Genomic DNA, 141,642 nt, shown 5'->3' with positions numbered 1-141,642 from the left:
TATTCACAGGATATCAAAGGGCACTGTTATTCTAAAGAAACTGAAAATATTTCCTTTTCAAAACAGCACAATTTTAACCTTAAGCGACAGTTGGTATCTCAAATGGCTGGTTTGCATATACTGTAGATGAACTGTTGTACCAGATTAATATCACAATGGTAACCTTGACAATATTTGAAAATGGGTCAACCGTCTCTGTTACTGTTTATAAAAGGCTGTCTTATATTCCTGTGAATATCAGTCACACATAAATTCATTATTTTTCTTTAAAACATTTATTGTTTGGGTATTATTTTTAAATGATTGTAAGAAATTACAAAGTTGGAAAGCCTGTAAGGACCATATTTCTTCAGGAAACAAAACATTACAGTATTTCTATCCTTAAATCTCAATGAATCAAAGCAGGTGTTCTAATGGAAAAAAAGAATTGTGGGAAAAACATTACAAAATGTGCTTCAATATCTATTGAAATTAAATCAATTTCCAACTGAAAATTAAAAAGGTCCAAAATTACAGATGGATGTTCTTACGTGAAAAATGTCTACATCAAACACAAAATGACTACAAGTTCTCAACTATGTGATATCTAGCTAATGGATGCTCCACACTCAAGGAAAACCGGTATTCTGTATTAGTTAAGATTATCCTGTATTAGTTTAGAGGTACATAAGACTGAACATCAACACTCAGGGCACAGACTATGTCCATTTGGTCTTTGTCTAGTTGATTTTGATAGGTGGTTGTTGGCTGTCCATAGTTGTCCACAGCCAGTAGCTAGCAGTTCACATCAACTGTTTATCTATTCTTCATGGCCCTCATGATGACTGTTCAAAAGGATCATTGCCCTGAAATACAACCAATTATTTGTAATTTAAATTAAATTTGTTTTTGTCTACAGTTTATAGAATTAACACACTTTAAAAAGTAATACAAAACTTTGGTATTCTATAGATAAATAGCATTAGTGTAATGTATAGCAAATGCCTGTTCAGATTATTTACCTCACAGAAGCTTGCATACTCAGTATTCATTTGTTTCATGGTCGCCTTCGCAAAGTTCACACTTTCCCGCAACTGTTTCGTTCTAAATTCCTTCAGTGGTAAACACAGTAAAGTCATAAACATGAAATAGTAAGTACACCCACTTGTATGTTGCAGTGAAAGAACAGATTTCAAGAAAATAATGTAGCATCTATCGCTTTGATGTTTGTTTCTTTAAAGAATTGACAGACAAAATTCTAAATCAAACACAAATCGGCCAATTTGTCCAACTTCATGTTGCATCTCAGCTAACACTACAATGACTTTCAAAACAATATCAGTGAGTGACCATTGCTTTTTAAAGATATATCATGTGTTCCATTATTCACTGATGATATGAGGTGTGAGATCTGCTGTAGCAGCACAACGACTGCCTTACCATTTTGTTCCTCAGGTGGTCTTTGGAGCTCAGGTGATCCTGCAGTGATGATGGATGTACGGAGACGTAGACTTGGCAAGGAGCACAGTGGAAAATATCTAACTTTGTCATGTAATCCTTGTCCTGCAATGCTGAAAATGATAGGGGTGAGATACAGAGGTCAAATCACAAGTGTAGGCTTAATGACACCAGGTAGTAATACGTTGTCCAAAGCATACAAGTACATTTAGAATCAATAAGTTCCGTTTCTATTGAGGAAAGAAACAATACCTCAACATTGGTGAGTTTACATTTAGCCACCTTTATAGTTGGACACAGAGGGGGAGTCAGGCAAGTGGGAGAATAGTAGGAGGGATAGACGCGGGAATGAATCTGGTCGGGAACAGTATGTGTGACTAGCCAGGAGCATTAGCGATAGACCCCAGGCTTTGCACGTTAAGCTACCTCTAAGGCTATGTCTGTTCATCTGCAGTCTATCACCTTGCCGGACTTTGGTTAACACGGCCTCCTGAAACGTAAAGAGAAATACATTTCCCTTAATCGTCATACAGATTGATAATCCCACATTTAATTCCATCTGAGAGAGAATGTATTTGCTTGACGTACATGCAAAAAGGCGATTGCCGTGTCGTCGTAGTTGTTTTGATTTTGGATGTGCTCCAGGGTCTCCCAGTGACTATTGCACTTCAGATGCACCTCAAGGGTGCTCGCTTTATGGAAATCCAAGTTACACATGTCACAGGTGAAAAAATCACTGAAAAGACAATAGAAGGGGATTTGTGTCAACTCAAATCAAAGTTTATTGGTCGCGTACATGGTTTTGCAGATGTTATCGCAAGTGCAGCGAAATGCTTGTGTTTCTAGCTCCAGCAGTGCAGTAATACCTAGCAATAAAAATTGTATTAAAACATTATACACATAATCCAGAAAAATGTTAAATATCAGAAAAGGCAGTCAGAGACCAGAATATAAATATATATACACATATAATGGTGTGTCAATATTATTATGCATTTTAGTAAGGTCTTTCCAAAAAAACATGATAAGTTAGATGATGGCTCCTCCAATCATTTCTTTACCTCGGTATGTCCTCATTTGGGCTTCTGCTTCTCTTCTTTGTGACCTCTGAGGGTGACTTGGTTTGGTCCCCTCCTAAAAATTGACATTTAAAGACATACTACGGTGATTTGAGGATAAAAAAACAAAAATTTGACACACTGAAAACTTCAAGGAGTAGGACATTCAATAAGTTGGTCTGATGGTGACTTCATGATGTCATTGGCCTCCCCCTTGCTTGAGGAACAATAGAGAACCCGCACCCCCAGGAGACTGGAACAGGACTTAACAAATCACACACTTTCTCTATCCCTTCACAACTCTGCCAGACCATTAGCAAAACAACACAGTTACAATCCTACCTCTTCCACTAGATTCTGATTGGCCATGAATGGGGTTGGTATCCCAGTGGGACCAGGTAAACCCTGGTGGATTTCTTGTCTGCAGACAACAGAGAAACATCACCATTACAACACTGCACCAGTGCAAGCCTCAGCAACATCTTTCTACCTTTTCCCACCAAAATAATAACTGCAGTGAATTTCTTACCTCTTTGCCAGGTACTGTGGTTGTGGACATTTCTCTCCCATTTTCCCCCTGCCCCCAATATGCATTGAGGGGTAATAGTGGGGTTTCTGTCGTGGGCAACGGCCGTTCTGAGTGGTCATGGCTAGACCGGTCAGGTATGGAGCCATGGCTGGACTGCTCATGTTTGATGCCATGGCTGGACTGCTCATGTCTGGTACCGGGCCGAGAGGATAACAAATCCCAGTTGAAGCCATCATGATGTCCAGCTACTGAAGCAGAGCCTTGATATCCACTACTCAGGCGGCTGCTCCCTCCACTAACTCTGTGCCTGTGATGGTCTTCCCTGCCTTTGGAAGGCTCCAATTCAGAGTCTGATGATGAGCCAGGATCAGGATCATACGGGTCGTAGAGCTCGGCTCTGGAGAAAAAAACAAGAGCATTTCAGCCATTTCTATGGTATAATTTTTAAGCAGGCCTTACACTTGGGTCATCACTAGCTTCTATAGCCACAAATTCATAAACCCTGCCCAGTTCTACAATTTATCTTGTTAAAATGTGATTTTAAACCTAAGCCTAACCCAACCACACTGCTAAACTTATGCCTAACTCTAACCTTAAATTTAGACAAAAAAGCTCATTTTGACTTTTTGGCTGTGGAATCTGACTTTGTGGCTATATAAACTTGGGGAAACCTTTACACTAGGACTAGGCCATGTCTTAAATAACCACAACGTGCTAAGCGATGTTCCAAACAAGTCTAAATCACATTTTGCGGGAAATCCTCTGCTTGATACATTTAGAATGGATAAATCAAAAGCAAAACTGCATATCTTACTTTTCTGAGTTGCTTGTTCGCTGAGAGTTGTAGGATGCTGGATTTACGGTCGAGTGTCTTGTGTGGTGGGTATAACCATGGGTTGTTTCTGTGTGGAATAAAATAAGCTTTGTTAATTGAAATGAAAAACAAAAACAGAATGTAAGAAATGGGTTTCCTATCCCTATTAGACAGGTATTGCAAATATTGGGCCAAAGGTAAGCAGAACTACCTGCACTTCGCTGGGTTGGTGTGATGCTGTACTCGAATAAAGAAAAGAGATTAAGACTGATCCACTCAACACAACACATAATAGCTAACTGAGCAGCTAACGATAATTTATCGCATGAATTATTTTTCTGGCATGTTTTCTCTTTTCAACAAAAAAACAGCAAACAATTTGTATGTTTATAATCAACTACATTACATTATTTGATTAGCTAACTAACAACGAAACAACTACTAGCTAGTAAACAGTTAACTAAATCATGTAACTTAGCTACTAGCTAGCTTGATGGCTACAGTGGCTATTAAGTTAGTGGCTAGCCTACCTTCCATGAGCAGTGTATGTATTCGGCGGTCCATAATCAGAAAAAGAGTGATCATTTCGTCGACTCATTCTCGTCCTCTTGTAATTCACTATTAATGCCTAACGAACGTTCATATTTGTGTTAGATTACTGTCTCGTTTACGTGACTGCTGCTACCTATAAGTCTAGCAAGCGGTTATCATACTACAAATAAGCTACAGAACACAATTTTCTATTCTTACCTGCAGGGGGCCGCATTTTCCTACTGTGACAGTAGTCAACGAAGAAGCTGCTTCTAGGGTCTAAAATGTATGATAACTGCCACCTATCGTGCTGGAGTATGAAGACTAATCTGTAATGAATTTCTAAACAACAGCTTTTTATTGATGATTCAACTTGCAAATTGCAATGTTGAATAAAAGGTATGTACATTATGACTTATAGCTATAGGGTTTAAAATGACAGAGATCTCCACATGCAAAGCAGATATTTGTGGCTTTCCTGGCTTTCTTGTAATGTGTAACTAGGAGCAAAAAGCAAGTGCCAACATGCCCCAAGTGCTGGAATTTATTTATGCCATCATCATTGAAGAGAAATACAGAAAGTCACACACATAACTCAACTTGACTATATGTTATAGAATTACTAAAGTACTTGCAAGATAATGTTCGCTGCAAAGCCTGAAATGTCTGTGACAAATGTATCTCATCTGTCTGGATGTCAGTTACAGGCATTGACCTCCAGATTGTATTTCAAAAGTTGTCTTCAATTGCCCTATTGTTTTGGCATGACATCCTCCCTAAAGATGTAGCGTAAGTTGTACCTTGCGTGATCATTCCCCTCAGTTAATGTAATGCACAGGTTATAACAATATAATATAGGTCGCAGTTGTAAATGAGAACTTGTTCTCAACTGGCCTACCTGGTTAAATAAAGGTTAAATAAAAAATATCTATATGCCATTTAGCAGACGCTTTTATCCAAAGCAACTTAATCATGCTAGCATACATTTTACATATAACAAACCCTCAACAAATAAATAATTTTGTACAGCAGCTTACCAATTATGTTATTCTTTATACAGATATAAATGCAGCAATGTACGGTAATGACCAATTACCATTGAGAAAGGCATTGAAACAGAGAGAATAAAAACAATAAGAAAAGTGTATCTAAGATCTAGTTTTATTGTGCCAGAAATGGTATGCTTGCAAATGTGAACCGTTTATGTACAGTACAGAAATACATTGGAAAAAGGCAATATAACAATCTTGTCCCATGTGTACACTTAATTGATGCTATTGTTGCCTAATTTAAAAACTTGTTTTGGTGTAAAACATCGCCTCCCTTTTGTCAACCCTCCTTTACTTTCAATCACACACAAATGCTTATCATGGTCTGTGATAGGGGAGTGTAATCCATAGTAGACATTCAACAATATAACAAAAAACAAAGCAAATATTGGTTGTGCAAAGTACTTCCCATTTCAAGCGTAATCCCCAAAAGATAATTACTACTGAAAATAGCATTTGTTATTTTACTGAATGGTGTTGTGAATAATGACAGGTAGTGTATCGACAAACTTGAGAGCTGTTTAGTCTTTTCTTATGAACGCCCTCACTGAGAAATAGCAGCAGTTAAGGCAAAATTATGGTTCCCAGGGTTAACATTATACCTGAGTAGCTAATACAATATTTGTTATTAAGTCTAAAAATCTATTACTGCTAACAATATTATGTCATAATACCCTATGAAGCAACTAAAAGCTTTTTTTATCTTGAACATTCTTAAATACTTGATGAAATTATACTTTGAAATGATATTACATTATTTATAGAGCTATACAGTCTTTGTTGAGGAGAAGCATTCTCTCTTACTTTATTAAGCAAAAAATGTATAGGAACTACCCATATAGGGCATTGATAATCAATAAAACGTGGTTCAATATCCTGTGAAAGCAACCGCCCCGTCTGCTTTACTTCCGGGTCATTTCCCCTAATCTTTTGAATGTGCTTGAAATTACATCATCAAATTCGTGAAAATGTGATCGTTTAAGATATACCTGTATATAAAATTATATTTGTGTTTGTGGATGAATTTACTTCTGCCATGTGCCTTTACGAAGTATTTGGCTTCAAGACCATTGCGCTACGTTTTTGCCGATTAAAGAGGATTCAAAAAGCCTACAAAAGTTATAAAAAACTACAAGAATAGTTCCTGGTAAATAACGTGTTACTTTCATAGCGTATTGCTTCAGTGAGTAAGTAATATACATTTCAGTTAATCACTGTACCATAAGGGTTTAAGATATCAGAAATTATAAACTATAAGCCACTTGCAAAGGACACATTGGTCTCCCGACTAATGCTCTCCTTTACCTCTACAGGCAAAGTGTCAAAAAGGTGGTCCTCAACAATGAGGCTGTTTTTACGTAGAAGGCGACAGTTCCCCAGCAGTGAGGGAAGGCGGTCCAGACAGTTACCCTTCAGCTCCAGCTGAGCAAGATGCACCAACTGACCCACTGTCTCAGGCAGGTTGGTGAGGCCATTATTGCTCAGACACAGGACCTTCAGCTTGGTGCACCTGAACAGCTGCTTGGGCAGCACCTCCACCTTGTTTGCATTGATGGCGAAGTGCTGGAGGTTCTGCAGGAGACCCAAGTCCGGCGGGATCACTGTGATGGAGTTGTGACTGACATCCAAGTGCCTCAGCTTGGGGAGGTGGAACAGCGCCGGCGGGAGCGTCTCCAGTTTGTTGTGCGAAAGGTGAAGTGACTCCAAACACTTGACCTGGCCTATGGAGGCTGGAATGGTGATGATTTTGTTGTGCCACAGTTTGAGGCAGGTCAACCTTTTGAGGTGCTGAAAGCTGATGACCTCCTCGATGGTGCGAATGTTGTTGGATTTGAGGTCCAGCTCTTGAAGGTTGGTTAAGCTGAAAATAGCATGGGGGATCCTCTCCAGCTCACAGTTGTGCAGCTCCAGATCGGCGAGGTTTGTCATCTTCTTGAGGCTGTTCAGTACAAGTAGTTTAGTACCATCGTTATGCACCACCAGTTTGATCAGGTGTGGGGACAGCTCAGTGAGGTTTGAGGGGATCTTGGTGAGGTTGCTCTTCAGATATAATGTCTTAAGATGTTTCAAATCACGCATGCACTCTAGTCCAATCATTTTGTTGTTTTCTGAGCTTAAATTCCCTATTAAGTTTAGCTCCCTCAAACTCCTCAACAAATAAACCCACGCTGGGATCTCAGCGACGTCTGTGAACTTGACATGAAGGCAGCGGAGGTGGTCACGGAGAAAGACAAAGGCAGTCTGCTCAACTTTGGCAGGGCAGTGGCAGAGGTGCAGCTCCTGCAGACTGGTCATTTGGGAAACCTTTGCCGAAAACCTGACCTCAGGAATTAGCTCTAGTTTAAGTATTTCCAGGTCGGTGAGGTCAAACACTGCATTGGGGAGACCAGAAAGCATGAAGAGGTGGAGCTCCTGCTGGTCTTGGGGATTTCGGGTCACAAGCTGTCTGAGCTTCTCGAATGTCCACTCGTGGTTCAGACTGATCTCCCTCAGCTTGTTCTCGCTGACCTCCGAGAGGAAGACACCAAACCGCTTGGAATACAGCTGGTCGTACTGATCGACCATGTGCAGAAGGAACGCAAAGTCGTTCTTCACATCAGGAATGTCACTGAAGCTACTCTCCTCTCTGACTTTCTCAAATGAGTACTCTTTAAGGGGGCGCCTGAACAGCCAGTGGAGGGAATACAAGCAGACCATCCCATAGATCAATATGAGGGCCATGTAGCTGAGGAGGAGCTTTTTCAACATGAAAGCCATGTTGTGGGTACAAAAGAACTGCTCATATCCGGTTAAGTGTTTGATTTTGGGTTCACATGTGTGGTGAAAGTCGATGGCAGCAATAAATGTTGACGTATAGGACAGAATCAAAATAAACTTGACAGTTTTGACCACAGTCTGAGCTACATAGAGCTTGTAGATGAAATCGCTGTCCTCCACATGGGCGCGGAATTTCCGCACCTTCTCAAATAGAGCCTTGGCCTGCTCTCCATCTTTCTTGTCCAGGATAGTCATACTTGGGGCTTCAGCAACAGGCTTATCTGCTGAGAACTTGACTCCTGTATTCCCAAGCATAGGGGTAGATGAGTTTGCAGCATTTTCATCTTTAGTTTCCTGTGATATCGCTCTCGGTGCTGAAGTGGTGCCAGTCAGTCTCTGTTTGTTCTCCTCAGAATCCTCACAGGCTGTCTCGGACAAAGCCTTTGTAGTCCACGGAGACTCAAAGCACCGTCCGAGAATGGACACAAAGTGTTCAATCTTTGAGCTTGTCTTGGGGTATTTGAACCAGAAGTTACTACTGACCATAAGCACAAGGGTGTGGATGAGGGAGAGGTATGGGAAGTACTTTGAGTACCAGGGCAAGGCAATATGGTAACACATTTGGTTGACAAAGACATACTGCTGATAATCTAAGTTGGTTTGGATCCCTGTGGGCTTGGGTTGCTGCATTTTGCTCTCTCGCTTCACAACGATGGGCTGGGTGTTGTGAACCTCGTGTACTGCACTGTCTGGTAGATCTTTAGTGGCCATTGGTGTAGCAAGCACTGTCGTTATGCTAACTGCTGATGAGGCGGTTTCTGGTGGACTTTGGGATGTCCAAGAGTTTGGCCCTGCCGCCGCTTCCTCCAGGCATGGAAGGCACGCCACCTGGTCCTTTGTGATCTGCATCGTCATGGCGAAGATGGACAACATGAGCATGACCACCCCCAGGTAGTCCATGAAGACGTCCCACCATGGTTTTAGGATGCGGTAGGTCGGCTGGATGTCATTCAGCGACGCTAACTCTGTGATGGTAAACATTCCTGCAATGGAAGGAGACAGGGAATTTAGCTAATAATGAGAGTACTTGTTTGATTTTGATGATTTTAAAAAGGAACTTTTTAAATGGGTTTTTGTTCAGTAACAAATATATTTTTGTTGGTAAATGTTTGTACTTGGGTATGGTTAAAAAGGTAATAAAGATTGATCCATTTATTTTGATAACTAATTTGAATGGCTCTCCATGTCAAAGTGTCTCATGAAAGACAAAGCAGCATTAGTAATGACATAGGCTTATTATATTTGTTTCATATTGCATCACTCTTTAGATTTTGAAAACATCTGATGACAAAGCCAAAAGTCTATGTCTGACCTAGTGCAAAGAATTTCCCCTCCTGGGCGTTAATTGGTTTCCCCTCACATCAAGACTAGTTAAGACATGTGGATACTGGAATGGCAAAGGTTCCTTTGATGTTAGTCTCTACCTATTGTGAGTCATTGAGGCACAATATTGTCCATCTTCAGGCTTGTTATTTTTTACTCGTTATTGTTAATTATTCAATGTGTATTTATTCTTCGTGTCACTATATATATACAGTGCCTTCAGAAAGTATTCAGACCCCTTGACTTTTTCCACATTTTGTTACGTTACAGCCTTATTCTAAAATGGATTAAAAAAATGATCCACAGCAATCCACACACAACCCCATTATGACTAAGCAAAAACAGGTTTTTAGACATTTTTGCAAATGTATAAAAAAATATATAAACAGAAATACCTTATTTTCATAACTATTCAGACCCTTTGCTATGAGACTCATTATAAACAGAAATACCTTATTTTCATAACTATTCAGACCCTTTGCTATGAGACTCGAAATTGAGCACAGGTGCATCCTGTTTCCATTGATCATCCTTGAGATGTTTCTACAACATGATTGGAGTCCACCTGTGGTAAATTAAATTGATTGGACATGCTTTGGAAAGGCCCACCTCTGTCTATATAAGGTCCCACAGTTGACAGAGCATTTCAGAGCAAACACCAAGCCATGAGGTTGAAGGAATTGTCCGTAGAGCACCAAGACAGGATTGTGTCAAGGCACAGATCTGGGGAAGGGTACCAAAACATTTCTGCAGCATTGAAGGTCCCCAAGAGCACAGTAGCCTCCAGCATTCTTAAATGGAAGAAGTTTGGGAACCACCAAGACTCTTCCTAGAGCTGGCCGCCTGGCCAAACGGAGCAATCGGGGGAGAAGGGTCTTGGTCAAGGAGGTGACCAAGAACCTGATGGTCACTCGGACAGAGCTCGAGAGTTCCTCTGTGGAGATGGGAGAACCTACCAGAAGGACAACCATCTCTGCAGCACTCCACCAATCAGGCCTTTATGGTAGTGTGGTCAGACGGAAGCCACTTCTCAGTAAAAGGCACATGATGGCCGCTTGGAGTTTGCCAAAAGGCACCTAAAGACTCTCAGACCATGAGAAACAAGATTCTCTGGTCTGATAAAACCAACATTAAACTCTTTGGCCTGAATCCCAAGTGTCACATCTGGAGGAAACCTGGCACCATCCCTACGGTGAAGCATGGTGGTGGAAACATCATGCTGTGGGGATGTTTTTCAGCTGCAGGGACTGGGAGACTAGTCAGGATCGAGGCAAAGATGAACGGAGCAAAGTACAGAGAGATCCTTGATGAAAACCTGCTCCAGAGCTCTCAGGACCTCTGGGGTGAAGGTTCACCTTCCAACAGGACAGCGACCCTAAGCACACAGCCAAGACAACGCAGGAGTGGCTTCGGGACAAGTCTCTGAATGTCCTTGTGTGGCCAAGCCAGAGCCCGGACTTAAACCCGATCTAACATCTCTGGAGAGACCTAAAATTAGCTGTGCAGCAACACTCCCCATCCAACCTGACAAAGCTTGAGAGGATCTGCAGAGAAGAATGGGAGAAACTCCCCAAATACAGGTGTGCCAAGCTTGTAGCATCATACCCAAGAAGACTCAAGGCTGTAATCGCTGCCAAAGGTGCTTCAACAAAGTACTGAGTAAAGGGTTTGAATACTTTTGTAAATGTAATATTTCAGTTTTATTTTATACATTTGCAAACGTTTCTCAAAACATGTTTTTGCTTTGTCATTATGGGGTATTATGTGTAGATTGATGAGGGAAAAAAACAATTTAATACATTTTAGAATAAGGCTGTAACCTAACAAAATGTGGGAAAAGTAAAGGGGTCTGAATACTTTCCGAAGGCACTGTGTGTGTGTGTGTATATATATATATATATATATATATATATATATATATATATATATAAAATAATGTTTTATCTTTAATTGCCTTGTTGAAAAAGGACCCATAAGTAAGCATCTTACTGTTAGTCTATACCTGTTGTTTAAGAAGCATGTGACAACTAAAATTTGATTTGAGGAGTTTAGCATGTTGGTGTGCCATTTTGTGAAGCAATGAATGGTTAGTATGCCCAGTTTCAACATGTGGGCTCACTTCCTCTATTTGCCGGTGTTGTAACTAACTAACTCTGTTCCCCTCTCTGATCCTTTTCCTCCAGGGTAATAAAACTTTTAAAGTTTTAAATGTTTTTATGAGAGTTATTTAAAACAACAATGAAAATACACTTGTGTCACATTGCCCAAACTAGGTACATAATGATCACTACTGTTAATAATATGATTATTACTGTTACTACACTATTAAGGCCAGGCCCCACAGGCTGAAATGTAAAGAAACGTGATGTAAATGTATATTTTCTTTGCTTTATCATACTACCATCATCAACATTTTATGAATTTTTAACCACTTTTAAATGGACATCCATAATTTCAAAGCTCACTACATTGAATCACACATAATTGTAAAGCCCATTTCATAGTGAATGTTACAAACTGGACTGTATGTAGTAACTTACTTTGAAGAGATGGTGATTGGGTCAATATAGGCGTTTCCCGAAAGTAAGACTCTTCCCACAAGCCAACTAATTTTTCTCAGCTTCAGAAGAATCTACATTCCCCAAAGTGTGTGTAGTTATCCTTAGATATATTCTCCAGACTTACTCAGAGGGAATTGTTGATATGTTGTCAAAATTGTATTCTATACTGAAATAAAATATAAATTCAACATGTAAAGTCTTGGTCCCATGTTTCATGAGCTGAAATAAAAGATCCCAGAAATGTTCCATACACACAAAAGGCTTATTTCTCTCCAATTTTGTGCAGAAATTTGTTTACATCCCAGTTTGTGAGAATTTTTCGTTTGCCAAGATAATCCATCCACCTGACAGGTGTGGCGTATCAAGAATCTGATTAAACAGCATGATCATTGTGCTGGGGACAATAAAAGGCCACTCTAAAATGTGCAGTTTTGTCACACAACACAATGCCAAAGATGTCTCAAGTATGCCCTTCCAGTCATGTGAAATCCATCAATTAGGGCTGAATTTATTTATTTCAATTGACTGATTTCCTTCTATAAACTGTAATTCAGTAAAATCTTTTAAATTGTTGCATGTTGTGTTTATATTTTTGTTCAGTATTGATAACATTTTCTTGGAAAAATTTGCTAAAAATAATTTTTATGTACATGTCTTTATTTTACTGATAAAGATTTTTTTTAAAGTATTTATTCATAATATGGTCAAAGAAAGTTCGGTCCTGGAGTATCTTAAAAAAATGAACCAAAAATATTTAGGCTGACTTCATCCAGTGTCCAGAAAAATGGATGTGCGTTCAAAGAAAATATGCAAATGAGATCGCCTCATTAGCATAACGTCTCATTTGCATAACGTATACAATATTTCAGATTTTTTTTTATATAAAAAGGCATTATATTTAAAAGTTGATTGTGATATGATTAAGAATTTTTTTAAATACCTATTAGGGTGTGGTGCCTGGCCATAAGAGTGATTTTATTCCATACACTTTTTCCTTGCCACAAATATGGACACTTGATTTATCACCAATAAAACTTAAGATGATATTTGCTTTCATCAATAATTTCCGTTCATAGCTGAACTAAATAATTACAGTAATATATTTTTGATATTATAGGCTATAGCCTATTGGCTATATTTATAGGTATGATATTATTAAAACATGCTTTATGATAACATCCCAACAAGCCATCATCAATGACGTTTTGCATATAGGCCAAATCGAAGTGGGACGAGAATCGGCAGAGACAACTTGTAGACAACACTGGTTCTAAGAAAGAGACGGGGAGCAGAGAGACCAGTTGTGGAATAAACCTAGGCTACTGATTAAACACATTTACAGTAATTTAACTTATAGGAAATATTAGATAAATGTTAAACCCTTCAGATGTTTTTCTTGCGTATTACTCTTCTGTTGTTGTCTGACTCTGAGGTCAGGTGACTTGCTGTAACTGTAACTTTTTTTTTTATTGTCTGTAACTCAACTACAACATGTGCCCGGAGTTAAACATTTACAGTGCAGTAACAATGTATTATCTGGCTACTTGCGTTAAATAAACTGCCCTGGGATAACCGCACATTATGAAAATCAACATCAAATAAATGTAAATTATGACTTTACAGTTTTTACAGCGTGGTAAATCCGAGGAAAACGAGCACACTTACTATCTTGGTGACCTTATCTATTTAGATGTTCTGTACTCCATTTCCACTTTTGCGCTCCAGACAATTCCTTCTGACGATTCAGCTCAATCCATTAAACTATGGAACAAAGCTTGTGACCAAGAACATTTGTTCGTGACAATGCGAATGTCGGCACCATCCTCAATACCAGCGGTTCTGCATACCTGAGCGTCGTGGAGAATATGCGCATAACGTCGACCACTGTACGCATGTAATTTGAAGAAAAGGGTGGTCCAATTTGAACATGACACCGCTATTACCGGAGTTTCTTATTGGTGGACGCCACAGATCAACGTTCTAAAGACACAACATTCTTATCTATCTCAAACAGCTTCACAGTTCTTTCCAGCTAGGTCTCACTCAAATGCCACCAAATTGGAAATAATGATGAAAACTGGGGCACCACCGACCGCATACTGTACTACGACTTGATCGAATGTGTCTTCCGCATACCGTACTACGACTTGATCGAATGTGCACATTCTGTTACATATTAATATAACTCACTCGGAAGCTTTGAACTGTAACCATCTATTCAGTAACTATGTAGTAAGTAACTCCTAATATTAAGGCTATAAATTAATACATTGTATCTGGCACATCATATCTGCTGCACCTGTAGATTGTTAGCTACACAATGTAATGTAAATTCTCGCCATCTCTCTTCCTGTTTGTCTGTAGCTACGCTATATAGCCTAATTGTGAAAATGAAGACAGGAATATATGTAGAGCACTTGGTGAAAGTCGCTACCTCAGATGTCTGGATTTGGTTGCACACAGCACACTCTTGAGGAAGTGTCTCTTGAGTTTGGTACAGGTTCCAACTGGTCCAGGCTAGATAATATAAAAATAGTTGGCCACACTCTGCTCAATGTAACCAGAGAACTGAATAAATAACAGCCAGGCCAGGTTCATGAGGCCAAACAACTTTAGTCAGTGATTATTTAAAAAGGTATTCATTATAATCAATGACATTTTCTTTATTACACAGTTGAAAGACTGTTATAACATATAAATATTATACACTTCATAAAGGGAGAATATGGTGACCTGATACGGATTGTGATTGTGTAACAGCAGAGATCTGATTACAGACCTGTAGATGGCGGCAGACACACAGAAGAGAAATCTGACAGTGGGTCATATAGTTGGGTGTGAGGGCAAGAGCGGTGTACAGGGTTGTGGTCGTGGTCACAGCAATGGGGAATAGGTGGATCTGTCGTGTAATTTGGGCCTGTCTACGGGGCGGAAGCAGACATACAGAGGTAACCCCCACATGTACTTAGCAACCAGGTCATTGTATTGAAAAGGTCTGAACACAGTAAATGCAAACCCAATCCCAGACAGACACACCTGTTTCCATGACAATTAATGACTAGTAAGCATCACGTGTCCCCAATCCCAGTATACCAGATTGTAATATGATTAATAATAACACCAACTGACTACAGCTACAGCCTTATATTCACAGTCACTGATACTGTATGTCTATGCATGTTCATGTTTTTTGAATGAGGCTGCCTGAGACGGTCTGAATCAGTAATCTTGTCTAGCGCCTTAGGGGGCTCAGGTGAGGAACAGACAGGTGATATATAGGCTAATGTAGGAAGACATACTGCCTACCTGTAGGCTACACATTGTGTTTATGGTGTTCTGTGTGACTCATTGAGAGTGTTGTTTGTGTTTATCAGTGCAGATGCGGTAATAACCCCTGTGGTGCTGCTACTATATGCAGTGGATCAAATACAGGTCCCTCAGCTGGGACTCAGAGACTCACACCACACAGTGCTGGCAGAATATGGTGCTTTCAAGACAACTGGGAACTCAGGGGAAAAAACAAGGTCAAATCATGACATTGTCATTAGTGTGTGACTAGCTATGCCCAGCAGAAGATTTTGTTGAAACTGATTAGTTTGATTAAAATTCCTTTGAGAATCTCAAGCATTCAGAGGAATTAATATTTACATTATTGATATAAATAAATGATGTATGTTAATTTATCATGACTTTATTACAATCATAATATGAATTATTATTTAGCATTTGAAAGCTTGATAGATGATGGCCTTATCTGACATATTGGGATTTAGCTCCACCTGCTGTTGTACATGGACATGCATTCTATTCACCTAGTGTTCAATGTCATTGTGCAATTTAATAAAATATGTGCTGCTGACAAGGCTTGTTTATTAATTGTAATCAGTGAAATCCAAACAGCTCAAGGTGCTTGCCACAGTCGATGTAATTCAGTCATAAATGATTTGTTAAATATTGGATTTCTCTTGAAATTCTCTATCAAAGGATGTCTGGCCAAGTGAAATGACTCATTGTTTGGTGGTTGTCGAACCAGAGCTGTTGAGGTCAGTGGTACAGTGGGTGTGTGGGCGAGGCGCAATCAAGGCAATACAGTCCGAGATTGGCACAAGGATAGGGCACAGACTGGCACACAGAGACAATGCCATCCCTGACAGTTTCATAAACAGGCCTGTCTGCTATGGCTCTTACAGTGAGACTGCTATATTGGCTACTCAGAGTTGAGTCAGTTTGTTGAATGGGGTTAAGTAGGGTTATGCTTCCACTTGCCACTGCCATTTCTGATTAAACATGTTTTCTTATGTAGGCTACACATAACCAACCATTTAAGTGCTATTTTTCTTTAGTGGCTGGCAGGTGGAAATATTACCAACCATGTTATGTTCCAGCTGCTCTGCTTGCAGGGGTGTTGGCTAGGATCCATTGCAGCAATAAGCATGTAAAAAAAGTTTGAGTGACACAAATAAAACAAAAATCCACACATTTGTTTTTCCTTTTCACTCGTTTTGGTTTAACACTTGATAATTTGCATAATTGTATTCACTTAAATGTAATTCTGTGACTAAAGGTGACACGGTCAGGAAGTCATATGATTTAATTAGATAAGTATAATAATATAATATATAATAAATAATATATGTCAAAAGCATTGTTCTGTGACTTGGGAGTACATTACTCTTTTATAAGTAGCCTACGTCCTCTGTCCTCATATGTCAATCGCTTTTTGAAGATCTAGTTTGAGCCTTTTGCCGTTCCGTCGTCATGTAAACACGTGGGCCGAAAAAGCCATATATAGAGGTAGAAGACGCCATTGTTCGAAACTGTTCACCACTGGCAGAAGTATAAAGAAGCAACTAACATGGCGTCGACGAGCCGGTGTGTAAAACCATCTATTCTAAGCTGTGTTTTGGAATATTATGTTTTCATGTGGGGTACGGTTATTGATCAAAGGGTGGGGGGTGGCCATCAACACATAGATGTTTGTTTCTAACGCGACTCACCGTGTTTTTCATTATAGCCGCCGGAATGTCCGTACTACTTAACCTTAACTAACGTTAGCCTACCAGAAAACACTCAAATCAGTTTGACACATTGTATCGATCGTATATCATGTTAACTTGATCATGTTGCTCATGTAGAACGTCGTCCTCGCACATGCGATTGTCAATGAGCGATGTAATGTTTTTAAAGGGATGGGTGATGTCGGGCCATCACAGCTGGCTAACTCCAATTACTCTAGCTAACGTTATCTAATATATTTTTACAGTAACAGTGTCAACGCATGACACCTTGACAGTGATCTAATCATTACAAGTTAAGCCATTGATAAGTTATAAGGACACTGCAAGTTTATTTGGTGGTTTTAACATCTGACAGTAGAATAAATCGCTGGTAACTAACTAGCTCAAAAATAAATAGCTTGTTTTCGCTTGCCTGAACGAAGAGAAACCGAATGTTGACGTACCAGTAGGCATAAAGCCTTTGTCAAAGAACAGAAACCCAGGGGATTGGAAGAACAGTTTGTGCCAGAATTTCGGATAGATAGCTATATGGGGTATGTATCGGTTTTGGTATTAACGTTATAGAATCGAATTGGTGTCGAGGATAATTTCCAAACCGCTGGATGCCCATTTAATGGGTTCGGTGGTCCCACGTAGGACAGTTTCGAAGCGCTTTTGGCCACATCAGCATAATTTCGGTTGGAAATTCGTCTGGGTACAACAACACAATCTCGGGTGGCTTCTGCACTAGCTAGGTTTGCAGTGCTTCCCAGTCCAGTTCTTGTAGATAGATATATATATATATCTATATCTATCATGTGAATGTGTATGTATTTGCTTGTGAAAAGTTAAAACATTGTAACTTGTAATTTTCTTAAGTGCCTTTTGTTTTAAAGATCTTAAAGGTAGCTAGCTATTTTCCTATTATTTCCCTGATCAAGGGGAAAACTGACATGTTAAACAATTTGAGCAGAATTTGAACAAAGGCCTGTAAGATTTGTCATCATAATTTGCCAATTCAAATGTCACAGTAAACAATCGGCTTTAACTGAAGTGTATAGAGTAGGTGAACTAATAACACAAACTTGACAGTAAACCAGCTTTATGGTTATAACTACAGTCACATCCAATTCTGGGGTAACTCTCACTAGGCAGGGTCAGAGCTTTGAGGTCATTGTCGGCTGACCTCTGGGATTTCTTCTTTCCTTGCAGCGGAGATGTCCTGGCCCTTCCCAAGGTGCAGTGCCCCAACCACCCAGATGCCATGCTGGTGGAAGACTACAGAGCAGGGGACATGATCTGCCCCGAGTGTGGCCTTGTAGTGGGTGAGGACAGGCCACACGCATGCACAGCTTTGTATTACTCTTTATTACTATACTTGAGGACTTTTTTACCCTAACCCTAATTCTAACTCAACCTAACCCCTAAGCCTAAAATAGCCTTTTTAGAAGTTAGGACCGGCCAAATGTCCTCACTTCTCTGAATTGGCCTTGGTTTACCATAGTTGTGAGGACTTCTGGTTCAGTATAGTAAAACAAGCGCACAGACACACATTACCTGTCAACAGACTGACATAAAGTCTTATGTGTAGGGATGAGAAGTATTTCCATTAGGTAAATAGCATAACTTAACATAAACCAACACTTCTATAGACACTTACTGAAAATACTAACCTCTAGTTCGGAGGGAGGCAGTGCTGTGACAGTGTTTGTGCTGGTATTATGGGACTCGAGCAGCGAGATGTCATGTCTGACCTGCCACATGGCTGGAGTACATAATAATATGTAACATGATACCATGAAATTCTAGAAATGACAACATCCTCGCAAAGATGCAATAGAATCAAATCTGTCCACACCTTCCTTAGACAGCCTTGGAAAGCCACCCTAGTTACAGCAACAGATTAAATTACAGGGCTCTATCTGAACGTAACATAGCAGGTCTCCCATAATGAGTCCCATAGGAAACACTTAGCTAATCATATGGGGGTATAGTGGGTAAGTGGGTGGATTCAGTGATGTGAAGCTAGATTGTATCCCATAGCTTTGCCATAAGCAGATGAACGTCATATTAGTACTCGATATTAGTGTGATTTATCTATGGGAGGGTTTATGGGATTAAGGTGAAAAATCTAATCCCCGACCCTGCTAGTTTCCAGGAAGAGGCAATAAACGAGAGAAAATATTGGACAAAGGAAAGTGTCTAGTTCCCGAGTGAGAATGCCATCTTGTGGCATGGTCTGGGAAGTGCAGGGTGTAATCAAATCTGTGACCGGAACAATGGAGATGAGACACATTTGGTTGATTGTGTCCTGGTTGTATCATTAGACCTCGTTACTATTCTCATTTACATAAACATGTTCAAAGTGGTGGCCTGGGTCTCACTGACCCTCAATACTGATTACTTTCTTAATAACGATTTCCTTCGTCTCCTTTTATCACAAAAGGAAGGACTCACTTGGTGAAAGCATTATACTATGATGGTAAAATCAATACAGTGGGTGCTTGATGTTCATCACTTTTACCTCCTTTATCCATAAATGTCACTGTCAGTGCTCAAGGAGACAAAATAGAGTAAAAAGGAAGAGATTTTAACATATTGGAACGTGGCCCTATGCGGTAATGTCTGGTTCCTCAGGTTGAACATATTGGAACGTGGCCCCATGCGGTAATGTATCTGGTTCCTCCTCAGGTGACAGGGTGATTGATGTGGGTTCAGAGTGGAGGACCTTCACCAATGAGAAAGCCACCCAAGACCCGTCCAGAGTGGGCGACGCCCAGAATCCACTCCTCAACGGGGGAGACTTGAGCACCATGATCAGCAAGGTAAGTACACACAAAGTTAACACTTACAGGGAAAGATGCTCTAAAACTATTTTTTTGTTTGTGGTCAGTGGCTAGATGTTGATGCCTGACAAGAGAAGGACCACATCTAAATATGGCCCGGGGAGCCAGACAAAGAAATGCAATGACAAGAAAATCTCTGCACCCCTTTTTGTGTGACATGGTCGTTATCAGGTTCCTCTGTTCTCCATAAAATAGACTTCATTGTTATAAGATTTACTGGTAGTAAATGGATTATGCTAATAAAGGGATCAGACATCGCAAATGTGTTTAATTTTAATTATAATAGCTTTTTTGTATAGTTTTATTTCTCATGATACCGTCTTGTTGTATTTGTATAATTAATTCCTTGTTATGTAGCTTGTATTTTCTGCTGCAGGGTTCCCTGTGAAAAACAAAGGTTAAATAAAGTCTTCATCGCCTCAATTGGTTCCAACCATTCTGTTGTCACCATAGGGAACAGGCGCGGCAAGTTTTGATGAGTTCGGCAACTCCAAGTACCAGAACCGGCGGACCATGAGCAGTTCAGACCGCGCCATGCTAAACGCCTTCAAAGAGATTACCACCATGGCTGACCGGATCAACCTACCAAGGAACATCATAGTGAGTCCTGTTCTCTCTTCCAATTGTTTAGCTTTGTGGAACCTAGTAGCTAGCTAACTTCTCATTTCTAACTACATAGGATTAATATATTTCCAAAACTCAAGTTATTTAGCAGGTTACTCTAAATATGGGGTTTTCTCTTAAAGGTGCACTATGCATAAAAAGCTCTGCCATTTCCTGGTTGCTAAAATTCTAACAGGTCGCCTAATTTCAGTTTGTGACAAAACAAGCAATGCATAGTGTAGAGAACAAACCCGAAAGTAAAAGACACAAAAACAAAACTTGAGAACAGGAAGCATAGACATAGCGCACATAGAACAGATCTACTACTGCTTCTGATACTTGCTTTCAATGAGAATTAGATCTATAACTCCCATTTCTATGTGAATTTGCCCAAAAAGGTACAAATTGCAGCTTTAACCAAAGTATGATAATGTCTGCAGCATTTTAAGAGATTTTGCACTGACCTAAATGTTGTATTTGACCTGCAGGACCGAACAAATAACTTATTTAAGCAAGTGTACGAACAGAAGAGCCTGAAGGGGCGGGCCAACGACGCCATCGCATCAGCCTGCCTCTATATCGCCTGCAGACAAGAGGGTGTGCCTCGGACATTTAAAGGTGAGTTCTTATAAAGAGGATGTTTAGGGCCTCCCGAGTTGCGCAGCGGTACAAGGCAGCGCTGGAGGCGTCACTACAGATCCGGGTTCGATCCCGGGCTGTGTTGCAGCCGGCCGTGACCAGGAGACTCATGAGGCGGCGCACAATTGGCCCATTGTCGTCCGGATTAGGGGAGGGTTTATCCTCATGGGATGTCCTTGTCCCATCGCGCTCTAGCGTGACAACTTGTGACGGCCAGGCACATGCACACTGACTTCGGTCGCCAGCTGTACAGTGTTTCCTCCAACACATTGTTCCGGCTGGCTTCCGGGTTAAGCAGGCAGTGTGTCAAGAAGCAGTGCGGCTTGGCAGGGTCGTGTTTCGGAGGACGCATGGCTCTCGACTTTTGCCTCTTCCGAGTCCGTATGGGAGTTGCAGCGATGGGACAAGACTAGCTAGCAATTTGGGGAGAAAAAGGAGTAAAAAGTACAAAACAGACAAAAGAAACCTGAAAAGGATGTTTAGAGTTCATATTAGGATGAAAAAATATTTCATGCAACACCTTGGAATGAGTGTCTGTTGCTGGTTGCTACAAATTAAAACCAAGACTACATGGTTATAATAAACTCAGCAAAAAAAGAAACGGCCCTTTTTCAGAACCCTGTCTTTCAAAGATAATTCGAAACAATAAACATTGTTTCCCATGCTTGTTCAATGAACCATAAACAATTAATGAACATGCACCTGTGGAAAGGTCGTTAAGACACTAACAGTAGGCAATTAAGGTCACAGTTATGAAAACTTAGGACACTAAAGAGGCCTTTCTACTGACTGAAAAACACCAAAAGAAAGATAACCAGGGTCCCTGCTCATCTGCGTGAACGTGCCTTAGGCATGCTGCAAGGAGGCATGAGGACTGCAGATGTGGCCAGGGAATTAAATTGCAATGTCCGTACTGTGAGACGCCAAAGACGGTGCTACAGGGAGACAGGACGGACAGCTGATCGTCCTCGCAGTGGCAGACCACGTGTAACAACACTTGCACAGGATCGGTACATCCGAACATCACACCTGCGGGACAGGTACAGGATGGCAACAACAACTGCCCGAGTTACACCAGGAACGCACAATCCGTCCATCAGTGCTCAGACTGTCCGCAATAGGCTGAGAGAGGCTGGACTGAGGGCTTGTACCTGTTGTAAGGCAGGTCCTCACCAGACATCACCGGCAACAACGTCGCCTATGGGCATAAACCCACCGTCGCTGGACCAGACAGGACTGACAAAAAGTGCTCTTCGCTGACGAGTCGCGGTTTTGTCTCACCAGGGGTGATGGTCGGATTCACGTTTATCATCGAAGGAATGAGCGTTACACTGAGGCCTGTACTCTGGAGCGTGGTCGATTTGGAGGTGGAGGGTCCGTCATGGTCTGGGGCGGTGTCACAGCATCATCGGACTGAGCTTGTCATTGCAGTCAATCTCAACGCTGTGCGTTACAGGGAAGACATCCTCCTCCCTCATGTGGTACCCTTCCTGCAGGCTCACCCTGACATGACCCTCCAGCATGACAAGAATGTCAGTGTTCTGCCATGGCCAGCGAAGAGCCTGGATCTCAATCCCATTGAGCACGTCTGAGCACGAATGGGTTAGGGCCATTCCCCCACAAAATGTCCGGGAACTTGCAGGTGCCTTGGTGGGAGAGTGGGGTAACATCTCACAGCAATAACTGGCAAATCTGGTTCAGTCCATGAGGAGGAGATGCACTGCAGTACCTAATGCAGCTGGTGGCCACACCAGATACTTACTTTTGATTTTGACCCCCCCTTTGTTCAGGGACACATTATTCCATTTCTGTTAGTCATGGCTGTGGAACTTGTTCAGTTGGTCTCAGTTGTTGAATCTTGTTATGTTGATACAAGTATTTACACATGTTAGGTTTGCTGAAAATAAATGCAGTTGACGGTGTGAGGACATTTCTTTTTTTTGCTGAGTTTATATTCCTGGGTTGTTCGTTAGGCACCAAAGGGAAGAAAATGGACAAACAGGGAGGTAGCTACCACCTGGAATGGTCCAAAAAGAAAAGCTTATTTTCTTGCATTTTAAAATGTTCTCTGTTGCATGACTTATTAGAACGATCCTGATGGTGTATCACTAATGACTCCCTTGTCACCCATCCCTCGCAGAGATCTGTGCCGTGTCCCGTATCTCCAAGAAGGAGATTGGCCGCTGCTTCAAGCTGATCCTCAAGGCCCTGGAGACCAGCGTGGACCTCATCACCACCGGAGACTTCATGTCCCGCTTCTGCTCCAACCTGGGCCTGCCTAAGCAGGTGCAGATGGCGGCCACCTACATCGCCCGGAAGGCCGTGGAGCTGGACCTGGTGCCCGGCAGGAGCCCCATCTCTGTGGCTGCCGCCGCCATCTACATGGCCTCTCAGGCCTCTGCCGAGAAGAAGACCCAGAAAGGTGAGGTGGGGGATAGGCTTTTTCAGGTGGTCATCACTTAAAGTTCTTTATTGGCTGAATCTGAACTACACTACACAACCAGAGGTATGTGGAGACCTGCTTGTCATGGGCATTAATATACAGTTGGTCCCCTATTTGCTGTTATAACAGCCAATCTTCTGGGAAGGCTTTCCACTAGATGTCGAGACATTGCTGCGGGTAGTGGCTTACATTCAGCCACAAGTACATTTGTGAGGTTGGTCACTGATGTTGGGCGATTAGGCCTGGCTCGAAGTCAGTTCCAATTCATCCCCAAGGTGTTTGTTGGGGTTGAGGTCAGGGCTCTGCAGGCCAGTCAAGTTCTTTCACACCGATCTCGACAAATTATTTCTGTATGGACCTCGCTTTGTGCATGGGGGCGTTGTCATGCTGCAACCGGAAAGGGCCTTCCCCAAACTGTTGCCACAAGGTTAGAAGCACAGAATCATCCAGAATGTCATTGTATGCTGTAGTGTTAAGATTTCCCTTCACTGGAACTAAGGGGCCTAGCCCGAACCATGAAACACAGCCCCAGACCATTATTTCTCCACCAAACTTTATAGTTGGTACTATGCATTTGGGTAGGTAGTGTTTTCATGGCAACCACCAAATCCAGATTTGTCCCTCGGACTGCCAGATGGTGATACATGATTCATCAATCCAGGGAAGACGTTTCCACTGCTCCAATGGCGGCGAGCTTTACACCACTCCAGCCGACGCTTGGCAGTGCACATGGTGATCTTAGGCTTGTGTGTGGCTGCTCGGCCATGGAAACCCATTTCATGAAGCTCTCGAAGGAACAGTTATTGTGCTGATGTTGCTGCCAGAGGCAGTTTGGAATTCAGTAGTGAGTGTTGCAACCGAGAAGAGATGATTTTTACACGCTTCAGCACTCAGTAGTCCAGTTCTGTGAGCTTGTGTGACCTACCACTTTGTGGCTGAGCCATTGTTGCGCCTAGACTTTTCCACTTCACAATAACAGCAATTATACTTGACCGGGGCAGATCTAGCAGGGCAGAAATTTGACAAACTGACTTGTTGGAAAGGTGGCATCCTATGACGGTGCCACGTTGAAAGTCACTGAGCTCTTCAGTAAGGCCATTCTACTGCCCATGTTTGTCTATGGCGATTGCATGGCGGTGTGCTTGATTTTATACACCAGTCAGCAACAGGTGTGGCTGAAATAGCCAAATCCACTAGTTTGAAGGGGTGTCCACATACTTTTTCACAGCACTTTATACACAAGCATTTGCCCCCTTTCAAATTGTATCTACTTATGCATATTTTTGATACGTAATTATCAGATTTTCAAACAAAACTTAATATTAGATAAAGGGAACCTGAGTGAACAAATAGCACTTATATATTTCATTTTTCATAAACAAGATCAGTCTCATCGCTGTGGAGGAATGTTGGCCCACTCTTCCATGCAGAGTTAAAGCAGTTCTGCGACATTTGTGGGTTTCAAGTCCTACCACAACTCAATTGGAATTAGGACTTTGGCTAGGCCATTCTAAAACTAAAAATGTGTTGCTTTTTAGCCATTTTCATGTAGACATTATTGTGTGTTCTGGATCATTGTCTTGTTGCATGACCCAGCAGCGTTTCAGCTTCAGCTCACAGACGGATGGCCTGACTTTCTCCTGTAGAATTCTGATACAGAGCAGTATACATGGTTCCTTCTATTAAGGCAAGTTGTCCAGGTCCTGAGGCAGCAAAGCATCCCCAAACCATCACACACTACCACCACCCTGCTGACCGTTGGTATGAGGTTCTTACTGTGGAATGCAGTGGGACCCATGTTATACCTTTGAATCATCTGTCCATAGAACATTCTTCTAAGTCTGGATTATCATCCAGGTGCTTTTTGGCGAACTTGAGTCCACTTTGGATGAGATGGGTCCCATTATGTCTGGCAAAAACCAAATACTACATTAAGAACCGCAGACCGATGGTCAAAGATGGTGGTACTGTGATGGTTTGGGGATGCTTTGCTGCCTCAGGACCTGGACGACTTGCCTTAATAGAAGGAACCATGAATTCTGCATCAGAGAATTCTACAGGAGAATGTCAGGCCATCCGTCTGTGAGCTGAAGCACAGCTGGGTCATGCAGTGAGTTAAAGCCGTTATGCATGGAAGAGTGAGCCAAAATTCCTCCACAGTGACGTGAGAGAATGATCAACAACTACAGGAAGTGTTTGGTTGGAGTCATTCCAGCTAAAGGTGGCACAACCAGGTAGTGTAAGGGGCCAAATACTTTTTCACACAAGGGTGTTGGTTGGCTTTGTTAAAGAAATAAAAATATCTAAAACTCAGGCTCCCTTTTTATAATAGGTTTTGGTTGAAGATCTGGTAACAATCAGTATCAAAAATATAGAATCATTAAGGGGGCAAATACTTTTTCACGGCACTGTATAGTGTATATTTGTGTTTGTAAGCTTTACAATCTGCTTCAGTACATTTCAGGCATGAATAACAGTGTGACAATCATAAAGGTTCAGGAACTCGTATTTCTGATAGTTCTGAGAACAAGTGCAGCACCAATGTTCTGAAGACTCTTAAAGCAGCAGTAGTCATTTCTTCAAATCCTTCCACAGAGATTGGAGACATCGCCGGTGTGGCGGATGTCACAATCAGACAGTCGTACAGACTCATCTACCCCCGCGCTGCCGACCTCTTTCCCCCGGACTTCAAATTCGACACCCCCGTGGACAAACTGCCCCAGCTGTGATGGCCTGCTCGTCCCAACAACACATTCTTCTCTACTGGGTTCTTTTTGTATTGAATTTCTATGATTTTTTTTCTCTCCTCTGTTCCCTTGTTAATTAAGCCTTTGAGCCTTTGTCAAGGCACTTTTTTTGCAGGAATACAGACAAGTACAGGACACACATTCCATTGCTATAAGAATTAGATTGCAAACTGTACAGTATTTCATTTGAGTGTGTATATATACTGTATATATGTCCAAGTGAGAATGTAATTGGTGCTTGCAATATTAGGCTGGTTTTATACTGTATACACCTACTTTTGTAGGAAATTAGCAGGTTACATTTTGTTAGCTTATTGGCAATATATTAAAGTAAATTTAAATGCTTTTCTGAAAAGCATATTGTACACCTCATGCATTGAATAACATTAAACTTTGTATGGAATGTGTTTGCTGAGTGACTAATACTGCTTTTTATTTTATCCTTTGAAGTGTTCATTTTTCTGTATTAATACACTTGAGTTCCACTTGGGAGTACATTGATCAGTAAGTCTTTGCCCTTTACGGACAGCCACACAAGTTATAGCTAGTCTCATCCCTCCCGCTGGGTGTACAGTTGTGGGCCTGGTATAGCAATAGAAGCATGAATTCAACACCATTGCTTTTGTTTTGAAAATCTGCTATTTCTAATGGTCAAGTCATTACATGAAGTAAACTCAGCAAAAAAGAAACGTCTTTTGACTGTCAACTGTGTTTATTTTCAGCAAACTTAACACATGTGAACATAAGATTCAACAACAGACAAACTGAACAAGTTCCACAGACATGTGACTAACATAAATGGAATGTGTCCCTGAACAAAAGGGGGGGGGGGGGTCAAAAGTAACAGTATCTGGTGTGGCCACCAGCTGCATTAAGTACTGCAGTGCATTTCCTCCTCGGGAACTGCACCAGATTTGACAGTTCTTGCTGTGAGATGTTATTCCACCAAGGCACCTGCATTTCCCGGACATTTCTGGGGGGAATGGCCCAAGCCCTCACCCAACAGGTCCCAGACGTGTTCAGTGGGATTGAAATCCGGGCTCTTCGCTGGCCATGGCAAAACACTGACATTCCTGTCTTGCAGGAAATCACTCACAGAACGAGCAGTATGGCTGGTGGCATTGTCATGCTGGAGGGTCATTTCAGGATGAGCCTGCAGGAAGGGTACCACATGAGGAAGGAGGATGTCTTCCCTGTAACGCACAGCGTTGAGATTGCCTGCAATGACAAGCTCAGTCCGATGATGCTGTGACAGACCATGACGGACCCTCCACCTCCAAATTGATCCCGCTCCAGAGTACAGGCCTCGGTGTAACGCTTATTCCTTCGACGATAAAGGCGAATACGACCATCACCCCTGGTGAGACAAAACCGCGACTCGACAGTGAAGAACACTTTTTGCCAGTCCTGTCTGGTCCAGCGACGGTGGGTTTGTGCCCATAAGCGACGTTGTTGCCGGTGAGAACAGGCCTACAAGCCCTCAGTCCAGCCTCTCTCAGCCTATTGCAGACAGTCTGAGCACTGATGGAGGGATTGTGCATTCCTGGTGTAACTCGGGCAGTTGTTGCCATTCTGTAACTGTCCCGCAGGTGTGATGTTCAGATGTACCAATCCTGTGCAGGTGTTACACGTGGTCTGCCACTGCGAGGATGAGCACTGTTTTAGGCGTCCCACAGTACAGACATTGCCATTTATTGCCCTGGCCTCATCTGCAGTCATGACCCTGGGCATCGTTCTTCTGGTGTTTTTCAGAGTCAGTAGAAAGGCCTCTTTAGTGTTCTAAGTTTTCATAACTGTGACCTTAACTGTCTACCGTCTGCACGACCATTCCACAGGTGCATGTTCATTGAGCAAGCATGGGAAACCGTGTTTAAGCCCTTTACAATGAAGATCTGTGAAGTAATTTGGATTTTTACAAATTATCTTTGAAAGACAGGGTTCTGAAAAAGGGACGTTTATTTTTTTGCTGAGTTTATTTGCAAAGTTGAACATGACAAAGTTATACTGTAGCTTAACAAGGGGAACTTGTGCTCAATGCTTCACCTGGATTAAAGGTAAATTAGTGTCTTTACTATTCTTCCAGAGGTTTTGATCCTTCTACGCGAGATCATGTTTTAGTTATCCACTTACCTCAAAGCCGGGTCACTCCTTGTTATTTCTTCAAAGTGCTCCAGCTTGGTCTGACTTCAATAAGATGCACCCATGGGTCATGGATGAACAGTGGACTGCTGTAGTATGTTCATGGACAGTTCTATAGGGCGTGTTGCTCTTCACACCATGGAAGAGATTCTCAGATCAAAGAGACCAAGACATAGCATGGGCTTGAAAGTGATGTGCTCATGCCAATAGAATACAATATGCAAAGGTAGCACAACTATTAAAAACATTTAATTTGTGCATTCATGATAGGCGACAAACCCCAACAGCAAAATGCTTCTTTACACCAGGGCCAACAGGGTCTTGTAACTTCAATGTGGTGTACCATTCAAAAAAGCTTGTCTGTTTTCGCAACACGCTCAAGCGGCCATTTAAGCACTGGGAGAAATAACTTTGTACAATCTATTTTCATAATTACACTAAACATAGATCATAAAAAAATATCTATTGATAGTGCTATAAACTTAATTGTGTGTACATACATATATGCCCTCCCTGTAGTGATTCATTTACATAGTCTGCACAAACTGGCACTAAGTTTAAGCTCCAGAGTTTAGTTTCCCCTGGGTAAAGATCTAGGGCCAGCTTCCCCAATCCTCCTAACCTGGAGGCAACTTCACCCTACACATAGGTTGATGTCAGTTTGATCATACATCCATTACTGTTTCCATAGTCCCACTGTCAGGACTGAATGAATGAGTTTTGGTAATAAGCTGTATCAGTCACTTCAGATCCATCATTTGACCAACTCCAATCATTGCAGGCTGTGACGTCTTCTGGTATCTTCAGTTAAAAGAATTGAGGTATCGAGGTTGGAATCAATTCTATTTCAAATCAGTTAATTCAGGTAGCGAATGCAAATCAGTTAATTCAGGTAGCGAATGGAAGTTCAACAGAATTCATACATTTTCTGCATCGAATTGAATTATAATGGAACTGACCCACTGTTAGAAATGCTAGAGTAATCGATTCTATCCACAAGAGCACAACATTGCTAGCTGAATGCATTGTTATCACCCAATAACTAAATCTGGGGCTGTATAGCTCAGAGTACGAGTGCTGATCTAGGATCAGGTTCCCCTGTTCATGTAATCCTTTTCATTGTGATCTAAAAGGCATAACTGATCCTAAATCAGCACTTCTACTCTGAGACACTTGCTTAATGGTGCTAGGAACCCACCAGAGGGAGCCATGTCGGATAAGTGTCCATATTGTGTGCACCTTACAAATGATGACTTTTAAAGTGGCAGTCGCCTTTGATGTCTCTAGAACTCTGTTGTACTGCTTAATTATTTTCCCTCCAACATCCTTATAGCATTACATAGTGAAACACATCCCTGTATGCTAGTAAATGAGGGATAGTTGCAGTACCATGAGGGCTAACACTGGATGCACTGCTTTGTCTAATGATCATCTGTTTAAAAATAAAAAAATTCTGCACTATTTTTTGAGAGTGAGCCAGCTCTTAGCTTTGCTAGCAGAAACAGGAAGGCATTCTTTAAAAACGGTGGGAGGGTTCTCCCTGCATTGTTGCGAAGGGCCCGTAACTAGGCCCGTAACTAAGCATTTCACTGTTAGTCCACACTGGTTGTTTACAAAGCATGTGACAAATAAGTGTGTGGGTGGGGGAGATGACAAGGATCAGCTAAAAGGGAGCCCTTACTTTGGCTTTCAAGTCAAAAGGCAGTAGTAGTCAAGATGTGTTGTTTTTAACCTCACGTGACAGTTCAGTGATTATTGCTTAAAACACTCATAATACAATATGGCAGACCTTAGAGAAAAGTCATTTAGTTATGGCTTGAGAAATGACTCGTTAATACGGATGAATAATATTCTGTACATGATAAAAAATAAAAGACTGACTATGAATAACATGATGTTGCCGGCGTTTCCTTTGACATAGTTCATATGAAAACCTTCTCAGTGGTCAGACAATAGACAACATGCGCTGGAGGCCTCCTTCTCCGTCTTCTCTCAAAATTCTCAGAAGAAAAGCAAAATGTAATCTCTCTCTCTGTTAAAGAAAGTTCTTCATTTTGTTAAAAAATAAACAAGGGTGTTCAGTTGTGGAGTCGGGGGGGGGGGGTCTTTCAATGGCACAGAGTGCGCCCGAAGGATGGAAGAGCGATGTTTTCCCTTCCCTCAACGTTTGTTTGGGAAAAAGGCTTTTTTCCAAATGTGAGCTACAGTCAGTCAGCGCTGTGTTGTTTGGTTCACAGTGTGTGTTTGTTCAACGTGTTAGGAGGAGGGAGAAGGGGGGGCTAACACCAGTCTGCGATGTAGTCAAAGTCTGAGAACATGTCCTGCTCATTCTTGCTGAGCGCCCTGGGTTCTCTGGGCGGGGTTAGGATGGGCGCTTCTGAGGTAAATTCGTTGTCGAAGTTGCTGACGTCGTTGGAGTCCTGGATGGTCGGCACAAACGGAGGCTTCACCTTCTTGGACAGTAGTCCGTTCCAATCCATATTCTGGGGGGTGAAAGGAAGGAGAAAATTGATGAAAGAGTGAACTTATGTCAACTATCAGGACAGACATGTATTGAATCGTCTACCTTTGAGAAAAAAAGCTAATGACAACCAAGATAAGTAGACAAGTCTAATGAACATTATAAACTGGGTGGTTTGAGCCTTGAATGCTGATTGGCTGACAGCTTAGGTATATCTGACCGTATACCATGGTTATGCACAAAACACATTTTATATTGGCCATTAACCACACCATCTCAGGCCTTATTGCTTAAGTACCCTACATATGTAATGATAAGGTGTCCACATTACCTGTAATCAAGGCTGTTTTGGTTTACAATATCAAAACAGATCAAATATATACACAATTTAAAGAAAACCACTTTCAACTTACTCTGAAGAACAGATGTTTCTTTACTTCTTCTGCGTCTCGTTCTCCTGCCCCAAGACGTCTTTCTGGACTCCTCCTCAAAAGCTACAAACAAAAAGAGCAAAACAAAGCAGAGTAAACATTAAAGCTGTGTTTCAATAACGCCATCGTCTTTGGTTTCTTCTCAGTTCACACTTTCTGACAGCTGATAGCAGTCACTTGAGGTGTTGTGTTTCAGTAAAGGAAGTGACTGCACCATTTGAAGTGACTGCACCATTTGAAGTTAGTAGTAGAACTTCACCAGAACCCACCCTTCTCATGATGGAGATGGCCTCTGTTGAGAGGAACCTTGGGTAGCGGACTTCATCGTTGACAATGCTGTCAAACACCTCCTCCTCATCGTCCCCAGGGAATGGAGACTGGGACAGGAAAAAAAACACAGATTTTTGCACATACAGTCAATGATTGAGAATGCCATTTTTTTCTTTTATATGGACAAGTACTGACCAGGTCAGCTATGTACAGTTGAAGTCGGAAGTTTACATACACTTAGGTTGGAGTCATTAAAACTCGTTTTTCCACTCCAACCACTCCACAAATGTCTTGTTAACAAACTATAGTTTTGGCAAGTCGGTTAGGACATTACTTTATGCATGACACAAGTAATCTTTCCAACAATTGTTTACAGACGGATTTCACTGTATCACAATTCCAGTGGGTCAGAGGTTTACACACACTAAGTTTACTGTAGCTTTAAACAACTTGGAATATTCCAGAAAATTAATGTCATGGCTTTAGAAGCTTCTGATAGGCTAATTGACATCATTTGAGTCCATGTATTTCAAGGCCTACCTTCAAACTCAGTGCCTCTTTGCTTGACATCATGGGAAAATCAAAAGAAATCAGCCAAGACCCCAGAAAAAAAATTGTAGACCTCCGCAAGTCTGGTTCATCCTTGGGAGCAATTTCCAAATGCCTGAAGGTACCACGTTCATCTGTACAAACAATAGTATGCAAGTATAAACACCATGGGACCATGCAACCGTCATACCGTTCAGGAAGGAGACGCGTTCTGTCTCCTAGAAATGAACGTACTTTGGTGCGAAAAGTGCAAATCTATCCCAGAACAGCAGCAAAGAACCTTGTGAAGATGCTGGAGGAAACAGGTACAAAAGTATCTATATCCACAGTAAAATGAGTCCTATATCAACTAAAACTGAAAGGCCACTCAGAAAGGAAGAAGCCACTGCTCCAAAACCACCATAAAAAAGCCAGACTACGGTTTGCAACTGCACATGGGAACAAAGATCATACTTTTTGGAGAAATGTCCTCTGGTCTGATGAAACAAAAATAGAACTGTTTGGCCATAATGACCATCATTATGTTTGGAGGAAAAAGGGGAAGGCTTGTAAGCCGAAGAACACAATCCCAACCGTGAAGCACGGGGGTGGCAGCATCATATTGTGGGCGTGCTTTGCTGCAGGAGGGACTGGTGCACTTCACAAAATAGATGGCTTCATGAGGAGGGAAAGGATGTGGATATATTGAAGCAACATCTCAAGACATCAGTCAGGAAGTTAAAGCTTGGTCGCAAATGGATCTTCCAAATGGACAATGACCCCAAGCATACTTCCAAAGTTGTGGCAAAATGGCAACAAAGTCAAGGTATAAAGTGGCAATCCTAACTGACCTAAGACAGGGAATTTCTACTTGGTTTAAATGTCAGGAATTGTGAAAAAGTGAGTTTAAATGTATTTGGCTAAGGTGTATGTAAACTTCCAACTTCAACTGTATATAATGTTAGAATGGTCATGACAATTGTGGTTTTGTGATAATGTTTTTTTTTGCCATTATCATCTTGTCAATTCAATTCTAAAAATGTAATAACAATATATATACATTACCAGTCAAAAGTTTGGACACCTACTTTTTTCAAGGGCTTCTTCATTTTATACATTGTGGAATAAGTGGAGACATCAAACTATGAAATAACACATATGGAAACATGTAGTAACCAAAAAAAAACTATTTTAGATTCTTCAAAGTAGCCACCCTTTGCCTTGATGACAGCTTTGCACGCTCTTGACATTCTCTCAACCAGCTTCATGAGGAACGCTTTTCCAACAGTCTTGTAGGAGTTCCCACATATGCTGAGCACTTGTTGGCTACTTTTCCTACACTCTGCGGTCCAACTCATCCCAAACATCTCAATTGGGTTGAGGTCAGGTGATTGTGGAGGCCAGGTCATCTGATGTAGCACTCTATTACTCTCCTTCTTGGTCAAATAGCCCTTACACAACCTGGAGGTGTGTTGGATCATTGTTCTGTTGAAAAACAAATGATAGTCCCACTAAGCACAAACCAGATGGGATGGCGTATCGCTGCAGAATGCTGTGGTAGCCATGCTGGTTAAGAGTGACTTGAATTCTAAATAAATCACTGACAGTGTCACCAGCAAAGCACCATCACACCTCCTCCTCCATGCTTCATGGTGGGAACCACACATGGAGAGATCATCCGTTCACCTACTCTGGGTCTCACAAAGACACGACAGTCGGAACCAAAAATCTAACATTTGGACTCATCAGACCAAAGGACAGATTTCCACCAGTCTAATGTCCATTGCTCATCATTCTTGGCCCAAGCAAGTCTCTTCTTCTTATTAGTGTCCTTTAATAGTGATTTCTTTGCAGCAATTCAACCATGAAGGCCTGATGGGGCTCCCGATTGGTGCAGCGGTCTAAGGCACTGCATCTCAGTGCTAGAGGCATCACCACAGACCATGGTTCGATCCAGGGCTGTATCACAACCGGCCGTGATCAAGAATCCCATAGGGCGGCGCACAATTGGCCCTGCGTCCGGGTTAGGCAGTCATTGTAAATAACAATTTGTTCTTAACTGACTTGCCTAGTTAAATATAGGTTAAATAAAAAATAAAATAAACAGAATTCACACAGTCACCTCTGAACATTTGATGTTGAGATGTATCTGTTCCTTGAACTCTGTGAAGCATTTATTTGGGCTGCAATCTGATGTGCAGTTAACTCTAATGAACTTATCCTCTGCAGCAGAGGTAACTGAGTCTTCCTTTCCTGTGGCAGTCCTCCTGAGAGCCAGTTTCATCATAGCGCCTGATGGTTTTTGCGATTGACTGACCTTCATGTCTTAAAGTAATGATGGACTGACTATCTTTTCTCTTTGTTTATTTGAGCTGTTCTTGCCATAGCATGGACTTGGTATTTTACTAAATAGGGCTATCATCTGTATACCACTCCTACCTTGTCACAACACAACTGACTGGCTCAAACGCATTAAGGAAAGAAATTCCACAAATGAACTTTAACAAGGCACACATGTTAATTGAAATGCATTCCAGGTGACTACCTCATGATGTTGGTTGAGAGAACGTCAAGAGTGTGCAAAGCTGTCATCAAGGCAAAGGGTGGCTACTTTGAAGAATCTAAAATATTCCATGTGTTATTTCATAGTTTTGATGTCTTCACTATTATTCTACAATGTAGAAAATAGTAAAAATAAAAGAAAAACCCAGGATTGAGTAGGTGTTCTAAAACTTTTGACTGGTACTGTATATATATATATTTTAGAGTTGATCAAATATTGGCCAGCTTTAAGAGCCATAGTATTGAGTAGGTATGCATCCATATGACAGGTGAGAACCACTAACCTCTCCAACCAGCATCTCAAAGACGAGGACCCCCAGACCCCACCAGTCCACAGCACGCGTGTACGACGTCTCCGTCAGAACCTCTGGGGCCAGGAACTCAGGAGTACCACAAAACGTGCTGGTGCGGTCCCTGAACCCCATTCCTGCCAGAATACACAGAACCATGATACATGTATGGAGACTTTACGGTCCACCCAGACATGGAAATCTGACACCCATATAAGTTTCAGATCAGCATACATACAGTGCATTCAGAAAGTATTCAGACCCCTTGACTTTTTCCACATTTTGTTACGTTACAGCCTTTTTCTGAAATGGATTAAATAGTTTCCTACCCTCAATCTACACATAATACCCCATAATGGCAAAGCAACAAAGTAAAAAAAAATTGTAACATAAAAAACTGAAATATCACATTTCTATAAGTATTCAGACCCTTCAAATCAGTACTTTGTTGAAGCACCTTTGGCAGCGATTACAACCTCGAGTCTTCTTGGGTATGATGCTTCATGTTGGCACACCTGTATTTGGGGAGTTTCTCCCTTTCTTCTCTGCAGATCCTCTCAAGCTCTGTCAGGTTGGATGGGGAGCATCGCTGCACAGCTATTTTCAGGTCTCTCCAGAGATGTTAGATCGGGTGTAAGTCCTTGCTCTGGCTGGGCCACTCAAGGACATTCAAAAACATGTCAAAAAAGCCACAACTGCGTTGTCTTGGCTGTGTGCTAAGGATCATTGTCCTGTTGGAAGGTGAGCCTTAGTCAGAGATCCTGAGTGCTCTGGAGCAGGTTTTCATCAAGGATCTCTCTGTACTTTGCTCCGATCATCTTTCCTGACTAGTCTCCCTGCCGCTTTAAAACATACCCACAGCATGATGCTGCCACCACCATGATTCACCGTAGGGATGGCGCCAGGTTTCCTCCAGATGTGACACTTGGCATTCAGGCCAAAGAGTTTAATCTTGGTTTTATCAGACCAGAGAATCTTGTTTGTCATGGTCTGAGAGTCCTTTAGGTGCCTTTTGGCAAATTCCAAGCGGGCTGTCATGTGCCGTTTACTGAGGAGTGGCTTCCATCTGGCCACTCTACCATAAAGGCCTGATTGGTGGAGTGCTGCAGAGATAGTTGTCCTTCTGGAAGGTTCTCCCATCTCCACAGAGGAACTCTGGAGCTCTGTGAGATGAACATCGGGTTCTTGGTCACTTTCTTGACCAAGGCCCTTCTCCCCCGATTACTCAGTTTGGCCAGGCGCTCATCTCTAGGAAGTGGTGGTTGGTGGTTCCAAACTTCTTCGATTTAAGAATGATGGAGGCCACTGTGTTCTTGCTGCAGAAATGTTTTGGTACCCTTCCCCAGATCGGTGCGACACAATTCTGTCTCGGAGCTCTGCGGACAATTCCTTTGACCTAATTGCTTGGTTTATGCTCTGACATGCACTGTCAACTGTGGGACCTTATCTAGACAGGTGTGTGCATTTCCAAATCATGTCCAATCAATTGAATTTACCTCAGGTAGACTCCAAATCAAATTGTAGAAAGAGCTCGAGGATGACCAATGGAAACAGAATGCACCGGAGCTCAATTTCGAGTCTCATAGCAAAGGGTCCGTTTACATATGTAAATAAAATATCTTGTTAATTTTTAAATAAATTTGTTACATTTTATAAAAACCTGTTTTTGCTTTGTCATTATGACGGTATTGTGCTTAGATTGATGAGGACATTTGTTTATTTAATCCATTTAAAAATAAGGCTGTAACGTAACAAAATGTGGATAAAGTCAAGGGGTCTGAATACTTTCCGAATGCACTGTAGACCTTATATAGAGTTATTATACATTTATTTTACATTCAATGGTGTTGGAACAGTGAGAGATGGCATTAAGTTGAGGTTGTGTGGTTTTTGTCCTATTTACCCTCTTTGCAAAGGCCAAAGTCAGCTATTTTTACATAGCCCTCAGTGTCCAAGAGCAGATTGTCAAGCTTCAGATCTCTGAAAGTAAAACAAAAATAAATAAATCATGAGAATCAGTATCAATATACTACAAGAGTATAATTTCACCTAGTGAATGGAATTATTCCTACCTGTACACAATCTTATGTTCGTGTAAAAACTGTAATCCCAATACGACACAAGCTGCATAAAATCTACAAGAGAAAAAAAAAGTGGATTTCAGCAAGAAATCAGAGAAAATTTGAAGAGAATCCACTTTATGATTTAGCGTACCACTGAAAACAAGACAGTGGATATAGAGGTGAGCACTTAAGATACTATTTCAAAGCAAATTGCACCAGAAAATAATCTTGGCACAGAAACAAAAGCTTTGGTGCTCACAAAGGACGTGAACCTTCATATTACTACTAGACAAAAATACCATAAAGATGAAATTCACAGTAGGGGAAACCGCCCCACTATCTGCCCCATGGCCATTAGGGTGTTTGTTTTGTTGACAAAGCAGAGCTGGGGAGCGTCGCAGTAAAAGAAAAATGGCAGTACATATGCTGCTGTTCTATCACATGTGCAATGATGTCAGAGGGGGGAAAAACAACTGTGGTTTGCAGTAACTTCTGTTGTTGTAATATCACAAACAGACGTGGCAGTTTCATTATTAAGGATTTTAGCTTTTACAAAAAGGGGAAATCTGCAGTTGCTACATCCATTTTTGGACTTATAATTTAATGATATGTACTGATTGATTCTGGAAGAATATAACATATAAATGCCTCGAACTTAGTTAAACTGTAATACCCCATCAGAACCCAAAATATAAGACTGTTTTACTCCAAAGTTTGTAAAGAAAGTAAATGTAAAACAAACATTATAAAACCTCAACATGGTTAAAACTATAATTTTTATATAATGGATGGTCAGTCCTTGCATAGGTCTATGAATTTGAGAGTGATTACATTTCACATTTCCCATAGCTTTTTTAGCAAAACAGGGGCGGGAGAGGCTTTGTTATTGATTTCAGCTTTAAAGCATGTAAAAATAAAAAATAAATGGTGTCACTCACATGGCCCTGGGCTCGGAGAAGACGTCAGAGTGGATGTGCATCATCAGGTCTCCTCCGGCAGCGTACTCCATGACGAAGCACACGTGCTCCTGCGTTTGGAAGCAGGCAAAGAGGTTGACCAGGAACGGGTGGCGCACGCTGTTCACCGTCTCAAAAATACGCTTCTCACACATCAGACTGGGGGGGGAGACCGAGAGACAAAGATGTAAGCCACTGATGCCTGGGCAAGAAAATCTATTTAATGCTACTTAAAATCCATGTGTAAATCAATTCCTGAAATGAAAGGAAATCAGACCAAACTTGTCTGAGCTGAGCTAATATCTTTTCCAGCATCAGCTGTTAAAGGATTAATATGTAGAAATCGCTCTGCCAGTGTCTGGTTGCAAAAAAACGAACATATTCACCTAATTTCAGTTTATTTGACAAAACAACCAATGTATAGTGTAGAGCAGGGCTCTAAAACCCTGTTGCTGGAGAGCTACCATCCTGTAGGTTCAATCCAACCCTGTTCCTGGAGAACTACCGTCCTGTAGGTTTTCAATCCAAACCTGTTCCTGGAGAGCTACCGTCCTGTAGGTTTTCAATCAATGGATTGAAAAACTACAGGAGGGTAGCTCTCTGGGTACAGGGCTGGATTGAATAACTACAGGAGGGTAGCTCTCTGGGTACAGGGCTGGATTGAAAACCTACAGGGGGGTAGCTCTCTGGGTACAGGGCTGGATTGAAAACCTACAGGAGGGTAGCTCTCTGGGTACAGGGCTGGATTGAAAACCTACAGGATGGTAGCACCCTGGGTACAGGGCTGGAGAGACCTGTTTTAGAGAATCATTGTACCACCTAAACCCCTGTGAAATGTCTTCAATAACCAAAAATATCTGGTGTACAAAACCGAAAGTAAAAAGACGCAAAAAATATGAAACTAAAAGGACAGAAAACGGACCTACCGCTTACCAGGCTTGCTTTCCATGAGAATGAAAAGTCTATAGCTCACCTTTCTTTGTGAATTTGGTCAGTTTGCGTACAAAGCTACATATTGCGCCCATATCAATGTACTTTCTTTTTGCTCGTAGTCAACTCTGAACTGAATTACACGGCTAAACAAAGGTATACTGTTCAGCTCATCAAACAAACAATTCAAAAGACATCAGTATCTGGCCTACTTGGTTGAAGTGCACAGGTTGAGCCCCTTGGTTGAGCCCCTTACCTGTCCACCTCGTCACGAGCCACAATGTCTCCTTTCTTCAGGGCTTTGATGGCAAACATCTCTCCTGTGCTTTTATACTCGGCCAACAATACCTGTGTGGAATGAGGGAAGAGAGAAGGCATTTTAGGAAGGCTGGGTTGAGATTTTCAGTAAGAGCACATTTCTCTTGAGCAAGGTTTCCCAAACTCAGTCCTGGGCGTGTGCACATGCCACCGCACCCCCCCGAGTGCACGTTTTTGTTTTTGCACTACACAGCTGATTAAACTAATCAAAGATTGATGATGAGTTGGTTATTTTAAATCAGCTGTGTAGTGCTAAGGGAAAACAAAACATGCACCTAGGGAGGGTCCTGACCTCTAGAACAGGGACGGGTAACTCCAGTCCTCCAGGTTTTGAATGACTCCAATAATCAACTAATCATGATCTTCAGTTTAGAACGCAATTAGTTTAAAATCAGCTGTGTTTGCTAGGGATGGGGAAAAAAGTGAGACTACTCTAGAAGGGCTGAGAAAGAGAGAAGAGCAGGGCTCTCCAACCCTGTGCCTGGAGAGCTACCCTCCTGTAGGTTCACTCCAACCCTGTTCCAGGAGCGCTACCCTCCTGTAGGTTTTCACTCCAACCCTAATCTTACACACCTGATTCTAATAATAAGCTGGTTGATAAGATGAATCAGAAGTTACAACGGGGGTTGGAGTGAAAACCTACAGAAGGGTAGATCTCCTGGAACAGGGTTGGAGCGAAAACCTACAGAAGGGTAACTTGCCAGGAACAGGGTTGGAGAGCCCTGGGATCGAGAAATGGGTTGGGTGTGTGCCACGTACCTTTCCGAAATGACCACGACCAAGGACTGCAACACATTTAAAGTCTCTGAGACTAAACTGAAATTGTTCTTCTTCCCTGGAAATGGAGGTAGATATCATATATTCAATAGAAAAATACAGACAAACTAATGGTGTCCTGTGTGGCTCAGTTGGTAGAGCAAGGTGCTTGCAACACCAGGGTTGTGGGTTTGATTCCCACAGAGGACCACTACTGTAAGTCGCTCTGGATAAGAGCATCTGCTAAATGACTAAAATGTAACACATTTTATTGCTTTCAATAAGAAAATAAAACCAATCAATTAAGAGGTAAAAACATGCACTTCCTTATGGAAGTTGGGAACAATACACTGCCCCCAATAAATTATAACCAATCAAACAAAAACAAACACCTATTAAAAGTACATCATGAATGCATCAGTTTCTTCCAAAAATGTCCTCAAACAGTTAAAACAATATTTGAGTGACAGATATTCACCCTATTTGAGAGTCAAAGAATCGCTGCTCTTGATTACATAATGAGTAATTATTTAGGATCTGTAAATCAGTGATTCTGCGCAGTTCAACTGCAATGTAGTCGCCAGTGAGCTCTACCTTATCTCCTTCTGTATGGCTGTGAGCTCCAGGCCTGGAGGCTGGATCTCCTGCTCTGCAACCTTGTCTAGTCTGTCTAGGTCTGACGACTTCACAGCTATGCTGTTCCTCTTGTTCAGGAAATCAAACGATGCCAGGGCGTCCTGCAACAGCATAACACACTTTTTAGGAGGATGGGGCAGCGTGGTTATGTTCAGTGTGGCACACTGTAACAAAATGTTTTGCAACGGAAAAAGTGAATGTTCGGATTCAGGCAGTACAGCCCAGCTTCAAAACGTTTTCATTGAGCAAGACCCAGGTTTCCGTTGTTTAATGTTTTTGAACTGGGATGACCATTCCCACTATCATAACCATTATCATATATGACCACATGTGCACTACTTCCTCTATCAGGCATCTCAATGGTAACCCCATATCCGTACCTGTACTTCCTCCTTGTCGGGCAGTTTGTTGTCCTGTGCCAGTGGTTCTCTGATTCCAGCGGGTACAGGGTAGTGCTTGGGTCCCAGGGTGGGCTCTTTGTCAAAGTCCAGCTTGGTCACCAACGGTTCACTGATGGGACTGGAAGGAAAGGTGCCACATCTTAATGAGAGAGTCTACAGACTGTGTGAAGATGTTACGAAAGTCTCTGGCATTTGTGACAGTGTGCGTGTGCATACAAACACCAGTGTGAATTTATGCCTGTTATATATATATATATATATACACACACACACCTGGTGGGTGTTGGAGATCCTGGCAGACTGCTGGTCCCGGTCTCAGCCACCTGTGGGCTGACTGTGGGTAAGGCCCTTCTGACCAGGCGGCCCCAGGTGGCAATGTTGATGTTCATCTGAGGAGCACGCAGGAACGTCTTCCCTGAGGAGGGACACAGGATAGGTCAGTGACACCACTAACCTCCTTAACAGCGGTCACAAAGCCAGACGGGGAACACTAGTCCTCACAACACCCCTACAGACCCTATGACCGGGGGTGACCGTGGAAATCATCACCTCACCATTATTTGACTACCGATATTTAGTGTAAGAGACTGAATTAAGCCATCCAAAGAGGACAAATAGTGTCCTGAAAACCAAAGCAACTATGTGATTTCTCAGACAAATTTAGATGTAATTAATATTTTCCATTAAAACCAGTTTTTTTCTGTGGACCTCCTGTTGAGTATGAAGTCAATTTTATTCTGCTTTGGGCCCTATTTTTGTGTTCTCAGAAAATGACGAGTTACCTTGCTGCTTTGAGAAGATCTTTTTTTGTCTCTGCAGTTTGGGTCGCCGCTCAATGACAGGGGTGAAAAATGTGACCTGAACAAAAATCCATAGTTTGGAGGAGACATACAGGACACCAAGCAAACAGGCTTCATCATAGGAAGGTATTGATAACTGGGTGGTGTTCATTAGGGCAAACACGGAAAACATTTAAAACCGCTAGCACCAAAAACTAAAATGAGCGTTTCTTATTGGACAGGTCCAGGTTAATGAACACAACCCTGGTGTAGTGTCAATGTGGGATACCTCTGCAAACAGGGTTCCCTGAGGTTCCAGGTAGAGACACATGCCGTGACGCTGGTTGTCCAGGAAGTCCTCCAGTCGCAGGAACTTGACAGCACACAGCGAGCGCCAGTCTCTCCAGTACACCGAGATCTCCAGCTCACGAGACTGCAGGTAAAACAATGCACACAAGGTCAAGCGCACAAACACACAAGCAAAGTCAACATTTTCGTGGTGCATTGTGATTTCATTTGAAACGATGTGAATTACTAGGAGGAGATTATTTAACTAGCGTCTAGTGAACTGAGGAATCCACTAGTCTTCTCCTCATAACAAATACTGTTGTAGAAAATACCAAAATTAAACTGGCTGCCAGATAATGAGGTTTGCAATATGCTTATAAGTTAACTGTGTGTGTGTGTGTGTGTGTGTGTGTGTGTGTGTGTGTGTGTGTGTGTGTGTGTGTGGTACCCTGTCCAGCTCCAGTGTAAACTTCTGATCCCAGGACTGGTTACTGACAGGTCTCCAGTTGGTCTGTCCCACCACTGTATTGTCCAGCTTCAGCACAGCACTGATTTCATCTGGAGAGTAACAAAGATTTAATACCATTTCCTGCCAAAAATGTACATATTATAGTTCATACATGTATTGTTCAAATGACATTACATTTAAATGAACACGGTGATCTTCCTTTAGGATACATTACATATAGAGTGCTGTGGTTTCTGTATATTTATAGTTCTGCTACAACTCATGCTCTCAAGCGGAGGGGATGATGGCAGCGGTAATGTCACTTGACAGGTTTCAGGTTTCTCCAATGTGCTTTTGTAAAGTGTGTATATGGTGGTGTCTGAAATGGGCTCTATATAGGGAATAGGGTGCTATTTCAGACAACTATGTATAAATATTGTACATCGTAAATTCCTGGTTTTCTGACGGTGACAAAAAAGCTATCAATGGATTAAGTTTGATTAAGTTTGATGGAGGGCAAGTAGGAGAGACTGTTGGTGTTAGGAGACTCACTGGAGAGGTCTTCACTCTTGGAGAGGTTCCGTGCGCTGGCGCCTCGGTTGCGATTCCCCCGGCTCATGAAGGAGGAGCGCGTCTCGCTGGGGCTCCAGCCAGGCAGCAGCACGGAACCGACTTTGGAACGACCCGGAACGTTCTCCAGCAGGTCCTGGCAGCCCATCAGCCTGACATCTAACGTGCCTGTGGGAGACGAGAGATTTTTATCATAAAGTGATAGATTTTATGAGCCCTGGCTAAGCACAGTACTACAGCACTACTGTCATGATATATTGGTAACTGCATACTTTAAAGACTGAAATCCCAAAATGCCAGTACATAAAAGGCTAGAACTTGAGATCTTTGTAAGTCAAGTTTTCGCACAAATCTTCCATTGACAAGATTAACAGGCGCATATCTCAAGTTAAGATTCAGCTCTACATTGAGGTTAACCGCATGCAACTGATGACCACTGCTGTGGGATATAAGGCCTTTTACCTGTGAGTGCGGCGGGCTTGGCCACGGTGCTGTATTGGTTCTGGTTAGAGATGATGCTGGACCGCGGGCTGAGGGCGGGCGAGGACATGAGGGACAGCTCCTCCACGATGTTGCTGCTGCGAGGGTGGTTCTTGGGCAGCTCACTCAGCCTCTGCTCCAGGGAATACTTGAGCAGGTCCAGCTTTTGACTGGACTCGTTGAAGCGGGCCTGGGCCTGGGGAGAACAGCAAGGTCAAGGGTCAAAACAGGGGCATCTTCAGTTGGCAATAAATGGGTGAAAACTCAATGTACAATTTTGTTTGTTTTTAATTTCAAAATGTGTTTGCTCTCATACTGGTTTCTACAGAATGTGGTCCAGGAAAAACAAGTTCATAAACAGAAAGGGTATTTTGTATAGTTTGTCCAACAGGCACGCCCAGACATTTTGAAAGCGTTTGCTCCCATTTTGGGCATACATTTGTTGAGCAGTGACTTGGACTAAGGGTTTAGGAATAGCTTTCGAAAACATACAACATTTTGGGGCCAGGGTAGGAGTGCTGACCTAGGATCAGTTTAGCCTTTTAGATCATAATTATATAGACTAAGGGACCTGATCCTAAATCAGCACTCCTACTCAACTATGGCTGTGGTCTGTACCTCTGAGTGTGCCCTCTTCTCCGTGACTTTGCCAGAGCCCAGGAGCTTCATTACGTTCTTGGCGCCCTCGGCCACAGCTGACTCTATCCTGGCGTGGTGACACAGCTCCTCTACCCGCAGGTCCAGCGGGCTGATGATGGGCTTGGCTGGAGGAAGAGGAGCTTGTTAGAGAGACTATCAGGGGATTTCAGGGGATCAGTTTGAGCAAGAGGTGCAGAATCACTCATCTGGATCACACAGTGAATAAATATTTAGGATTGAAGGTAATCTTTAGATCAGTGATTCCATGTAGTGAATCCACTGTGTGTGTGTGTGTGCGCGCGCTTGTGTATCCGCGCTTGTGTATCCATGTGTCAAAGGGGATAACACAGGACAGGAAGCCACGGCCAGAATGAGTCACAGGCAGGTGTGTTCGTCTCACCCATGACGTCGTTGTTATCGAAGCTCAACTCGCTGGCCTGGCTGCCCTTGAGGATCTGCATCCTGATGAACTCAATCTTTGTCTTGCTGTCCTGGAGCATCTGTTGAGCAGTCGCTAGCAATTTCCGGTCCTGGGCAGAAAATAAAGACACTCACACCATCACCAACAGGTACACAGAGACGTCTATAACAGAAAGTAACTCACTGGACTGTGTGATATTGATCAACATAATTTCTTCATGAGTAAAATAACCCAAAACAACTGACCCAAATTCCACATCATACTTCAGACAGAATGTGTGTGTGCGTGGGTTACCCAATCGGAACACGGTCTCGTCAAATCATGACCTTAAGTGGAGCAAAAGTTTTCAATGAACGCATGGAAAAAGTTATTCACCGCAGGCGAAAGTAGAATGTCATTGTGTTGTTGTGTTATCGGTGACCCTCGAGTTGACGCACACACTGGCCCGTGGAGTAAACTAGTCGACTCCACCCAGAATTCCTTTGGTGGAGGAGCGCGCTATGCTATTCCGTGCCGGCGTAGAGGGCAGGAAAGGCTTCCAGTCTGACAGGCATTTCCTGGCTGACATCATCAGACCATGCCATTTCCCACAGGATGGTGCCACTTTCTCCAGGCACTCCAGCAGGGGAGCACTGACCAGGGGTTGCCAACATTCCACACCTTGATATTATACAGTGCTCAGAGTCAGCTATGGCTGATTTTAGCAAAGGGCACCTTCGCAAATAGAACGAAGCTAATACGCCACATCTTGCATAAAATGCTGTGGTTAGTAGTTAGCACTGAGGTTGCTAACATTCCACACTTTAGCGTTAATATCCCTACTGTATTAGTGCTGTATGATTTTAGCTGAATTCATCAGCATTCTACACCTTAGCAACCAGTGCAGAGCTAAATACGGCCTGATAATGCTCTGTTAATACGGCTGGGATTACTTAACATGATTCTGCACAGGGAGTACTAGCTAGTTCTGTTAATACCATGTCTGGTGTCACTGCCAGGGACACTATCTTGTAGGTTAGTCCTACCATACACCATATTTATAATGGTGCTAACCGAGCTCAACATTTTGAATAATGGATTTTGTGGTCTCTTAAAAAGAAAATACCACTTAAACTATAATTTGGTATTTGCTCCATTAGTCCACTGTTGATACAGTCCAAAAATGTTTTGCATGTCAGCAATCAAGTTTTCAAAATATAGAACTTTCAAAATACAGATATGTGTTGCATCATACTGTGGCACTGGAAAAACCCTACCTGCTCATTTCCAAGAAGGATCAAGTGGACAAGAGACTGCAAGGAGGGACTACCTGGAATTAACCAATAGGACACGCTCATTTTCGTTTTCTGTAGAGTTAAGTGCCCTAATGAACATGACCCAGAGGTCACAAACTGAAAATAACTGTTTGTGAAGGGCAAGAGGTCAGAGGTCAGTGGGCATACCTTGGAAGAGCCGTTTGAGTACATCTGGATCATGTTCTCTGCCCCCTGTTTGACCTTCAGCTCAATGTCGTTCTGCTTCTTCAGGGCGGCCAAGCGGCTGTTGCTGGTGCACATCCTTGCCTCGCTAGCTGGGGTGTCCGGGGTCAAAGGGCACTCTAGAAACAAAGGTAGAAGATCAGAAGGGAAGATATGAAGCTTGGATATTAAAACCCATTAAAGCGTTTACAAAACAATAAAGTTTGCATGTTCATTAAATCAAATCAAAATCAAATCAAATTTTATTTGTCACATACACATGGTTAGCAGATGTTAATGCGAGTGTAGCGAAATGCTTAGCTACAACATTCAAAGGCTTGTATGGAAGGTCTTAGAGTTGGCAATAATGCATTTCTTATCTTGTTCAATGCAGCCATATTCACCAGGTTGTTGTTTACCATCTACAACAAAGCAATTTGTGTAAAAACAGAAAGCCTGTTGGCAGGGATGGAATTGAAGGATTTTGGACACTGGCCAGCCGGGTAATCAGACTGAAATCTTTACTAGCCCAGGTCGAATATCTGTTCCATGCAATATTTCAAAATACTAAATGTCACTATCCCGCAGGCTAGTTGGGCACATTTTCTACCAGCCCGGTCTGAAAAGTAATTTCCATCCCTGTCTGCTGGTATGAAAACTACTGATGACGGGGAATTATTGTATGTACACTTAGATTCTTTACTAAAATTCCCTGAAGAGTTGGGATTTCTGTTCCAAACAGCAGAGAAGTTAGGGGAACCCTGTAGCGGTCTCTGGAGAAAAACAAGCACAAACTTGCTCAAGACAAGATGTGAAGTTACTGTACATGCAAATATATGGTATGACTGACAGGCCCTTGTTGCTAAAAGCCGGGGTTGTGTTCATTAGGAACAAAACATTAGAAAATGGACAAACACGGAGGGACTACCTGAAGGTTTCCAATAAGAAACGCTCAAGTTCATCTTCCGTTGCAAAGCGCTTCGCTACAGTTTTGCCACCCAGGTACTCTGTGCTCTTGTCCTGCCCCAGGGGCTGTTGGGTCTGGTGCTGTGCACACCTCACATATTCTCCTCCCTTCCCTCCAAAAACAAAAGTGTCCTCTATCATTTCAGTCAAGCTGCGGTGCTGAGGGATGAGCTCACTGGTTTTCATGCCTGGGCAGAAGAACCCCTCACCGCTGCACCCCGAGACGAGTGCTGAGCAAATGCTCGCTTCTTCACACACAGGTGGGCAAAAACCTGCCTGACTGACTTCTACTGTCTCTTACCGTCATCTTGGTGACAGTTTGAGGTAAACTGTACTCATTTTGAGGGTTAGATTTCATTTCAATTTACAGTTCAATTAGAACAGAAATAAGAGGTCCAATATTCCGCTCCAGCCATTACCACGAGCCCATCTTCCCCAATTAAGGTGCCACCAACTTCCTGTGCTGAAATGGCTCCACAGCTGACCAACATATCCCTACTGCTAATAGCTCTAGGCCTATACCCAGTCAACAGCGCTAACCACAGTTAGCATTCAAATATCACACACACCGCTTTAGCATGAGAAGCACATCCTGTTAAACATTGGCGTCTCTGGAGACGCCTCAGGAGGTCGCTATTTCATTCTAACAGAGTGTAATAATTAATTTAATCAGCCAATAGCCTGGCAATGCATATGAAGGAGAACGTCAGGTTGCTAGGCAGCACCAGAGTCATAAAGTTGTCTGCTAAATTAGCACTAACGAGAATGATTATGGGTATATTCCTCCGACAATATGTTTAATATGTGTTCAAGCTCAGACTGAGTGTAAGCAGATGCAAATATAAACGTTGGATACTCAGCTATGTTGTCTGTGTGCGGACTGTATTGCAGTCCTAACTGACATTCAATTATCAGTGTGTGCGTGTGTGCGTATGTATCCGTGTGTGTCTATCCGTGTGTGTGTGTCTGTGACCCAGGGTTTCCCTCCAGAAGAGAGGGGTTTGGTCGGGGTCAGGACCAGTCAAGGGCCCCCTCCTCCACAGAGCTCACGCTGGGCCAGCCGACAAGTGCTGAGCTATTGAATATGGTCCCATGTGGCTCAGCTGGTAGAGCATGGTGCTTACAACGGCAGGGTTGTGGGTTTGTTTCCCACGGGGGACCAGTACGAAAAAGTACCAACATGTATGCACTCCCTATTGTAAGTCGCTCTGGATAAGAGCGTCTGCTAAAATTACAACAAAAAAAGTAAATGAATATCAAGCAGGGTGATGTCACTCCTGGAGCGCTGACAGGGAAACCAGCCCAACGTCTGATCCCAGGTCAGCCACCGACAGGGTAGAACGTAGTTACATCGTCATTTAAGAACTGACCTAAGACTTGTTTAGTGTTTTGTCATATTGTTGGGTGTGAAAAAAGGGGAAGGTGATCTGACATCAGTTGTGGAGGACAGAACCCTCCCCCCGTTGCTCTAAAACTTGGCCTGAGGTCAGTTCCCAGTTCCGCGACATAACACTGGCAATGCATCCCTGAACAAAACACCTTTCTCGTCAGATAAGGGTTCAATGAGTCAGGCTAAATTTGTTCCCACTTAAAGATACGTTATAAAAAGGTTTTGTATAATTTCAGCCAGTAGTTTTTAAATGTTGCTCTCACGAAACAAAATGGGTCCCCGAAAATTGTGCACAATTATGAACAACGTCATCCATTTTGTATGCTATGTTTTGTCCTGAAAAATGCTCTAATTCGTACAATATGTTACAAATTTGTAAGTGCTTTAAGATCCCGTTAAAAATCTTTATGACTTCCATTACATACAGAAAGGCGGCCCCCATTTCCAATGTCTACAACTAGGGAGTAAGAAATGCCATAGCAGCAGACAGACAAACCCAGTCCTTCTCTCTCCACCCACTATTAATAAGATCAACTATTCCCTGCACATCCACTGAAACATTTACAGTAACGTGCTAAAAATCCATTGTTGTTCACAAATTCATGGTAGCAGGTTCCAACAGCCTCGAAAATAACTAAAAGGAGCCCTATTGTAAAACAATAAGGAATATGCCAGTGTCAGCTCCTAGAAGATGAGTCACCAAAATAGAGGGCATTCATTGTGTGTGGGTCCTATTTGTGTATTATGTGCTGTATCATGTATTGAGTGTCCTTGTACCAAGAAATACCACACCTAAAGAGAGCATAGTACTGCACTAAATTCCGTTTAGCCTATGTGAAACAGAACAGAGAGAAAGCATTCAGTACATACACCTCATATCAAAAGAAAGGTTTCACATAGGCTACACCCCCTGAAGTTTCCAGGTTTTTCAAAAATCCCTGTTGAAGGATTCCGGAGGGAATAAGCAGCGAGTGAATCCTCCAACCAGGGATTTCTGAAAAACCTGTGGAAAGTTTTAAGAGTTTGGTAACCCTATTTACTCCCACTCCCCGTGAAAAATAGCCATACCTAGTAGGTCGTCGGGGTCCTTGACCACAATGTGGGCGTTGAGCTCCTGGAGCTCCTGGTGGAGCTCCTCCACCTTCTTGTTAGACTTCTTCAGCATGTTGTCCACATAGGCCAGGCTCTTCTTGTCCGTGGTGACCTTGCGCAGGTTCTCCGCACCCTCCTTGATCTTCAGCTCTTTGCGGATCTCGCGGCGGATCTGCTCCTTGATCTCGTCCAACTTCTGCTGCACCATGGTGTCCGACAGGTCCAGGTTGTGGCCCAGGCCCAGCCGCTCCGACACCAGCTGGCCCCTGGCGTCGCCCTGGAGGACAACAGAGAAAATAGGTGGGGGTTAGGATTCATAAGGAAATGTAGGGCTGTCCCCAACTAAAATAAAATCTTGGTCAACCAAGAGTCGTCTGTTCTTTCGACCAATCGATTTGTTGAAATGTTAAAACGTGTATTTTTCCGTATATAGACACATGGTATGTGTTTTAATCCAATCAACTAAACTCAGCAAAAAAAGAAACTTCCTCTCACTGTCAACTGCGTTTATTTTCAACAAACTTAACATGTAAATATTTGTGTGAACATAACAAGATTCAACAGACATGACTAACAGAAATTGAATAATGTGTCCCTGAACAAAGAGGGGGGGGTCAAAATCAAAAGTAACAGTCAGTATCTGGTGTGGCCACCAGCTGCATTAACTTTTTAGTATAGGGGGCAGCATTTTCACTTTTGGATGAATTGCATGCCCATAGTGAACTGCCTCCTACTCTGTCCCAGATGCTAATATATGCATATTATTATTACTATTGGATAGAAAACACTCTGAAGTTTCTAAAACTGTTTGAATGATGTCTGTGAGTATAACAGAACTCATATGGCAGGCAAAAACCTGAGAAAAAATCCAAACAGGAAGTGAGAATTCTGAGACTGGTCGATGTTAAAGTCATTGCCTATTCAATTCCCTGTAATATATGGATCTGTTTGCACTTCCTACGCCTTCCACTAGATGTCAACAGTCTGTAGAACGCTGAATGAAGCATGAAGCCTCTAGTGTGATGTGGGGCCGGATGGGAGGTGTTTCAGTCATTGGTCTGGTAGATTGCCAGTTCTTGCTCACGCGCTTTCCTCATGATATCGCCTTGCGTTCCATTACTTATACAGACATGAAGGAATGCTCCGGTTGGAACGTTATTGGATATATATGATAACATCCTGAAGATTGATTCTCTACTAAGTTTGACCAGTTTATTCGACTTGTAATAACTTTTTGAAGTTTTCGTCCCGACGTTTGCCTGCATCTGCGCGAGCGTTTGGCCACGTGTACTACACATGCTAGCAAAAGTAGCTACTTGGACATAAGTAATGGACATTATCGAACAAAACAACGATTTATTGTGGAACTAGGATTCCTGGCAGTGCATTCTGATGAACATAATCAAAGTTAAGGGAATATTTATGATGTAATTTCGTATTTCTGTTGACTTCAACATGGCGGAGAAATGTTGTTAAATCTGAGCGCTGTCTCAGATTATTGCATGGTGTGCTTTTTACGTAAAGTTTTTTTGAAATCTGACAGCGGTTGCATTAAGAACAAGTGTATCTTTAATTCTGTGTAAAACATGTATTTTTAATCAAAGTTTATGATGAGTATTTCTGTTATTTGACGTGGCTCTCTGCAATTACTCCGGATATTTTAGAGGCATTTCTGAACGTGGCGCAAATGTAAACCGAGATTTGTGGATATAAATATGCACATTATCGAACAAAACATAAATGTATTGTGTAACATGATGTCCTATGAGTGTCATCTGATGAAGATCATCAAAGGTTAGTGATTCATTTTATCTCCATTTCTGCTTTTTGTGAGTAATATCTTTTGCTGGGAAAATAAAAGTTAAGGAGCAAGCTCTGCGTGCATATTATGTGTGCCTAACAGGTGCTGTTAGATTACAATAACATTTTTCTGACCGTTTGGAACAATGTAAACACTAAATAAATTATACGCATACCAGTGGTAACGTTTTTTGTGGTAACGTTTTTTATTTATTTTTTAAAAGCCTTTATAACAGCAAAGACTAAAAACATTCACATTCATTCGTTAATGCAATTTCCGAAATGGAACGGTTTATTTATTGTTTAAGCTAATTATTTAAGGGTCACTTTCTTTTAAAACTAAAATGCTTGACTGCATTTCAAATCATGAATGACTCATATGATTGATACAGTAGCCTATATAAGTCTTGAAATATAGGCCTATGTAAGTTACGGTATTACGACTAAACATGATGCGCTGTTAGGTCTACAGCTTGATGGTGGTTATACAAGGCTGCTATACTAACACTACTAATGATAATGACATCACTTATTATTATTAGTAACAATATGAAGGAGATCAATAAAAAGGAGCGTTAAATAATATTATATAAAAAAATGTTTTTTTTGTTGTTGAAATAAAATTGGACAATTTGGAACAGTGTAAACACTAAATAAATAATAAATATTACCAGAAAGTCCGTTCTAACAAAGTAAAGATTAAAAACAGACAAATGTGAATTTAGAAAAAATTATTTATTTTTTCCCCAGGGGGTGTATCAGCTTTAATATTGAGGATAGATTGATGCTTCCATCAATGTAATTGTCTGCATCATTTCCAATCCCCCATATATTTTTGGTAAATAAATACACTGCTCCAAAAAATAAAGGGAACACTTAAACAACACAATGTAACTCCAAGTCAATCACACTTCTGTGAAATCAAACTGTCCACTTAGGAAGCAACACTGATAGACAATAAATTTCACATGCTGTTGTGCAAATGGTATAGACAAAAGGTGGAAATTATAGGCAATTAGCAAGACACCCCCAATAAAGGAGTGGTTCTGCAGGTGGTGACCACAGACCACATCTCAGTTCCTATGCTTCCTGGCTGATGTTTTGGTCACTTTTGAATGCTGCCGGTGCTTTCACTCGTGGTAGCATGAGACGGAGGCTACAACCCACACAAGTGGCTCAGGTAGTGCAGCTCATCCAGGATGGCACATCAATGCGAGCTGTGGCAAGAAGGTTTGCTGTGTCTGTCAGCGTAGTGTCCAGAGCATGGAGGCGCTACCAGGAGACAGGCCAGTACATCAGGAGACGTGGAGGAGGCCGTAGGAGGGCAACAACCCAGCAGCAGGACCGCTACCTTCGCCTTTGTGCAAGGAGGATTAGGAGGAGCACTGCCAGAGCCCTGCAAAATGACCTCCAGCAGGCCACAAATGTGCATGTGGCAGCATATGGTCTCACAAGGGGTCTGAGGATCTCATCTCGGTACCTAATGGCAGTCAGGCTACCTCTGGCGAGCACATGGAGGGCTGTGCGGCCCCACAAAGAAATGCCACCCCACACCATGACTGACCCACCGCCAAACCGGTCATGCTGGAGGATGTTGCAGGCAGCAGAACGTTCTCCACGGCGTCTCCAGACTCTGTCACGTCTGTCACATGTGCTCAGTGTGAACCTGCTTTCATCTGTGAAGAGCACAGGGCGCCAGTGGCGAATTTGCCAATCTTGGTGTTCTCTGGCAAATGCCAAACGTCCTGCACGGTGTTGGGCTGTAAGCACAACCCCCACCTGTGGACGTCGGGCCCTCATACCACCCTCATGGAGTCTGTTTCTGACCGTTTGAGCAGACACATGCACATTTGTGGCCTGCTGGAAGTCATTTTGCAGGGCTCTGGCAGTGCTCCTCCTAATCCTCCTTGCACAAAGGCGAAGGTAGCGGTACTGCTGCTGGGTTGTTGCCCTCCTACGGCCTCCTCCACGTCTCCTAATGTACTGGCCTGTCTCCTGGTAGTGCCTCCATGCTCTGGACACTACGCTGACAGACACAGCAAACCTTCTTGCCACAGCTCGCATTGATGTGCCATCCTGGATGAGCTGCACTACCTGAGCCACTTGTGTGGGTTGTAGACTCCGTCTCATGCTACCACTAGAGTGAAAGCACCGCCAGCATTCAAAAGTGACCAAAACATCAGCCAGGAAGCATAGGAACTGAGAAGTGGTCTGTGGTCACCACCTACAACCTTGTTTTACTCCTCGACAGTTTAAAACTTTGAGATGTAGCTATTATTTACTATTTTACATCTAGGGTTACTATACATAACTTTAACCCATTTTATAAGAGATTCTCCAAAATTGAAATATTCTAGGCATATATATATATATATAAACTCCAGTCATACTTTATCAAAAGCCTTTTCATAATCAGCTATGAAAACCAGACCTGGTTTCCCCGATATTTCATAGTATTCTATTGTTTCCAGTACTTCCAGTCTTATATTATCTCCAATGTATCGTCCATGTAAAAAACCTGTCTGATTAGGATGAATAATATCTGACAAAACCTTTTTAATTCTATGCGCCAAACATTTAGCTAGAATTTTTGCATCACAACACTGAAGTGTAAGAGGCCTCCAATTTTTTAAATGGACTGGATCTTTATATACACACACACACACACCACTTGGATCCTGTTTCAGTAATAATGAAATCAGACCTTGTTGTGTGTTCGAAGATCTACCGTTTATATAGGAGTGGTAAAAACATGCTAATAATGGTTCTCTGAGTATATAAAAAAAACTTTTGTATACTTCCACTGGTATGCCATCCAGCCCTGGAGTTCCCATCCTTAAAGGCTTTAATTGCATCAAGAAGTTCCTCTGTAATTTGGCCTTCACATTAGTCTTTTTGTACAGATGTTAATTTTACATTATTAATAGGGTTAAAAATCCATACAATTAGCTTTGGTTAGTAGAGATGGAGACAAACGAAACCATTCTTAAGGTACTTTACTTCCTCTTTCAAAATATTGTTCAGTGAATCATGAGTGATCATTTGTAACAAGTTTCAATAAATTTTTGGGGTAGCATTTCTATGTTGAAGATTGAAAAAGACTTGTGCATTTTTCCCCATATTGTTTACTTGACATGTCGTTGTGTGAGGTGTGGTACACACAGAATCAGTAGGGTATTAAACAAACACTCAAATAGGCAACAGAAGCAGGATCTGTCTTATTTCTGTAGATATACATGGATGATTTATAAAGCCAGGCGTTTTTAACAGTTAGGCTACTGATTATAGACAATTAAGTTGGGGTTTCCTCTCTCCTCACCTTTCTTAGACATTAAGGAAAGGGCTGTTTTCTCATCTCATTCTGCTGCATTGTTCTCAACTCCAATATGCTGGTTAACTTTGCTATTATGCACATAACATGGTCTAGGAAAAGGCGCCAATTCAACAGCGCATTGATTGGTTTCAGAACCGTCGACAGCGACCACTATCCAATGCGGGAGAAAGTGCATTTGTTATAAAATACTATTTTTTATTAGTGTTGCACCATTGTCCTTATGTAATATGACCATATACAAGTTCAGAAGAACTTCTTAGAGAGTGATGGACTATGCCATCCCTACGACCTCCACAATGCATTAGTCAACTCAGACAGGTGCAAATCTGACAGGTGTCTTGTACACATATACAATACCAGTCAAAAGTTTGGACACACCTACTCATTCAAGGGTTTTTCTTTATTTTTACTATATTGTAGAATAATAGTGAAGACATCAAAACTATGAAATAACACATATGGAATCATGTAGTAACAAAAAGGTGTTATAAAATATATTTTGATTTGTTTATTTTTCAAAGTAACCACCCTTTGCCTTGATGATAGCTTTGCACACTCTTGACATTCTCTCATCCAGCTTCATGAGGAATGCTTTTCCAACAGTCTTGAGGGAGTTCCCACATATGCTGAGCACTTGTTGGCTGCTTTTCCTTCACTCTGCGGTCCAACTCATCCCAAATCTCAATTGGGTTGAGGTCGGGTGATTGTGGAGGCCATGTCATCTGATGCAGCACTCCATCACTTTCCTTCTTGGTCAAATAGCCCTTACACAGCCTGGAGGTGTGTTGGGTCATTGTTCTACTGAAAAACAAATGATTGTCCCACTAAGCATAAACCAGATGGGATGGCGTATCGCTGCAGAATGATGTGGTAGCCATGCTGGTTAAGTGTGCCTTGAATTCTAAATAAATCACTGACAGTGTCACCAGCAAAACACCCCCACACCTCCTCCTCCATGCTTCACGGTGGGAACCACACATGCGGAGATCATCCATTCACCTACTCTGCGTCTCACAAAGACACGGAGGTTGGAACCAAAAATTTCTAATTTGAACTCAGACCAAAGGACAGATTTCCACCAGTCGAATGTCAACTGCTAATGTTTCTTGGGCCAAGCAAGTCTCTTCTTATTATTGGTGTCCATTAGGAGTCGTTTCTTTGCAACAATTCGACCATGACGGCCTGATTCACACAGTTTCCTCTGAACAGTTGATGTTGAGATGGGTCTATTACTTTAACTCTGTAAAGCATTTATTTGGGCTGCAATCTGAGGTGCAGTTAACTCTAATGAACTTATCCTCTGCAGCAGAAGTTCCTTTCCTGTGGCGGTCCTCGTGAGAGCCTGTTTCATCATAGCACTTGATGGTTTTTGCGACGACACGACTGAATTTTTTCCGGATTGACTGATCTTCATGTCTTACAGTAATGATGGACTGTCGTTTCTCTTTGCTTATCTGAGTTCTTCTTGCCCTAATATGGACTTGGACAAATCAAAATCAAATCCAATTTTATTGGTCACATACACATAAGTTAACAGATGTTAATGCGAGTGCAGTGAAATGCTTGTGCAGTAATATCTAACAATTCCCCAACAACTACCTAATACACACAAATCTAAAAGGGGTGAATGAGAATATGTACATATAAATATATGGATGAGCGATGGCCGAGCGGCATAGGCAAGGTGCAATAGATGGTATAAAATACAGTATATACATATGGTATGAGTAATGTAAGATATGTAAACATTAAGTAGCATTGTTTGAAGTGACATTGTTTCAAGTGACTAGTGATCCATTTATTAAATTAGCCAGTGATTGGGTCTCAATGTAGGCAGCAGCCTCTCTGAGTTAGTGATTGCTGTTTAGCAGTCTGATGGCCTTGAGATAAAAGCTGTTTTTCAGTCTCTCGGTCCCAGCTTTGATGCACCTGTACTGACCTCGCCTTCTGTATGGTAGCGGTGTGAACAGGCAGTGGCTCGGGTGTTTGTTGTCCTTGATGATCGTTTTAGCCTTGCTGGTCTTTTACCAAATAGAGCAAAAAAAAGTGTTACCTTTATTTAACTAGGCAAGTCAGTTAAGAACAAATTCTTATTTTCAATGATGGCCTTGTTCAGGGGTAGAACGACAGATTTGTACCTTGTCAGCTTGGGGATTCGATCTTGCAACCTTTCGGTTACAAGGCCAACGCTCTAACCACTAGGCTACCTGCCGCTATCTTCTGTATACCACCCCTACTTTGTCACAACACAACTGATTGTCTCAAATGCATTAAGAAGGAAAGATATTCCACAAATTAACTTTTTCCAACACACACCTGTTAATTTAAATGCATTCCAGGTGACTACCTCATGAAGTTGGTTGAGAGACTCAAGAGTGTGCAAAGCTGTCATCAAGGCAAAGGTTGGCTACTTTGAAGAATCTCAAACACCAAAGCCTGTGGGGGACCCAATAATGCAAAGAAAAAAAACATTTGTTTTTGTATCATCATCTTTGAAATGCAAGAGAAAGGCCATAATGCATTATTCCAGCACAGGGGCAATTTAGATTTTGGCCACTAGATGGCAGCAGTGTATGTGCAAAGTTTTAGACTCATCCAATGAACCATTGTATTTCTGTTCAAAATGTTATATCAAGACTGCCCAAATGGTTTATTAATAACTTTAAGTTCAAAACTGTGCGCTCTCCTCAAACAGCAGCATAGTATTCTTCCACTGTAATAGCTACTGTAAATTGGACAGTGCAGTTAAATTAACGAGAATTTAAGCTTCCTGCCAATATCAAATATGTCTATGTCCTGGGAAATGTTCTTGTTACTTCCAACCGCATGCTAATCGCATTAGGCTACGTTAGCTCAACCGTCCTGTGGGGGACCCATCGATCCTGTAGATGTTAATGCTTTATAAAGTTTTTATAAAAAAGTTGTAGTTTGTATACAGTGGGACACATTTAATTGTATCAGCCTGTAGCACCATTTGAGGTGCAACAGAAAGAAATGCCGAGCAGGTAAACACCAAAGCCTATCAGGCATACAAATAGCAGGTAACAGCAGGTAAACACCAAAGCCTGTCAGGCGTACAAATAGCAGGTAACAGCAGGTTAACACCAAAGCCTGTCAGGCGTACAAATAGCAGGTAACAGCAGGTTAACACCAAAGCCTGTCAGGCGTACAAATAGCAAGTAACAGCAGGTTAACACCAAAGCCTGTCAGGCGTACAAATAGCAAGTAACAGCAGGTTAACACCAAAGCCTGTCAGGCGTACAAATAGCAGGTAACAGCAGGTAAACACCAAAGCCTATCAGGCATACAAATAGCAGGTAACAGCAGGTTAACACCAAAGCCTGTCAGGCGTACAAATAGCAGGTGACAGCAGGTAAACACCAAAGCCTATCAGGCATACAAATAGCAAGTAACAGCAGGTAAACACCAAAGCCTGTCAGGCGTACAAATAGCAGGTAACAGCAGGTAAACACCAAAGCCTATCAGGCATACAAATAGCAAGTAACAGCAGGTTAACACCAAAGCCTGTCAGGTGTACAAATAGCAGGTGACAGCAGGTAAACACCAAAGCCTGTCAGGCCTACAAATATCTCTGTAAACAATACTTAAATTATAACTTGATACAAATACCAAATATTGGCTTATGCCACACTTTTTAGCACACTTTTTAAAAACTTTAGGGAAAATAGATTGGGCATACAATTGACAATTTCATTTCATTTCACTCGGGATGACCCCTTTCCTAGAACTTGTGTATAATATTTATTTCAAATTGTAGCAAAAAAATAAAAGTAAGCTCCCCCTGACATAGTGAAACCATTAAAAGCTTAAGGCACTTGAACTGAGCTTAGCTTACTGCTCCATTCATAGACAAGGCACAATGAGCCCACAACACCAGAACATGTTACGCCTATCTACACCCCATGTTGCATTCTGCCCTTGTTGCATTCAGCTAACACCGTAACGTAATCCACACATGGGTGTTTTACAATTCCTACAGTGGCTACACAAATCTATGTTCCTTACCATCACATCATCAATTTCCATCAACCTTGTCTCCATTGCATCTGCTACAGATGCCGTCCACGTATGTTTTTAAGTTCTGCTTTGTTCTTCCTCACAACAAAAACAAAAGTTCTCCCTTTTTCTAAAAACAGAGTTTGGCCTAAACTGTCTGAGGAAGGGGAAGCCAAATCCTGTTAGCCTCTCGCTCTGTGAGGTCACATGAGACGAGAAAGGGACCTAATCTCACTCCGGGGAGCGAGTGGAGTCTTAAAAATAAACTTTGGTAAAAAATATATATATATTAAACCCCAGAGTTCCAATGGCCTCCCCTGTGGAGTGACGTGTATGGGAGCAAGAGGAGGATCAGTTGTGTACAGCTACATGTAAATTAATACTTCTAAGGTTGAGATTGGGAGCCTCGGAAAGCGTTTGTAACGTAAAAACATTTTTTGCCTTGTTGGTTTCCCAAAACTGTATACATATTTTAGTACAGTTAATTAATCAGTATTTGGCCAATGAAATAATCGAATCCACTACTTCGGTGAAGCAAGCAAGCGCCACGTTTCAACCAACTGAGCCAACGGAATAATATACGGCGCTTTGGAACGGTTGTATTTGAGTCAAAGTAGCCTACGTTTATTTCTCCCTAACTGCTATACTCTTATTGACACCTAGGCTTAGTGTGTATTTGAGATTAGACTGCACGGTGGTTCCCTGTTCTGGGTGACTAGTGGCCAAACCTTTACAGAGGAAGTATGTGTTGGCCTATTAGGCCTGCGTCTCAGTCCAGAGGGAGAGAGGCTCCGCCTCCCTGTATGACTCACAGGTAAAATGGAGGTCACAACTGCTGGAAGAGGTAAAAAGACAGCTCAACCCAATTGGTTTCTGTAGCTGTGTTTGACTACCAGTGTGAAGACGATGCAAAGCCATGGACCACCCTTATTTTCCACTCTAAGCAACAACATAGCTATGAAAATCTAACTGACTGAGGAGAACATTGAACTTGGACAGGCTTGCATATAAGTTTGAATCAACGCAAATGATAAAAGCTTGTGCCCTTATTCCTTAACTTAGTTTAACCTATGCATCTACAAGAATCCAACCAAAGCAAATATTAGGGCATGAACTTCCACTGTAAGCAGGCTAAATAGCCTTAAGCTCAAACTCCAACAAAAGCTAAATTCGAGGGACAATGGAAAAGTCAGACAGGCGAACGTTAACTTATGCTAAAAGACTGACTTTAAAAACCAAGACTATTTAGGTTTAAGGTAGAGCGCAATGGTAACTGCTTTTTTTAAAGCCCAACTTAAACCTAAACAACAATTGAACCTAAACATCACCAATTCCTACCCCAAACCGGATTTATTACATTTGGTTTGGTAGCTGCATTTATACCAGAAATGGCACATAAGCGTGAACACAATCACCTCCAAGCCAGACAAATGCATTTAAAAGACTGCAACGCTTGTAAATTACATAGATGACAGGTGTACACCGAACAAAAATATTAAAGCAACATGTAAAGTGTTGTTCCCATGTTTCATGAGCTGAAATAAAAGATCCCAGAAATGTTCCACATGCACAAAAAGCTTATTTCTCTCAATTTGTGCAGAAATGCGTTTACATCCCTGTTAGTGAGCATGACAAGTGTGGCAAATCAAGAAGCTGATTAAACAGTGTGATCACTACACAGGTGTACCTTGTGTTCAGGACAATATAAGGACACTAAAATGTTTAGTTTTTCACACAACACAATGCCACAGATGTCTCAAATTGAGGGAGTATGCTGACTGCAGAAATGTCCACCAGAGCTGTTGCCTGAGAATGTAATGTTTATTTCTCTACCATAAGCATTTTAGAGAATTTGGCAGTACATCCAACCGACCTTACAACAGCAGGCCGCATGTAACCATGCAAGCCCAGGAACTCAACATACGGCTTCTTCACCTGCGGGATCGTCTGAGGTGGCGGGGGTAGGTGGTAAGCAGTATTCTGTCTGTAAGAAAAACTAATTCTGATTGGCTGAACCTGGCTCCCAAGTGGGTGGGCCTATGCCCTCCCAGGCACACCCATTGCTGCGCCCCTGCCCAGTCATGTCAAATCCATAGATTAGGGCCTAATGAATTTATTTAAATTGACTGACTTCCTTTTATGAACTGTAACTCATTAAATTATTTTAAATTGTTACATGTTGCGTTTATATTTTTGTTCAGTATAATTACAGCCCTGGTCAATCTAACTGGACGTGTCACTCTTACATCACAGGCCAAGGGCAGTGATACCTAGGAACAGTGTATGTTTTGCCTGTTTTTCTTGGCAGGGTTACAACACAAGACACAAACTACTGATGACCAAAAGGTTATGGGGAATAACACCACTTTGTCACTCCTATACATGCACTAGTCCTTTGTCTAGTCGTCAACAGCAACATAATCAATTCGACAAATACCAGATATAGTCATCCACTCACTGTCCAAACAATCTCAGCGATCACCAAACAAACACAAGAGTCTTGTGAAACGATGTCTGCAAAAAGACAAGTCTGAATTCATGAGTGAGGCTGAGTGGGTACACATAAGGTTCCAAAGAGTGACCTACCTCTAATCTAATCACTGAAACAGCAAACAAAGGCAATATGTTCACAGGTTAGTGTCCTGGAATACAGAAGTTTGAGAGAGAAAAATAATGTAGCTACATGTTCCGCAGGACACAAAGTTATGGTCAGATCACATCATTATGCGTCCACGCTACATTGTTGTTCGCTAGACTTTTTTTCCTCTCACCCTAATATACAAATTACCAGATTTGACAGATGCCGTCACCCCAGTCAGCAGTGACCACAAACTTTTTTTCGGAGTAATTTGTTGCGGTTGAGATTTTTTTTCTTTTTTCTTTACTTTCTAACGTTTTTTTCACAAGATGTGAAGTTTCAAACTGTTGTAATATCATTAGAGTTCCCAGTTTCAAATTCAATCATGTATCAGGGAATGCTCAACCTTTTGGAATTGAAAAATATTATACTTGCATGTCTTGGAACATTATTTTCAACTAACTTAGTACAAGTATTGTAGCCTAGTAAAACAAGTTATTTTAATAGACACCTTTGGGCTTTAACACGCGCCCACTTGACTGGGTCACTGTTTACAAAGGACCTTAAAATGGAAAATGTTTTTCCATGCGTTCGAAACTGTCATTTTTCTTCCAAAACGCTCAACATTTTACTATCATAGTCGACATTCAATTGATTTGTCATTAAAATATACAACAGATTAATTCAGTTGTTCAGCTGGTGGGAGCTCAAGTGCAAAATTACACAAAACTTTTGATATTTTGATAAATGTTTTCCAGGCCTCAATCTATAATTCCCAGACAATCCTTCGGAAGAGGGGGACAAAATCCCTAAGAAATGTATTAAACTCAAAAGATTTGAATCCACTGCAAATTGTATATAGAATAAAGTTATTTACCAACTTGGAAAGCGCACTTTACAACAACTTTACGCATTTATTGCAACAGTTGTCAACTTTTCATACCTGCACGGAATCGGCGGCCATCTTGGCTTTTGACTTTGAATCAAACTGTACGGAGACAGGGGAGGTGGAACTCCAAAAACAGCCTTGTTTTAAGTTTCCCTCTCGTGCGTCAAAAATAACCTATTTGGTGACCAAACCATAGGTCATATTGGAAATACTTGACTTTCCATGGCTTTCCTTGAGTCCTTGCGTCTTTTTTCGCTGAGGGAAGAAAAGTTGTTCTGTAGTCCACATATATGAAGCAGCAACATAAATAAATGTCCCACTGCTTTCACTTTGGGAGCGAGAGGCTGTGGTTTGTGTGGAAACACATCAGCGTCCGCCCATAGGAGCTATGCACCAACTCAACCCAGAGCCCATTCTCTCAGCCAGATTCTATTCACACTCTCTCACGTGATCATAAAACTTCTCACACGCACGAGCCTCGCACTCTCCTGTAAGAAATCATGTTTACACAATGTAATAGCGTGTGACAATTCTAAAAGTGCACTAAAATGATGAAGATCATGAGCTGGATACTACTTGTTCCAGGTTATCCTATAGTTGAAACTTAGTGGTGTAAATTATTTAAGTAAAAATACTTTAAAGTACTTCTTAAGTAGTTTTGGGGGTATCTGTATTTTACTATTTATATTTTTGACTATTTTTACTTTTACTCCACTACATTCCTAAAGAAAATTATGTACTTTTTACTCCTTACATTTTCCCTGACACTCAAAATTACTCGTTATATTTTGAATGCTTAGCAGGTCAGGGAAATTGTCTAATTTAGCCACTTATCAAGAGAACATCCCTGGTCATCCCTACTGCCTCTGATCTGGCACTCACTAAACACAAATTCTTTGTTTCTAAATTATGTCTGACTGTTGAAGTGTGCCCCTGGCTATAAGTAAATAAAAACAAACAAGACAATCGTTACGTCTTGATTGCTTAATATAAGGAATCTGAGTTGATTTATACTTTTACTTTTATATTTTAGCAATTACATTTACTTTTGATACTTAAGTATATTTAAAACCAAATACTTTTACTCAAGTAGTATTTTAGTTTAATCAAGTATGACAATTGGGTCATAGAGGTTTCACCTCTGATTGACATCATCTTCTTCATCATCATCATTCATCATAATAGGATGCCTGAAAAAAAAAGAAAAGTGGCAGTAGTATAGTATATAGCGGTAACCTAATACACTGTAGTAGTACAGAAATAGCTGCAACAAGACAGAAAGAAGCAAGTCCATGTGTAAGCTCAAGAAGAGGGAACGAAGAGGGCACGAATAGTCGTGAAGAGGGCACAACAAAACCTTTACCCCTCAGGAGACTGAAAAGATTTGGCATGGGTACCCAGATCCTCAAAAAGTTATTCAGCTGCACCATCGAGAGCATCCTGACCGGTTGCATCGCCGCCTGGTATGGCAACTGCTCGGCATCTGACCGTAAGGCGCTTACAGAGAGTAGTGCGTACAGCCCAGTACATCACTGAGGCCAAGATTCCTGCCATCCAGGACCTATATAATAGGCGGTGTCAGAGGAAAGACCATAAATTTGTCAGAGACTCCAGTCAACCAAGTCATAGACTGTTTTCTCTGCTACCACACGGCAAGCGGTACCAGAGCACCAAGTCTACGACCAAAAGGCTCCTTAACAGCTTCTACCCCCAAGCCATAAGACTGCTGAACAATTAGTCAAATGGCCACCGGACTATTGACCCCCCCCCTCCATTTGTTTAGTACACTGCTGCTACTCGCTGTTTATTATCTATGCATAGTCACGTCACCCCTACCTACATGTACAAATTACCTCAACTAACCTGTACCCCCGCACATTGAAAAGTTGAAGTTACATCAGACCTCGCTCAGTCTCATAGATGACACTGTAGACTAGCCTTCATTACAGGTCCTGGATCAGTTTGGTCATTTCACAGATGACAAGAGAGAGCACACTATTTAATCTCATGAAGCAGGCCCCAGATCAGTCTGGGAAGTAGCACAAAGGGAGAAAGCATAATGGCACTCAACAGGGGTGTTTCCATTCTGCTGATTCTGTTGCAAAACATTTCTTAAACTGAAGCAAGCGGAACAAGACGGGGAGGGATTTACCTGAATTTGTCCAAGAGAAACTCCAAACAGTTGCAAAACGTTCCATTGTGAACCAGAATTGTTGGAATGAATACACCCCAGGGCATTACCTGTTGAGACAGTTATGGGAAAAACAGACAAGTAACTCTTAGAAATAAAGATGCTATCTAGAACCGTAAAGTTTCCAGGCAGAACCTTTCCACCCTACGAAGAACCCTCAAAGAACCTTTTACGAAAGAAAAGGGGGTTCTACAAGAATTCCATCAGGCCTAATTGTGGCTTGGACAGAGGGTAGGGAAACCCTATTTTATTGTGTCACTGGCAAATCCAGGAATCTGTCGTAGGCTACCTAACGATGGGATTACTGGGAGATTGGTTCAGTAACTGATGACTAGCATAAGATTACCTGGGCCAGGCTGGGTAGTTTAGTGGAACCCTGGGGCAGGCTGGGTAGAGTTTAGTGGAACCCTGGGCCAGGCTGGGTAGAGTTTAGTGGAACCCTGGGGCAGGCTGGGTAGAGGTTAGTGGAACCCTGGGCCAGGCTGGGTAGAGGTTAGTGGCACGCTGCTTCGACCATAGAAACATTATTAATTATATGGCTTCAACAGTGTGCATCAGCACCCTCAGCCCTGGGTTGGAGCCAATATTTTCCCTAGTTTGGAAACCCTTGTGTCTCGATTATGGATTTCAACCATGGATTGCATTTTATTTGATTTATTTTTACATATAGATATTTGATCTCCATTGCAACACTATTGACAGATAAAGGTAACCTAGAAAAGCAATTTCCTTGTGCAGAAAAAAACAAGTACACCCCTAGCATGAAATATCGTCATGTAGGCGTTTCTTGTAACTGTCTATCAGTCTCTTCCTTCGACTGGGAGGAATTTCTGGTCACTGTTCCTTACAGAATTGCTTCAACTGTGTGATGTTTGAGGGATTTATGGCATGTACAGACCGCTTCTAGTCCCCCCACAGCATTTCAATAGGATTGAGATCTGGGCTTTGATTCAGCCATTACATAACCCTCCAGTTCTTATTTTTGATACATTCAATTAAGGATTTGCTGGAGTGTTTTGGATCAATTGTCCTGTTGCAAGATCCAGTTTCGGTTCAGCTTCAGCCTTTTGACAGATGGCCTCACATTCTCCTCAAGTATTCTCTGGTACAATGTGAATTGATGGGTGATTCAATGATGGCAAGTTGGCCAGGCCCTGAAGCAGCAAAGCAGCCCTAAACCATAATGCCCCCTCCACCATGCTTTACGGTTGGTATAAGGTTCTTCTGTTCAAAGGCAGTGTTTTGTTTTCGCCAAACATGACGTCTGGCATTGCGCCCAAACAACGCCACCGTTGACTTGTCTGTCCAGAGCACATTGTTCCAGTAGTCTTGTTCTTCACCCAGGTGTGGTCTGGTAAACTTCAGTCGTCCATTTATATCATTTTTTTGAAAGCAGAGGCTTCTTTCCTTCCTGACCTCCCATGTAGGCCAAGTTTGTGCAGTCTCTTTCTGACAGTTGACTCATGCTCTTCGACATTGATTGTTGCAAGATGCCTGTAGATCCCTTGATGTTGCCCTGGGGTTCTTAGAGACTTCTTTGAACATCTTTCGGTCGGCTCTTGGGCTGAATTTGGTGGGACGGCCTGTCCTAGATAGATTGCCAGTGGTCTGGAATTTTCTCCATTTGTAGATGATCTGTCGGACAGTGGAATGATTGACTTCAAATTGCTTGGAACAGGCTTTGTAACTCCTCCCAGACTCTAGTCATCAACAATCTTTCTTCTGAGGGCCTCAGAGAGCTCTTTTGATCTTGGCCTATTTATTTATGTATTTAATTAGGCAAGTCTATCACACACCTGTATCGTTAAGACCAAACCAGACCACGTTTCTGATCTTTATGTACCCTCCAAGTTACTCTGACTTCTAATCATTTGCACCTGTTTTGGTGCACCGGATTCTAATTTTAGCCATTTGATGGGATGATACAGGTAGGGGTGTACTAACTTTTTCCACACAAGGAAAATTGGATTTCTGTTTATTTTAATTGCATAAATGTGTTATTTGTCACTGTTAAATGTTCTATTAGGTCTATTTGTCAATAGTTTGAAATTAACATTAACTCTCCATATGTCCAAATATATCAAAGACATACTTTTTCACAGCACTGTACATACACAATTGCATGCATACCTCATAACACTATTGGCAGTTGCCAGTGATGGTATAGGGAGGGTTGGATCTGGTCTACACTAACAATACAAGCGTTGCAGTGGTGCAGTCATATGACCTCAACCTATGGAACAAAGATTTGATTTGAGGCTAAAGCTATTTTGAGTAGCTGTTTTTTTTTTTTGGAAGGGGAAACACCTAGCCTGATTCATCTCTTTTAACTTACAGTATCCAAGTGTTCATTTGCTGTTTCCATCACACACACCACATCACCATGGACTGGATAATGTCTCCCGTAGATGTCTTCACTCCAGGCAGGGTGAAGACACGATAGCTAATGAGCTCCCTCTACAGTATGCAGCAAGAACAGCAGCCTTTAACATTTTCATCGATCAATGTACTAATGAAGAATGACATTAAAAGCACTCAGTCATGGGCATTTCAGTTTTTAAATGTGTGTGTGTGTGTGATATATATATATATAACAAAAACATGAGAACGACAGAATAACAAAAACATTGTGAGGTTGACATTCCAGCAGATAAATCTGCAACAGAGAGGGAGAGAATGTTTTGAGGTGTCTAGGGAGGAATACACAATATGCCATGTAACAAAACCTACAAGACTTTCTGTTTAACAGACCTTAAAAAGGGACGCTTCACCACTTTTGAACCTCACATATTCATTACCTCTAGCACCGTACAGTAACAGTGTTCTGTAGTAAAAAAAAAGGAGATGACTAAGAAAATGACTCCTGATGTCACATGGTGAAGTGCCTCTTTAATGACATGAGAACACAAGCAATGTGTCTGACATGATCACCATTGTTTGGTTTTTACTGCCTGCCTACCATCCCAACATTACAACTCACCTCGGGGAGTCGACCTCTCTTTTATAGTCCCCTGTGAACAAAATCCCTTTGCTTTTAGTACTTCTGCTGCCTCAACGTCTGGGCTAGGGCTTGATTAGTTGGGAAAGTCACTTCTTCACAACACTTTTGTAGGCTGTTCTAGTGCTCCAGCACTGCAGTCACTGTTGCTGGGCTGAGTCACAGAGATGATCTGATCAGTGTCTGTATTAAGGCCATCAATAGATGAACCGAAATTGGCATTAGCAGTGTCAGCAGTTAGCAGTGTCAGCAGTTAGCAGTGCACACATGGGTTAGGTTACAGTCTTACATAATAACCATACAAATGTAATGAAAATGGGTTGCAAGTTATGATCCTAAGGGGAATAGCAAAATAACATCTAAATTCAGTCATCAAATATCGTGTCAAGAAATTCAGCAAGTTCATGAGTTTAAAGCAGCAAAACAACAGACTTGGGAGATCTTTGGGTTATGACAGTAAAAGCACAAAAATAAAATGGTCTCTTGCCAATATAGAGAAAATAACAAAAGCTGAGAGAAAAATCTATAAAATGGCTCATTAACTAAATGGGTTATACCAGAGCTGAAATAAGTTAATAATAGTAAGTCCTCTTGATATAGAATAACTGTTTGATCCAGATTGAAATTAGTATTATGTACAGCAACTAAATGGTCAGTTGTCTGTCTTCTTCCATAGTTTAATTAAATCATGTGTAAACACTTCACATTCCACCTAGCAATAATCCAAATGGGTGAAAGAGTCAGAAAACAACTAAATTAGTATAGTATAGTATAGTATCAAACACTTAATAGTAGTACCACAGTCGTGAACAGGGTGCATCTGTCACTCAAGTCTATGGAGGTCACAGGATTTAGATTTTGGAAAAACGTCTGCAGTTCATATAGGTAAACTCCAAGATAACATAGTAGTCAACTTTTAAGTTATTAGTGGGAGGGTTACAACATAAAAAAATTACACCCTCTTAACGTATAAAACTGTGTCGACAATGTTCCCATAGACAACGATAGTAAAGTAGAATAAACCACAAAAACGAAACCAAACAGAACACGGCCAATAAAACCCCTCCCCCTGCACGGAAAATATAAATCATGTGATCAGAAGAAAGAGAACATGGGCAGCTGCCAAGTAGACTCGTCTGTCGAGCATACCACTCCTGTGACCTTTCACCTGGAGGTATAAAGGGAGTCCTGGACCTGGGATGCTGGTGGGAACATGACCTATTGGCATTATCTCGCACCAGGAAGAGGCCACTTCCTAGTTCTGTCGGCTACTATGGAGACGAGGAGGAGGAGTCAGTTAAGTGGGCGACATTCAGAAACTGCTGACTAACGTCCAAATAACGTCCAACACAGACAGTTCCACAGACCCACTGATTATATTAGTCTTCCTCTTCTCCTCTGTCCAGTGTATGTGACTACGGGATGAAGCCTAGATGAATGGTCCATCTTCCATGTGCATTAGTTAGTTTGTTTTGGGGTAGATCTTCTCGTAGAAGAAGTTCTGAGCCAGCAGGTAGAGTTCCCCGTCCTTCTCCCGGACGGCGTGAGCCCGGACAAACTGGAACTGCTCCAGGGCAAACTCGTAGAACTCGTTCTCCATCTTCCAGATGGCCGACTGCTGCAGCTTGGCGATGGACTCCTTGGTCGGCGGCTTCTTCTCACTCGTCTTCCTCAGATGGGATTTCTTCCCTGTGGGGGAAGGGGCATATGGCATCACTACCAATCCAGGTGGCCCTTGGATTTTAGTTTTTAGTTAAAAATGGTATATAAAAAAATATATGTAATGAATGTAGAGGCACTTGCATATTTTTAGAGCTGTTAAAAAGGTGAGAATTGCTCTAAGGGGAATAACAAGTGAAAGTGTTGTTTTGTTTGCACAGCAAATCACCTCTCATGTGGCAAAGGTACAGCTAAGTGCACGTTCAGAAATAGGTACGTAATCATTCCACATACGATTTACAAAGACTCAAAATACATATTAATCTATTTGAGTATGCTGATACTATAATTTGAAAAAAAGCTTTAAAAAGACAGAAAACAAATAAATCAATTTCTGCTTAGTTGACAAAGTAATGAATAAAGTCAATGTAAAAGGTCATCTCAAGAGGCATGGTGGTGTCTCTGGTACAGTACCTGTTCTGTAGAGCTCTGTGGCGCCCCTGAAGAAGCGTGGCAGCGCCGCCTCCAGCATCATAACAAAGTCCTCCAGCTCCTCTGTCACCCCCACCAGCAGGTACTCATTGACCAGGTTATACTTGGCCTGCTCCAGGGCCCAGTGACTGCCCACGTTCCTACAAGAGATGTCAATCAATCATGTAATCAATTAAATGCATTTATAAAGTTATTTTTTCATCAGCTGTACATCAGATGTTGTTTAGATCAAGCAAAATAGGCTAGTCTCGCATTCTTAACAGATGAGCTAGAGAGAGGAGAATGATACATATCACAAGAGAGAAAAAGAAAATAAAGGCCTCTAGAAAAGAAAGACATGCAATATAGCATGTCTAATGGAGGTGTTATATTTTAAAGGGGTTCATGTTTGGTGTTCTACTGTTCATATATCAGTCCATTAAGAAGTGTGTAATGGGGTTATAGGTTAAGAATGCTTGTTGTGGATGAAACGTAAGGAGGGGTACATACCAGCACTCAGAGTAGTGACCACAGAAGAAGGGGATCTGCAGCCACAGCTTTTCCGGGGCGCAGTCTGAGCCTCCCGCCGACACACACTCATCAAAGGTCTGAAACACATCAATGACAATCAAAGACAGAATTACCTATGGAAGCGTGTTCTACTGTTGAAAATACATTGTATATATAATAATAGTTTGCTGGGATTTTTTTCTCCCAGATTGTAGCTTTAGTGTAGGCATAATGTTAACAATATTTTACAGTGTTAATCACTAATACACTAGTTGGTACAAAATAATCAGGAGAATTGCAGACTGACCTTCTTATCCCCCTGTTTCCGGCGCCGCAGGCCGGGCCGGTAGTCGTCCCCAAAACGCAGGAAGTAGTAGTAGGACACCAGGCGCTCGATGGGGTCACGGATCACATTGATGTAGATGGGCTTCTTCTTTACTCCTAACCTGGGTCAAAACAGAGAGCTAGTGTAAGAATAGATGGTATAATGAAATGCCACCCGCACGTTACGATGCGCCACAAAGATCATGTGTCATTAAATCTAAGATGATCTATGAATACACAAGATGTTAATCTGGGGCCTGTTCAATAGGACCTGGATCAAAAGAGAGAGATAAGAATACAGTCCATTGTATTTAACCTAGAGAGATCCTTTAATGATATTATATCAAGATGTGAATCTGGGCCCTGTTCAATAGGGCAGTGTTGCAGATGTAAAGCTTCAACCTGCCATGACACCACCCCTTTTCACATGATTTAAAGACATATCCCTTCTATAGAGAGTTGCATTCTATCTGGTCTGAATGTTGCACTCTAATGTTGTATTAATGTAGTATTCTATAAGACCACAAGGGAGAGACAGCAGCAACAGTCTATCTGGTAAGATGTGTTCTGCAGTGGAGGGGGCACTCACTTTGTAAAGTCCAGGAAAGAAACGTGACCGTGGTAGAACGCCGGCTTCATCTCCCTCCACTCGGTCACGTTTTTCACAAACCGCACCTGAGCAGGTAGACAAGACAATTAATACATGATATGTGCCAATGCAATCCCTTCTTCAATATCACCCTCCCACTTTCCCCCCTCGCTATCTCTCCGTCTCTCGCCCTCTTCCACAGAGGTCAAACATTGCCACATTAGTGTGCGATCAGTGACGGCTGGTGTGACATTAAAACGGAGGACTGGCTCAATTTAATGGCTGGAATGGAAGAAACCCATTGTTTGATATCTTTATATTCATTACATTCCAGCCATTTCAATGAGCCTGTCCTACAATTTCTCCACCCACCAGCCTCCACTGTGTGCAATATTTTCTCTAATCAGCTACGAGTGCCATTGACCGTTGAGATTTGCCTCTGGCCTCACCCTCTCACCTGGTCCTGCATGGACATGACTGGGTTGTTCTTGGTGGTGTTGATATGCAGCACGTGGTAGTGGTTCTTGCCACACAGGTCGTAGGCGATGTTGGTGAAGGAGGTACTGGCCGTCTTGGGCACGCGGTTGTAGATAACCACCACGTCCTCGCTGTCGGCCGCCGAGGGGGCCTCCCGCTCCCGTAGGCCGTCCTGTGTGTGCCGCTGCTCGATCTCACGCACCTCGTGCCTCGCGATGGCCCGCTCTGCACAGAGGAAGAGGAGGAAGAGGAAGAAGAGTTAAAGGGATAGTTCACCCACATGAGGACCTATATTCTGTTAGCATCAGTGTGCAAACTATCCTTTTACCAGCCTTCTGAACATAATATAAAGAACAGAAAAAAATAAACAATCACCAAATTCACTGAGAATACATTACATTGTATGAATAATACTCCAAAGCTTCATTATACCTGTCAAACATAGAGAACTGATACTGTGTACTGGCCTTTGGGGTGCGCTTGGTGTGGGGTTTGACCATTTATTTAGATCCCTCATGCCTTAATCATTGTTAAAGAGATTCTCCGGTACTTTTGTATACTTTTTCACCAGTAGTTTTAAAAGTAGAGCTCACGAGCTAAAAGTGGTCCCCAACCACATCATTGTTCCCTCTCTTGCTACAGTGTGTGCATGTTGCTAGCGGTCACTCAAATGGGTAGGGGCTGAAGCTGGGTAGGGGAGGGGGTGTAGGGAAAATGGTGCAGCACAGATTTCAGAAAAACAGTCACTTTCAAACTAGGGACTTGGTGTCTAATTGAGGTAAGACAGTAATTCTGCATGTATGAACTAGGCATACACTGACACATCCAGCCCAAAGTGGGAGGTTTAAAAAAAGACTTAGTAGTCACTAAAGTTCCAGAGCATGTCTTTAAGAGGTTTGGTCCAAATCGGATGTGGGGTACTATATTTGTTAAATATTATATGAATCCTATAAATTGAAAATGGCCAATGTGGGTGCAATCAATTAGCTTAATTCCTCAGTGTTCAAATCATCTTTCAACAAAATAGCCTTTCAGGAATGCTAATCTTATGTTTCTAACTACAGAAAAGATTTCAGAACAATCGGAGATGGTGGGTGTCGGACTCCACTTTCTTGTGGTTTTTGGAGGTGGAGTCCTTTGTGTCACACCACAGCCTGGAGTCTATCCCTGTTATATCTCACAGATGTCTGAGTATGCATGGCCTAAATACTCTCCTCTTTCTGGGAATGGGAATACTGTGTCCTCTCTATATATAATTTAGATTTGAGTCATTTAGCAGACGCTCTTATCCAGAGCGACTTACAGGAGCAATTTGGGTTAAGTGCCTTGCTCAAGGTCACATTGACAGATTTTTCACCTAAACGACTTGGGGATTCGAACCAGCGACCTTTAGGTTACTGGCCCAAAGCTCTTAAACACTAGGATACCTGCTGACCTTACAGTAGCTGTATCAGATAGAAATGTATGTGACTAACTGTGAATAAACAGACAACGCTGTAGGCCTGAGCCATTGCCGTTTGGCTCTCCTATCCCAGGTCTAAATCAGTCTCAGATTGACTAGTGGTAACATTGGCTCAGATCTGTGCTGGAACAGATCAACAATCCAGCATCTAATACTCATGGGAACGCCATGCCAAGCCATGCCAGGCCATGCTGGCAGCTGGCACAGAGAATAAGATGTCATCTGTGATCACGCTGCACTCCCAACCCCCCAACCCCCAAACCCCCTTTACCATCCCCACATACACAGCCCCCTCCCTTTTTACACCCTCCCAGGCAGCTGCTAATGTCCCACTGATCAAAGCTAGCGCTAACCAACCGTGCTAGCAACTGGTGCTAGCCACGATACTGGGCTGTGACAGGCGGCAGTCTATGGTCGTCTGTTGTCATGATGAACATAGATAAATATGGTCATAAGTAACACCCAGAATGTATAGCTAGGAGAGACATCTATCCACACGTCACCTAAAGCACAAAGCCATAAAAGAGCAGTTATCATTTTCATATCAGTACGAGTGTTGATCTAGGATCGGTTTCACCTTTTAGATCATAATGAATTATATTATATGGACAGTTGGAGACCTGTTCCTAGATCAGCACTCCCACTCAGATGCTAAGGCTGCGTTTAGACAGGCAGCCAAATTCAGATTTTTTTCACCAATTGGTATTTTGAGCAATCAGATCAGCTCTGAAAATGATCCCAAAAAATTGGGATGCCTGTCTGAACGCAGCCTTATGTGGAGCCCAGATCTCTAGGCCTTAGCGTATTCCCACAGCGTGTCCTAACATTGGAGACCGTAGTCACGGACTGTAACAACTGAATCAGGATCAGCACTCCCTAGCCCTAAAACATAACGAGCTGAACTTAAACAGGCCCCAAGCCACTAGTTCAGGGCATTGTGTTCAGTGCCAACAATTAACAGGGAGGTACAGTTTATTGTAGTCTACTGTGTTGAACAAGCTTAGTTAAAACCCCACTGTGTCCGAGCAGAGGGCGCCACACACACACACACTTAAGCTAATGGTTGAGTCTGAGGTCATTTAATTAGTAGACAAAGACCCGCTCTGTATTGATGAATCACTCTGACCACACAGTGTGCTTCCATTCAGTCACCATTTCCGTTGGTTCCCCCTCGCCATTTCCAGCTAATTATGACCTATGGTGGAACTGGCAACACAGTCTTAAACACTACAACAACTAAGCCGATGCCTATTGTTCTGAATACATATTCTAAAATGCCAGCCGAGATAGCAATATTTACTAAAACAATTTCACGCTAGATTAGAATTGCCCATTTCCAATCATCATTCGTCTTCGGCGGGAAATCCGTGAATATGACAGTTTGTGGTGTGTTATGGTGTCTCATACGATCTTATGGGATAATAAAAACCGGGAAGAAGATGATCCTTTCTCCAGGCAGCTCATACATCCATCATACTCCGCAGCTCTTCATCCCTGAGCGGGTTCGCCCCTCGAGCACAAGCCTAGGCTGAGGGGTAATAGAGAGCCTGAAAGCTAGAAGCCTTGTATGGTTCTGCTTCAGTAGCGCTGGATTGCAAAATCAATGGAGTACGACAGGGAGGAGATCTAGGTTGCTGCTAAAAAAATAAATAAATATGAAGTGGTATTTTTTATTTATTTATATACAGTAAGCTTCGATGCGGCCTGTGGCACCTGCAATATTTGTTTACCAGAGTGCATACACAGCCAGGTGGTAATAGGAGTGTGTGATTAGTAATTTCAAGCATATTGTACAAGGGACCCTTGGGCTAGCCTTTCACAGCTGCAGGAACTGGGGATTCAAAAGGAGCCTGTTCAACCAAATGCTTGATCAACGACTGTACAGAACTACTGTTTCAAACAAATGTATGACACAGACACCTCATCACAATCTTGCAGTGTTTGCAAATAAATGACGGAGGCACCATGAGTTACAATTTAATTCGTTAAGTGCTCTTTTTAGGACAGATTACCGTAGCTGGGGGGGGGGGGTTCCTGGCTTGGAGACAACTGCTGCATTGATGGCCCATGAAAGCTCTCATTCACGTCTAGCCTGGCGGCTAAGGTGTAGACAGCTGGGAGAGAGACGGCTGGGCCGAGCCGGGTGAGGACACAAGGCAGAAAATGAGAAACGACACTCGGACGGCTAGTACAGTTTAGCCCAAGCAAGTGGAGATATTTCGCTGGCATCAACAGAGGTGCAGTGGAAACTGAATAACTAAGCACTCACATGCTCTATTTACACATGCCAATATAAATCTGTATGTGGAAGCAGCCCATTTCTAACAGACAAGGTATCTTGTTAAGTACCCTATTTTCCTCATGGGAGAAAACACACGCATCTATGGTCAGTGAAACCAGACCAAAAATCTTGTCAGCAGACAAAACATGCCCTGTGCAGTCAGTTTTTAGGGAGGTTCTTGATTGGGACTGACTAGAACCTTATTACAGCATCAATACGAGTATCACAATAGAGTGCCATTGGTCATGCCCCGTGGTAGTGGACCTGACCAATGGCACGGTTTTAGAAGCCCTCTTGGCTGAAGATACAAAATGTTGGGGTTTTTAACGCAAATTTCCTGCAATTCTACACATTTTGCCATGGCTTATGCCAGTGGTCACCAACCGGTCGAGCGATCGACTGGTCGATCCTCTAGGCACTCCTAGTCGATCACCAAAATGTCTGTAGAAAAGCAAACAATAAAGGCTCCTTTATTTTTATTTGACTTTGCACTTTTGCCAGAAGGTGCACTTGATTCAGAAGCCCTGCGCGCCAGGTAGCCAAAGTGTTCCTATTTTTAACCATTTCATTTGTCTGAAGGGACAGACTCCACCTACCCGGCGGACCAGGAGAGCTGTAGTTAAATCAAGTGCGCCTACTGCGCTGGCCAATCGGATAGCTCCAATCACCATGCCTATAGCTTCCAAGAACCCACAGTTGGATACTAGCCTGCATGAGATTTCATAACTTTTAAAACCATGACCAGATAAAAACTGTCAAAGAAAAAAAGCATAGAGCTGCTGTTTTTATGAGTGAGTTATTTGTTTTTATTCAGCACTGTCAACACTTTTTCCCCCAACACTTTCACAAAGCATAACACTTTTGTGTTTTTATTATTAGCAGCTCGCCATGTGTATTTTAATATTGAGGAATATTTCACTTTCTCTAGTCAAAGGAACAACATGAATTTGTGCATGAGGCAGAAGTCATGTGGTGCAATTCCAGTAGCCATCAGGAGGAGGACGGTGTCCTCTCTGGTCAGTCTCACCGGAGGAAAGGAGAGAACAGGGACAGTGAGAGGCAGACCCTCTACTGCCCTCTCCCTCCCTCCGCTGAGACTGACCATCAGCTGCAGGTACCATCATTCCAGTCAAATAAAAAAGCTAATTAATTTCAATTTAAGCAAAGCTGTGCATCGCAAGTGATACACCAACTGATATATTCTGTTATCAAAGCTCGAGTTATGAAATATAATATGGTCTTAGCAGAACAATATTAGCAGGCCAAGCACAACGCCAATATGCTGTGACAACTAAGTTTATTCATGTTGCATAGGCTTACATTTTTTAAGTCAGGTTTTTATTTTATTTTTAAAATCTGAATGGTAAATCTCTGCTTGCTTTTTGACTCCGAAAGTGATCTTGACTCAGAAAAGGTTGGTGACCACGGGCTTATGCTATCGGAGTGACTCAAACATTATAACAAAAATCAATGGGGGCCCCATGCCATGGCATTTTTGGAATTGTAGATTCTCCCGTCTAGTGGTGATTGTTAGTTTTCAAAGATGATCTTAATATAACAAATATATTGTTCCATTATATTTTCTACATACTTTACATCTGGTTTTTAGTTTTTACCATCCCCAAAATTATTAGGGTTAGTTTATGCTACATTGAACAAAAATATAAAACACAACATGCAACAATTTTTAAAAGAGTTACAGTTCATATAAGGAAATCAGTCAATTGAAATAAATGCATTAGTCCCTAATCTATGGATTTCACATGAGTGGGAATCCAGATACGTGTCTGTTGGTCACAGATACCTTAATAAATAAAAAGTAGGGGGGGGATCAGAAAACCAGTCGGTATCTGGTGTGATCACCATTTTCCTCATGCAGCATTTGCCTCACATCTCCTTCACATAAAGTTGATCAGGCTGTTGATTGTGGCCAGTGGAATGTTGCCCCACTCCTCTTCAATGGCTGTGTGAAGTTGCTGGACATTGACGGGAACTGGAACACGCTGTCATACACGTCGATCCAGAGCATCCCAAACATGGTCAATGGGTCTAGTGAGCATGCAGGCCATGGAAGAAGTGGGACATTTTCAGCTTCCAGGAATTGTGTACAGATCCTTGGGACATTATCATGCTGAAACATGAGGTGATGGCGGCGGATGAATGGCATGACAATGGGCCTCAGGATCTCGTTACGGTATCTCTTTGCATTCAAATTGTCATTGATAAAAAGCAAATGTGTTTGTTGTCCTTAGCTTATGCCTGCCCATTCCATAACCCCACCGCTACCATGGGGCACTCTGTTCACAACGTTGACATTAGTAATCCGCTCGCCCACACGACACCAGAAACACCGTCTGCCATCTGACCGGTACAGTTGAAACCAGGATTCAGATGAGCTTCCCTGAGACGGTTTCTGATAGTTTGTGCAAAGATTCTTCAATTGTGCAAACCCACAGTTTCATCAGCTGTCCGGGTGGCTGGTCTCAGATGATCCCGCAGGTGAAGAAGCCGGATGTGGAGGTCCTGGGCTGACGTGGTTACACGTTGTCTGTAGTTGTGAGGCCGGTTGGACGTACGGCCAAATTCTCTAAAATAACATTGGAGGCGGCTTATGCTGGAGAAATTAACATTCAATTCTCTGGCAACAGCTCTGGTGGACATTCCTGCATTCAGCATGCCAATTGCACGCTCCCTCAAAACTTGAGACATCTGTGGCATTATGTTGTGTGACAGAACTGCACATTTTAGAGTGGCCTTTGATTGGTGCACCGGTGTAATGATCATGCAGTTTAATCAGCTTCTTAATATGCTACACCTGTTAGGTGGATTGGTTATCTTGGCAAAGGAGAAATGCTCACTAACAGGGATGTAAACACATTTGCGCACAAAATTTCAGACATAAGCTTTTTGTGCGTATTGAACATTTCTGGGATCTTTTTATTTAAGCTCATGAAACATGGGACCAACACTTCACATGATACGTTTATATATTTTTTCAGTGTGCACGAATATAGGGGAAACACTGCCAGTCCCTGGTACAGAAAAGGTTGAGAAATGCTGGTGTAGTTAGTATGTCTAGTGTCAATAGTAGGATACATTAAGTATGGTACCAAGCTACTGTACCACTGCAAGCTTAGCACAGACACTGGTACCTTAATGCTAACATAAGGTAATAATCATAGTTAACTTAACCCTGCAATTTTTCTCTGCAATCAAAGCTCATTTTATCTGACAAGGTGAGCTTATACGATATCGGAAAAAAAGACAGCTTCAGTTCCGCCCATCAAAAACGGGCAGTTATTTGAGATGATAATTTACACAGATGGCAGGCTTTACAGGCTAATAATTCTATGCCTTGGCAAGGGCTGCTCTGTGGGGTGGACAATTGATTTGTCTAGATCTCTTGGCAGGACTTGTCATTGACTAAGCAGGGCAATTAGCCTACTGCTTGAAATAGGGGGAAAATATCAGGTTCTGTCAATAACACTATCTATCCAGAATCACAGGAAGAGACAGCAGCCATTTCTCCATGTCCACCACCACTTAAGAAATGGTACGGCAAACGGTTCATGTGAGAAACTGTATTACTGTCCAAATGTTAAAAAAATAACATCACAGAAATAAACAGCTTACATAACAATGCAGGTGTAGGCTAGTTATTGTACAACACAGAAATGTGATTCTCTCCCCCATAAGTGTTAATAATGCATAGACAGGAGTCCAGGGAAAACTCCACAAATGTTCGGGCAATTCTGAGGGCAGCTATTTATAGGACAGATGAGGAGTGGCTAATAGGTTAATAGGACCCAAAGCTCCACAGAGGCTTCCTCCAACAGAGAACTCCAGTGTTGTTGATGTGAGATCAGATCCATCATCGGCTGTCATAGCAACCAAGTAGGAGGAAGGAAACGGACACCAAAAATGTTCCTCTATGGTCACAAGCGGTTCTCAATAATACTCCTCAAGAACTATAGCCTGGTTAAACCAGACTGAACAATGGAGAGCGCAGCGTTCAGTCTGGTTTAACCAGGCTACATGAACTATGGCAGCAGCTAATGAATTGATTGAGATCATTCATGAACAAGAACATCTCAAGTGTTCCAACTGGCCTTTCTGTGACATACCACTTCTGTGGTGAGATGCTGTCCCCACTCCCCAGAGTCTCGGCACACTGTGTGCGAGACTGCCAGCACTCACAGTGCATTGCAATGCTGAAGAGAAGGTCTGACAAGGAGAGCGGGCCACAGCAGCAGAGAAACTTTCAGTTCCCCCCCAGAGCTGATAGTACAAGATGCACTGTACCACAGCAGATGAAAGCCAAGCCAGGATAGAGTACCACAGTATGAGTCATAATACCTATAAAACCTAGCGATCAAACAGGAAATGGTTCCAATCTTTTTCCCACCATACATTTTTCCCATAGGGGATTTTAGAAACATTTAAAATAAGGGCTGTGTTTCATGTAGGCTTACGCTGGCGTGATGTTTTGACAAGGCGACTTATATTCGTCTGTATTTACCCCCCAAAAATGTAATGCTAATTATCTGCTAATGTGGCTATCATAAAGAACTACAAATGCCATGATGATCTGGACGAGACTGCCGAATCAAGGCAAAGGTAAGAATCTCTGGATTAACTATCTAATGTTAGCTAAATGTAGTAATTAATAAAAATTGGCTACATTCTTTAAAATGACAATTATGTGAACTGTCTTGTGTAAGTTTTAAATGGACACAATACCTGTTAGCAAAAGTGTCAGCTCGAGATGACGTGCAGGAGCTTGCAGGGATTTGTAGTTTTGCATGATGTCTACTTTGACGCAAATTAGCATTTTCGAATCAAAGTAAATAGAGACGAATATATTGATAAAAGTCACCTTTTCTGGTTATTATGACACCTCCACTGTGAGGCTCTATTCGGCTGCTGTATACAAGATGGAAGTTATATGCAAGACAGGAGGAGCGGAACAGTTCAGCCAGACTGCCTTATCCCTCTATTCTCTGATGAAATTGGTTTTAAAATGCTGCAGGCATGTTTCTCTCCCCTCCTTTTGTTAAGGCTTATGATGTGAGCAGCCAGGGATTTAAATATTTCTGTGTTGAGATGAAAATTAAATCTCACCACCCCCCACTCCTCCCCCCGTAGCTTTGAAGCAGAAGATAGCTTTTGGATGTAAGTTGGAAATTGGGAAAGGCCTGTTTGGCCACAGGGGATTAGCATCTTGCACTACAATAGCATCCCAGGCTCCAGATAAAGAGGCTGTTTATGGTTATTGATTAGCAAAGGAAGGACTCTGATGAAAAGTAACATGATTATCAGTTATAATGATGCTTGGTATTCTTACAATGCGTCTACAGAAGCTCTGTTACAGCTGAGTCTCTCAGAGGGATGTTGATCAGTGTTATAAAAGCGATAAGTCACCCACCTGCTTTCACGCATGCTTAACCACACCGACCGCATCGTTCGTCAAACCCCTTGGAAACCCGACAAGGGAACACTGCGGCGCAAGGAGAGCGGTCTCAATTACACTCCGGGGTGCGAAACAGTTCATAGCACCGTGATTAGCCTGTCAGTCATCCGCAACTGTGCACGGAAATGTAGCACAGAACTTCACGGGAAAACATTCTTCTTTAAAGTGCAAGCCAATGCCCATAAATACACCAATCAGGGCCCTAACTGCTCGAGCTTAGGGCCATTAGTACTCTGCCCACACCAAATCCATTCCTGACACCTGTGTTTCCACAGTGGGATCCAATCCATTAGGCACTCAAATGGCATGTTTCAGAGTGCTGAGACACATAGAGATGTCCAGTAACCACTATTTAGTGAATACCAGCAGACTGCCAGTGTATGCCTCCATTTTATAACCCTGGGGGAGGCTAAAAACAGCTCCATGGTGTCAAAAGGAGTTCAAAGGCAATCTGAGTGCTCCGGATAATGGTGAAAAAGAGAAAGAGCAAGAGAAAGAGAGAGTGTAGGAGTTGAAAGTGAGGAGATGGCTGAGGTGTGAACTTGGTGACGCAAGAGTTTGATCAGAGGGAGTCAAGTTGGCCACTTCTCAATTAACCTACTAACGAGGCTAAATGAATGACAACCAGGCCTCGACCAGAGTCCTACTTGATACACGTGTAATTAACACCAACGGAAGAGTTGGTCTTTTTTTTTTACCCCTTTTTCTCCCCAATTGGTAGTTACAGTCTTGTCTTATCGCTGTAACTCCCGTATGGACTCGGGAGACGCGTAGGTCAAAAGCCATGCGTCCTCAGAAACACAACCCTGCTTCTTCACACAATGCTCGCTTAACCCGGAAGCTAGCCGCACCAATGTGTCGGAGGAAACACTGTACACCTGGCGACCGTGTCAGCGTGCATGCGCCCGGCCAGCAACAGGAGTCGCTAAAGCGCGATGGGACAAGGACATCCTGGCGGGCCAAACCCTCCCCTAACCTGGACGACGCTTGGCCAATTGTGAGTCGCCTCGTGGGTCTCCCAGTCGCAGCCGGCTGCGACACAGCCCGGTATCGAACTAGGATCTGTAGTAACGCAGCTAGCACTGCGATAAAGTGCCTTAGACCACTGCGCCACTCGGGAGTCCCGAAAAAGTGTTGGTCGTTGAGCAGAAGTTGATGGATATGTAGGCTACAGCTCAGCGTTCAATAGCACAGTGCCCACGAAGCTCATCACTAAGCTAAGGACTCTGGGACTAAACACCTCCCTTTGCAACTGGATCCTGGACTTCCTGACGGGCAACTTCCTTCCAACACCATCATTACGTTTGCTGAGGACACAACAGAGGTAGGCCTGATCACCGACAACGATGAGACGGCCTATAGGGAGGAGGTCAGAGAATTGGCAGTGTGGTGCCCGGACAACAACTTCTCCCTTTACGTGAGCAAGACTAAGGAGCTGATCGTGGACTACAGGAAAAGGCGGGCCGAACAGGCCCCCGTTAACATCAACGAGGCTGTAGTGGCGCGGTTCGAGAGTTAAGTTCCTTGGCGTCCACATCACCAACGAACTATCATGGTCCAAACTAGAGGTCGACAGATTGATTTTTCAACGCGGTTAACGCAAAAACACAGTGTTGGAGAAGAAAGTAAAAGTGAAATATGTGCCATGTAAAAAAAGCTAACGTTTAAGTTCCTTGCTCAGAACATGAGAACATATGAAAGCTGGTGGTTCCTTTTAACATGAGTCTTCAATATTCCCAGTTAAGAAGTTTTAGGTTGTAGTTATTATAGGACTATTTCTCTCTATACCATTTGTATTTCATAGACCTTTGACTATTGGATGTTCTTATAGGCACTATAGTATTGCCAGCCTAATCTCGGGAGTTGATGGGCATGAAGTCATAAACAGCGCTGTGCTTCAAGCATTGCAAACGGAGGAAAGTGCGGTTTGAATGAATGCTTACGAGCCTGCTGCTGCCTACCACCGCTCAGTCAGACTGCTATATCAAATCATTAACTTAATTATAATAAACACACAGAAATACGAGCCTTAGGTCATTAATATGGTCAAATCCGGAAACTATCATCTCGAAAACAAAACGTTTCATCTTTCAGTGAAATACGGAACCGTTCCATAATTTATCGAACGGGTGGCATCCATAAGTCTAAATATTTCTGTTACATTGCACAACCTTCAATGTTATGTCATAATTATGTAAAATTCTGGGAAATGAATTAGGGCCTTGTTGTGGTCTTCACACAGTTCGCAACGAGCCAGGCGGCCCAAACTGCTGCATATACCCGGACTCTGCTTACAATGAACACAAGAGAAGTGACACAATTTCAGGCACCACATTGATTATATGCAACGCAGGACAAGCTAGTTAAACTAGTAATATCATCAACCATGTGTAGTTAACTAGTGATTATGTTAAGATTGATTGTTTTTTATAAGATAAGTTTAATGCTAGCTAGCAACTTACCATAGCTCCTTGCTACACTCACGTATCAGGTGGTCAGCCTGCCACACAGTCTCCTTGTGGAGTGCAATGTAATCGGCCATGATCGGTGTCCAGAAATGCCGGCCCTAATTAAATCGGCTATTCCAATTAAATCGGTCGACCTCTAGTCCAAACATACCAAGACAGTCATAAAGAGGGCATGACAAAATCTTTCCCCCTCAGGAGACTGAAAAGATTTGACAAGATTTGGCACCATCGAGAGCATCCTGACCGGTTGCATCACCGCCTGGTATGGTAACTGCTCGGCATCTGGCCGTAAGGCGCTACAGAGGGAAGTGCGAACTGCAAGGTACATCACTGAGGCCAAGCTTCCTGCCATCCAGGACCTATATAATAGGTGGTCAGAGGAAAGCCCATAAAATTGTCAGAGACTCCAGTCACCGCACGGCAAGCAGTACCGGAGGGCCAAGTCTAGGACCAAGAGGCTCCTCAACAGCTTCTACCCCCAAGCCATAAGACTGCTGAACAATTAATAAAATCGCCACAGGACAATTTACATTGACCCCCCCCTCCCTTTTGTACACTGCTGCTACTCGCTGTTTGTTATCTATGCATAGTCACTTCACCCCTACCTACATGTACAGATTACCTCAACTAGCCTGTACCCCCGCACACTGACTCGGTACCGGTGCCCCCTGTATATAGCCTCGTTATTCTTATTGTGTTACTTTTTATTATTACTTTTTATTTTAGCCTACTTGGTAAATATTTTCTTCTTCTTGAACTGCACTGTTGGTTAAGGGCTTGCAAGTAAGCATTTCACTGTGAAGTCTACACCTGTTGTATTCGGCGCATGTGACAAATAAAGTTTGATTTTGATTTGATTAGTGTATCAGGATTTTGACTTTTTATAATGTTCAGATTCATTATTATAATTGAAAGCATTCAAACGTCCAAGACGTGAACTAGGAACTTGACCACATCAGCGATGATATACTGGTCCTCCTAGCACTGCACTGAGATGGACTTTTCAAAGCCATGCTCAAGGCTACTGTCAATCACATCAAATAGTATAACTCTTTTCAAAGTACTTGATGTCAGTCTGTGGATGGCAAGGTCTTTTCATGAGCAAATTCCTGTCCAGGGCACTCAGCAGTAAGGAGGTTGGTGCCCAGTGTGGAAATGGAAGATAATTCAGGTCCGACTCTTTAAGAAGTCGCAGCGCAGGCAATGAATGAATGTTGAGCAGAAGGCATTCCTACATCATTGTGTCACTCTCTCCAAACACATTCACAATGCATGTACAGTACCCTTTCTCCTCTGCATTAAAAGGCCTCTCTTTCATGAATTATTAAAGCAGTGTAAGAAATAAAAGACAAAACCTCCCTTAGGATGTTTCACTCAGGTACAACGCGAGAAAACAATTCAACCAAGCTCTGGCAAACCAACCACAATCATTGAGCTTGCTGTAACATCGTGGCGAGTGGGAACTTACTTAGCTCATTGCTCCTCATGGAGCAGCAGATAGCCTGGCGGTTAAGCGTGTTGGGCCAGTAACTCAAACGGTCGCTGGGTGGAATCCCTGGGCAGACTAGGTGAAAAATCAAATGTGCCCTTGAGCAAGGCACTTTACCCTAATTGCTCCTGTATGTCGCTCTGGATAAGAGCGTCTGCTAAATGACTAAAATGTAAATGTTGTGGAGACTGGTGTGGTGGTTAAATGTAGATACATAGTTAGTTACATGGGCCATGAGGTGACAGGTTTATAAACAACGCTTCAATTTACACTGCTCTTAGCAAGTATAGCATATACACCCATCTAGAGTTACAGCCAATGAGGAAAGCACACCGTCAGCCCCACCTCCACGTGCTAATGTTAAACTTCACGTTTCTACAAAATGTACCTAGCTGGCATAAGAGGACGATACAGGAAATACAGTGCATTCGGAAAGTATTGAGACCCCTTCCCTTTTTCCACATGTTACGTCATAGCCTTATTTTAAAATGGATTAAATACAAAATGTTCCTCGACAATATACTCGCACACAATACCCCATAGTGACAAAGCAAAAACAGGATTAGACATTTTTGCAAATGTAAAAAAAAAAAAAATGATACCTTAATTACATAAGTATTCAGACCCTTTGCTATGAGACTCGACACACACCTGTCCACATAAGATCCCACAGTTGACAGTGCATGTCAGAGCATAAACCAAGCCATGAGGTCGAAGGAATTGTCCCTAGAGCTCAGAGCCAGGATTGTGTCGAGGCACAGATTTGGGGAAGGGTACCAAAACATGTCTGCAGCATTGAAGGTACCATCATTCTTAAAATGGAAGAAGTTCGGAACCACCAAGACTCTTTCAAGAGCTGGCCACCCGGCCAAACTGAGCAATCGGGGGAGAGGGGCCTTGGTCAGGGAGGTGACCAAGAACGCGATGGTCACTTTGACAGAGCCCCAGAGTTCCTCTGTAGAGATGTGAGAACCTTCCAGAAGGACAACCATCTCTGCAGCACTCCACCAATCAGGCCTTTATGGTAGAGTGGCCAGACAGAAGCCACTCCTCAGTAAAAGGCACATGACAGCCCGCTTGGAGTTTGCCAAAAGGCCCCTAAAGGACTCTCAGACCATGACAAACAAGATTCTCTGGTCTGATGAAACCAGGATTGAACTCTTTGGCCTGAATACCAGGGGTCACATCTGGAGGAAACCTAGTACCATCCCTACATTGAAGCATGGTGGTAGCAACATCATGCTCTGGGGTTTTTCAGAGGCAGGGCCTGGGAGACTAGTCAGTATCGAGGGTAAGATGTACGTAGCAAGGTACAGAGAGATCCTTGATGGAAACCTGCTCCATAGCACTCAGGACCTCAGACTAGGGCGAAGGTTCACCTTCCAACAGGACAATGACCCTAAGCACAAAGCCAAGACAACGCAGGAGTGGCTTCGAGAGAAGTCTCTGAATGTCCTTGAGAGGCCCAGTCAGAATCCGGACTTGAACCCGATCAAACATGACTGGAGTAGAGGTCGACCGATTATCATTTTTCAACGCCGATACCGATAGCAATTATTGGAGGACCAAAAAATCCGATACCGATTAATCGGACGATTTTTTAAAATGTATTTGTAATAATGACAATTACAACTAGAGGTCGACCGATTATGATTTTTCAACGCCGATACCGATACCGATTATTGGCGGACCCAAAAAATTATTTGTAATAATGACAATTACAACAATACTGAATGAATCATCAATAAAATCAATTTAGCCTCAAATAAATAATGAAAGTGCAATATGTGCCATGTAAGAAAGCTAACGTTTAAGTTCCTTGCTTAGAACATGAGAAAGCTGGTGGTTCCTTTTAACATGAGTCTTCAATATTCCCAGGTAAGAAGTTTTAGGTTGTAGTTATTATAGGAATTATAGGACTATTTCTCTCTATACGATTTGTATTTCATATACCTTTGACTATTGGATGTTCTTATAGGCACTTTAGTATTGCCAGTGTAACAGTATAGCTTCCATCCCTCTCCTCGCCGCTACCTGGGCTCGAACCAGGAACACATCGACAACAGCCACCCTCGAAGCATCGTTACCCATCGCTCCACAAAAGCCGCGGCCCTTGCAGAGCAAGGGAACTACTCCAAGTCTCAGAGCGAGTGACGTTTGAAACGCTATTAGCGCACACCCCGCTAACTAGCTAGCCATTTCACATCGGTTACACCAGCCTAATCTCGGGAGTTGATAGGCTTGAAGTCATAAACAGCTCAATGCTTGAAGCATTGCGAAGAGCTGCTGGCAAAACGCACGAAAGTGCTATTTGAATGAATGCGTATGAGCCTGCTGCTGCCTACCATCGCTCAGTCAGACTGCTCTATCAAATCATAGACTTAGTTATAACATAATAACATACAGAAATATGAGCCTTAGGTCATTAATATGGTCAAATCCGGCAACTATCATTTCGAAAACAAAACGTTTATGCGTACATTCTTCATTGATGTTTATGGTTAGGTACAGTCGTGCAACGATTGTGCTTTTTTCGCAAATGCGCTTTTGTTAAATCATCCCCCGTTTGGCGAAGTTGGCTGTCTTTGTTAGGAAGAAATAGTCGTCACACAGTTCGCAACGAGCCAGGCGGCCCAAACTGCTGCATATACCCTGACTCTGTTGCAAGAGAAGTGACACAATTTCCCTAGTTAAAAGAAATTCATGTTAGCAGGCAATATTAACTAAATATGCAGGTTTAAAAATATATACTTGTGTATTGATTTTAAGAAAGGCATTGATGTTAATGTTTAGGTACACGTTGGATCAACGACAGTCCTTTTTCGCGAATGCCCACCGCATCGATTATATGCACCGCAGGACACGCTAGATAAACTAGTAATATCATCAACCCTGTGTAGTTAACTAGTGATTATGATTGATTGATTGTTTTTTATAAGATAAGTTTAATGCTAGCTAGCAACTTACCTTGGCTTCTTACAGCATCCGCGTAACAGGCAGGCTCCTCGTGGAGTGCAATGTAAGGCAGGTGGTTAGAGCGTTGGACTAGTTAACTGTAAGGTTGCAAGATTGAATCCCCGAGCTGACAAGGTAAAAATCTGCCGTTCTGCCCCTGAACAAGGCAGTTAACCCACCGTTCCTAGGCCGTCATTGAAAATAAGAATGTGTTCTTAACTGACTTGCCCAGTTAAATAAAGATGTAAATAAAGATGGCTTCTGCGCTGGAGACTTCTAGTAGGAAAAGTGATTCAGCGTCTGAGTGAAGTAACAAGCAGATAAGAAAATAAGTTGGAAATGGGCAATATTGGAGTGTGCTGCCCCCCCCCCCCAAAAAATAGGCTAATAAATATACAGCTTGCTTTCTCAATGTAGACGGGAGAAATGCATCAGCACCTGGTTGGACAGCAAGTGGTGTCTATCATGTTGCCCTGCCTCAAACCTAGGCAGGATATAATTGACAGCTCCAGTTTACAGAGATGTTTGCCCTCTCTAGGCATCAATCAGAAGCATTGTCAAGTCAATAAAATTCTTTGAGTAGGCTGTAATGGAAAAGACAGCTCCCTTTAGGTCTTGTTTCAGCATCTTGTGTTTTTTCACTCCAAAAGCATTTAGATATTCCCTGTGTTGTTTCAGCAGTTGATTTTGATGTCTACCCAGTACATTCAGATATCCTCCCAATATTTGTTATGGATCCACCATGATAATTAATTCTGATCACAGTTTGTTGAAATGAGCAGGTTGTTTAGAACACATTATTTTGGAACTCATGTTTTACATTAATAAAAGGTTTCTGTGGCACAGCACACTATAGCAAGGACATTTCTCAGAACGATCAATTCCACCATGCAAATGTAAATGGTTGTTGAAAATAAAAATGCATACATAGAATGCACATTGAACGGCCGAAATAGTGAACTTTTCTAATCCCCACATAGTGCATGTTTACATGAAATCACCTTGGAATGGCCATCATTCAAATCTTAAGTCTCTCTCCACACAGCTATTGTTGTCTCCTTGCATGTTCTGTAAAGAGGTATCTGAAGCTTAATGAAATAGGAGGTAGAGCCCTTCTGCCGTAACCACATGGTCTCTGGTCCAAGCCCGGCTCCAGTTTACACTCAATTGCTAACTTGGTAGCAGCGGTGGTATAACCATGCAGCTCTAAAAGGCGTTATACACGGGTTGCTTTTTATTTTAAAGTGTAATGACCTCTGCTTTACCAAGAGGTCTGGACCTCCTCCATGGCCAAAAGCTGTACTGCACCAGCCCTATAACTGCTGGGTTGATGGTTCAAGCCTAGTTGTCCCCCCTCATTTACTACACTATCAATCATTAACCCACTGGAGGGATAATGGTGCCACAGGTTATACTTGCTGTTCACACATGATCTGGTCAACCATATGATAAAAGAGGGCCACCTCGTTATACAGTAGGTTTGTCAAATCGTTTACTAAACCTGACTGGAAATTTCGTTGATGTTCCTGGGTTGCACGTTGTCCTCAAAATGCCAGTTTGTCACTTCTTCCCAAGGGGAGCGCGAATGATGTCGTCACAAGTCAACCCCAAATTGGCAACCAAGCTGACAAGATGTTCAGCAATGATTCAACCCCTACTGCATCTCACGGACACATTTACCTACGGCATGATGAATAAGGACAGCTTGACCGCAGTCTTACCTAGCTTTCCCCGAGACTCCTCCAGCTTCTGGATTTGGTTCTCCAAGAAGAACATGGCCACTGCGAATGCCAACAGCGCCAGAAGCTGAAACTTGGGCGGTATCATGATTCTTAGAAGCCCCATCAAACAATCCAGTAAGAACAGGTCATTCCAGGTTTAGAAAATACTACATAAAAAGGTAAATGAATTGTCAATTACAGAGCGAACGAGTGTCTGTTAAAACCCTGGTTGTGCAGTAGGAAACACACTCAGGTCCAAATTATGTTTCATACTGTAATATACTCTCATTAAAGAAAACTGAATGCAACCTCAATGCCGTCTTCTTGATGTTGAGATGTCCCCCACAAGGGTGTCAATAGAAGCGGGCTTGTGTTCCTCGGTCTCCGCGAGTCTTTCTCTGTAGAGCTGTCCCGTTCAGTTCACTTAACACGCCTACCTTCGCCGGAGGACTTATTACAACAAAACCCCTATTGGTGAAACCAACAATCCACTAAACGGAATAGGCTTTTCATTCGTCAACAGTCAAGTCTGTTAAAATGCGATTGGACACATTTTAAACAGTTCTTGAATTTGGCCACGGGGGGCACTGTCCACATCTGACTGGAATGTAACTGTGAGTGACCGATAAAAGAAGAGAAGTTAAAGGTGCCCTTCTGTTTGCCATCTGAAAAGAGGAATACAAATAACACATTTGTATTAGACAAATAACATAAACAACCAGATATTATTTTTGCGAATATATGATCTAATTTTGTTGAATATAAAGATAATTACTAAACAACGTGTATATTCCAATTTACAGAACATTAGGCACTTGCCAGTAGCTACTACTTCCTACTTTTTAAGGGGTCCTCAGTTTCCTTCCGTAACAAAGCAATCGCCAAAATGTCGGGGGAGGTGTATATTCTGTGGCTTCTTTCTCTCATACAAACGGTAGGTTTATTAACAAAAATAAGCTAAGCCACACGTATGCATTTGCTGCTTTGTTGCCTATTGCTCAGCTTGTATCGGCTGGCAGGTTTTCTTTTGCTACACTCGATTTATAACCACTTCTTTGTTGCGACATTCGCAACCGGTATTAAACCGAATGACGTGGCTTAAAACAATTGCACCGGTTAACAAAGTTTAACGTTAGTTAACCAGCTAGCCACCTTTGGTAAAACTGATATTTAATTACCTTGTAGTAAATCTTAAACTTTACCACTCATACTGTACTTCAAACAAACGGAACCTGCTCGCGTTCACTTGAAGTGACAAGTGACAAAGTAAAGAGCCAATCACGGCGAGACAGCGGCTGCGATTCTTCATAACGTTCAAGTCATGGGGAGAACATTTTACATAGCCCGATTGTTCTAGTATTTGAACATGAGTGTATGACGATAAATGAAGTATTAAAAATGGTTACATGTCCACCACTCAATGATATATAAACACATCTTGTGTTTACAACTTATTTAATTGTTTCAACTTACAACTTTTTTCTAGTCAATGCACAGCTAACGTTACAGTTAAATCACGTTCTTGCTAATTTAAAAACCAACAATGCAATAATCAATAACAATGTAATACGAGAAAACAAACGCGATAAATTAAAATGTGAAGAACACGAAGTAAACATACTATATACAGTTGAAGTCGGAAGTTTACGTACACTTAGGTTGGAGTTATTAAAACTCGTTTTTCAACCACTCCACACATTTCTTGTTAACCAACTATAGTTTTGGCATGTCGGTTAGGACATCTACTTTATGCATGACAAGTCATTTTCCAACAATTGTTTACAGACAGATTATTTCAATGTATCACAATTCCAGTGGGTCAGAAGTGTACATACACTAAGGTGACTGTGCCTTTGAACAGCTTGGAAAATTCCAGAAAATTATGTCATGGCTTTAGAAGCTTCTGATATGCTAAGTGACATCATTTGAGTCAATTGGAGGTGTACCAGTGGATGTATTTCAAGGCCTACCTTCAAACTCAGTGCCTCTTTTCTTGACATAATGGGAAAATCAAAAGAAATCAGCCAAGACCTCAGAAAAAAAATTGTAGACCTCCACAAGTCTGGTTCATCCTTGGGAGCAATTTCCAAATGCCTGAAGGTACCACGTTCATCTGTACAAACAATAGTACGCAAGTATAAGCACCATGGGACAACGCAGCCGTCATACCGCTCAGGAAGGAGACGCGTTCTGTCTCCTAGAGATGAACGTACTTTGGTGCGAAAAGTGAAAATCAATCACAGAACAACAGCAAAGGACCTTGTGAAGATGCTGGAGGAAACGGGTACAAAAGTATATATATCCACAGTAAAACAAGTCCTATATTGACAACCTGAAAGGCCTCTCAGCAAGGAAGAAGCCACTGCTCCAAAACCGCCATAAAAAAGCCAGACTACGGTTTGCAACTGCACATGGGGACGAAGATTGTACTTTTTGAAGAAATGTCCTCTGGTCTGATGAAACAAAAATAGAACTGTTTGGCCATAATGACCATTGTTATGTTTGGAGGGAAAAGGGTGATGCTTGCAAGTCGAAGAACACCATCCCAACCGTGAAGCACAGGGGTGGCAGCATAATGTTGTGGGGGTGCTTTGCTGCAGAAGGGACTGGTGCTCTTCACAAAATAGATGGCATCATGAGAGAGGAAAATTATGTGGATATATTGAAGCAACATCTCGAGACATCAGTCAGGAAGTTAAAGCTTGGTCGCAAATGGGTCTTCCAAATGAACAATGACCCCAAGCATACTTCCAAAGTTGTGGCAAAATGGCTTAAGAACAACAAAGTCAAGGTGTTGGAGTGGCCATCACAAGCCCTGACCTCAATCCTATAGGAAATTTGTGGGCAGAACTGAAAAAGCGTGTGTGAGCAAGGAGGCCTACAAACCTGACTCAGTTACACCAGCTTTGTCGGGCGGAATAGGCCAAAATTCACCCAACTTATTGTGGGAGCTTGTGGGAGGCTACCTGAAACGTTTGACCCAAGTTAAACAATTTAAAGGCAATGCTACCAAATACTAATTGAGTGTATGTAAACTTCTGACCCACTGGGAATGTGAGGAAAGAAATAAAAGCTGAAATAAATCATTCTCTCTATTATTCTGACATTTCACATTCTTAAAATAAAGTGGTGATCCTAACTGACCTAAAACAGGGGATTTTTACTGGGATTAAATGTCAGGAATTGTGAATCATTTAGTTTAAATGTATTTAGATAAGGTGTATGTAAACTTCTAACTTCAACTGTACAGGCTCAGTTCCAGTACAATTTTTACAATGTGCAGGGATATGTATAGGGGTAAGGTGACTAGGCAACAGGATATAAGAGTAGAAGCAGCGTGTGTGTGTATATATATATATAAATAAAATGTGTGTGTGCATATTATGTGTGACTAAGCAGATTATGGAGTGAGTGTTTAGGGCCCTGTTAGTTTGCATAGACAGTGCAAGCAATAAAATAAAAGGTCAATAAAGATACAAGGTTACCACTACCCCACATTAACCTGTCTATTTCCCGCGCTGAAAAGGCAGCGCGGGAAATTCAAAAATATTTTTTAGAAATGTGTAACTTTCACACATTAACAAGTCCAATACAGCAAATGAAAGAAACATCTTGTTAATCTACCCATCGTGTCCGATTTAAAAAAAAATAATAATAATTATTAAAATTAAAAAAATTAAAAAAGGCTTTACAGCGAAAACACATATGATTATGTTAGATCACCGCCAAGTCCAAAAAACACACAGCCATTTTCACGGCCAAAGATAGGAGTCACAAAAAGCAGAAATAGAGAGAAAATTAATCACTAACCTTTGATGATCTTCATCAGATGACACTCATAGGACATCATGTTACACAATACATGTATGTTTTGTTCGATAATGTGCATATTTATATCCAAAAATCTGTTTACATTGGCGCCATGTTCAGTTATGCCTCCAAAATATCCAGAGAAATTGCAGAGAGCCACATCAAATAACAGAAATACTCATCATAAACTTTGATGAAAGATACATGTTTTACATAGAATTAAAGATACACTTGTTCTTAATGCAACCGCTATGTCAGATTTCAAAAAAACTTTACGGAAAAAGCAAACCATGCAATAATCTGAGACGGCGCTCAGATAGAAACAACATTTCTCCGCCATGTTGGAGTCGACAGAAATACGAAATTACATGATAAATATTCCCTTACCTTTGATGATCTTCATCAGAATGCACTCCCAGGAATCCTAGTTCCACAATAAATTGTTGTTTTGTTCGATAATGTCCATTATTTATGTCCAAGTAGCTACTTTTGTTAGCACGTTTAGTACGCATATCCAAAACGCTCGTGCAGGTCCAGGCGAACTTCGGATGAAAACTTCTAAAAGTTATATTACAGGTCTAATAAACTTGTCAAACTAAGTATAGAATCAATCTTTAGGATGTTGTTATCATAAATATTCAATAACGTTCCAACCGGAGAATTCCTTTGTGTCTATAGAAGTAATGGAACGCATGTCGATATCATGTGGAATGCGCGTGACCAGGACCTGGCACCACTGACTCAAACAGCTCCCATCCGGCTCAACATCACAGTAGAAGCTTCATTCAACGTTCTACAGACTGTTGACATCTAGTGGAAGGCATAGGAAGTGCAAACAGATCCATATCCCACTGGGATTTCAATAGGCGATGAGTTGAATATCGACCAGCATCAGAATTCTCACTTCCTGTTTAGATTTTTTCTCAGGTTTTTGCCTGCCATATGAGTTCTGTTATACTCACAGACATCATTCAAACAGTTTTAGAAACTTCAGAGTGTTTTCTATCCAATAGTAATAATAATATGCATATATTAGCATCCGGGACAGAGTAGGAGGCAGTTCACTCTGGGCACGCTATTCATCCAAAGTGAAAATGCTGCCCCCTATTAATGCGAAGCTCGAGTCGTGCGTTCTCCGAAACATAACCCGCCAAACCTCGCTTCTTAACACCCGCCCGCTTAACCCGGAAGGCAGCCGCACCAATGTGTCGGAGGAAACACCGTTCAACTGACGACTAAGGTCAGCCTTCAGGCGCCCGGCCCGCCACAAGGAGTCGCTAGAGCACGATGAGTCAAGTTAAGCCCCCCCGGCCAAACCCTTCCCTTACCCGTACGACGCTTGGCCAATTGTGCGCCACCCTATGGGACTCCCAATCACGACCGGTTGTGATACAGCCCGGGATCGAACCCGGGTCTATAGTAACGCCTCTAGTACTGCGATGCAGAGCCTAAGACTGCTGCACCACTCGGTGGCCCCTGAAAACTTTAAGTGACAACCAATCTAATGTCTCTGCATTCTTTCCTGCTCAGTTTTCGGCCTATGGAGCCGACCTGTCCTCAGAGGCATGCAGGGAGCTGGGCTTCTCCAGCAACCTCCTGTGCAGCTCCTGTGACCTGCTGGGAGAGTTCAGCCTGGGCCAGATCCAGCCTGTCTGTAGACAGTGCTGCCAGCAGGAGGCCCAGATGGAGTCCAGGAAGGTAAGACGTTTGACTGCATTTAGAGTATCTATAACGGGTGTATCAATTAGAGGTCGACCGATTATGATTTTAACGCCGATACCGATTTATTGGATGACCAATTAAAAAAATTATATATATATATTTGTAATAATGACAATTACAACAATACTGAATGAACACTTTTATTTGAACTTAATATAATACATAAAAATCAATTTAGTCTCAAATAAATAATGAAACATGTTCAATTTGGTTTAATTAATGCAGAAACAGTGTTGGAGAAGAAAGTAAAAGTGCAATATGTGCCATGTAAAAAAGCTAACGTTTAAGTTCCTTGCTCAGAACATGAGAACATATGAAAGCTGGTGGTTCCTTTTAACATGAGTCTTCAATATTCCCAGGTAAGAAGTTTTAGGTTGTAGTTATTATAGGAGTTATAGGACTATTTCTCTCTATACCATTTGTATTTCATATACCTTTGACTATTGGTTGTTCTTATAGGCACTATAGTTTTGCCAGCCTGATCTCGGGAGTTGATAGGCTTGAAGTCATAAACAGCGCTGTGCTTCAAGCATTGCGAAGAGCTGCTGGCAAACGGAGGAAAGTGTGGTTTGAATGAATGCTTACGAGCCAGACTGCTCTATCAAATATCAATTCTTAGTCTTAATTATAATATAAACACAGAGAAATACGAGCCGTAGGTCATTAATATGGTCAAATCCGGCAACTATCATTTCGAAAACAAAACGTTTATTCTTTCAGTAAAATACGGAACCGTTCCCTATTTTATCAAACGGGTGGCATCCATAAGTCTAAAAATTGCTGTTACATTGCACAACCTTCAATGTTATGTCATAATTATGTAAAATTCTGGGAAATTAATTACGGTCTTTGTTAGGAAGAAATGGTCTTCACACAGTTCGCAACGAGCCAGGCGGCCCAAACTACTGCGTATACCCTGACTCTGCTTGCACAGAACGCAAGAGAAGTGAACAATTTCCCTTGTTAATATTGCCTGCTAACATGAATTTCTTTTAACTAAATATGCAGGTTTTTAAAAAATATACTTGTGTATTAATTTTAAGAAAGGCATTGATGTTTGGCGCATTAACAGTGTTTTTTTCCCACGAATGCGCTTGTTAAATCATCACCCATTTAGCGAAGTAGGCTGTGATTCAATGATAAATTAACAGGCACCGCATTGACTATTTGCAACGCAGGACAAGCTAGTTAACTACACATGGTTGATGATATTACTAGTTTAAGTAGTGGTTATGTTAAGATTGATCGTTTTTTTAATAAGATAAGTTTAATGCTAGCAAGCAACTTACCTTGGCTCCTTGCTGCACTCGCATAACAGGTGGTCAGCCTGCAACGCAGTTTCCTCGTGGAGTGCAATGTAATCGGCCATAATCGGCATCCAGAAATGCCGATTACCGATTTGTTATGAAAACTTGAAATCGGCCCTAGTTTAATCGGTCGACCTCTACTATCAATTATCCTCGTTGTCTCAGTCCATCCATCTGCACTGATTAGAAAGACTTGCCTGGTGAAAATAATGTGCAGGAAGCTCATCAATAGGCTGACTTTCACCCGGTCAGTTCTTCACAGAGCAGTGCAGATGAGAGGCGAGGAGAGGATGTAGTGAGCTGTATGAGCAAGGATCGACTCCATCACACATACAAGTCATGGGATCAGCTATGTCAGAATATGATTCCATGGTACCATGTGCATTGATCCTCTGTGGCCAAACAAACATGAACTATTCTCATGTTCAGGCTTTGCAAGAAGATACTGACCCTACCGTTACGCGGAACGCAATCATGGGTCCAGCGTGAGATATGGGTCGGGAAACGTACCTCGATGCAGCTAGCAGTAGCCACCACTGGCATTTTGGAATGGCAGTGTCAGTCAATCAGTACCTTTTGTTGTTAAACGTAATGTGCGATTCTATAATGGCTGCTGTGGCTACTGCAAGCTAGCATGTGGACGAAAAAGGCAGTTCTCAGGAAAAAGTAGCAGTATTCCAATCTTCTCGATGGAGCAATGTGGACAAAGGTCAAATTTAGAACACAGTGGCATATCGCATCCCTGCATCGAGGTACGTTTTCCGATCCAAATCTCACTCCGGCTCCACAGTGTCTTAATGTAACCATGATTACGTTCCAGCCAAGTGCATCTCATTGTAAACAAGCGTAACGGTAAGGTAGGTATCTTCTGGTAAGTTCGGGCTCTACACCAGAGCAAACATTTGAGTCTCATAGATATGGATTTTTGTCCATATTGCAGCCCTTCTCATGGCTGTGTTAGGTGGGTGTTATTCGTTATTAAGATATTACTGTGTTGTTATTAGTATTATTAGATATTAGTCTGTTAGATGTTATTAGGTGTAGATGTTATTAAGTGTATTTAGCAGTCTAAGGCACTGCATCTCTGTGCTAGAGGTGTCACTACAGACCCTGGTTTGATCCCGGGCTGTATCACCAGCGGCCGTGATCGGGAGTCCCATAGGGCGGCGCACAATTGGCCCAGCGTTGTCCGTGTTATGGAAGGGTTTGGCTGGGGTAGGCTGCCATTGTAAAATAAGAATTTGTTCTTCACTGAATTGCGTAGTCAAATACAGGTCAAATAAAATAACCACCCCATTGTACCCATGCCACACTATCCTTAACATTGGAGCCCTGACGATACCAGTATCGCGATACTCATTAGTATCGTGGCAAGGAAACAAAACACCAAGCGGCTTTAACTTCTTTAGGAAAACAGCCCTAATGTTGGAAACAAACATTATGTTGTCATCGAGTCACATTTATTTATTTTACAAGCTACTGTATAGCACACAATATTTTACATACAGCAGGTTTTTAAAGTCTGCTTTGTGTAAAAAAATATATAGATTTTTTTTAATCCATCAAAACATATTGCGATACTTGTATCGTCCCAGCCCTACTTAACATGTGTTCAACTACTCAAATAGATTCAAAGTTGGCTCAAGTGGTGGAGTACAGAACACTGTCATTTCTGCTTGATTAAACTAAGCAGCCCCCCATGCCACCCGAGTGCTGTGGTATCCTAGCAACACTACCTAGGAGAGTAAGCCTACAGAGAGGTGTGAGCAGCAGCTCATTTCACATCTTGATTATTACCTCCGTCCTGTAATAGATCGTAATATGCCACTTAGCATACGCTTTTACCAAAGTGACTTACACTATAAATGTAAGCACTCACTGTATGTGGTCATTTCCATGTAGAAGGACCCATGACCACCAACATGAGAAGTTCATAGGATCGTGACAAATGACACCTACTGTACTCTACTGTGCTGTGCTTTGATATCCAAACTTGTGAAAGACACTTCTATGATTGGTTCAGATTTGGTCCGGTCTGGACCAACCAAATTAGGTCTCGTTTGGGGGCAGAGCTCATTAAATTAATAACCAGTGTGTAGAATAATACCCAAATATGCAAGGCAGGATATTGCATATGTATGCAATATCCATTAGTGGATGGAAATTACACAAACATAGAAATTACATTTATCAATATGACTTCAATATTATGTGAATAAATGCAACAGGAGGAGTCTAGTGAAGTACGTCTCTGGAGGAGTCTAGTGAAGGCAGCGAGCCTTGCATCACCTCTCAGTATGACTATAATCAACATGTCTAACTTGCACCGTTATGCAATTATTGAGAGACTACATACAAATGGCTAATCCTGGCAACCAATGTTCTAGAATTAATTTGAGCCAATCAGATCAGCGATATCAAGGTGGTACCCAAGAATGTGTATAGTGTTAACAACTACGAATAGGTCTACTCAAGTATAAGTCTATAGTCAAAGAATTACTTTGTAAAACGAGGAATGCATTTCATGAATTAAACTAATAGATTAGTCAAAGAATTAACACTCAAACCATTCCAGTGATGCATGATATACATGATATACATTAGACTAACAAGAGTAAATGACGATCACCAATAGGCTAAGACTTAACGTGGTTTTACACTTTGCTCGTTAAAACAGTAGACAGGAAAACACTCAGATTCTAATCAACTCAATTTTAAACTCCTGTGTCTCTCCTTCTTTGAACTAGACGCCATCCAATGAACAAAATACGTTTTCTTGTAACAAAAAATCCATAACACTTAGTTAGGCATGGGCGGTAAACTGTATACTGGAGTATTTGGAAATAGCCACAGGTTTTTCAATACATATTTGTAGGGTGTAGGCAGGTAGCCTTGCGTTTAAGAGAGTTGGGCCAGTAACCAAAAGGTCGCTGGTTTGAATCCCTTAGCCAACTAGGTGAAAAATACGTTGTGCCGTTGAGCAAGGCACTTAACCCTAATTGCACCTGTAAGTCGCTCTGGATAAGAGCGTCTGCTAAATTACAAAAAAATAAAAAATAAATGTGGCAATTTTTTGGGTAAATAACTGCAGTCAACTTGTGCAATGCGTTAACAGAGAGAACTGCTTGCGTTCTTCATTTCACCCGTCACATTATGAAGCTCATGTACATACATTAGTGCAACACATTCAACATAAAATAGCTCAATTTTCATCAGATGACAAAAGTGCAACGCTATTTGGCTAGCAGCAAAAACAATGCATGGCCATCATATTTCTAATGTTTTGGCCCATCATAGAAAGAATGTAGCCAGATATATTTCCTAATGTTTACCTTAAAGTTAATCTTGCATTTTACCTGAGAAAAATAGCTACATATCAGTCAGAGCGCTGTTTGCTGAATGAATGCCCTGAGTTCTCATTCGAGTTTAGAAGTGCAACTGAAGCATAAAATGTTTCTGATGCCGAGTAGAAATTACAATAAGAAGCATTTTAGATCCGTTTACAAAACGCAGCAAGATATTTATGCATTTTTATATATATTTTTCCTGCGTGAAAAACTCTGAATTATGTCTTACCAGACGAATTATGTGTTAACAGACCCCTGGTTTAACTTGCCATCTAAGTAAGTGGCTCAATTAATAAGGTGATGGGGCATCATATTGTGTTAGCTTTCTGCCTGTTTGAGAAGTCAAAGGCCTTTGGAGAGATAGGTTTACAGCTGCCACTGCGATCTTGATTTCCTTGTTTCTTTCTCCTCTCCGGTCTTGGCCTGTCTGCTCCTCCTCCCTCTTCTCCAAGCAGAGCAGGCACACCAGTTGCCCTAGCGACTCCAGATTCCACACAGACACAGCATGTAGACATGCTGCTGGAGAACCAGTACTGTTCTTCCTTCAGACAAGCATGAGTCAAATTTGGTCATTTGCACAATGTCTCTCGTTCACATTCGCTTGTAAATGTCCAAACGGACCAAAAGTGACGTTCCGTAGCTCCTACCTATATATGTAGGCTATAACTTAATAATTAACTTAATTGCCTTTCTTTGCAATTTGTTTATTTTCGTTTGCTGCTCATTAGTATATTTAGCTAGAAGCCTCGTGGAAATTTGCTATTACTTGTGCTAATTTTGTTAGCATTCTGGTGATAGACGCTGAATGGGCTTTTTTGTGTTTTTTTGGCACTCTGCCGGTAATAGCGGAAGAACAGTATGATGATATAAAAACCTGGATACCGCTCAACCCTACTTACATTACAATAGAACGTATCAAAATGCATAGCTCTTTATGAACTCTTGAAACAATCGAAACATGGCAATTTAATTCACACAGTAACATTCATTTAGTCGATTTCACGTTTTCATCTGTCTTCACACCTCCAACGGTGTCCGTGCTCCCAGGGTTCTGTGGGAACGCCCCTCCCCGGAGAAGCCACAGTTAAGGTGTGTTTGACCTTGATAGCCCGCAGATGGTCAGCCATCCAAACAATGTCATAAATCGTGATTGAGTCGTCACGCTGGACCTCAGCGCCGGCAAGTCGCCAGTCGTGGATATCATATCCATGCATTTCTGTGTAGTACAGATCAGACACACATGATGAAATTCTGTTACCGGGTGTAAATCCACTTCACTTTCTGTAGTTCAATAACCAAAATAGATTTGGTCGATGTGTCATGTTATATCAAAATTCTGTTACCAAACTGCACACTTCTTCCAGTAAATGTGTTTTTGTAAAATGTTCAGTGTACATTGTTATGTAGTCCTTGTGCATAGAGTTCTATGGTTTATTAAACTTTGAAATCCAATTGTTTTTGTTTGGCATATATGTTAAGTCAAATATCTGAGTCTCGGCGCAATTCCGTTACCGTGGAATTGCCTTTGGGATTTCTCAAGAGTGCCCCACTCTTACCAACTGTGCCACAAAGGACCACATGTACTGTAAGGCGGCGGCTACTGCCCCTCTTCTTAACCCTCAGGAGACCTGTGAGAGGGCGCTCGCACTAATGCCTTCACTTCAATAAGCGCAGTCATTTGTCTGACTGTAGAATGTTCTATTCACGCTTGACATTCTGCTGCATAATGAAACATTTGTAAAAATGACTTTTTATAGTTTAATGTGAGTCTCGATGAGCATGGAGGACATTTTGTCAACCATATCTCTCTGTGTGTGTCCAGAAATGCTCCTTCAGCTGCACCTCTGGCCCTGCTGCCTCTCTACAGGCTAATATTACTGTCGCTCAGTAAAGCAAGCCAGCGATGGCCTTTAGGGTTTTGGCCCATTCTAATGAGTTTTTACTCCAAGCGTTTTAGAAAAGCACTGAAACTGGGAACGACATCTTGGTTAGTTCAGAGGATGAAAATAATAAAAATTGCCAAATTCTTGTGTGCAAAACTAAAGTTTGCTGTAAGTGTGAGGGATTGATAACACTTTTTTTTAAGGCCATCATGGTAGGAATCATCAACACCCCTTTGTCGATGTTCCCCCATAATCAACAAAACTGTTACTTCCTCCCATGCAGTATGTGAAAAAAGGTAATTACATTTGCTGTGCTGGCTTAGGGTAAAGGAAGCTCGCTTTTGTAATTGTATTTGTGTTCCCAGTAACAGCGTGCCTGGGAAATACTGCTGTGACACTCCAATTTCCTGTAAGTTATCGCGTATAGGTGTGGAGCTTTGATTACCTGTGAGCCACAAAGCTGCCTTCCATCAGAGCATATGCAGAGGTTCACAGTTTAATGACCCTGAGGAACAGCCTGTCTACCACATTCATGAACCAGACTGTCCAGAATCACATCATCGCCAATTCACCGCCAGGAGATTCTCTGTGTGTGGGCATCGGTGTGTAAAAATGTATAGTCAGGAAGGAAGTTGAATTTTTCTAAGACTGCGTATTTTTGTTGGCCAAAGGATTGTCAAGATAAACCTCTGCATTGGTGTAGAGCAGTGGTGTACAACTCTCGATGGCCATAGTCCTGCTGGTTTTCCTTTTTACCTGGCAATTAATTCATCAATTAAGGTCATTGACTGGCCAGCGTTTGCTGGCTACCACGCCATAATCAAGTCTGGTAAAAATGTAAGGAGAACCAGCATACCATGTGGCCCTTGAGACCTGTATTTGTTTTGCTAGTTTTAGTAATGAGCGGATGTTAGGAGCTGTGTGTTAGTCAGACAGGTGACCTGATGAAGACAGCTTGCCTGTCGAAACGTTGGTAAATTTAAATATGTTTGCATCGGAGCTCCTAGAGTGTGCGGCTCTCCTTTATTTTTAAGGAGCTGTGTGTTAGTCAGACAGGTGACCTCCAGTAGAACAACGTGGTCATCCTACGCCGCACCATGACCGTCTGCTTGTACACACTACAGGACTTAATGCAGTACTTTCCCCTCCACAGCTCTACCCTGGGGCCATCCTGGAAGTGTGTGGATGAAAGTTGGGGAGGTTCCCTCAAGTCCAAGGTGAGTTGTGTGGTAATGTTTTGTGATCACCCATCTTGCAAAGCTAATTGGTGTCCGTTTGTTCTGAGGGGGCTGTTATTGTTGCCGGCTTGTTGGGGTTGAACAGGGATCATCAACCAGATTCTGGCTGGAACATAATTACAATAATTTGTAGCGTGCAAATATACCACAAGTAGCCCAAACAGATAACATTTGACTAAAACAATCATTTCAAATCTTGCTAACATGTATATATGATCACGTATCTCTATTATTATGCGTGGGAATACTTGAACAGATTTTCCCAATTGAAATCACATGGAGCTGATTTTCCTGGTATAAAAAAACAAAACAATTATATCCAACAATAAATTCTAAAAATATATATAATTTTGCTCAGAAAACTTGGGGGTGGCAAATAAATCCAGTTGGGAAACCCTGGGGTAGGGCCTTGGAGCTCTGTGGCACTGTTTGTGTTTAGGACAGCTGTACGGTTGCTTTCACAACTGTGGTCCCGTTAACTTGATTACCGAAGAATGTTTTCCAACTGTTTCTGTTTACAACCTTTGTGCAAAAATAAAAAACTGTCCATCAATTGACGGATTCATTAGACCTGTGATAATGAGTTAACCTTGTTTTCTGTCCACAGCTTTTGTCAGGTCTGACAAACCGAAGATGTTCAAGGGTCTTCAAATTAAGGTACAAATGAATTGTAGATAATCTTGCCTGTTGCGTACAATGAATTAGTTAAGTGTCAAATGCTGTAAAGAAGTTGTTTCTCTCAGCTTTTATACAACTTTGGAATTAAAATAACCATATTGTCTTGGAACATAATCTTCTGTCTGTATGGAAAATCATGAAGCCCACGCACCACCATAAAGTTTCAATATCACACAGTATATAGAGTTTTTATAATCTTATAGGCATTTCAATGGCTATGTTGAATTGAAAGGGTTTACTGGCTTGCCCGTAGTCCTGATAGTCCTCTTGTCTGTGTTTTTGGTTTCAGTATGTGAGAGGTGCAGACCCTATACTAAAGCTGCTGGACGATAACGGGAACATCGCTGAAGAACTCAGCATCCTCAAGTGGAACACGGATAGCGTGGAGGAATTCCTGAGCGAGAAGTTGGAAGTCTATAATACTGATTCATAGTGCATCATAACATTTTTCCCTGCTACAAATCTGTACGCCATTTGGATTTGATTGTCTAATTGTATGTTGAAGTACTGCACTCTTAGAATATATATATATTTTTTTTTTCTGAAAATCAATCTGTAGATTTTCCTAATTACATTTTGTGCCAGGATGTAAAACGGCTGTTTTGTAGATTTGTGAAGATATCAAAATACTTAAACTTACATGCAAAATACCTGCTGTTAACTTTAAAATTATCGGAATGAATTATCCAAAGAGAGTGTAAAGAAGATTTTCAGTGCTTGTTACTTTTTATTTTTGAATGTTTTTTTTCCTCCTTCCGTCTGTCAGTTGGCCCTGTGTAGTTTTTTAAATATTGCAAATGGTGTCAGCAGGAGGATCTTAGGGTGGGGGATCTAAGTGTCTCACCTCATGAGAATTTTCTGGGGAGGCACACATTAATGAAGGCCTCACAGTAAACCACATTTTGGGATGTGAGACCTGATGTCCTTGTGTGTCTCTCTGGGTGTCTTGCTGTGGAGAGGGACTGGATTCCCCAGTGTGTGAATGAGTATGGGGAGGAGGAAAAATGCTGCAATTAATAAAATGTCTTTCATGGTATTTATTTCTAATGGTATCTGTCTTCTCTTTGTGCGTACACTTCATTTAATCAATTGTGCTGTGGTGCATACTTCTGAGTACCACTTTCACTAAAAGAAAAAAGGGACAGGTATACAACTGAGTGTATAAAACCTTAGGAACACCTTCCTAATATTGAAGTTGCACCCTTTTTTTCCCTCAGAACAGCCTAATTTTGTTGGGGCATTGACTCTACAAGGTGTCAATTCCACGGGGATGCTGGCCCATGTTGACTCCAATGCTTCCCTCAGTTGTGTCAAGTTGGCCGGATGTCATTTTGGTGGTGGACCATTCTTGATACACACGGGAAACACTTGAGTGTGAAAAACCTAGCAGCGTTGCAGTTATTGACACGCTCAAAGAATTGAGAATCCTTCTTGAACCCGTCTCCCCTTCATCTACACTGATTGAAGTGGATTTAACAAGTGACATCAATAAGGGATTCACCTGGTCAGTCTTATGTCATGGCAGGAGCAGGTGTTAAATGTTTTGTGCACTCAGTGTAGGTCCAACATGGAGGGGAGCTTTGATTTGCCAAAGGGTTTAGCGTTCTTGCCACCTAGTGGAATAAAATGTCAGTTTCCAGGTATGTACAAGAGAGTTTTCAAATATAGGCTCTGTGTATTGTGTACTCTTGACTCAATGTTATGGTAGGACATTTGAATTGTGTAAAATGTGCTTTTGAGAAATGGAGAACATTTTGAAAATGTATTTGGTGCATTTCATTGTACAAATGAAAGCTTTACATTAATGGTTTATTGACAAAAGAGCAATAACACATTACCCAAGACCACATGAAACTAAAACAGTTACTGGCAGTATAAAATGGAGCCCACTATCAACCACAACAGAATACACATTTTTAAATAACATGCAGTAAAATTTATTGAAACTCTTCAAACTAATCTAGGAAGCGTATATGAAAATTGAGCACTATATTCCAAAGCAACATTTAAATACATGCTTCTTAATGCAGAATCAAATGTATTGATGCAGAATATAACACAAATTATACATATTTTTGGTTGTCTCTCTTCCCATCCTCTGCATGGTGGTCATCATAGACGGGCCTGTTCTGGGCTTGGGGGGCTTTGTAAGCAACTCCTGTGTAGCTGGGGGGGAAAATGCAAGAAAATAAATTTTTTGCATATTTAAATTAATTTACATAGGTAAAAAAAAAATGTTTTGCCTTCATCACAATGTTCATTTTTGGGCCTACCTGAATATAGCTAGAAAATTATGTAAAATTGATAACCTACGTTGACTTGTCCGGTTGTAGTCCCCTGAAGGCAACACACTTCAGAATCCCGCCCAATAAGAGCAAAGCTGCGCCTATCCAGGCAACAAAGAGGGCGGGGCCAAACGTGTACCTGTCACAGAGAAAAAGCACAGTCAGTAACTGACTCACCTGTCTATAGCGATACCATGACCAAATATGGAAATACAGATACATGAAGTTCACTCTTACCTCGGCATCATATTTCCTCCTCCCATCTCCATGCCCTGTCCCATCCCTCCTCCATAATTGGGGTTGTAGGTGGTCATCATGAAACTAGCCACAATTTGGTTAGCATAGATTGAAGCTCCAGCAATAGCACAAATGCCTGACAGAGAGGAAGGAAATTCGTTGCTCACTGGCAATAAGAGTGTTTAACAAAAGCAAGCCACTGAAACTGGAATTGTACATATATTTGAAAAATTCATTGATTGAGGACTTGGGTGGTTACACATTATCACCAAAGACATACGTTCAGAGAGAGACATGTAGAAATAAGTGATTGAATTGCTATTCTCCAAGCAACATGCAAGTAGGCCGTCATTGTAAATAAGAATTTGTTCTTAACTGACTTGCCTAGTTAAATAAAGGCTACATTTTAAAACGTGTAAATATAAACCTTTTCGTCCCTATACCTGCAATGATGAACATGACCCCCGCTGTAAGGGTCATCTTGGCTTTGGAGGAATCTTCCATGCTGCCCATTTTAAGGCACTTGAGGGAGAACAGGGCTATCATGGCCCCTATTACACCCAGAACAATGCCCACAATCATCAGTGCTCTCACTGCCTGAAAGGTACCTGGAATACAACACAAATCATTATGTATATTCCTGACGTACAAGCCACACATTGTTTTAGTACCCATGAGTTTACAAGTAAAATTTCCAGGGATAGAGGTTCCAATGTGAATAACAAGCTTCAATGTATTCTGTTGGTATTTGAATTTTGAATCTGATTCTTTGTCTAATTTTTTTGCCTGTGATAATGGTGTTGACCTAACATGAGCCTGGCTATGGAACCATAATGCACTGGGGCTAAAGTCAATACTGATAGGAGCAGGCCAGGGAAACGGGCGGGAGTTCATTTGGGGAGACTAGAGGACTGAAACTTAAAAGCAGAAAGACTCCAAAATGCCCTGTCAAATAAGTAAAAAACCTTTTAGCTTCCCTTTTTTTTTCTTCAAATGTCGCTAATGATTGAACCTATTCTGCAAGTAAATAAGTATGTATTTTTCTTAAACCATGATCCATTGTTGTTATACAGGCCAACTGTTCCATGTTCCATTCCTTGAGAATTAAAATGAGAGGAATCTACTTGATTATTTTGACAATATCAAGGTCAGAAATGTTCAAGTGATGCCCTGTTTCAAGTCCAACCCAGGTGTCAGTGAGTTTGGACACAAAAGACCACTAGGCTACTACAGAGTGGAAATAGAACTACAACTCTTGCTCTAGTTTAGTGGTGCATTTAAGAACCTTGTCGCAATTTGGTGATACAGGTAATTACTTTCGGTGAAAACACATTGTTGATCAACCTTTTGAGGAACTAATGGCCACACCAATTCTTCTCCAACTCCCCATACAAGTCAATCTGTAATTTGAACCCTGAACCAATATCTCCGAAACCTTCAATGTAAAGCACTTGGAAGAGTTTCATAAATTCCACATTATTTACCTGAGAAGCCCAGGAGGCCGTAGAGGGGCCGGCACTCAGTGAAGCCTGAGGTGCCCACCTCACAGTTCTGCCACAGGCCCTTATAGGTGTACACCGAGGTCACCACGTCTCCCTGACGGTCCTTGACGCTCCAGTTGTTCATCCCCGTGGCGGCGATGATGGCAGCCGCGCCGAGCAGGCCCAGGACGAATCCACCCGTCTGGAGTGCAGTGGCCATACTTTCCTGAGTGTGAAGTGTGAGTGAAATGTGTGTGTGTAGGAAAGGGATGTAGAAGGGTGAGAGATGGGGAAGGCGAAAGGGCGGTGGTGGAACTAATGTGGAGGAGGGTGGGGTTGCTGAGGTTTCGCCCCGCCGTGTGATGTGGCGTGGGCGGTTGACCATGTGCACGTTCACGCTCACGTGCACACTCCTGCTTGATTTCTCATCAGAGATGTGGGCACAGTGGAGATAGGTGCACCAGGTACCTTTCATCTGAGCCAACCGTTGTTGGGCATGAGTAAATAAAGAGGTCTGAATCACTTTAGCTAAGACAACCCCATAATAGCACGGCATGGCGAGCATGTGTAATGTCTATATACCCTGACAGGGACACACTCACTAATACATACCAACGTGCACAAAGAAAGCTAGTGAGACAGAGATAGATTAAGAGAACACGGACAGACAGGCAGACAGGCAGGCAGACAGACAGACAGAGTCAGGTAGGTGGATAGATAGACAGAACAGCATATTAAGAGGCACGCACTTCACAGACACAGGTGATGGAGATGATTTATAGACGTGAATTTAGGTGAGACTCGAATGATTCAGAGTGAGCAACAACCTGTAATGACATCCGGTAAGTCCCAGAGTGTATAGGCACCCAGATGTTAGTGTTGATTATTTGTTGATGTAACCACATCAATACTTTTAATGTGATGCTTAGTAAGACTCATTCCTTTTCACACTCAGAACAAGCAGAAACTCATTTTAATCACATGATCATTTTGTCAACAATCCAACTGGGCAGGAGAGACTTTCCATTCTTCTCTTATCGCAAGCCTTTCTCAAGCACTGAGAGCACACACACATACACACACACACACACATACACACACATACACACACACACAGACGTATACACACTCAAAGTTGTACAGGGTATGTTTTTATACAGTGAAACCAAACAGTCTGGATTTCATCAACCAATACTGGTAGACCATTATGGACCAATAACATTATTGATAAAAATATCATGGTAACACAATCTTGAGAGTTTTTGCTAATCGTTGTTGGTGGGCAGGGAATTAAAATTTGATAAGTGGTTCAACAAATAACTTCCTTTGCTTCAGAATTTGAATGTAAATGCGGTCCAATGGAAATCATCAACAAACTAAAAGCTAGAAGAGAAGTTGACCTCAAACGCTGTTCTAAGATCAGTTAACTCAACCCCAATCCTCCTCAACCATTAAGGAGGCAAAATGTGAAACTGAATATAAATCAACTTCAACTAGATGAATCTGAATGCAGATGAACATGTCAACCATCACCTTAACAAAACACAGTAGCAGTGGTCATCATGGTATTCATTGATTATATTGTAATAAACGGCTCAATTTAATGAGTAATCATAGAGGCATCAATTGACTGCTTTATTCTTTTGTATTAGAGTTTAAAATAAAGCATCCATTTTACATCACTAAGAGTCTGTTTCTGTTAGAAATCATCACTGATTCACAGGTCTATCCTGCCCTCATCTGGCCACTGGTTGAACATGTGAGATGACGTTTGCAAAATTATACTTTGATGTTATTATATTATACATAATTATACATAATGTACCTCATTGGGGTCTATCTGACTTGGTATGTTTACTATGTATCTTCTGATAAACTGACTTCTTGGTAGCTGGCTAGGAACAGCTGCCAAGCAATATGGTCTGATCTGTTAAAAACAACCATTTTAATTGACAATAGACAAATCCAGATTTTTGAAGGCATATTGACAATTGAGATTTAAAGTTTGGTAACAGACTTTTTTAAAATGCCAAAATAACCTAAATCCTATTCCCCAAAAATATTGTCATATCATCATAAAGTTAACGAAGTAAACACAACATAAATACAGAACGAAAAATCCATATAAATAAGGAAAACCAATCAAGAATGTAAATTAATTTAGACCTATCTACAGTAAATAAATATATATATTCAGTTTTACCATGATCAGAATCGGTCCTCGTTGCGCGTGCGTGGTAGATATAGCCCATTGCTCACCTTGATGTGAGACAACAGCAAAACTATTTTGACAGTTATGATGTGAACATTCATGTATTTTATTCACATGCGTTTTTTCTTTATGTGGTCACACACTTGAATGTGGTGAACAGGAGTACGGGTCTATGCCTGCCATACCTGGAAAAAGGATGTATGCAACCTGAGGCTGTAAACCCGTCGCCGACCAAGTGCCACAGTTACAGGGCAAGGCGTACCCCGGGTTCGTGGAGGACGGGTGAGTATGAGTGTGCTGGCTGGGGCATCCCAAACTTCCAAACGCGCCAGTCTGGTATCCAAAAGAGGGCGCATAGGACAAGCCGTTGGCACCCAGAGCGTGGGGAATTTCTGAGATCCTCTGGACAGCACCGGTGCTGAATTGACCTGGGTCAAGGAGCGAATATGGTGACGACGTCGGCGGCAAAAGGGCTCTAGCTTTCTCAGCGGATGCCAAAATGGACTCGGTGGAAAATCCTTTCAAATGTTCTGCGTCCCCGAGGAAGGGAAAGGGGAAAAGGAACCGGTCCTTCTTTAGCAAGCTCTTGGGTTTGCGCCGAGGTCTGTACTTGTAGTTGGGGTGATCTTTCATGTGTTGCGCGCGCAATCTCTTGGCTTCATCAATGTATGGTCGCTTCTCTGATTCGGAAAGCAACTTCCATTCCGCGCCAAGTCTTTTGCTGATTTCAGAGTTGTGCATTTTGGGATTCTCCAGTGACATCTTTCGTCTCTGACCGCGAGACCACACCATGAAAGCGTTCATGGGCCTCTTTATGTGATCCAAAGGTTTTGCCATCTCAATAGCGCACGGTGAAATGCGCATCAACATCAACCAAAGTTATAAAGATCTATAGATTTAGTTGTTGGTATTCAGCTCACCAACTGCTCATGCTCCTTTAGTGTGGAGATGTGGCACAGGAGAGAAAACGTAGCCTATCCAAATTGGGTAGGCTAATTAACAGAGTTTAAAGATAAAAGTTAATACAAATGCCTCTGTTAAAAAAACACGACTAAACCCGGTGGCAACTGGTGCTCCAATGCGAGTTGAATCACTTGTGTGTTTCTCAAGACAAGAAAGCTGCCTGCAATGCAAACTCAAGAACGTGAAGAGGCGCGTGAATGGGAGCCAAACGTAGCCAAGTTCAAATGTATGGATATAGCTGTGTAGGTCTGCGCGCAACCTGACAACATCATAGAAGTGTCATACTCAGGCAAGCCAATCGGAGGGTAGAAAGCATTGTAATCCCTTTCCTAAAATTTTTACCTATGCAATTTGGGAGGAGGAAAGCACTCTCTTTTTTTGTAGCCTTTTTTGCGTTCCTTTTGTTTAGAGTTTTAGGGCGCCGTTCGTTTTTCACCACCAGCAGATAATGTATTCTGAATTTGGAAATGTATCTGGAGTTAATCTCTCGTGGCCATTTTACTGGAGTGGACAAGTATTCTACTTGTCCATGGTCCTGAAATGCCAACTAGAAGCGAGAGGTGTTATGACATCTCCAACTAAAATGTGTAGCAATTACCATGGACTTCTTCACTCAAACAGAGACACTCTGAAAAGAAACAGGAAACACTTTTAAAGAAAGTGTAACCTTGTTTATATATAACAAATAACAGTAGGGCCACATTAGTAAAACATTTAATAAAATAAAAGATGTGTCGTCAAAAATATATATTTTATTGTCACACACACCGGATAGATGCAGTGAAATATATTGTTTTACAGTAGTACGTCACCACTCGAGTAAATTAGGGTTAAGTGCCTTGCTCAAGGGCATATCAACAGATTTTTCACCTTGTCAGCTCAGGTATTCAAATCAGTGACCTTTCTGGCTCAGCATGCTTAACTGCTAGGATACTTGCTTCCCTTAGGTGACTGATAGGCCATGCCAAGTCTTTTCAGGTAGCCTATCAAACCTAATCATTACTTAAGCCCACACTTTCCACAGTTCTCAAACTGCCCTTAAAAGTTGACAGGTTCATAGAAATGCTCAACTGCACCCTCAATGACTTAATATGCGTCAGTGTGTCTCACCTGACCCAGCCATCTTTCCCACCCCAGTGTAATCAATAATAATCACAGAAATAATTCAATAGTCCTGGATGATTCCATTGATTGTGAGGTGCTGGTAATTACTATCCCTTATCTGATCAAATATATATTTAAGCTATTTTCCTTGATATTGAAATGACATTGATAAGACAGGGCCAAATGTCTGAATGTCCTTGCCAGAATACTTATATGACAACAAACTGTACAAAGTGTTTTCTTAAATTTGTTCTCTCTTTAGATTGTGTTCCCCATTCAATCTGTAAAGAAACAAAAAGCAATATTTTTACAAACAAGTGTCATGAGATCATATAGTTTTGTCTTGAAGTTTCCTCCAAAAGCAGTGAAGGGACCTCATCTGAAGGGGGAGAAGATTTGTACATAACACATTATCATTTTGATTAGGATGAAACATACTGAAAATATTGTACCATGAAGGACACCTTTTTGGGGGGGATAAGGAAAATACAACCCTCTTGGGGATGCCTCAAAAGAAGTGGAAGCCCCTGGGCCATCCTGCAAACCCTGAAATGTGCAAAGGGGCTTGAACCAAACAGATTATCACCATGACAGGCAGATTATTATGAACCAGTGGTTCAGAGTTGATAGACTTGGCACCAGTGGATCAAAGTTGATAGACTTGGTACCAGTGGATCAGAGTTGATAGACTTGGTACCAGTGAGTCAGAGTTGATAGGCTTGGTACCAGTGAGTCAGAGTTGGGAGTGGCAGGTATAAGCACAGATGACCAGAGTGGAGGCCTTCTTTATTTCAACCCAGCGCCAACTAATCAGAATCAGAAGCACTATTTTCACCAAGTACATGTACACATAGCCTACCCGGAATAGGTGCTGCCAGAGGTAAACAGGATTACCTCAACTCTGTACATCAGTAGCACTGCAGGCCAAAGCCACTTCAAAGGCAGACAAATGGACAGAAGGGAATCCAACGGTGCACGTCGATACAGAGGCAGAGATTATAAAGATGTTAAACCACCATTGGGGTCCAAACTGGGCCTCGCCGAGGGCTGTGTGGATAAACTACCTGGCAGCAGGGCTCAGTGGATCAACAGTAACCCAACAGCCATGTTCTCTATCTACTATGGGGGTTTAGTTCAGAGCTTCAGACACAGGAGGCGTTGACCATGCAGCGAGGCTGATTGCTTCTACAGTACAGGGTAAACATCCTGTTTGTTTGCTCTAAGAAGATGCCAGTTTGAAGGAATCAGCGAATGGATTAATATAGCAAAGTGTGTTAACAAAAATTCCGGTATTTTCCTGGTGAGAGTGTGTAGATAATGACAACACTCCTGTCACTCTTTCCAATAATGCTGTCCTCCGAAATATTTCCTCTGTTTGAGAAAAGCGCTGAGAAGTTTAACTACATGATGGCAATTTTATATGTAGTTTTCTGTACAGTCTGTTTGTGTAAATCAGTGTTGGGTGTGACTATGTTCTGTGAGGACGGCGTTTCCTCTCTAAAGTTCGACAAAACCCTGGGTAATAAGAAAAACTGCCTGCAGCACAAAATGGCCGTCATAATCCGGTTATCCTCCAAGCTCTAAAGATACTGGTCCTCAGGAGTCTATCTTTTTCTTCTTATGTCAAAATTGTCCTCCATGCACTCAGGTGGATTAAGAAGAAGTCACGCTGGAGAGAGAGATTGACAGGTACAGAAGACCTGGGGGAAGAAAGGAAATGAAAGAGGAGAAGGAAGAAGGAGTAGTTGTACCTCAGGGCACTAACTTTCTGTTGGTAACTCCACAGAGTGCAAAAGGGAAATAAGCCCTGCTAATTTTTGTGTTGAATACCTGCAGCTCAATTCTGTTGACATTAGAAAAACAATCAACCGACTTGTATATCTTTGCCACACTGTACGGAACGGTCCCTCTTGGCCTTTCAGAAAGGTTGTATGTGTCAAGCACATTGACGAATGTTAAGGAGTTGTGGAGGTACAGTAGGTGTACCTGAGCTGCAATGCAATCAGTGTGCGGACATTTATTTCTCATTGCTACTTTCTTGTCCAGTTCCTGTGACTAATTTGGATCTCCTTTCCTGACACACGTATGGAAGCGGGTTACCTACCCTAACAGCGCTCGAGCTATGAGCCCAGGCTTTAACAAACCTGCACGGTATGATCCCTTTTGCTTATCGAGAGTGAAACGATGGACGCCATGTGGCCATTCCTGTCTGACTCAATCCATTAGTTCAGTGTCTGTCTCTATCCCCCTGCATTTTAGAGTTGCCATTTTTCTAACGTCGGCAGCAGACATCCTTCTCTCTTTACGTCGAGTCTGTAGTGCTAGATTAGCCAGGGTCAGGCAGGGAAGATTGTTGACAATCAAACACAAAAGAGCTATACCTAAGAGATCGATAAAACCTTGAGAACAGGAAGATGTCACGGATCCCTCCGGAACTTTCATTACTCACACCTGGCCCTTATTCCCAGTGATTAGTAATTGTATAAGTGTGTACTTGGTTTAACATTGTCCTGTCGATTATTGTTACAATGTCCGTTGGTGCGTGTGAGTACCTGGGCTGTGTGTTTTGGCTTTCGTGCCATTGTGGATTGCGCAGATGATTACGGGTCTTGTCCCATGTGTTAATCATTGTGCGCGTGTGTTATTTATTCAAGGTACTCCTCGCTCTTTTGTTTTGGGTTTCTACCCTGTGTTTTGTTATGTGTTTGTTTGGTCTTCGTCCCCGTGCATTTACATGGCACGCCGTAATTTGGGCTTAATAAAAAAAACTATTACGCATTCCTGCGCCTGTCTCCCCGAATCATTTATGTCATGGTGACAGAAGAAAAGACCTGAAGATAGGGAGAACATTGTTTTTTCTGATCACGCAGAGGTTTTCCAAGTCTGGTCATGTGGTTGGGAAAAACTGAGTGCCCTCCTGATGTGGGACCCAATGCCAACCTACACAATATTTTCAATTAATTGAATAACCTTATAAAATACATTTACTGTAGTTCATCTATCAAAAGCATACATCAAATGTGGTTATGTTAGTAGAAATGTATGTAGACCTTAATGACATGGACTTTGGGAGAGTTCTGCTTGAGGCATGTGATGTAAGCATAAGTTGTTTGTTGTTTAAAGTTTTTGAATACTTCCTTTTGAATACTTCCACATCACAAATTAATACTCAATTTCAATTTCAATTTTTTTTTTCTCTCTGCATTGTTGGGAAGGGCCCTTCAGTAAACATTTCACTGTTAGTCTACACCTGTTGTTTTCAAAGCATGTGACAATTAAAATTTGATTTGATTTGAAAAACCCAAGGAATTTATTTCAAAATCCCAAACCTATATTGTGACCATGTATGCAGAGGACATTTGGCACTAGCTGAGTGTGAAGAAAGTTCAGCATCAACCTCACTTTAAATTGTGTCATTTCAGCTACTCGTACAGTAAATACACAGAAATTCCCAACAATGCAAGACTTCTGGGTATCTTGAGGGGGGAGGGGGGGACGTTTTAAATCCAACAACAGTTTCTGACACTTCCGAGGAGTACATTAGGGAACATTTCAGGGGGAAAATCCCTCAGATTTTCCAGACCCTGGAGAGGATTTCACTAAATCTTGTGCTTATTCTCATGATACTTAGGAAAAGTAAAGCGGTTTTAATAGCTTCCCCCTGACACATTGATCGCGGAATATGCTTGGGGTCTGTGGTCGACAGCTCCAATCCTGCAGGGGGTTGAGAGATCTACCCCTGCATGCTCTCGCAGCCCGACTAAATTAATACACTTCCACCATCTCAGGATAAACCTGAAGGCCATATTACAGTGGGGCCTATCTGCAAGCTTGTAATAGCACTTAGTCAGCAGTCAATGAGAGACAACCAGGCATTTGTCAGCGACTCAGCGTCATGCAGGCTAAAGATTTTAAAATGTCCTGCAGTAAATTAAGTGCTGCTTGAAAGTGAAAGGGGCCAGCTAAGCAGGACGATGCTTTACTTTACATGGCAGAGTGGTTTAGGGGGTGAAAGTGCTCCTCGGTTGGACTCAGATTTAGTGTCCAGTTCATGTTGTATCCTTCTTGGTGAACATTTGGTAGCGGAACCTTAGATCTGAGCGAACGAAAGAGTCACAACTCTTTACCATGTTTCATGACCTTCAAACTAGCACAACTGATATCTCACTGGGCACAGACGTCAATTCAACATCTATTACTCTTTGGTTCAATGTAATTTAATTGAAATTAGGTGGAAACAACATTGATTCTACCAGTGTGTGCCCAGTGGGATCAATGTTAAACTAACCTGTAGTTGCTTTTATATTTACCTCAACTTAATTTAACCCTCAAGTTTTTGAAGAAAAGTAGGGAGTGAAAATGATATCAATCTTTCTCATGAATGGCTATCAGTTTTGTAATAGGGCATCCTTGACCAACTCCATCATTTATGATCTACTGTATTTGAAACAGGGACGTACCGAGGGATAGCCAATAAGGAAAATAAGTTCTTACTAGACAAGTGTTTTACATACAGAGTGATTTGCCCTCTTTGGTTGGATTAATTACATGCTGAATCGAGATGACAGAGGTTGAGAATAATGCCAGTAACACGAAAAGGGACTCCAACATGCAAGATGATCACTAAGGGATCAACTGTTAGGATGCTCACTGAAGAAAATCATTAATACCTACAGTTATTAGACGCTACGATTAAAGACAAGCTTTTACTGTATGCAAATGAGCTGGTAAGACGTTATCAGCAGCCAGGAGAGCTTAGCAGGGGAGCAGTGTGTTTTCAGCTGATTAAACACTGCTTAAAGTTACAGGATTTATTTCCAGAGGAGAAGAGTGAGGGAAAAAGATGCAAGAGAAGACAGTGTTTGTTTAAGCCAGAATTACACAGTATTGGAAGAAGGTTTTGAAAGCAATACAAGCAATTCCTTTAATCAGTGTGTTCATGTGTGAGAGAGTTAGAGAGAGAAAGAGAGCGAGAGAGCGACATTCCCTCTGAAGAAGAAAAGGGAACGAAGAGGAAGATCAAGGTTGAGGGTGTGGGGAGATAGGAGGACCCCCAACTGACCTTGTTTGTCTGTTACTTCTAGACAGACATTTATCTACCATCTTCCTCTTCCTTTAGGACACACAGGGGGGAACAGAAACAATCTGCCCTCCAGGTACCAGCCTGAGCCTGGCAGCTTTACCCCTCTTCTCTACCCCTCTCCTCTAAGCAGCCTGGTTACCCCCTTTAGAGGTGAGACTCCTCTTTAAGGAATGGGATTATATAAGTGGCCAGTTAAAATTATTGGAATTATTAGCGCTTTTGTATTCTGCGTAGAACATGAATTTGTGTTTCCATGTACTGTATGAGGAGAGCCACTTCAAATACAGGCGAATGAGGCAATATCCATACGGTTCATAATATGACCCCCTAAAATGACAGTGTGGTGCTTCTAAGAGGCTTATGATATAATGAAAACAGTGTTCCCCCCAGCTATGATATGCTAGCTGTGACAGTAAGGAGAGATTTGTATTTACTGAGATTGCCTGTACTCGTGTTAAGCGCCATACTGAGCCAGAAGAGAGGGAGTAGGGAGACACCATGACAACAGTATGCTTAGATAAACCCCTACCGGGAGAGGACAGGCAGATAGACAAGCATGAAAGTGGAGGTTTTTAAGTCTTTTTGGAATGTTCCTGCTCAACCAATGGGATGGCAGTGAGTGTACTGTAGGTAGGTGGATTTGGTTACAGGACTGATTATCTGTGGGCACCTCAGAGCTCTTGGGAATCAGGACATAACAGATTAATTGCGCCTGTTACTGAGGTGGGCTGGGTAGAGCATAGCTCAACACAGGAAAAATATATGGGACTGGAGAATCTTGATAATCCTCCTCTTCATCAAAACTCCCTCTGTCTCATCGTTGTTGTCTTACTCGGTTGCATTTCCCCCTGATTCCCTTGTAAACACTGAGCAATGTTAAACAACAAGACAGGAGACATGATCAAAAATGCTAAGACACGACTGAAAGTCAATCTGAAAACAAACGCAAGTTGGAGAAGCACACCAAATCAAATCAATGCACACACTGAGGTTAGTACTGACAATACAATGACATGCAAGGTGTTAAGGACCAGCAGCACCAGGCATTACAGTGTATTGGTTTAACTGTACACAATGGTAGTACTGAAGAGGGCCACAAGAGATCAGTATAACAACAATCATTAATTGGCCTATGCTACAGCAAGGAGCCTGTAATTTGTTCAAATCAAATTGGAAAAAGTGAGTTTTGATCCATCCCTGTGTTATTTCTGAGACCTAACATGCCAAGAGTGTGCAAAGCTCTCATCAAGGCAAAGGGTGGCTACTTTGAAGAATCTCAAGTAACCGTCCGAGGGGGCTACAAGCAGACTCTTACGTCGCAACGTCCCCATTAAGGCCCTTCTGCTAGCCCCGGCCCGCTAGCTGTCTGAATCGCCGTGTCTCCAGCTCGCCTAGCTACCCACTGGTCCCTATGATCACTCGGCTACGCATGCCTCTTCCTAATGTAAATATGCCTTGTCCATTTCTGTTTTGGTTAGGGATTAATGTCTTATTTCACTGTAGAGCCTCCAGCTCTGCTCAATATGCCTTAGCTAACCCTTTGTTCCACCCCCCACACATGCGGGGACCTCACCTGGTCTAAATGATGTCTCTAGAGACAATGCCTCTCTCATCGTCACTCAGGCGCTCTCATTTGTTGACTTCTGTAACCGTAAAAGCCTTGGTTTCATGCATGTTAACATTAGAAGCCTCCTCCCTAAGTTTGTTTTATCCACTGCTTTAGCACACTCTGCCAACCCGGATGTCCTAGCCGTGTCTGAATCCTGGCTTAGGAAGGCCACCAAAAACCCTGAAATTTCCATCCCTAACTATAACATTTTCCAACAAGATAGAACTGCCAAAAGGGGCGGAGTTGCAATCTACTGCAGAGATAGCCTGCAGAGTTCTGTCATACTACCCAGGTCTGTGCCCAAACAATTCGAGCTTCTACTTCTAAAAATCCACCTTTCCAGAAACAAGTCTCTCACCGTTGCCGCTTGTTATAGACCACCTTCTGCCCCCAGCTGTGCCCTGGACACCATATGTGAATTGACTGCCCCCCATCTATCTTCAGAGCTCGTACTGTTAGCTGACCTAAACTGGGACATGCTTAACACCCCGGCCGTCCTACAATCTAAACTAGATGCCTTCAATCTCACACAAATGATCAATGAACATACCAGGTATAACCCCAAATCCGTAAACACGGGCACCCTCATAGATATCATCCTGACCAACCTGCCCTCTAAATACACCTCTGCTGTCATCAACCAGGATCTTAGCGATTACTGCCTCATTGCCTGCGTCCGTAATGGATCTGCGGTCGAACGACCACCCCTCATCACTGTCAAACACTCCCTAAAACACTTCAGCGAGCAGGCTTTTCTAATCGACCTGGCCCGGGTATCCTGGAAGGATATTGACCTCATTCCGTTAGTATAGGATGCCTGGTTATTCTTTAAAAGTGCTTTCCTCACCATCTTAAATAAGCATGCCCCATTCAAAAAATGTAGAACCAGGAACAGATATAGCCCTTGGTTCACTCCAGACCTGACTGTCCTTGACCAGCACAAAAACATCCTGTGGCGTACTGCATTAGCATCAAATAGCCCCCCGCGATATGCAACTTTTCAGGGAAGTTAGGAACCAATATACACAGGCAGTTATGAAAGCTAAGGCTAGCTTTTTCAAACAGAAATTTGCATCATGTAGCACAAACTCCTAAAAGTTCTGGGACACTGTAAAGTCCATGGAGAATAAGAGCATCTCCTCCCAGCTGCCCACTGCACCGAGGCTAGGAAACACTGTCACCACCGATAAATCCACGATAATTGAGAATTTCAATAAGCATTTTTCTACGGCTGGCCATGCTTTCCACCTGGCTACCCCTACCCCGGTAAACAGCCCTACACCCTCCACAGCAACTTGCCCAAGCCTCCCCCATTTCTCCTTCACCCAAATCCAGATAACTGATGTTCTGAAAGAGTTGCAAAATCTGGACCCCTACAAATCAGCTGGGCTAGACAATCTGGACCCTCTCTTTCTAAAATTATCCACCGCAATTGTTGCAACCCCTATTACTAGCCTGTTCAACCTCTCTTTTGTATCGTCTGAGATCCCCAAAGATTGGAAAGCTGCCGCGGTCATCCCCCTCTTCAAAGGGGGAGACACTCTAGACCCAAACTGTTACAGACCTATATCTATCCTACCCTGCCTTTCTAAGGTCTTCGAAAGCCAAGTCAACAAACAGATCACCGACTATTTCGAATCCCACCGTACCTTCTCCGCTATGCAATCTGGTTTCCGAGCTGGTCATGGGTGCACCTCAACCACGCTCAAGGTCCTAAACGACATCATAACTGCCATTGATAAAAGACAATACTGTGCAGCTGTATTCATCGACCTGGCCAAGGCTTTCGACTCTGTCAATCACCACATTGTCATCGGCAGACTCAACAGCCTTGGTTTCTCAAATGACTGCCTCGCCTGGTTCACCAACTACTTCTCAGACAGAGTTCAGTGTGTCAAATCAGAGGGCCTGTTGTCCGGACCTCTGGCAGTCTCTATGGGGCTGCCACAGGGATGAATTCTCGGGCCAACTCTTTTCTCTGTATACATCAATGATGTTGCTCTTGCTGCTGGTAATTCTCTGATCCACCTCTACGCAGACAACACCATTCTGTATACTTTTGGCCCTTCTTTGGACACTGTGTAACCTCCAGACGAGCTTCAATGCCATACAACTCTCCTTATGTGGCCTCCAACTGCTCTTAAATGCAAGTAAAACTAAATGCATGCTCTTCAACCGATCGCTGCCTGCACCTGCCCGCCCGTCCAGCATCACTACTCTGGACGGTTCTGACTTAGAATATGTGGACAATTACAAATACCTAGGTGTCTGGTTAGACTGTAAACTCTCCTTCCAGATTCACATTAAGCATCTCCAATCCAAAATTAAATCTAGAATCGGCTTCCTATTTCACAACAAAGCATCCTTCACTCATGCTGCCAAACATACCCTCGTAAAACTGACTATCCTACTGATCCTTGACTTCAGCGATGTCATTTACAAAATAGCCTCCAACACTCTACTCAGCAAATTGGATGCAGTCTATCACAGTGCCATCCGTTTTGTCACCAAAGCCCCATATACTACCCACCACTGCGACCTGTATGCTCTCGTTGGCTGGCCCTCGCTTCATATTCGTCACCAAACCCACTGGCTCAAGGTCATCTATAAGTCTTTGCTAGGTAAAGCCCCGCCTTATCTCAGCTCACTGGTCACCATAGCAGCACCCACCCGTAGCACGCGCTCCAGCAGGTATATTTCACTGGTCACCCCCAAAGCTAATTCCTACTTTGACCGCCTTTCCTTCCTGTTCTCTGCTGTCAATGACTGGAACGAATTGCAAATATCACTGAAGCTGGAGACTCATATCTCCCTCACTAACTTTAAGCATCAGCTGTCAGAGCAGCTCACATATCATTGCACCTGTACATAGCCCATCTGTAAATAGCCCATCCTACTACCGCATCCCCATATTGTTATATATATTTTTTGCTCCTTTGCACCCCAGTATCTCTACTTGCACATTCATCTTCTGCACATCTATCACTCCAGTGTTTAATTGCTCAATTGTAATTACTTCACCACTACGGCCTATTTATTGCCTTACCTACCTAATCTTACCTCATTTGCACACACTGTATATAGATTTTTTTCTATTGCGTTATTGACTGTACATTTGTTTATTCCATGTGTAACTTTGTGTTATTGTTTGTGTCGCACTGCTTTTATCTTGGCCAGGTTACAGTTGTAAATGAGAACGTGTTCTCAACTGGCCTACCTGGTTAAATAAAGGTAAAAAATTTTTTTTTAAATACTGTATATATATATATAAAATATATTTTAAAAAATAAAAAATGTATTACCCCTTTTTCTATTCCCACTTTTTTGGTTAGTACATGATTCCATATGTGTTATTTCATAGTTTTGATGTCTTGACTATTATTCTACAATGTAGAAAATAGTCCAAATAAAAAATATGAATAAAAATAATAGTAATGAGTAGGTGTGTCCAAACCTTTGACTGGTACTGTATGTTAGACGGTCGAAAAGTGTAAATGGCTTTGCTACAACATACCGGAAGTGTTGAATTAAATGTGAAAACGATCAAAGATTAAACCAAAGACATGGATAACTAACCTCCTTCTTTCTGTCTGGGATGAAACTCTGGTGACAAAAACACGGGCTCGTCCGGGATTTGAACCCGGGACCTCTCGCACCCAAAGCGAGAATCATACCCCTAGACCAACGAGCCGCTTGCAAAACATAGAGATATTAAAGTATAAGTAAAAATATTTAGAGATATTAAAGTATAAGTAGAAACACCAACCATGACGATACGAACTCTTCACATTCCAGAATGAATTTGTCGCCATCATTTTTGTGAAAACAGTTATCTGGTTGTTGGCGACAATTTCATATCTTGCTTAAGAACTGATACACAAAATAATGACGAATTAAAAAACGTTGAGTTTTTCAATTAAAATTATTATAAAAAATGATTGCAGCCAATATAATGTAATGTATATGGTGGATACAACCATTCCAGCTCTGCAGACTTTGCTGCGAAGAGACCGAATCATTAGATAGATCAGTTGTTTTGTTACTGCCATGTACAGTAGCTTGTTTTTTGTCGCTGGTTCAGGAATGGCTGAAGAATTGCAACTTTTACCTGGAGCTAACTCTGCAAATAGCACTGCTGGGTGACTTGAGTCAATCTAGCCATAGTCAATCTAGCAATAATATAATAATACTCTCAGTGTTCATCTTTAATTTCCAATCTGTAGAAGCTATGAGAATAGAAAGGTTCAGAACTTTTGTGAAACATTACAGCACAGTTGAAAAATATATGGCAATTAGAAATCAAAACTGGGTGGTTTTCAGAGATAGATGGGAGGGGTTGAGGGTAGCTGAAGGGTGGGACTAAAAACAAATAAAAATATGTAACTAATGTAAAATATTGCGTGTCCGTAAAATGTATATAGTATGTATAAACTGGAAGTAGAAGCCCAACTATTGTTGTCCATTAGATTACTCCAATTATGGGAGGGGTGTTAGGGTTAGGGGAAAATAATAAAGAAGGGAAACATATAAAAATATTTATAAATGGGGGATTGAAAATGATGCCGACAATTACATTGTTAGAACCCCCAAAATGTTTGCAATATTAAAGCTTATCTATCCCTAAAAATACAAAAAAAATAATAATATGAGAATCATACCCCAGAGTCCAGTGACCAGGGTTCATCAACTGGCAGCCTGTGGGTCGATTTGGACGAATTTGGCCCACGTGTGGTTTTAATTATTCTGAGCAAGACATTTTCATTGTTGGACAAAAAACGCTGTAAAAACACCAGGAAATAAACTTCAAATTATTTTAATTTTGGAAATCTCTTCCCAACTATTCCCACGCATAATACGATGTGATCATATACAAATGTAAGCAAGGTTTGAAATTATTATGTTTTAGTCAAATAACATATCTGTTTGGACTTATTGAGGTCAATTTGCAGTCCACAAATTATTTGTAATTAGTTCCGGCACCCTGACCACCCACTCAAGAAAAAATAAACCCGCAACTGAATCTAGTTGATGATCTCTTGTCTCGACCAACAAGCCGCTTGCAAAAGCCGCAGATGTTGACGTATAAATAACCACATACCAACCATAAAAACACGAAATCGTTGCTGTCCAGGATTAATTTGTAGCTGTCGTTTTCTTTTAAACAGTTATCTGGTTGTTGGCGGCAAACTCACAACTTAAAAAATACAAAATGTACCTTTTCATTATGAAGAAAACGCATTACGGGCTACCATTTCATCCAACTTGCCTTAATTTAGCTAATATTCTTGTTAAAAAATGTTTGGTCTTGCACAAATTCTACCGGGAGCAAGCTTGCTATATTATAAGGCTGGTTGAAGATGAAATACATTATCACAATGTTGTTTAAAGAAATAGCTAGTAGTAGGCCTGTGCAGAAATAAATACAATGCTGTTGTGTTGTTTGGTTCAACTTTCTCTTTTCCCCATGACAAAATGTGTAAAATTGAAGGAAGTTAGCTGCTACCCCAACAAAATCATTCAAACCACATTTCTGCAGGCCCACCCATCAACGAAATTCTGGCTATGCCATGAGCCCGAGGCCCATCTGGTTTTGACTAGAAAGGCTACTGCTTTTGTAAAAAAATTCAGAGCAGGTTAGGAAAATTTACGCAGCAGGTTAGGAGAATTAACGTAGCAGGTTAGGATAATTAACGTAGCAGGTTAGGAAAGGGGTTAGGCGGGTTAGCTAAAATGCAAAAAAATTAAAAAAAATCTCTAGCCATGACCGGCCCTCCTGCCACAGACTAGCCTGAGCATACAGTGTACTGTATATGGCTAGGCTTTGACACTATACTGTTCATCATTATCAAATGAATTTAGGCGTACTGTATGAGGATGTGGCACTGCAAGTGGTGGCATGGGTGGTGAAGATAGTGTTTATAGACAGCTAGACCTAGTCTGTTGGCTAATGTTGGCCTTAATTTGTGCTCCATATAGGACAATGAACTCAGTCCCACACTCAACATCTCTGGCTCAATCGTAGACTACCTTATTTCTTACTTTTCATTCACAGCCTTGAAAATGCCCCTCCAGTGCAGTCATCCAGGTTGGCTCAACCCAGTGGTTGGATGTCATGGTTGGGTGTCTGCTGCAGACCTTTACAGATTTTGGTGAGGCAGATGATTGAGTTTTATATTGTCATATTTTGCACTGGGCAGTTTTATAAAATGCTTTGTTACCCTGTTTAAAATAATAACATTTAAAAAATAATATACTGTTATTACAAATAGGCTTAATATAATCAATTATATTAGTAATCATCGTAGCGTACTCCACAGATTTATTCAAACTTTAGGCAAATTGCTTTCTATATGATTAAAGTTGAAGGACTTTTGGATCAGACTGACCAATACTTCGTAACTTGTGATTTGAAGTATGACAACGATGAAGATGGTGATGAAGAAGAATATTAGTACGAATTGTAAAGTTTGGTAGCTAGTAGTATTACATTTGTGTCATAGATTTTATTTATAAAAAGGCCACCGATTTAGGTATCAGTATCTTTGGAAAGGCACTGCATTATTTGAGGACAGTCAACGCCCAATGCATTCTGGTCCCTGTGCAGAAGTAACTGTTCCGTGCGTACCGGAATTTGAGGTGTCCATCCAGCCTCACTCGGTTTTCTTTCACTGACAATCGAAAAGGTAAATATTGCATTGTATTTACTAGCAAGTTGTAATATTTCACTGCCTCGTCGAATTAGATACGTCGCTTTAACTTCCTGTCGCATCCCACGTAGCTTGTTAGCTAGCCTTTACTTTAGCAAAGTGGTTGGCTAGCTAAGTTAACGTTAGCTAGCTTTCAAAGCTTGCTTTTAGACACCTTGCCGGAGAGTCATTGTGAGCTAGCCACCATTGGAAATCATAATGTATCACAATTTACATAATTTATCTACACAGCCCGACTTGAAATGCGTGTTCGCTGGCTAGGTATTGTCAGAACCATATATTTAATAAATACATGGCTCTGTGTATTGCTAAGAAGCTAGCTAACTAATTTAAACGTTCAAGGCATCTCAAGCACGATTCAATGTCTAGATAGACTCGTGTTTTGTGCTATTTAGATAAATGGAGACAGCTAGATATGCATTATTTGAAGTAACTACAATATAATTTAGTTGTATTTTCATTCATTGAGACAGCGCTTTCATAACCCAGTCTCAGGAGTTTTGAAAGAAAGATGCCCGGCACTATTTCGAGTCAATTTGTCTGGCCTCTTCAGAGTCTGTCAGCTGACTTGTGATGAAGTCAAATTTTCCACTAACTGTAGGAAGAAATAGCTTAAAGTGATTTAATTTCACTTCCAGTTTGAACATGTTACTTAGTTATAGAAAAGTTACTAGCTAGATAAATAAAAGTACAGAATTGGAGGCAGAACCAGCTTGAGAAACAAATGCATTTGTGAAGTGAGTGTCAAAAAAAGTTGTACGGGATGGCTGTTTTTTTTGTGGTGAGACATTCTTTTGAAAAGTCATTCTGAGCAGAGAGCAGACTTCCTGTCTCTCACAGTCCCCTAAATCATGTAGGCTATGCCGTCCTCCATTTTGTTAGTGTACACAGTTGTCATTCTCTTGAAGTAATTAATAGGCCTATTGATATAGTATTTGCATGTTCTACTGAAAACAGAAGTACACTATATATACAAAAGTATGTGGACACCCCTTCAAACTAGTGGATTCGGCTGTTTCAGCCACACCGTTGCTGACAGGTGTATAAAATCGAGCACACATCCATGCAATCTCCATAGACAAACATTGGCAGCTTACTGAAGAGCTCAGTGACTTTCAATGTGGCACTTTCATAGGATGCCACCTTTCTAACAAGTCAGTTTGTACAATTTCTGTTCTGGTCAACTGTAAGTGCTGTTATTGTGAAATGTCTAGGAGCAACAACGGCTAGCCGCGAAGAGGTAGCCACTCAAGCACCCAGAACGGGACCCCTGAAGCGTGTAAAAGTTGAATCCCAGGCCCCCGGCCTTTTGAGAGGCCGTCATTGTAAATAAGAATTTCTTCTTAACTGGCTTGCCTAGTAAAATAAAATTAAAAAGTTGTCTGTCTGTCAGTTGCAACACTCACTACCGGGCTCCATACTGCCTCTGGAAGCTACATCAGCACAATAACTGTTCGTTGGGAGCTTCATGAAATGGATTTCCATGACCGAGCAGCTGCTCACAGCCCTAAATTCACCATGTGCAATGCCAAGTGTCGGCTGGAATGGTGTAAAGCTCGCTGCCATTGCGCTCTGGAGCAGTGGAAATGCGTTCTCTGTAGTGATGAATCACGCTTCACCATCTGGCAGTCCGACGGATGAATCTGGGTTTGGCGGTTGCCCGGAGAACACTAGCTACCCCAATGCATAGTTCCAATTGTAAAGTTTGGTGGAGGTGGAATAATGCTCTATGCCTGTTTTTCATGGTTTGGGCTAGGCCCCTTAGTTCCAGTGACGCATACAATGACATTCTAGACGATTCTGTGCTTTCAACTTTGTGGCAACAGTTTGCGAAGGCCCTTTCCTATTTCAGCATGACAATGCCGTGTACAAAGCGAGGTCCATACAGACATTGTTTGTCGACTGCAGGCCAGTCGAGAACTTGACTGGCCTGCACAATCGCTCCCACATTAGTGCCCGACCTCACTAATGCTCTTGTGGATGAATGGAAGGAAGTCTCTGCAGCAATGTTCCAACATCTAGTGCAAAGCCTTCCCAGATGAGTGGAGGCTATTATACACTGCTCAAAAAAATTAAGGGAACACTTAAACAACACAATGTAACTCCAAGTCAATCACACTTCTATGAAATCAAACTGTCCACTTAGGAAGCAACACTGATTGACAATAAATTCCACATGCTGTTGTGCAAATGGAATAGACAAAAGGTGGAAATTATAGGCAATTAGCAAGACACCCCCAAAAAAGGAGTGATTCTGCAGGTGGTGACCACAGACCACTTCTCAGTTCCTATGCTTCCTGGCTGATGTTTTGGTCACTTTTGAATGCTGGCGGTGCTCTCACTCTAGTGGTAGCATGAGATGGAGTCTAGAACCCACACAAGTGGCTCAGGTAGTGCAGTTCATCCAGGATGGCACATCAATGCGAGCTGTGGCAAAAAGGTTTGCTGTGTCTGTCAGCGTAGTGTCCAGAGCATGGAGGCGCTACCAGGAGACAGGCCAGTACATCAGGAGACGTGGAGGAGGCCGTAGGAGGGCAACAACCCAGCAGCAGGACCGCTACCTCCGCCTTTGTGCAAGGAGGTGCACTGCCAGAGCCCTGCAAAATGACCTCCAGCAGGCCACAAATGTGCATATTAACATACCAACATATTAATGCCCATGAGTTTGGAATGAGATGTTTGACGAGCAGGGATCCACATACTTTTGATCATGTAATGTACCTGACATTTGACATCTGTTTTAATGTTCTCTGTTCTCTGGCAGGTTGAAAGAGCGCAAAATGTCTCAGGCGGAAAAATTGAAAGTAAGTTCCCAACAGAGTATGATAAGAGGATGCTTGCATCCCCACAGCTCATTTGAATGTAATACTGTCAGGCAGTTAAGTAAGGTTAAACAAAAACATTTAAAAATTCCCTCATAATATTCCAATAATGACCTCTGCTTATTTGTACTTGGCCTACACTAACATGATGTGATCTGCTTTGGCAAATTAGGATTTAATAGAATTAAACCATTGGGCCTAAAGCCATTTGGGGTCTTAATTGCAGAATGCATGGCCACTCAAGCAGATGCTGCCAGTGTCCAGGCAGCAACTTCCTTCCCCAGGACTCACAGTTGTGCCTTGACCTGTGTCGAAAGGCTCCATGAGAACGCTGCCATCTCAGGCTTCACTCAGTCCTGCCCCTTGTTCACAGAGGGGGAGCACTAGTTATACAAAGCCGTGAACAGTAATGGCATTTCCAATGTATGAGCTTAGTCTAGCTATATTATAGAAAGGTAGTGTAATAATCCCTTCCTTACATCTGTTCATAAACTGAAAAGATCGGCCTAGGCCTAACTTTAAACCCTTTAGCTAGACTGCACATTCTCCCTGGTTATGTATAGGCCTGTTAGGGCCATAAACATGGGAATGCATTCCAGAGACAAGACAAAGTTAATTTGTGTACAGCTGATTCTTTTGAGTAGCTACCTAATTGCTGGTTGTAATGTTTGCTGTGATTTGCACAACCCACAGATGTAATTACTATAATATACTGTAGGTCCATCCTAGCCTGAAGACCCGACGTTGAATTGCATTTAATTATATGTTGGGCATCAATGAGCATTTGGATAAGGAAAGTTTAATCTCAAAAGCGCTACAAGGCAGAATGTTGAATAAAATGAAATGTTTACTTACTCTATTCCTGGGTTGAATGACTGGGGTTCTAATGGACATGTGGTGGTCTCATGTTTTACAGCAGGGTCAGTTTACCAATCCAGAGACCCCGGGGTATGTTGGCTTTGCCAACCTGCCCAACCAGGTGCACCGCAAGTCGGTCAAAAAGGGCTTTGAGTTCACCCTCATGGTAGTTGGTGAGTGTCACAATATTTGTAACCTATATAATGTCTGGTATTTTTGTATGGCGAGTGTTGTATTGTTTGTATGCAGTAGCTAGCTATAGTTCCTTTAGTTGGGCCTTAGACAGAATGCGTACTCCAGTGGTTTTGAGCTTTGCACAAAACCACTGTCTTTGGTTGTCGGTGAGTCAGACATTTTTTTTTGCTGCAGTTCTTTCCTCAGTTCAGTAGAGATTAAGGAGCCTTGGCCTTCGAATGGGGAATGTGTGCCAAAATGATCATGTTCACGCAGTTTTGGCATATCATAAGCGTTTTAGGAATGGAACGGCAACAGTAAGCAATTAACATTTTGGATACGCATTTCCTTTTTCCTCTTCATTTGGAGTGGGTGGATAGCATCTCTTCCTTACGAAACATATGTACTGTGTACAGGCTTTTTAAAATGTTTTTTACATTTATTTTTACAGAAACAAAATCTAACTGGGATTAGGCCTAGTTTGTGCTAAGCAGTTATGCATCAGTTCATGCTGTCGACAGAATGGAATGTGACTTCTTTGACTGTAAGCCCAGACAGTTGTTTGCTAGTTGACAAACGCATTCATTTCCTCTTCTCATAGCCTCACCATTTTCACATTTCCCACCCTCCCCACATCTGTCAGTAATCACTGTTCCATATCTCATCACTTCCTTTAGTGTTTTTGTGTGTGTGTGTTCGGCATACGTGTGTGTCTGAGAGTGGGATGTGTCAGGGATGATGTCAGAGGTCCTGGTTTAGGTCACAGTTGAGTCCAGCTGCAGACAGTCTCTATGTAAACGGATGGAGGCAGGGTTTCTCTGGGTCCTCTGGTTTAGCTGTGTGAAATTAGTTTTCCTTTCTCTCATCTCCCTATTTGTCTGTGTTGTAGGGGAGGAGGAGAGCCCTATTGTACACGTATCCCCTCTGCCTTAAAATAAACCAGACTGGAATGTGGTCCTGTGTGCTGGACAGGCCTCTGCTGCTGGAAAGTGTCTGTGTGTGACTGTGTTTAGAAAAATGTGGTTTTACTGCCAGCTTAATGCATTTCCCAGGCTATGAGGCCTAATGTGTATCATTGGTTAGTGCTTGGCTAATATACAGAGTCCAGGCTGGATGTCTGCCAACTAGCGGGCTATATTGGGTATTTTGTGTAAAAAGAAAAACCCTGCACACATTTTGTAGATTGTAGTATTTGTGGTTTGTAGACTTAAAAGTAATCAGATATATTGGTTATATTGCCTTTATATTGGCTGTTTTGCCATGCAGGCACAATATAATCTGTTCTATTCTGTTTTTAATTTGGTCCCTTTTTTGGAACGGAATGATAGTGTTTATATTGATTCTGTGTGTTGTGTTTAGGTGAGTCTGGTCTGGGGAAGTCCACCCTCATCAACAGCTTGTTCCTCACTGATCTCTACCCAGAGAGAATCATCCCCGGAGCAGCAGGTATGACCGTATACACATACCACGGCCACACTCCCAGCTGTTACTCCAAAAGGTCATTTGTTCCTGCATAACCTAATGGGAGTCAGTTTTAAAACCAATTATGCCAAATCACCCCTCATTTATTCAGTGGCCTCAAGAGTATCTAGAAAGTAAAAACCTTTTTATCTCCTTTTAATTGTAATCCACAGAGAAGATTGAGCGCACGGTTCAGATCGAAGCATCTACGGTTGAGATTGAGGAGCGAGGGGTGAAGCTCCGCCTCACTGTGGTGGACACGCCCGGATACGGTGACGCCATCAACAGCCAGGACTGGTACGCCACTATGGTTGTATAGACAGGGGACCTGATCCTGTCCATTCAAATGTAATAACTTTATTTCTCCATGATAAGCTACATCTGTTTGTGCATGGACAAATATGTTATTGCTGGAATACAGTTGATGTCTTTTGTACCCATGTCATATGGTTGCCACAAAGTCCTAATTATGGCTCAACCTCTCCTATTTATAGAATTGATTTTAACCCTAACCTTCAACACGCTTCTAACCTTATACCTAACCCTAACGTTTTAAATAAAGATCAAAAATCAAATTTGTTTTCATAAAGTTTTATGATATATTTAGACTTTGTTGCTGTGGTAACAAGGGACGACAATGTCACAAGGCGTTTAACTACATGGTACCACCACCGTGCTCCTCTTCTCCCCCAGTTTCAGCACCATCATCGCCTACATCGACGACCAGTTTGAGAGATACCTCCACGACGAGAGTGGTCTGAACCGCCGGCACATCGTGGACAACCGCGTTCACTGCTGCTTCTATTTCATCTCCCCGCTGGGCCATGGGTACACACACACACACACACACACACGGTGACCGTATCGGATTTTGAAGCTGATTGACAGCCATCATCGATGGTGACGTGACCGACAATGCATAGCCTATTTCAACTTGACTGGCACCAGACAGTATAGAGCTGACTGGGCAACCCATAGCAGGGCCATGCTATAGCCTGCGTAACCTTTTTCAATACATTTGTTTTAAACAATTCATAGAATGCAAGAAAACACTGTAGACAGAGTTAGGGCTGTGGCGGGTCACAATTTTGTCAGCTGGTGATTGTCAAGCAAATAACTGTCAGTCTCACAGTAATTGACCGTTAATTAACAAACACATTTAACATCTCCTGGCTTTCACACACAGCTTACAAGTAATTTTTAAAAGTTTCATAAATCTATGTAATCTAACCTACACCTTCAAAATAAATCCATTTATTTATTTTAGACAGGTCTAAAGAAGCATGATATGGAGAAAATGTCTATTTCAGAAGAAAATAATAGCAAAAATGTATTGTTTTAATATGAGGTAGCGTGGCAGGAGAAAAGCAAGTATGCACAAAAACTGAAATAATAGTCACATCAAAATGGAGAGAAAATAACAAATTGTGCTTTTAAAATAATTTGACACCGCTTTAAAAAACAATATAGGCGTTTGGCTATATGTCCTAGATCATCTGATATTGAGAGAGACAAAAAAAAATAAAAAATCTGACTGGACATTTTGCGCTGCTTTGGTGAAAAGCTCCGTCTAGGGTTGTTACGGTGACCGTATTACCGTCACACCACTGGTCACGAGTTATGACGTCTGTCAAGTTTAGTCAAGCTCTGTTTCTGCTGGTCATTAATAGCCTACCAAACGTGCTAACTGCCTGGTACTCAGCACTCTATTCTCCCTCTAATCACTCTGACATCAATGCAAATTTTATTAGAAAATCCAATCAAACACTTCATGAGAGCCCATGAGCTCATGTTGCGCAACATTTCTATAGGCAATGCAATTGTGTGAGAAAACAGTGATGGCCTTGTAAAAAGAGGATCCCATCAGCTTTCTATAGGCTAGGCCTACTTTTATTTATCAACTTTCCTAATATTTAAGCACATTGCTTCTCTTTACAACAGTAGTATAGCCTACCTGGCTGGCATGAAAACAAACCACGGGGAAAAGCGTCCTCCATTTGCCGTTTAAGTGCATGGATGATATTTTTTCCTGCTGCCCATGTTTCAATACAGGTGCATGATAATGGTCCAGTCTAAATCAAAACAAATGTTACACACATTATTTAGTATATGTAAAGACAAGATTAAATCAAGAATAGTCTGATGGGTGACAATATTAACTATCGCTTGTGGATTATATATCACTTGTGAATGATGCCCAGCATAAGAAACAAAGCCTTTTTTTTAATGTAGCCTAGCCCATAGGCCTATATGCTTTAAGGTTTGTCTCACAACTAAAGTGGCCAAGTCAATTCTTAATTTTAAGCACGTTAATCCGCTTTAAAAGGGGTGTATAGCCTAACTGGCATATACAGTGCATTTGGAAAGTGTTCAGACCACATGACTTTTTCCACATTTTGTTACGTTACAGCCTTGTTCTAAAATTGATTAAATCGTTTTTTTCCTAATCAATCTACACACCATACCCCATAATGACATGGTAAAAACAGGTTTTTATTCATTTTGTCAAATGTATTAAAAGTAAAAAAAACTCTCACATTTACATAAGTATTCAGACCCTTCACACAGTACTTTGTTGAAGTGCTTTTGGCAGTAATTACAGCCTAATCTTCTTGGGTATGATGCTACAAGCTTGGCACACCTGTATTTTGGGAGTTTCTCCCATTCTTATCTGCAGATCTTCTCAAGCTTTGTCAGGTTTGATGGGGAGTGTCGCTGCACAGCTATTTACAGGTCCCTCCAGAGATGTTAGATGGGGTTCAAATCCGGGCTCTGGCTGAGTCAATCGAGGACATTGACTTGCCCCAAATCCACTCCTGCGTTGTCTTAGCTGTGTGCTTAGGGTTGTTGTCCTGTTGGAAGGTGAACCATCGCCCCAGTCTGAGATCCTGAGCGCTTTGGAGCAGGTTTACATCAAGGATCTCTCTGTACTTTGCTCCGTTCATCTTTCCCTCGATCCTGACTAGTCTCTCAGTCCTTGCCGCTGAAAACCATCCGGAGAGCATGATTCTGCCACCACCATGCTTCACCGTAGGGATGGTGCCAGGTTTCCTCCAGACATGACACTTGTCATTCAGGCCAAAGAGTTCAATCTTGGTTTCATCAGACCAGAGAAATGTCATGGTCTGAGTCCTTTAGGTGCCCAAGTGGGCTGTCATGTGCTTATTACTGAGGAGTGGCTCCTGTCTGGCCACTCTACCATAAAGGCCTGATTGGGGGAGTGCTGCAGAGATAGTTGTCCTTCTGGAAGGTTCTGACATGCACTGTCAACTGTGGGACCTTATCTAGACTGGTCTGTGCCTTTCCAAATCATGTCCAATCAATTGAATTTACCACAGGTAGACTCCAATCAAGTGGTAGAAACATCTCAGGAATGATAAATGGAAACAGAATGCACCTGAGCTCAATTTTGAGTATCATAGCAAAGGGTCTGAATACTTATGTAAGTAAGGTATTTCTGTTTTGTTTTTTAAATAAATTAGCAAAAAAAATCTTCACCTGTTTTTGCTTTGTTGTTATTGGGTATTTTGTGTAGCTTGATGAGGAAAACATTTAATTGAATCCATGTTATAACAAGGCTGTAATGTAACAAAATGTGGAAAGTCAATGGGACTGAATACTTTCCGAATGCACTGTATATAAGCCTACCTACAATGTATAGAAGCCTAGGCCTAATAATAAGTGGAAGATTAGGCAAAAACATGAATCATTGAATAATTATCCAGTTCTGGGGACAGCAGAGTTGCGTGGCTGTAGCCGGGCCCTTGATGATTCACAACCCATCACACGACGCACAGCCACCGAGGCTCATTAACTGTCACTTGCTCGTTGGCACGCACACCTCTTTCGTGCCACTGCTCTAACAGAGGAATAGGCTACAAAAAATATATTTTGTCATGAGTCCTCTCGTTCCTTTTAGCTCTTTAAAAAAAAAGTGAAAAAATATTGGGTTGGCCAATAGGGGGCGATAACATTGTATACCAAGATTTTATGGGTGCCAATGCTTTATCACAATAGGACAAAGGTTGATGTTGCCCAACCCTAAGACACACACCAATGCCAGTCTTGACAATATAATACTAACCATCACATTTTCAACATTTTAGTTTACCTTGACTTTACATGAGCACCCCCCTGTGGAATTTCCAGTTCTTACACCATCCCGCTCTCCCTTTCTCTCTCAGGCTGAAGCCTCTGGATGTGCAGTTCATGAAGGCCATCCACAACAAAGTCAACGTGGTCCCTGTCATCGCTAAGGCCGACACACTCACCCTGCGAGAGAGGGAGAGGCTCAAGCGCAGGGTAGGAAACACAGTTTTGCTCAATGTCAGGGTAGGACACATATTATAGGTCTTGACTCTCAAAAGTATACGATAGGAGAACAGGTTAAGTGTTGTCAAAAAAGGTATGTGGATGTAGCTATCGTACTTCAGACACAACTGCACCATGTGCCTGTATTGTTTTAAGTAATCCCTCTGGAACAAAGGTGTGTGTATGTGTATATATCACACACACTCATCAAAAGTTAAAGCGCAGTTAAAGTAAATGGCCAAAATGACTTTTCCTTCCTCCATGTTGTTATAGATCCTGGATGAGATTGATGAGCATAGTATCAAGATATATCACCTCCCTGACGCAGAGTCTGACGAGGACGAAGAATTCAAGGAGCAGACCAGGACTCTCAAAGTAACCCTCTCCTCCACCTCAACTAATTTATCTCCTTACAAAGATTCCTAATGCAAAAAGGTCTTTCCTTACATTTATTAGATTTTTCCCCCCCCAAAATAAATATTTTTCAATCTTAGCTCAGTGTTTTGGTAACACCAAAGGATCCTCATTAGCTGTTAAGGAAGCAGCAGCTACTCTTCCTGGGGTCCACACAAAGCATGAGACATGACTTCATACAGAACATTAATAGACAAGGACAGCTCAAGGACAGAACTACATACATTTTAAAAAGTCTCACGTTGGTTGATTTAGGGTTGTGGGTTTGAATCCTGCACGGGCCACATACTGAATAGAACATGGTAGCTATTTGAACCATTAACCTCCGCTCTTTCCTCATCCTCCTTTCTCCTCCCCTAGGCCAGTATTCCCTTTGCGGTGGTGGGCTCCAACCAGCAGATCGAGGCCAAGGGGAAGAAGGTGCGGGGTCGCCTGTACCCCTGGGGCGTGGTGGAAGTGGAAAACCCCGAGCACAACGACTTCCTCAAGCTGCGCACCATGCTGATGTGAGTGGGTTAGAGATGGGTGGACTGCACTGGGCCTTATTGTCTGAGGAGCTGCTCTGCGATCTTTGTAAATCAGACATGAATAACAGCTTGAGAATCCTGATTTGAAATTGATGGCGATTTTGATTTAGTGTTCATGGTTGATTTAGTTTATACTCTATTGATGAATGCTTGTCTGTTACAAAGCTGTGTCAGTTGTAAAAACAGAGTGGCTGTGGTTCCGGATTTCCTGGAACCCGATTTGCCGTAGCTTAAGATGCAGAGATTTATGCACGTGAAAAATCCGTATTCGCTGCCACGGCCATAAGTGTGTGTTTTATCAATCCGTTACTTATCAGTCATAAGTAGTGGCTGTCCTGTCTCACATACTGCTTGGCGATTCCATTATGAGGTAAGCCTTTTGTGATCGACTAACTTGAGTTAAGTCATTGGTTTAGTGCTTCATTGATTGATTGATGCCTATCCATCCGCAGCACCCACATGCAGGATCTGCAGGAGGTGACCCAGGACCTGCACTACGAGAACTTCCGCTCGGAGCGCCTCAAACGGGGCGGAAGGTTGTCCTCTCATGGTTACGTTATGTCTCCTGCGTACGTACCTGTCTGCTTGCCTTTCTACACCCCCCCCCCCAAACCTTCCATGCCTAGTAATATAATATACAGCCAAATACTTAATGCCACGTACACAGCTGAATATAACAGATGATGTTGATACAATTTTAACACAAGACTCACTTGACTGACTTGGAATTGAATGACTTACCCATTCATTGTCTTTATAAATCAGATAAATCAAATCAAGTTTATTTTATATAGCCCTTCGTACATCAGCTAATATCTCGAAGTGCTGTACAGACACCCAGCCTAAAACCCCAAACAGCAAGCAATGCAGGTGTAGAAGCACGGTGGCTAGGAAAAACTCCCTAGAAAGGCCAAAACCTAGGAAGAAACCTAGAGAGGAACCAGGCTATGAGGGGTGGCCAGTCCTCTTCTGGCTGTGCTGGGTGGAGATTATAACAGAACTATGCCAAGATGTTCAAAATGTTCATAAGTGACAAGCATGGTCAAATAATAATCATGAATAATTTTCAGTTGGCTTTTCATAGCCGATCATCAAGAGTTGAGAATAGCAGGTCCGGGACAGGTGGCGGTTCCATAACCGCAGGCAGAACAGCTGAAACTGGAATAGCAGCAAGGCCAGGTGGACTGGGGACAGCAAGGAGCCATCACGCCCGGCAGCCCCGACGCACGGTCCCAGGGCTCAGGTCCTCCGAGAGAGAGAAAGAAAGAGAGAAGGAGAGAATTAGAGAGCCAAGATTTTCAAAATGTTCATAAATGACAAGCATGGTCAAATAATAATCAGGAATAAATGTCAGTTGGCTTTTCATAGCCGATCATTAAGAATTGAAAACAGCAGGTCTGGGACAGGTAGGGGTTCCATAACCGCAGATAACTAATCCAGTGTCTCAGTCAGACAGTGCCACTTATCTGGGGCAAACTTCTGTCAATACGTAGTTAGGTGATCATCAGCATTAAAAGTCATTAACATTACGCTGTTGTAAAATACATTTTTTTTTTTTAACAGGATGTATAATTTTGGATGTATATTCCACAACAATTGGACCTTGGTAGTGAGTTATGGTTGAATATCCTAGTGGACTATGGGTTTTTAACCAGTATATAGGTTGTATGGGTATCATATAACTCTAGGAGTGTGGACCCTCTGGATTTTTTGAGACCTTCCCCTATAGCCAATCCAGGAGAAGGGAGTGATTTTACTGCCTTCCCATTGACTTGTCATCAGCCCAATGATGCTCTGGTCTGTCCAATCCCATGAGTGAACTGTTGGAGGTACCCCCCCGACCCTCTCTTCTTGCTTCTGCAGCTTGCCCTCTTTCACTTTAGCAGCCAGCTGTCCACTGCTCTACCCCCCCCCCTCAAATCTGTTTCTCTCTGAGTGATTAACCTCCTGCCGTTCTTTCTACGTGTTGCTTTCGTCACGTCTGCTTAAATGCTGGAAACTACACACACACACACACCCCCCCCAGATTTGGGCTTTTACTAAACTGCCTTCCAGAGACCTCCTATGCACGGTGGGGTTTTCACTCCTCTACCTTTTCTGCTCATTCTATGAATGACAATGAGAGTATTGAAGTGTGTATTTTCTTCTGATTGCACAAACTATGTAAAAACAGACTTGCAAGAACTTGAAATGTACGAGGTGTCCATCTTCGGATATTTACGGTAAGTCTCCCCAATGATTGGGCCTTCAGCCTAAAGAGCCAAACTCACCAAACCTGTGTCTGTGTTCCAGGCAGGGGCAGGGCCAGGGGCCTGAGCCGGAGGAAATGGACAAGGACATGATCCTGCAGGAGAAGGAGGCTGAGGTAAATAGCTAACCATTCATATCCCTCTCATTCACCACTACCGTTCTACTATGTCTGTCTCCCTCTGTCTGTTCAAATATCACCTTTTATGGGAGTATCACACAAACTTGAATGACTGATCTGTTTATTTCATGCGATAAAGGTAGTTGTTTTGAGGGGGGATGGGGATTTTAGTCACTCTTCTATGTGTTGGTCATAATGCTGTTTTGTGTTCTGTGCAGCTGAGGAGGATGCAGGAGATGATTACCAAGATGCAGGCTCAGATGCAAATCAAGCCTGACGGCGCGGGAGATGTCCAGCATGTGTGAAATACACCACGGTAACAACAAGTCCATTTGACACTAAACACAACCAAGCTGTGCTGTGAAGACTGAAATGTACCCTGGCATATTGTGGACCTGTATGTCTATATTGCCAAGGTCGTGGGTTCAATACCTGTATAAAATAAACACAGTACAATATTTAAACTCTCTGCATTGTAAGTCTCTTTGGATAAGTGTCTGCTAAGTGGTAAATATTCTTTTTATGACCTATTCAGAGATACTCGAGCAGATTTTGTTGATCCCTTGAGTGTTCATATACATCCAAAGTTAGGAAATACAAGTCAGAATTTGATGGTATTGTCTTTCCTTGCAGGTTTTCAAGCTGTTATTTGAGCTTGACCAGACATGGATGGAAGGATTGCAGAAGAGAAGGGTGTGAAAATGAGAAAGTTAACTGGTCCTTGTCTCGTACTGCTTGCCACTTTTTAGTTTATTTCGCTCCTACTTGGAATTATTGAGTTTTTTTTGTTTTTGTTTTTCTTAATTTTTATATAAGCAGTATTATGTTTTATATTTACACTTTCTTCTATTGTTACTTTTTTTTTTTTCTGTTGAGAAAGCCGAAAGCTGCTGCTCTTCAAGGCTGTCCACTTGGCCCCATCTAAAACCACTCACAAAATGATCAATCATGTTGCCAACTGTGGCTCCAAGTTACAAGTGGAAAGCACAACTTAGTTAGCAACTCTCTTCTGTCTTTCATGGAGCCATACAGCTAAAATGTTTTTTTTCTTTAATGGTTGTCATGCCAAAGTTGGCGAATTCTTTAAAGATCTAGTCTTTCGAAAAGCAGCTAAATTATTTTCTTAATCCATGGATTCATTGACAGGGTTCTTTCTCCCACTCCCCTGCATGCAACACTTAACCCTGTCTCATGTTGTGTTGAAATGACTGGTTATGACTGAAATGCATGACACTGTGACCTTCCCAGTCATCCTGTAGCCCTGAACCAATGAAGGAGACATACCTAGGTGTTTTTTACAGTATGTGCCTCTATAAATCCTGGGCCTGTAAAGTGTGAGTAGGAGTGCAGATCTAGAATCTGTCTAGTCTTTTAGATCGTTATGAATATGGTTATATAGACTGGCGGACCTACCTCACAAAGAAAAGTTTGCGGTTTTGTAACTGCAGTCGACCGTGGTATTTTGGACACAGTAATTGCAGAATAACTGTAACATTACTGCAGTAAGAAAGTGTTATTTTGGATGCAGCATACCTCAGTTGTACTGCAATCTTTTTTCATAAGGGCTGATCCTAGATCAGCACTCCTGCTCTGAGACACTCAGAATATGGGCCCAGGCTCCCTATGCCCCCAGGTTTTAACATATTGTAAAGTCATTTGACATTTGAAGCGAAAGTCCTGGCGAACTGAAAGTAAATTGAATTACTGTGATGTTCGGACCAGGCTCATGCATTGCAGGTGACATTGCTTTTCTTCGTGTGTGTCCCCTGTGATATTGATGATTGTGGAATAAAGTGCATCTAGTCTGTGTGGTCATGCTGTAAAGGCACACTGTACTTCGTGTTATATGATATCTATCCATATCCTTTATGGCTGTGTGTCAATTAAGACTGACATTTGGATGTTGGACAGGACCAGTTTGTTGCTATGGCCATTGTCATGGCGATCTGGTTTGTTTGTCACCAGCTTTGCCCATATCTCCCTCAAGCCAAGCCACTGTTCTTAACATTCCAGTTTATGCTGTTTTTATCTAATAACTGTCAAATAAAACCCTTGATGTATACCATCTAGTATTAATGTTTTTATTAGAGCTAGATTCTAGTTTGCGTCATTTGTCATTCTGGGGCTTGTATATGGCCAATATACAACAGCTAAAGGCTGTATCAAGGCATTCTGCTTCACATTGTCTAAGAACAGCCCTTGTGGTAAATATACCACACCTCAAGCCTAAGTGGCTCGTCTAGCCACAGGATAAATCCTTATCTAATCTTCTATCCAGATTTTATTTTTACAGATTACCATATCTTCAGTCTGGTAATGTTCTCCCAGTGGCTTCTGACTCGATACAGTAAGATATTGCCAGTTCACCTCAGGTTGATTTGACCGTGTCATTCGTCGACCACAGACTGAAGGAGAACATGCTGACTAAACTCACTTCTACTGCCCCTCCACCTTCCTCGACTATATCACTGTCACAACCTCACATGTCTCCTTGCCTCTGGCATGCAGGTTCGTTGGCTGGCTGTCTTGTCTGCCTGAGTCGCTACACCTTCCTTGACTAAGTATATGTATGCCAGTAACCTTGGCCTCAAATCTACTACGGATTTTGATTTATGTGAAATATGCTAAACAAAACATTCGTATGTTCCTCCTCTTACCTCTTTCTGCTAGCTTCTTGGCCGTCACTGATCCATTCAACTGACTTCTTTCCTCTTAAAATGTTATTTGCCCACCAATTTGGATAGCATGAAATTGGGGAGGAAAAAAATACATTAACGTGTTTTATTTGCCCATCTATTTAGATTCATGAGTTATCCTGTTCAGTTTGAAATGCAACGTTCATCAATGGAGAACATGTAAAAGAGCTCCTCACACTAATCCAAATGTATATATTATTTAAAGCTTAGTTGGTATGCTGGCCAAAACAATACTAACCGCAGAAAAGCTTATTTCTACAAAATGTTTCCTTTCTCCCTTGATTGAGGTAATCACTGATCTGAATGTGAAGGCAACAGATGACTGGAAGCGAAGGCAATATTTCATAGCACGTTCACCCATTAAATCTTTGTATATCAGTGGTTGATTTGACGTAGAAAGTAAAGGAAGCATTTGAAATTAATTGGAACTAGGCCCACACTATTCCTGTCCTTGTCTCCATGCTACAGCTACATGATTGAGAACGTGGTGCTGTTGATCACCGGTGTCCTGAAGCAGAGTGATGTGGCAGAGCTGCTGCCAAGGTGCCTCCCACTGAGAATGTTTGACCAGATTGGCATCGCCCGCACCCCAACGGAGTTCTACTATGCCATCCTGGTGGTCATCACTAGACATCTTCTGTAGGCATCAGCAGTCATTTGATGGGGGGTGACAGTGACATATCTGATTGAATATCTATAATATGACATTTTACAGAATCTTAATGGAAATATCTAGGGCAAGCAGTATTATTTTGCCAAACGAGCTACTTTGATTATGGTCCTTTCACATCAGAGAATGTTGAGTTCAAAAACCTGTGTCATTAATACTGTAACCCAGTGTATGTGTTTGTACAACCTAGTCAGAGGGGGGGGGGGGGGGGGGTTAAGCATGAACTCCTAACACTAGCCTAGCTCCCATAGTGAAATGCTTGTAAAATGGTGATCGCTCTCAAGGAGTCTTCATACCTATGACCACCCGGCAACAGCGGAGACTAAG

At 42.0% G+C, this 141,642-nt stretch overlaps 8 protein-coding genes, 1 long non-coding RNA gene, 1 other non-coding gene and 1 pseudogene across 14 annotated transcripts; 4 read left to right on the top strand and 7 right to left on the bottom strand.

Moving 5' to 3' along the window:
• Window positions 1-259: 259 nt before the first annotated feature.
• On the bottom strand, window positions 260-4,589 carry LOC139560507 (DBIRD complex subunit ZNF326-like). The gene is made up of 11 exons (XM_071377367.1): window positions 4,369-4,589; window positions 4,050-4,075; window positions 3,839-3,926; window positions 3,025-3,421; window positions 2,838-2,916; window positions 2,499-2,571; window positions 2,026-2,173; window positions 1,864-1,927; window positions 1,420-1,550; window positions 1,002-1,091; window positions 260-845 (listed from the first exon to the last, which is right to left on the bottom strand). The coding sequence occupies exons 1-11, from the start codon at window positions 4,434-4,436 to the stop codon at window positions 816-818; spliced, it is 1,194 nt and encodes a 397-aa protein (XP_071233468.1). The 5' UTR covers window positions 4,437-4,589; the 3' UTR covers window positions 260-815.
• Window positions 4,590-5,512: 923 nt separating this feature from the next.
• Window positions 5,513-13,923, bottom strand: LOC139559522 (volume-regulated anion channel subunit LRRC8D-like). The gene is made up of 2 exons (XM_071375596.1): window positions 13,785-13,923; window positions 5,513-9,218 (listed from the first exon to the last, which is right to left on the bottom strand). The coding sequence occupies exon 2, from the start codon at window positions 9,214-9,216 to the stop codon at window positions 6,670-6,672; it is 2,547 nt and encodes an 848-aa protein (XP_071231697.1). The 5' UTR covers window positions 9,217-9,218; window positions 13,785-13,923; the 3' UTR covers window positions 5,513-6,669.
• Window positions 13,924-14,211: 288 nt separating this feature from the next.
• Window positions 14,212-15,981, top strand: LOC139559523 (uncharacterized). The gene is made up of 2 exons (XR_011671788.1): window positions 14,212-14,351; window positions 15,494-15,981. It is a non-coding gene; the product is annotated as an uncharacterized lncRNA (long non-coding RNA).
• An 889-nt stretch (window positions 15,982-16,870) lies between these two features.
• gtf2b (general transcription factor IIB) lies at window positions 16,871-26,801 on the top strand. The gene is made up of 7 exons (XM_071377000.1): window positions 16,871-16,991; window positions 18,329-18,441; window positions 19,808-19,941; window positions 20,416-20,562; window positions 21,054-21,183; window positions 23,345-23,626; window positions 26,243-26,801. The coding sequence occupies exons 1-7, from the start codon at window positions 16,975-16,977 to the stop codon at window positions 26,374-26,376; spliced, it is 957 nt and encodes a 318-aa protein (XP_071233101.1). The 5' UTR covers window positions 16,871-16,974; the 3' UTR covers window positions 26,377-26,801.
• Window positions 26,802-28,348: 1,547 nt separating this feature from the next.
• Window positions 28,349-62,714, bottom strand: pkn2a (protein kinase N2a). Of its 3 annotated transcripts, XM_071376998.1 has the most exons (22): window positions 62,338-62,712; window positions 49,642-49,942; window positions 46,203-46,357; window positions 44,740-44,869; window positions 44,319-44,464; window positions 43,683-43,896; window positions 43,203-43,388; window positions 42,651-42,760; window positions 42,204-42,347; window positions 41,918-41,993; window positions 41,409-41,550; window positions 41,115-41,253; window positions 40,693-40,835; window positions 40,102-40,177; window positions 39,281-39,372; window positions 38,077-38,253; window positions 37,148-37,210; window positions 36,979-37,055; window positions 35,070-35,212; window positions 31,695-31,802; window positions 31,408-31,488; window positions 28,349-31,016 (listed from the first exon to the last, which is right to left on the bottom strand). In XM_071376998.1, the coding sequence occupies exons 1-22, from the start codon at window positions 62,356-62,358 to the stop codon at window positions 30,813-30,815; spliced, it is 2,928 nt and encodes a 975-aa protein (XP_071233099.1). In that variant the 5' UTR covers window positions 62,359-62,712; the 3' UTR covers window positions 28,349-30,812. The 3 variants fall into 3 exon arrangements, 2 of the variants coding, with proteins under 2 accessions (XP_071233099.1, XP_071233100.1); XR_011671916.1 differs by lacking the exons at window positions 28,349-31,016; window positions 31,408-31,488 and adding an exon at window positions 32,236-32,378 and having other exon boundaries at window positions 31,720-31,802; window positions 62,338-62,714; XM_071376999.1 differs by lacking the exons at window positions 46,203-46,357; window positions 49,642-49,942; window positions 62,338-62,712 and adding an exon at window positions 46,017-46,176.
• A 4,617-nt stretch (window positions 62,715-67,331) lies between these two features.
• On the bottom strand, window positions 67,332-89,854 carry LOC139560397 (heparan sulfate 2-O-sulfotransferase 1). 2 transcript variants are annotated; one of them, XM_071377111.1, is made up of 8 exons: window positions 89,658-89,812; window positions 89,349-89,515; window positions 71,483-71,727; window positions 71,026-71,111; window positions 70,420-70,558; window positions 70,113-70,210; window positions 69,606-69,763; window positions 67,332-69,161 (listed from the first exon to the last, which is right to left on the bottom strand). In XM_071377111.1, the coding sequence occupies exons 2-8, from the start codon at window positions 89,470-89,472 to the stop codon at window positions 68,935-68,937; spliced, it is 1,077 nt and encodes a 358-aa protein (XP_071233212.1). In that variant the 5' UTR covers window positions 89,473-89,515; window positions 89,658-89,812; the 3' UTR covers window positions 67,332-68,934. The 2 variants fall into 2 exon arrangements, with proteins under 2 accessions (XP_071233212.1, XP_071233214.1); XM_071377113.1 differs by having other exon boundaries at window positions 89,349-89,854.
• A 153-nt stretch (window positions 89,855-90,007) lies between these two features.
• LOC139560399 (selenoprotein F-like) lies at window positions 90,008-104,369 on the top strand (annotated as a pseudogene).
• A 759-nt stretch (window positions 104,370-105,128) lies between these two features.
• cldn18 (claudin 18) lies at window positions 105,129-107,826 on the bottom strand. The gene is made up of 5 exons (XM_071377110.1): window positions 107,340-107,826; window positions 106,299-106,463; window positions 105,856-105,991; window positions 105,647-105,757; window positions 105,129-105,499 (listed from the first exon to the last, which is right to left on the bottom strand). The coding sequence occupies exons 1-5, from the start codon at window positions 107,809-107,811 to the stop codon at window positions 105,397-105,399; spliced, it is 987 nt and encodes a 328-aa protein (XP_071233211.1). The 5' UTR covers window positions 107,812-107,826; the 3' UTR covers window positions 105,129-105,396.
• Window positions 107,827-107,912: 86 nt separating this feature from the next.
• Window positions 107,913-110,730, bottom strand: LOC139560398 (transcription factor Sox-14-like). Its single transcript, XM_071377114.1, has one exon. The coding sequence runs from the start codon at window positions 110,416-110,418 to the stop codon at window positions 109,684-109,686; it is 735 nt and encodes a 244-aa protein (XP_071233215.1). The 5' UTR covers window positions 110,419-110,730; the 3' UTR covers window positions 107,913-109,683.
• Window positions 110,731-121,926: 11,196 nt separating this feature from the next.
• Window positions 121,927-121,998, bottom strand: trnap-ugg (transfer RNA proline (anticodon UGG)). The gene has a single exon. It is a non-coding gene; the product is annotated as a tRNA-Pro (tRNA).
• Window positions 121,999-124,845: 2,847 nt separating this feature from the next.
• On the top strand, window positions 124,846-140,014 carry LOC139560671 (septin-2B-like). 2 transcript variants are annotated; one of them, XM_071377672.1, is made up of 13 exons: window positions 124,846-124,990; window positions 127,779-127,818; window positions 128,753-128,867; window positions 130,228-130,314; window positions 130,503-130,626; window positions 131,023-131,157; window positions 134,514-134,631; window positions 134,914-135,015; window positions 135,415-135,560; window positions 136,034-136,117; window positions 137,874-137,946; window positions 138,168-138,265; window positions 138,583-140,014. In XM_071377672.1, the coding sequence occupies exons 2-12, from the start codon at window positions 127,795-127,797 to the stop codon at window positions 138,252-138,254; spliced, it is 1,095 nt and encodes a 364-aa protein (XP_071233773.1). In that variant the 5' UTR covers window positions 124,846-124,990; window positions 127,779-127,794; the 3' UTR covers window positions 138,255-138,265; window positions 138,583-140,014. The 2 variants fall into 2 exon arrangements, with proteins under 2 accessions (XP_071233773.1, XP_071233772.1); XM_071377671.1 differs by having other exon boundaries at window positions 136,034-136,150.
• The last annotated feature ends 1,628 nt before the right edge of the window (window positions 140,015-141,642 follow it).

Source organism: Salvelinus alpinus, chromosome 30 (assembly GCF_045679555.1).
Source record: "Salvelinus alpinus chromosome 30, SLU_Salpinus.1, whole genome shotgun sequence".
Taxonomy (NCBI): Eukaryota; Metazoa; Chordata; class Actinopteri; order Salmoniformes; family Salmonidae; genus Salvelinus; species Salvelinus alpinus.
The sequence above is the reverse complement of the archived record's forward strand: the minus strand, read 5'-3'. Positions and strand labels throughout refer to the sequence as shown.

Coding starts and splice junctions, on each gene's coding strand:
- LOC139560507 (XM_071377367.1), bottom strand. CDS start 4,436: ATGAGTCGACGAAATGATCACTCTTTTTCTGATTATGGACCGCCGAAT. Junction 2,917..3,024: donor CCACAGTACCTGGCAAAGAG/GTAAGAAATTCA, acceptor TGTTGTCTGCAG/ACAAGAAATCCACCAGGGTT. Junction 2,572..2,837: donor ATCAGAATCTAGTGGAAGAG/GTAGGATTGTAA, acceptor GTCAATTTTTAG/GAGGGGACCAAACCAAGTCA.
- LOC139559522 (XM_071375596.1), bottom strand. CDS start 9,216: ATGTTTACCATCACAGAGTTAGCGTCGCTGAATGACATCCAGCCGACC.
- gtf2b (XM_071377000.1), top strand. Junction 21,184..23,344: donor TGTGCCTCGGACATTTAAAG/GTGAGTTCTTAT, acceptor CATCCCTCGCAG/AGATCTGTGCCGTGTCCCGT. Junction 23,627..26,242: donor CGAGAAGAAGACCCAGAAAG/GTGAGGTGGGGG, acceptor ATCCTTCCACAG/AGATTGGAGACATCGCCGGT.
- pkn2a (XM_071376998.1), bottom strand. CDS start 62,358: ATGGCCGCCGATTCCGTGCAG. Junction 44,870..46,202: donor ACTCAAACGGCTCTTCCAAG/GTATGCCCACTG, acceptor TTTTCTGCCCAG/GACCGGAAATTGCTAGCGAC. Junction 38,254..39,280: donor GCTCGTGACGAGGTGGACAG/GTAAGGGGCTCA, acceptor CTCCCCCCCCAG/TCTGATGTGTGAGAAGCGTA.
- LOC139560397 (XM_071377113.1), bottom strand. CDS start 89,472: ATGGGGCTTCTAAGAATCATGATACCGCCCAAGTTTCAGCTTCTGGCG. Junction 71,112..71,482: donor TCATGTCCATGCAGGACCAG/GTGAGAGGGTGA, acceptor CTACCTGCTCAG/GTGCGGTTTGTGAAAAACGT. Junction 69,162..69,605: donor CACAGAGCTCTACAGAACAG/GTACTGTACCAG, acceptor CTTCCCCCACAG/GGAAGAAATCCCATCTGAGG.
- cldn18 (XM_071377110.1), bottom strand. CDS start 107,811: ATGAAAGGTACCTGGTGCACCTATCTCCACTGTGCCCACATCTCTGAT. Junction 106,464..107,339: donor CGGCCTCCTGGGCTTCTCAG/GTAAATAATGTG, acceptor GTTGTATTCCAG/GTACCTTTCAGGCAGTGAGA. Junction 105,992..106,298: donor GGTCATGTTCATCATTGCAG/GTATAGGGACGA, acceptor CCTCTCTGTCAG/GCATTTGTGCTATTGCTGGA.
- LOC139560398 (XM_071377114.1), bottom strand. CDS start 110,418: ATGTTGATGCGCATTTCACCGTGCGCTATTGAGATGGCAAAACCTTTG.
- LOC139560671 (XM_071377671.1), top strand. CDS start 127,795: ATGTCTCAGGCGGAAAAATTGAAA. Junction 128,868..130,227: donor GTTCACCCTCATGGTAGTTG/GTGAGTGTCACA, acceptor TGTTGTGTTTAG/GTGAGTCTGGTCTGGGGAAG. Junction 130,315..130,502: donor AATCATCCCCGGAGCAGCAG/GTATGACCGTAT, acceptor TGTAATCCACAG/AGAAGATTGAGCGCACGGTT.